The sequence below is a fragment of the Brienomyrus brachyistius genome, chromosome 9 (genome assembly GCF_023856365.1).
Source record: "Brienomyrus brachyistius isolate T26 chromosome 9, BBRACH_0.4, whole genome shotgun sequence".
In the NCBI taxonomy this organism is placed as follows: domain Eukaryota; kingdom Metazoa; phylum Chordata; class Actinopteri; order Osteoglossiformes; family Mormyridae; genus Brienomyrus; species Brienomyrus brachyistius.
Window position 1 is genome coordinate 6,929,970 of NC_064541.1, and position 121,896 is coordinate 7,051,865.

The 121,896-nt window shown below is 45.3% G+C and overlaps 5 protein-coding genes across 10 annotated transcripts; 4 read left to right on the top strand and 1 right to left on the bottom strand.

Annotated features, from left to right (window-relative positions):
* Positions 1-1,483: 1,483 nt before the first annotated feature.
* On the top strand, positions 1,484-50,750 carry LOC125749186 (exostosin-1b-like). Of its 2 annotated transcripts, none has more exons than XM_049026172.1 (11): positions 1,484-3,176; positions 37,963-38,056; positions 38,498-38,605; positions 39,451-39,570; positions 42,330-42,462; positions 43,393-43,511; positions 45,788-45,883; positions 47,626-47,715; positions 48,886-49,046; positions 49,125-49,296; positions 50,144-50,750. In XM_049026172.1, the coding sequence occupies exons 1-11, from the start codon at positions 2,260-2,262 to the stop codon at positions 50,327-50,329; spliced, it is 2,196 nt and encodes a 731-aa protein (XP_048882129.1). In that variant the 5' UTR covers positions 1,484-2,259; the 3' UTR covers positions 50,330-50,750. The 2 variants fall into 2 exon arrangements, with proteins under 2 accessions (XP_048882129.1, XP_048882128.1); XM_049026171.1 differs by having other exon boundaries at positions 1,485-3,176; positions 42,330-42,546.
* Positions 50,751-59,254: 8,504 nt separating this feature from the next.
* Positions 59,255-69,229, top strand: LOC125748259 (double-strand-break repair protein rad21 homolog A-like). The gene is given in 15 exon segments (XM_049024182.1): positions 59,255-59,405; positions 61,717-61,895; positions 62,011-62,140; positions 63,767-63,866; positions 64,079-64,185; positions 64,333-64,548; positions 64,710-64,835; positions 64,926-65,054; positions 65,956-66,179; positions 66,500-66,653; positions 67,077-67,222; positions 67,412-67,443; positions 67,445-67,583; positions 67,868-67,951; positions 68,261-69,229. Coding segments are annotated over 14 exon segments (1,923 nt in total). The 5' UTR covers positions 59,255-59,405; positions 61,717-61,751; the 3' UTR covers positions 68,453-69,229.
* Positions 69,230-69,333: 104 nt separating this feature from the next.
* Positions 69,334-76,317, top strand: zgc:110410 (uncharacterized protein LOC553618 homolog). Of its 2 annotated transcripts, none has more exons than XM_049024183.1 (10): positions 69,334-69,749; positions 70,099-70,357; positions 72,964-73,042; positions 73,284-73,337; positions 73,463-73,553; positions 73,647-73,684; positions 73,800-73,887; positions 74,285-74,374; positions 74,465-74,512; positions 75,897-76,317. In XM_049024183.1, exons 2-10 carry the CDS (start codon positions 70,117-70,119, stop codon positions 76,044-76,046), a joined length of 879 nt encoding a protein of 292 aa, XP_048880140.1. In that variant the 5' UTR covers positions 69,334-69,749; positions 70,099-70,116; the 3' UTR covers positions 76,047-76,317. The 2 variants fall into 2 exon arrangements, with proteins under 2 accessions (XP_048880140.1, XP_048880141.1); XM_049024184.1 differs by having other exon boundaries at positions 70,102-70,357.
* Positions 76,318-76,789: 472 nt separating this feature from the next.
* Positions 76,790-98,784, bottom strand: LOC125748258 (ankyrin repeat and IBR domain-containing protein 1-like). Its single transcript, XM_049024181.1, is given in 22 exon segments — positions 76,790-79,510; positions 79,605-79,642; positions 79,895-80,027; positions 82,196-82,270; positions 82,383-82,434; positions 82,588-82,766; positions 83,182-83,327; positions 83,503-83,569; positions 83,652-83,738; positions 84,359-84,493; positions 85,605-85,735; positions 86,403-86,491; positions 86,847-87,007; positions 88,706-88,850; positions 89,028-89,116; positions 90,511-90,538; positions 90,540-90,717; positions 90,815-90,932; positions 91,133-91,309; positions 91,581-91,848; positions 95,437-95,725; positions 98,638-98,784. Coding segments are annotated over 21 exon segments (3,168 nt in total). The 5' UTR covers positions 95,625-95,725; positions 98,638-98,784; the 3' UTR covers positions 76,790-78,826.
* Positions 98,785-103,546: 4,762 nt separating this feature from the next.
* LOC125749644 (kelch-like protein 10) lies at positions 103,547-116,302 on the top strand. 4 transcript variants are annotated; one of them, XM_049027102.1, is made up of 5 exons: positions 108,999-110,372; positions 112,171-112,660; positions 113,035-113,646; positions 114,653-114,802; positions 115,320-116,302. In XM_049027102.1, the coding sequence occupies exons 1-5, from the start codon at positions 110,227-110,229 to the stop codon at positions 115,623-115,625; spliced, it is 1,704 nt and encodes a 567-aa protein (XP_048883059.1). In that variant the 5' UTR covers positions 108,999-110,226; the 3' UTR covers positions 115,626-116,302. The 4 variants fall into 4 exon arrangements, with proteins under 4 accessions (XP_048883061.1, XP_048883059.1, XP_048883063.1 ...); XM_049027106.1 differs by having other exon boundaries at positions 108,999-109,259; XM_049027105.1 differs by having other exon boundaries at positions 110,265-110,372; positions 110,770-112,660.
* Positions 116,303-121,896: the final 5,594 nt, after the last annotated feature.

The window sequence follows — 121,896 nt, forward strand, 5'->3', positions numbered from 1 at the left end:
ATATAGGTGTCTGGATCATTGTTGTTCAGGTATTAGACTATTCAAGTAATAAAGGACTTTAGTCCATCTGGCAGACCTGCACCCTTACCAGTTACAGAAAGCTAAGGCCCGTCTCATGTATATGCACACATTCGCATAAAATGGCTAAGTTTTAATTGTCTGTATTGACAGTGAAAATTGCACTCCGAAAACGAATTTAATAGTTCAACACGGTTGACTCAGATTGGCAGCGCATGCATGACTCAAATCCACTGCTGAGTCAGATCCCGTAGTGACAGCAGTATCCCTGCTGCTGGCCTGCTTGCAGCCAAGTAGCGTTTTACACGACTGGCTGCTGCAAATATCCGCAAAAAGAAATTATGGTCTCGGTGTGCGAAAGCTTAATGCAGGCTAATAGCTACGTCATATACGTATTCCCTCGTTTCAGTGTGTATGGAAATACTTTCGAAAACGTAGCAGTATAGAGGTAACTCGTGTCATTTTGGAAGTTATTTTAAGGTGAGTCGTTTTTCACTCGCTGCATCGGATCTAAACCCTAACCCCAAATCTCACTTTAACATCTGCTTATATTTCGTCCTTCTTATTAAACTTTTATGGAAATACTAAGGGCTTTCCCAAGGCTACCTGTCGCTGAAATGACAGAAGAGAGGGCTCAGGTAGAGAGATATGCTAACATGTGAATAAATACTGCAAAATCTAATAAATCTGTGACTCGTTTAAGTGAAATTATTGCAAAATAACATTAAAAGGGTCTCGGTTTTACTTTTGGTGAACACTGTAATCACACTCAACTGCCAGATGCTGTTTTTTTCTGTTGTAACATTAGGTAGATTCCTTAGAAGAAAATTAAATGAAAACACACTAGTTGAAATGTTAGAGAAGATGAAACCGGACAAACGCGATCGTAGTTTATTTTATACGCCCTTGTAAACACAAAGAACGTGCATCACAGCAGAACAGAAATAATACCAACAATGCAACATAGTGGCGCACTTGTGTTCCATGCTAATGCACCGGATTTTTCATGTAAATAATACTACTTTAAAAGACGTGGCTGTCTGAATAAAGCGCTACATTTACTCGGCTGTAAGCTTTCGAGCAATATTGAATAATGCGCTACAGGATGATTTTCATTCTTATATATACAATGTTTTTGTATTATAATGTAGGCAAAATAATTTTAGTAACCAGAATTCCAATGGCGAGGTGATTCATTGTCTCTATCAAATTTAATGAATTGCATGCTAATTAACAATCACTTTCACAAAACAAGGCAAGAAATACAACCATGAATAGTCTTCGACTTAGACTAAAATGTTAAATCGATGTTATTATTTCTTTATTATTTCTATAAATATGTATAAAACAGCTACGTAATCTACTGTAAATACTTCAGACCGCGGTATTTGCAGCTCGCAGTTCGCCTGGGCGCTTCATCTCCCGGCTCCTGCCTTGAAAGGGTGCGTCGGAGGAGCCGCCTTTTCCGGACTGCATGCACACCAATGGAAAAGTTCACAGCCTGACGAGAGGACGTCACTTCATCTGCAGGCTTACAGGGGCTGCACTGTTAACAGCAAGCGGGGAGAACTGCCCTACACATGTCGATACGCGTCTACTGGTCCCCGGCTGCTGTTCATCGTTGTTTATCCCGTGACTCTGCAGGAGGCATATAAAAGGAAGTGTGCAGCTTCGTGCGAGCGCAGCCGATCTTATCCTCCGCTTTATGCTCTTCTCTGCAGCCTTAAAATAAGCGAGGTTTAGCGAGCCCCACCGTAAGGGACCGTATATAAAGCAGCTCTGTACTGCTTACGCCGGACCGGCTCTTCAGGAAGGTCGCTCTATACTGGCAGTGTTGGTTCCTCAGGGCCGGTGCCGGAAAGATGCACCGGCTCTCTTTACTTTACGACCGTGGGACTAGTTAAACTAGTTGCTTTCGATAAAGGATTGTCTTTATATATATTTAAGGCATTGTCTCTAAATTCCCACACGGAATATGGAGACGTTTAAGTGACGGCACTGTCGGGTCACATAGTAGTAGATGGAAGAGAGGATACGGCTTATATATCAAAATCGGCCCGATGCGCTTCATCATTCGCCTGATTGGGATAACGAAGTCGAAGACGGTGGGAAGGGCGAGTTTGAAGCGGCAGGGGGCCGCCGGTGGAAGATGGCGGAGTGGATCAGGCGGATGGGCTGAGGAGCGGAGTTCGGGGCGCTTCGGCTTTACTCAGCGGCACCTGGTCGCGGACCGGAGGACACATGCAAGCCAAAAAGCGCTTTTTCATACTGCTCTTCGTCGGTGCATGCATCCTGCTGCTGCTTCTTATTGGAGGGGGACCGGCGCACAGAAGCAGGATGCACCGCAGTGGCCGTCATCTCGGGCGCTCCTGGCAGCGTTTCTCGGACCCCCTGCAGCCATTCGCGTCTCCGGAGCAGCCGGAGACCGATAATCACGGTATGCGGCGAAGAAGGGATGCCGATCCCGGCATGTATAAAGGAAAGGAGTGCCGCATGGAGTCATGCTTCGACTTCTCCCGGTGCGAGAGCAACGGCTTCAAAGTTTACGTTTATCCGAGGCAGAAGGCGGATAAGATCTCAGAAAGTTACCAGAACATCTTAGCAGCCATCGAGGGCTCCAGGTTTTACACTCCGGACCCAATGAAGGCGTGCCTTTTTGTTTTGGCTTTGGATACTCTGGACCGGGACCAGTTGTCGCCGCAGTATGTGCCCAGTCTGAAAGCGAAGGTGCAGAGCCAGCCTTTCTGGGACGACGGCAGGAACCACCTGATATTCAACCTGTACTCGGGGACATGGCCGGATTACACAGAAGATCTGGGCTTTGACGTGGGCCAGGCGATGGTGGCCAAGGCGAGCATCAGCACGGAGAGCTTCAGAACCAACTTCGACGTCTCCATCCCGCTTTTCAGCAAGGAGCACCCCAGGAGCGGGGGTGAGCGGGGCTTTCTGAAGTATAACTCTATCCCCCCTTTCAGGAAATACACGCTGGTGTTTAAGGGCAAGCGCTACCTGACAGGCATCGGGTCGGACGCACGAAACGCCCTGCACCACGTCCACAACGCGGAAGACATTGTCCTGCTGACCACGTGCAGGCACGGCAGGGACTGGCAGAGGCACGAGGACGGCCGCTGCGCGCGGGACAATGCCGAGTACGACAGGTGGGTGTCCCGGGGGTGGGCTTAAAGTTCTGGTTCTGGTTAAGGGTTAGGGTTACGCCGAGGTCGTTACGTGGCTTTGCAGTGCTGGGAACGCATGGCGGTAAAGTAAATGTCAGTGTAACGGGAGCCTGGATTCTGGGTCATGTCTTCGGGGGCAGGTGAAGGTACTGCTTCAGGTCAATATTCCGTGTAAAATGTGTTAAAAATCGTCACCATTTGTAAAGGCGTCAGCGAAACACCGACATGAAGTCTTTATGGTTACTTTTTATAACTTCAATCTTTTCGTGCTGGGTTGACGTCACTGCGCATTAATTTTGAATTTACTGTATATCAAGTTATACTATTTCTAGGAAATGGACCGTGAATCAGCTCTTTATAATATTTAGACAGCAATTTTAGATACAGCTATCTTTGCTCTCGTTATTGACCTGAGAAGTTAAAAACTTTTACGTGTAGAATAAACGAGCAATAAGCTATACTTTGACCAATACGACAGTAACCCACGATAACCACAGATGGGCCGATCTATTTGGTAATTTAGAGAAAATCACGTTTTTGTGTTGGGAAAACTGTTGTTGATGACAGCGGTAAGAGAGAATTATTAAAATCATCACGGAAAGGTGCATTTCAGTGGTGTGCATGAGCGATTGGACAAAAGGTCCATCTTTTTACACATTCATGTGTTTGAGGTGAAATGTAGAGCTGACGCTCTATCCATAACACTGCGAAAAAGTAAAATAAACAAGGTCATTTGAAGAAGTTATCGGTGGTGCCCCCAAACGGAGGAGCAGCCTGACCTTAACCATAACCTCAGCAAAAGGTGCAGCAAAACTCTCCAGCCCAAGGTCTGCTTAAAATCCACCCTACGGAAGCTGAAACTAACCCAGTATTTGAAATCCCAGTATACTGTATCTCAAAGAAACCAACCTGTACTTTGCATGCCGATCACATTCGAATGTTCAACATTTAAAAACCACAGTTAAACACAATGACGTCACGTAAACGAACACATTCTCTTCCCGGGGTTGCCAACTTTGATCAGCTGGCTGGCGTGAGATTGTCAATTTGAGACTAGTCTGCACACGCATTTACACGTATGTAACAATGTTATTGCCCTGTAAATAGCATGCAGACTTTGCAAACTATCCCATCTCTTCTGGTGTAGCTAATTTTAGGTTTATAATAGAATAATATAGAATTGCGTGAGAGTTGGCAACCCTGCTTTCCGCGCACGTCTGTCTCTGACTTTAATTGACTAATGATTCGGTTTTACTCACCATTCATAATAATTAACTTATTTCCCCCTTACAGTCTGCTGCTGCAGAACATCATGAAAGCAGCCCCAAAAACCCGCAACCCAGTGGCCACCTAACCCGCAACTGTATTTTCATAATAGCCTGGGGGGGGGGGTGGGTACCGCGGACCTGGCAACTCTGCGTACCCCTAACTCTGACCTTAACCTCGCTAAATATATGTAAACAATTCGTGAGGTCTGCGCGTGTATTGAAGTTCCTTTGCTGCCGCCACGTTTTTCTGATGACGTCCGTGGGACGCGGTGCGGAGCTTCCCTGGAGCTGGGAGGGGGGGGGGGGGGGGTGGGGCGGCTGGTTACCGGGAGCCGGTACCGGGGGCTGTGAGCTGGGACTGGAGGCTAACGCTGCACCTGCGGGCATCTCATTTGCACTGCGCTTATATAGTGTGAAGCTCCTCTGTTCCAGTGAGTAAATACCATGATTATACTTACTGTCAATAACATCGCAATGCAAGATATTTTGGAGAATTTTGGAGGCTCAGATTGCGTGGGGGGTGTAAATATGGGCGGGGCTTTTGATGACCTCGTAAAGACCATATTTTATTACCCAGGTCTTTAAAGCCACTGAGTGAGTTTATTGTAACATTTAGTTTGATCAGTTTGTGATATAGCACTGAAATATCATTCCGGTAGGTACTGGCGGGTAAGCGCATTCACTGCAGGAAAGTGTGAAATCCAGTCCAAAATGTTTTAGATTCAGCCCTTTTTTTCTGTCCATTTTAAATAATTCTGTTCCACAAAATAAAGGATATTCTATTTTCCAGCATATGCTTTGTTGCTGTGTCTTTCAAAAAAAAAAACTGCAATTATCGGAAATTATTCATTAAAACAAACAATATTCAACAGTCTCCTGGTAAAGTATTTTCTCACTGCTGCCAAATAGTACCCCACTTAACCAAGTACCGAAATAAAGTTTGAAAAATCAAGTTTTTAAGAATATCTGCCACCTTGGATCAGCATAGAAACTGTGTAAGACCAATGATGATAGTATGGTGCCAACAGAGAGCTCAGGATTAATTTGCAGTTTCAGTGCCTACAGTTGTTGTCTTAGGCCTGTTAAATGGGGCCACTAAACTGAGGCAGAGCAAAACCTTACACAGGATATGATGTCACTACCAGCAGAACACTTCCTGTTAGTTACGCTATGTGGAGTGAAAGTAGCCCGATGACTTGCGTACGTCCCAGGATGACTTCTGTTCTTTAGGTAATTCATGCTTTGAGCTTCTTCTCACAACTTTCCTGGAATTGAGCAGGAGAGCAATTGAAAGTCTAAAACAGCAAACATCATGGGTATTTATACATTCGTCTTATGGCTTGGACTGATTCTTGTGAAAACTGTTGCAGTTTAACATGATTTATAATAAGCAAGGCTCAGCATGTTGCTGTGAGGAATAGGGGCCCCAATAACCATTTGTACTTCAGCACATCACTATATATGTGTTCCTGTTACATTATTTAAAGTATGTGGATGAGCATTCTGACTGCAGAACAGGGCCGTCGAGGCCGAACGATCCTTGTGATGCTTCTGGCTGCAGAAAAGCACTATCAATTGAGATTTGACAGCCAGTGTTTTTGTGATTTGCAGTTCTATAGGGAAGGACGGTGTTGGAAGGTGTGCGAGAGGAAGTCCAGTTGTACAAGGTCACAAGAAGGTCATTTCTGCATGGGGATTCACAAAGACCACAGGGTGGGCTGTCCTGTTGGCCACACCAACACCTGTTCTAGCAAGAACCCAGCTTTCCTAGCTGGCTTCCCATCCAAGTACTGGCCAGGCCCAAACCTGCTTAGCTTCCTATGGATTACCCTGTCAGAACTGTAGGTGGTATGGCTGCTGATAAGATATGGAAAGAGGGCAGACACCGTATCTTACATTTGTGTGTGTTTCTTGCCAGTGGAATTTGAATGCAGATTTCACTCACACATATGTTGCTTTTTAAACCATAAAAGTTACTTACTGGGAACTAATCATTTTGATTATAGCTGCTATTCCATTGTTTTCATCGTGAGTGGATTAAAAGTGACTGGGTGGGGTTGTGTGGCGCTCGCTGATTGAGGGATACCGCTAGGCTGGTGGTGGCGAAAGGGAGACGGCGGTGGGTTGAACAGACAGCTTGCCGCCTCTCGGGCGCAGCAGTGCCCACATCAAACGTGTCGTGTATGCGCCAAGGCCTGGCGGGCGGCACCCAGGCGGGGTGTCACCATGACCCTCCGTGGTAAACAGCAGATGGCCGATGCCCTCACCTTTGCGAACGATGACGGCTGAAGACGTTTTTTTGCAGGACATTGTATCTGATCTCAGTTCTTTTCTGTGAACTTTTCCATGCGACTCATTTGGAAACATGATTATGAATAAGGGCCTTTCTTACATCGCTGTACTGTTTTGTCACTTAGCCGCTGTTACCGTTCGAGTACCGTACCCTCTTTGAATCGGCTTTCCTTGAAATGAATGCTGCGTTGGCCTGTTTCTTTTCCCCCCAGCATTCCAGTGAAAGGTGCCTCTGGCACCTCGGAGGCCCTGAGCTGCGGGAGCGTTAGGATTTCCTACAGAAAGCCTAGGTGACGGAGACGTCAGCTTAACTGGGGAGTGGGCCCGTTTGTTTATTTAACGAAAGTACATAAAAGCAAAAGCAAAGCTTGTTTTGTCCATTATTTATACAGGCAGGCTTTAAAATTATGCTTCTTAGCGGGTGATTTTGTATCTCAAATGGAATTTGATGTGGTAGTGCAGCCTTTTGCCACAAAAGCGATTAACCTGCAGGGATTGTAGAGGGGTCTTTCAAATCCACAGAGGATTTGTCTCTGTTTTAATTAATGTGATTTGTGATTATTTGGGACAATTTCCTTTCTCTAACTAGGATTCTAGTCTTTTTGGAGAAATCACTGTATTCTGAATTTAACTTGTCTTTTATATGTAAACACAAACACACACCGAAAGACCAGTGCGCTGTCAGACTGGACCTGCTAACATTGTACTAACACCTGTACTCTGTGGGACGGGACTCTCTGCTCCAGGTTTGGAAGCGTTCTCCTTCCTGAGGTGAGGTGCCCTCCGTTTAATGGCCGCCCTGCACCCTGTCTGTCCGTCACGGTAGCTCTGCCATCATGGCCACCTTTGCTGAGACCTGCCTCCTGGTGTTAACTGCATGTCGCTTTGCCAGTCACTTCACAAGGATGCCAGTTGGCAGTAACTGCGCGTTCAGCGTCAATAACATGGTTTTATCCGTATGCAGCCTAAGCAGCTGCATTTGTTATTGCTCTGTCTCAATAGTGTGTAAGGTAAAACTGGGGTTTGCTTAATAAGCAGCATGTTTCCATTGTCATTTGAGTTCTAGTTACGTCTTGACCTGTAACCATCGAGGTACGAAGGTTGCAGGAAAGGTTCTGTTTTCCTGCAGTTTGCCACTGGGTTACTTCCTGAAAAATGCTGTTTTTTAATTTGTGTTGTCATTACTCTCTGGTGCCGAAACCCATTTCCGGCTTGAGTCACCTAATTCTCCATCCCAAAGGGAGCAGTCTCTCACTAGGAGTGAGGTCCGTCCCTTTGGTGTGGGCGACCCGAGGCAGTCTTGCCCCCATGTTGGTCCCAGGCAAAAGGCCTGCATGACAGACGGCGTGACCAGAGCAGCTATCTGGTAGCATTCCTGTATAATTATTTAATGGTTTGCTGTGTGTGTGTGTGTGTGTGTGTGTGTGTGGGGGGGGGGGGTTATGTATGTACTACATTGTTGGGACATTTGGTCCCCGCAATGTGGTAAAAACCTATTTTGACATTGTGAGGACCACTTTTTTCTGTCCCGCCCACAAGGGGAAACTTAATTTTATATAAATCTGTGACTGTAATCAAAGACTTAAAACCTTATGGTCAAGGAAGCCATAGTTAGGATTAGGGTTTTTCCCATAGAAATGAATTGTCCGTCCCCACAATAAATACAGAGGTGGTGTGTGTGTGTGTGTGTCTGTGTGTGTGTGTGTGTGTGTTTGTTTGTGTGTGATCCATTGTAATTGTTGTATATCTCCTTGGGCAAAGATTAAAGCCTCAAATGAACAAAAATAACCTGTTAACCTGTTTAGTGCATGATAAGGGGGGACAACAATGGGGAGACAGACTGCCCCCCCAAGAGGAGCGTCCCTCCTGTGACAGCACCTGTCTCTAGGGATGTGATGACGGGCCCTGGGGGCCCCATACTGGCTCACTGAATCTCTGTGCTGCTTCTGTGAAAGACCTCATCACTTTAAATATGATTGCCGTTTGGGCTCTAATGAAATATGAAGATGTTCTGGAAGCCGGAAAGCAGTGAGACAGCTCCCCGAATATCACACAGGAGCCGTGATGAACTGGATCAGTGTGCCGTGGTGCTGCTCAGCTCTCCCCCGGCGTGTGATCCGGACCATAACATCCATTAATTAGTCGTGTAGTCTGGAGGGTTACACTCATCCTCTTTCTGTGAATCCCCAGAGAGAAAGTGAACTTTGCCCTGTGGTTTTGTGGGCTGAACCAGGGTTTCAGGCTATAAAATGAACACTGATGGCTAATTCTGGTGCCTTTTAGAGCATCACCTTTTATGGTTTGAAAGGGTAAAAAATGCTGAGCGTGACCTACCTGCCTTCTGTAAAAGCTTAATTTTTTAAAAGTCAGATTCTCACACAGTTTGAAGAAATTGCCTCCATTTCCGCCCCTTCTAATTCTTACTTCATTATACTTCCACCATAATTTCCCTGAAAGGTTCTATTTTTGAATATGCTCAGACATTATCGTACTGACCAAGAGGTGGCTAAGTTGAAGCCCTTTGATCGTGCGCCTTTTCAGATCAACAATTACATTTCCTCTTGAGGAAGCTGGGAGCAAACTATTTACCATTAAAACCTCTCACAGACAAGTCTTGTCTGGATTTCTGTCATCCTGCACACTGGCAAATGAATATCTTTTCTGCGTCATTTTAATTAATCTGGCTGTGGAGTTGTTCTTGGTTGAAGGAGCAGCTTCAGATCTCTGTGAGCTTCTCTGGTTGCTAGGTAGACCCCTTTGTCCAGGGTTTGGGGTGACTTGGCATGAGAGCCTCACATGGAGTGTGAGATGGACGGATTGAGAGGGGGCTCACTGTTGTTTTTATTTCCAGTTTAGCTGGGGTGGAGTGGGGGGAGGGGTAACGCAGACAAATTGGAGAGCTGCCTTGTCGATGTTAGGTCTGGCTGCCATGAGGACACCATGATAAATGAATTCTGGAAAGTACTGGTGGCTCTGGGGCACTGCAAAGCGCGTTTACTTTCTCCAGCCTCGTTATAGATGGAAGGAGGGATAAGGGAGCGCATGCTGTGTGCCAGAGCGTCTGCCACTGGCGACCCAGGAAGCACAGACGTCGTTCTTATCCAGCGCCCGCCTGGATCCGCTCTTTTATTATTTTTTTTTGACTTTCTCATTTGTGTTTGCCCTGAAATGTGAACTGCATGCCTTTGGGCAGCCGCTCTGTCATGTCGTCTGAGTTTCAGGGTGTGTTATGCCCCCACGGTTTATCTGCAGAGTCCGTGCAGCGCCACCATCTCCGTATCATTATTGAAAAGATCTCAGCTGTCAACTTTGTCATGAAACGTCGTCCATTAAGCCATTTTAGCTTTGTGCCAGTTTGTAACATACGGTGTTTCTTATTTGTGAACCTCTGAAATATAGGAGCTTTTTAAAGCACACGCCCTTCACCAAGGACCTAAGCAGTAGGATGTCGGCATGCAGCCGTCACCCAGGTCCTGCTCCTGCATGATATGTTTATTTAGTGTCAAGCTTCCCGTCCTGATACGGCCTCCTGTGTGTTTGTGTATACCCAGGCGTGTGGGACATGGGGGGCTTCTCACACCGTTTTGCCATTCCATGTTTCATCTGCCATATATCCATTGGCCCCTCCCCCCAGTGGACTCGCCCCTCCCTCGTTTTTTTTTTTTTTTTTTTTTTTTTCCAACCATGAAACCTCAGTTGCTAAATTCTGCAGCTCCGCTGTTCCCTGACGGCCAGAATCTGTTTTTTTAACACCAGGTGTGAATGTACTGTGGAGCAAAGGTTACAGCAGCTCATGTGGTTTGGTGGGTCTGTTTCCACCTGGGTGGTGCGTGCGTGTGCGTGTGTGGGTGTGTGCACGTGGGTCTAATAGGAATGAAGTTAAACTAGCGATTCACAGGCCTAGATCACTATTTGCGAGATTGGACTCCAACCGTGGCTCTGCCTTGTGCATCGAATCGCCGGTGAAATAGGCCTGTTATTTGAGTTGCTGTCTGATGCTGAAGGTGTGTCAGGAGCCCTCTCTGGTTATTCTGCTAACGTTTCCTTCGAACAGAATCAGATGGACACTGAGCTGGGGAATGCCGTATTTGCAGAGAAAAGAACTACTGTCTTTTGCTGAAATTGGCAGTTGTCCTTCCATGCATACAGACTTTGGCACATTTTTCACCGGGAAAGTGAGGAGATATACTTTTATCCAGATCAACAGTTTAAAATGTAACTATGTAGTAATTTCAACTATAGCGATAATATCATGTCTTTTTTTTTTAGCACTGATATGACCTCTAAATAAACAGTGGGGAACAGTTTGCATTTCATCTCCATCTTCTGCATATCTCCATATCTCACGAGCGCGGCTCTTGTGACAGGGGAGGTGATTTATTTTTTGTCATATTTGGAGAATTATTGTCCACATAAAAAAAAGCTGCTACATATTTTGAACATGGAGAATTGAAGCTACAATTTTGAACTTAAAATGTGATGAATCCATTTTGACTTACCGCCATGGTCATGAGCAGTAGACTTTCCCCCACAACCTTTACAGGTCACCCCAGGCAGCCAAAGACTCCTTTCTCCTGTCTCTGCTTTTAAAGGTCGGTTTGCGCCCTAAGACAGGGTACATTCGGATCCTTTTCTTCTAGCTTCCTGTACGCGTGGGCAGATCTGCCAGAGGCAGTTTTAATGGTGCTTTACATCGCATTTTCCATTGCGTTTAGGTTCTAGTGTCAGGAGGCCCTCTGGTCTTGGAGCTCCAGCAGATTGGGCAGTGTGTCAAAGTAACACATCAAGGTCCAGTGCCTGGCTAGTGTTAGCCGGTGAGCCCACAGCCCATGCAGCTTTCTGATTCCACCAAAGCAGAGTACAGAGGACCATTAGTGAGAAGTCCTGCTATTTGGGGGGGGGGGAGGGCTGGGCTGTCAAGCAGAGAAACTAATAATGAGTAAAAATGAGTTGGCGATGAGTATTATTTACTCTAATGAGTATTATTTATCCTTTTAATTTGGCAGTAAAACTAAATACATTATAAATAAAAGTAGTTTCTAAACAGGACAATTCTACAGTTTCTCTTTCGTATTAATAGTAACAGTGCAAGAATAACTGTCTTACAGTAGCTGTCATTAATGAGAGAGTGTATATTCCTGTTTGAAATGGCCGCAGGTTTCATTGGGACATTCGTCACCCGTATGGATTCCCTGGCCTGAACATGCCACCTTCAGCCTGTAGGTCGCCCTGACTTCTGGGTTTTAGAGGGATGGCTGATCTATCATGGAAAAATACAGCAGCAATAGGAGGTGATACCTTGTGAAGTCAAGGGTCAAGAGGGTCTGTGTCATACCATCTACAGTATATGCAGTCCACAGCTTACAGTGGCATGAAATAACACTCCCCAGGACCGTGGTGCGGTATATACACACAGTGTTGCCAAATTTGGTCAGCTGGCTGGATAAGATTCTTGAGACAAGTCTGCACACGCATTTACATATATGCAACAGTGTTATTACCTTGTAAATGTTCTGTAGGGTTTGCAAACTAACCCAGTGCTTCTGATGTAGCTAATGTTAGGTTTATAATCGATTTAATATAGATTTGCCATAAGATTTCAAGTAAGTATGAGAGTCTGAAAGTGTGAGTGTGGCGCCAGATGCGTGAGAGTTGGCAGTCCTGTATACATAAAGTGCGGAGCCTGTAAACAAGACTGTGCAACAAATGGGGGAAAAAGGAGAATAACAGCTAATAAATAAAAATAGATAATACACTTCAACAGGGGAGCTACGGGTGGCTGCACAGTATTACAGATAGAGTGGTGACTGTAGAATTAATAAATACAGCAGATGTAACAATGCAGATGTGACACAGATGTAGGAAAAGGTGCAGTGTTAGTCAGTGTTTGCTGGATAAGGTGGCTAGTGCTGATGGTAAGCCAGGTTCATAATGGAGCGGGTAAAGAGTTCAGCATTCTAACAGCTTTGGGGAAGAATGTTTTTCTCCAAATTTTCTCCACCTTTTTATTTAGCCGTTTTTCGAGTGCTTTCTGATTTCCCCATTCCTCTTAAATGTAGCGCAGGCTCACGGCGTCTAAGGGGTGCTTCTCCTAATAAGCCGCTAATCTAATGAAAGTGACTCTCCAGTTTCCATGGCGCACTCTCATTGTCCCAGAGGCTGGACGTGCCACTTTGATTTACCACTCAGTCGGCAGCAGCTATTATTGTCAGACTTTACCCTGAAATCCTTCCGGGATGCTCCTGTCTGAAAATGAAAATAAATAAATCCTCTAACTGTGAAAGAATGAAATTTGTAAGCTGTTACGTAATTCATATCAATTGTGGAAGGTTGCATAAACTGAGAGTTATGGGGGGGGAAAAAAGTTTAAAAATCCAATTTTCTCGGTTTTTGGCAAATAAATTGAATGTGTGAGCTGTTGAATCTCGGTTCAGCAAGTTGGTGCCTGTTCATTCTGCCTATGTAGGAGAGAAACTGACCTCTCCTTGGTGCCATTGCGCTCCTGAGCTTCACAGTCTCCAAACTTTGCTGCTTTTTTCAGAATTGAAATGATTTGTGTTTTTTTTCACTATTACTGTTCTGTTAGTCCATCATCTGGCTGGACACTTTTTGACTTTTCTCAAATTCCACCTAGTAGCTGCTCTCGTTCATATCTGCTGCTTATTTGGGGCTCGCAATCTGTGCATCTTGTGGATTCCTGGAGCTTCAGACCTTTCGTTTATGATTTCCTTGCTTTATTTCCCCTCAGTGAGGACTCCTTAATCCCAGGCTGTCCTTCTCCTGCTCCCGGACTCACCAGCTTTATTTTATCCATCCTTAAAAGGCTCCTTGATCTCTCAAATCTCACAAACACTTAAATCACTCAATTACATGCCTGTGCCATCTGCAGTCCACCTTCATAATTCCGTTCTTGACCTTCCCGCAAGTAGATTTAATTCCTCTTACTCTCTGGAAATAGCTCTTTTTATTTCTCGCCAACACTGTCTTCGTTCTCCCTGAATGTGATGGACAGTTAAACTCCTACACTCCCCTTATCCTCCAAAAGTTTCCTTTAGAGCATCAGGAGGTGAATGGGGTATTGTGTGGTTGTCTTGGCACTGTTCTAAAATGAAAGTTATTTCTGCTCTTTCATCCCCATCTCTTTTATTTAGCTCCGGTTCTTTGGACTCGTGTGGCACTCGCGGTGGGAGCCGTGCTGCTTTAATCGTGTTCAGCATGCCAGTGAGATTCCTCACTGAGTATCATAAACAAATAAGGAGCTGAAAGGTGGAGAGAGGTGCCTTCTCTAATGGCTTCCTGGAGGACTGGCTGAAACAGCTGAGGAAAGGGGGACACGAGTGCCTCTGTTACTATCGGAAAAAGCAAGTGAGGGTTTTATGTGGCTGCTGCTAGCTTTCTCCACTCCTCAGTTCATGCAAGAACAGGGTGTCCATCTCACTAGGAACTGGGTGATCTCGCTTTTTGTGGAAGTCCAGTTTAACTCGATTTGCTCCTGTATTGAGGGAGTCGTGTGGGATTGAGTTTAATGGGTGGGGAGTACTTGGATTGCAAAGTTTGCTCACCCTGACCTGGGTCACATCACACACTAACCACGAAGGTGCCCCCTCCCCTCTCCCACATCATGCTCATTTGCATAATTTCCCCACCTTCCTGTTCCCCCTCCCCTACCATATTTTTGTGACGTTTAGCCATATTTCACATCATCATGTTTGTGGCGTTGGGGTCTTCAGGTGGGCAGGACTGCTACATCAATTTCCTGTTAGTTAAATGTGGGGTGCTGGTAAGTTTGGAGAAGTACCAGCATTACAGACATTGGCAAGGTTTTCTAGCACGTAAGGGGACACTTTGGGGCAGCCCTTTGGATTAAGGGACCCCCTGAAGACGGGGATGGACAATGAGTTTTAAAATAAACCTTTGGTATAAGGTCAGGGGCGGCATAGCGGTGCAGTGGTTAGCACTGTTGCCTCTGGGACTCAGGTTCAATACTCCGCCTGGATCACATGTGTGTGGAGTTTGCATGTTCTCCCCATGACGTTGTGGGGTTTCCTCTGGGTACTCCGGTTTCCCTCCACAGTCCAAAAACATGCTGAGGCTAATTGGACTTGGATGGATGGATGGATGGTATAAGGTCAGTTTAAGTCAGGAATATACCAGCTAGTTGGATGTTGTTGCCCTTGTACATTCAGATTCTGATTCAAACAAGGATGAGGATCACTGGGGTGTCCAGTAGGGATGTAACTGTAGACAAAATACACGGTTCAGTACGTACCTCAGTTTTGAAGTTACGGTTCGGTAAGTTTATGGTACAGCGGGGGTAAAAGAAACAAAACATAAATTGCTTTTTTTTTTCTTTATCAATCAGAGTTTACTGAACAAAGTATGACTGTCTTTCTTAAAAAGTCTCTGTCAATACTAAAAACAGAAATTTGCTTAAGTAAATCATAAATAAATATTCTCTCAAGTAAATTAAAATAAATATCCATTAAGGTGCACATTAATTACCTGATCTGTACCTGATCTGTACTGTATTCACATTACCAGCTTTCAGCTTCATATTTGAACTGTGCAACACAAATGTCTCAAAGAATACAAAGCCTAACGAAATATTATTATGGTGCAGCATTTAAAAAGTACCTGGGCTGTATTCACATTAACATCTTCCAGCTTCACATTAGGACATAAGTGCGCATGCATGGTGGCTCGGAGGAAACAAAGTACAAAGTAAAGAGACACTGATTAATTTGCCAGGGACCAGAATCGGCTGATTTTCAGCGTGCTTAGCCCAGACCGGAGACTGGTTAGTCAGTGTTATGTATTTCAGTGCCGAACCAGTCCGTTTTACGCGTGCACCACATCATACGCAGAGTGCCGCATGCACACATGCGGTCACATGCTAACATGTCATTAACATGGAAATTCTTCAATGTGAGGGAAGAATCGGAAAATCGGAATCGGCCAAGAAAATTGCAATCGGTGCATTTCCAGCACAAAGGTTCCGCATTTGCTGCATTTATTCGATACATATGCGTGTCAAACCGAAAGACCCGTACCGAACATTTTCAGTATGAATACACATGTCCATATAGTGTTGTCATTTACCATAGACAAAGCCATATTCTACTGGTGTTGTGTTTCATGAGAAGCATTTGCTTTTACTTTGAAAGCTGATGAATGGATGTTTGAAGACTAAGTGCTCAATCTTATGAAAACTGTTAATGTCGTGGCATTTTTGATGTGTGAAGGAGACGCGTCAGATTATCCCCACTCAGTTTTTATCCCTGGGTGTTGTGTTTCAAAATAACACCTCTAATTGTGCTAAATGGGCTACTTCGTTAAGAAACTTGTGAGCTGTAGAGAAGGTTTAACCTTTACAGACTGCTGGATTATCATGATTTTCTCTGCAGAAGGGTTGGCGAGGAGAAGGTCGCAGGGGCACTGTTTCGTCAGTGTGGGTAGGCCGAGTTCCCGTTCTTCCCTTGAGCTGGTGAATGTTGGCGCTGCTGTAAGCAACAGTCTTTCTGTCCCTCCCCATATTATCTTTTAATGGTTATGCATACATTTAAATGCCCAGAGTTGCAATGTTGTGTAACAAGCTGTGTCTGTGACTGAACTTGCACTGTAAAGCAGACTTTTCAGTTCCATCTGGCACGTTAATGACAGTGAATCGTACGCTGGAGCTGACATGTTAAAATAAATGTGCCGGTGTTCCCATGCCTAGGGGCTGCATGTGTGAGAGAGATACAGTACCTGTCAAAGTCAGAACACACAAAGTTGCCTACAAAGGAGCGTGAGAGTGCCACATCACATGACCTAGATACCTGAGCAAAACAGAGACCAGAGAGTGAAAGAAAAACAGTCAATCAGTGCTCAGCATATATGTGGGACCTCCTTCAGGACAGCTGGAAAAGCATCACAGGAGGCCACCTCATGAAACTGACATAGAGGAGACAGTAGGGTCAGCCAGTCCCTGGGGAAATTGGGGTTAAGGGCCTGGTTTCCAGGCCCAATGGTGGCATCACTCTGCTGACTATGGGATTTGAATTAGCATCCTTCTGTGTTCCAACCCACTGAACCCCCCCCCACAAATTATTTTTTCGTCTAATACTTTTTCGACCAGTCTGTAATTCCATATGTGTGATTTTATAGTTTTGATGGTTTTGTAATTATTCTAAAATGTACCAAATAATACAAATGAACCTTTTCATTAGCAGGCGTGTCCAAACTTTTGACTGGCACTGTGTAAGTGTAACCCTGTGAGAAGGTGAGGCCTGGCGTGTTACTAGACATCTGCGTGACCTTCTCTCTCTCCTTGTGCATCCTGTTACGGCTCTCTGCTTCTCCGGTGTCAAGATGCTTATCTTCCCTGTGCAATAAAATCACGGATGTGAAAGGTAGAAGCGCCGGAAATGCACCGTTTCTTAATCCCTTGTTGGGCCAATTGTGTCGGCTTCCTTCCCTTCCTATTTTCTCATAATCCCAGAGTGGATCTGCAGATTGGCAGGGTGCTAATCAGCCAGTGTGGTGCTGCCACTGCCAATGGTGAACTTTTGCTCATATTGTGGCGATACACTAATCGCACACCTTTGCTGTACAGTCAGCTGGGACTGGGTGCACAGGGATATTCCTTCTTGACGGCGACCCCATAGTCAAGCTGCAGTGCCGACTTGGCTTCTCACTTAACAATCTTTATCAGCATCGTCCCTGTTAGTCACAATGAGCAGTGATTAAATATTAGTTCCCCACTGCAGGAGTGGTGTGGCTGGTGTGAGCTTACCGCTGTCCTTAGGGCAAGGATCCCTGCTGCAATCTGAAGTGGCTGTTGTTAGTGATGGAGAAAATAACGCTTCATGAACCTTGGTTTGCTTTGGGGTATGCTTTGTGCCTTTTTTTGCACAGAGAGCACCATCTAGTGGGGTTAAAAAATACAGCAAATGGTTCATGAAGCATGATTTTGTCCATCAGTAGCTGTTCCTTTGGTGCTATAGTGAGAGTGGGGAGGGCACCTGGGAATCCCTTCATAGAAACGCTCAACAAAGTGCCCCGGTTCCTCTGGCGGTCTGCTGAGACCCTCCGCCTTGGCATTAGGGTGTCGTGGGCCTGGCTGAATTAAGTGAAGCGTGCCTCATTGTACAGCTGCCTGGGTGGGGAGAGACGGGGTGAGGTGGGATGAGACTGGGTGAGGGGTACATTAGCAGGTAAACTAGCAGAGGGGCAGCTGCATTCGCCGGCACTCTCGGCGTGGTCCAGATGGATCATGCTGATCAAGCTAACAGCTTCATGAGCACTAGACCAGTTCACACTCACGCTAGGGCTGGAGTCTGGAACCTTGAATCATCAGCTCCCTCTGATGAATGTAAGTATTACGCAGGTTATACAGGTTAGCAGGTAAAAGGAAAGGTGTTTCACTTGCACAGACGTTTGGGATTGCATACACACACGCACACGCAGCTTTGCTGTTTGTTTTTATGGGATTTGTTGTACGTTAATGGATAACATTGCTAGAGCAATTAAAACCCACTATGTAGGAAATGTATCCAAATATATAAATGTCCTAAATGCTGCTGAATATTTATAATTTGGCTTTCTGTGTGCATTTGCAGTCCCCATGACCCCGTTTGTTTGTTTTGGGTTGTTCATTATAGGATTTATTACCATTTTCTAAATAATTTCATAGCTGTTAGTGACTTCCTGGGATTGGAATTCAACTATCTCAACTGATGTAGTTTTTTGTCATAGAACAAGGGCTTGAGCTGTGCTGAGGTTATATATATATATATATATATATATATATATATATATATATATATATATATATATATATATATATATATATATATATATATATATATATATATATATATATATATATATATATATATATATATATATATATATATATATATATATATATATATATGGGCGGCATGGTGGTGCAGTGGTTAGCACTGTCGCCTCACACCTCTGGGACCCGGGTTCGAGTCTCCGCCTGGGTCACATGTGTGTGGAGTTTGCATGTTCTCCCCGTGTCGTTGTGGGGTTTCCTCCGGGTACTCCGGTTTCCCCCCACAGTCCAAAAACATGCTGAGGCTAATTGGAGTTGCTGAATTGCCCATAGGTGTGCATGTGTGAGTGAATGGTGTGTGAGTGTGCCCTGCGATGGGCTGGCCCCCCATCCTGGGTTGTTCCCTGCCTCGTGCCCATTGATTCCGGGATAGGCTCCGGACCCCCCGCGACCCAATAGGATAAGCGGTTTGGAAAATGGATGGATATATATATATATATATATATATATATATGTATATATATATATAAAAAAAGCCCCCCCCACCCTGTCTTCTATATGGGTACTCTCAACTGCCGCATTCCGATCCCCATCTGGACCAAAACATGATAATCCGGATCCGGTGGATCCTCCCCTTTCACAATAAATTTTCTCCCCCACCACCCACTTGAAAAACTTGACTACTTGCATAATACCAAGGATTCGTGGGAAATCAAGGATCACATCTTCACAGAAATGTCACAGGATCACAGATGGTATAAATGCTGAATGTGATATTAATCTCATGTATTCACAGGAGGATGACAGTGAGGTATGACAAATGCCTGTACTTCACACAGGACACATTTATTTCCCATTTTCTAGGAAAAACAGACTCCTTTTTCAATATAATGTGCAGGTAATATACTATTTCATTTTGATCAATGGGCTACGCTCTGGGAGTGAACACGGTGAGGTCAGCTGTTCGTGCAAAGCAGCCGCTGTACCTTCTGCATGTGAGTTATGTATGCTTATATGCCCCATGCTACAAATAAACACTCGCATGCAAGACCTAAAATCCAAAAGCAAAAAAAACACTTCAGCATTTTTCCCCCCCAGAATTCCAGTCATCCTTTTCCCAATGGGAAAAGCTTGAGAATCGGGGACGTGTTTTATTCCTGTGGTGTTGTACTTCATCTGAGCTGAGAGGTGTAAAAAATGCATGAAATGAGCTGCTTTGTGGGTTCAGCAATTCGCAAGCACTGCTCACAGTGACTGCTGACAGATTGCGGGCAGAGCCTGATGCTGTCAAGTAGGGCTGTGCGATATGACCAAAATCTCATATCCCGATATGTCATCTCGTATCCAGATAACGATATATATCACGGCTGTACCTCGTATTTATGGATGTTTTTCTGTAGATTAGCTGCAGTAAGAATCGGATGAAAATCTGCAAATAAAAAGGAGCGAGGTCACAAATGTAATGCGATCTACAAACAGATGTTGTGTATAAATTACTCCACGTGTATAAATTACTCCATATTTCTCTGGATGATTTTGCACAATACAAATAAAAATACATATTTGTGATGTATTTCTGATTTTTTTTCTACAGATCAGCTGCGGTAAACGGAGCCCCAATGCTCACCCCTGTCTATCTTGTCCAGAAAGGGCCGGTGTGTGTGCAGGTTTTCGCTGCAGCTCCCTAATTAGATTACTAATTAGAGGACTAATTGGCCGAAGAGTCTTCACACCAAAAACCTGGATACTCACCGGCCCTTTGAGGATAAGATTGCCCACCCCTGTCTTAGGAGATCTGGGCAGGAAAAAATGTTTTGAAATAGTTTTGCATTCCCTCGCAGTACTTTTCCTTCACTAATAATAACTGTACTGTTTAAAGTACAAAAGACAGAATTAATGGACTAATAAGTATAAACCTAAACAATAGGTATCCAGTTAAGTTTGCTTTAAGCATTAACCCATGAATGCTATAATGGACACCATGTAACTTTCATATGTGTGTTTTTATACATATTTATTAATAATTGCACGGTGTCCATTCATTGTCACTTACTGTAAATAAGACAGGTGGGCTGTTGAACATGCAGTGCACATACAAACATTGAAACATTAATTAAAATTTGCCCGTAAAGAAATCTGGAAAACCAAGGGGTGTCGCTTGCTTTTGTTGAAAGATATTACAGCCGGAAAACTGAATATAAATCTGACTTTATCAAAGTGTCATGGTTGCCCACTTTCGGGTAAACCTCCCTGGTATTCTCACTTGGTAATGTATGTGGGGATATGCGGATCTGTTCTGAAATATTCCAGAAAGCAGGTTCGCGTTTAAACCTTCACTACAACACCGCGGTAAAGTTAGCTTTATATACAGTTTTCCAGCTGTAATATCTTTTAATGTTTATGATATATTTCAGTGTTTGTGTGTGCACTTCGCGTTCAGTAGTCCAACAGTCTTGCTTAAACTCACTGGCGGCGAATGGACACAATGCAATTATTAATAAATACTATATAATATTAAAGTTACATGGTGTACATTGTCCCTCAAAGTTTAATGCGTAAAGCACACTTTACAGGACATGTATTATTTTGGTTTATCCATGCAGTCACTTAAAGTAACAAGTGGACAAGTATAGTGGGATAACAAAACTGTTTCAAAAGATTAGATAGTTAAATATTGGTGGATCATGGTACATATTTGTGTATTGTCCCCTACTGTGTGTATCTACTGTGGCAGCCCTTGGGATACCCCAGGCACCCGGACCCTGCTCCCAGAAGTAATCAGTTTACAGCCCAAGTAACTGACGGCCAAGTCGATCTCTTGCCCAAAGGTGCACAGAGTGGTGTGCTCATGTGGGCAACGTCCCGATGCACAGCATGATGCTTAACCACAATTGCCCCAGGGATTGGTTGATCCTACCATCTCCTCTAAGCCAGTTTTATGAGGTGGCCTCCTGTGATGCTTTTCCAGCTGTCCTGAAGGAGGTCCCACATATAAGCTGAGCACTGATTGGCTGCTTTTCCTTCACTCTCTGATCAAACTCCTCCAAAATCATTTCTACTGTGTTTAGCTCAGGTGGCCGGGTCATGTGATGCGAGACTCACTCTTCTTTGTAGGTGGATTTGCATGTACAAACTTTAACTGGGATTGTATCTCAATTACAGAGCAATAATGTAATAGGCATATTGTGATTGGCATGGTAACTGGCCATCTTAAAGTGCTAATTGCTGGAACTGAATGATGTTAGCGAACACATTGTGCTTAAAGCCTTTGTTAGTATGCTAGCAAACTGTAACAGACTGTATTCATTTTGGCATCACAAATCTGTTAAAGCAATGCTCCTGATATCAGTCTTTACTCAGCGGCTGTGTGAGATTAAAGCAGGTGAGGAGGGCTTCAAGAATCAGGCCTGGACCGGATCCTCCCTTGCTCTTCCTGTACAGGGAGGTGCTAAGTCCTTCCGGAGCGACCCGTTAAAGGGGATATCCGGCGTCCAAAGCGTTGCCAACTTTGGTGAGCTGGCTGCTGTGAGATTTTCAGTTCGAGACAAGTCTGCACACACATGCACATGCATTTACATGTATGTAACAGTTTAATTACCTTGTAAATAGTCTGTAGGGTTTGCCGACTACCCCAATGCTTTTGATTTTAAGTTTATAATGGAATAATATAGTAGATTTGCCTTAAGGTTTCTTGTGTGAGTCAGAGTGCGTGTCACGCCAGATGCATGAGAGCTGGCACCTTGGTGTCTGGGTGGATTATTGTGCCTTTTCCACTTCGCAGACGCATTGCATCCAGGCTGTCGATACGGAGATCAGTTGGAAAAGATGTGTGCATGGAACAAGTCCTGCTAGGCACTTAGACACTCCCCCGCATTGTTCCCTCACCACCCAGGATCACCTGAACACCTCCCTTTCTCCACATCTGTCCGTCCTTTAAGGCTTAAATTAAATGTTCGCTGCAGAAGAAATCAGTGCCGGAAAATTTCTTCTGATAACATTAGAAATTTTTCCCACAGTGGGGACCGTTTTTGTTTTTTTTCCCCCAAAAGGAGATGCCTTCATGTGATGGTATCTCCTTTTTCTGTGTTGTTTATAGATGAAGTGTCCTTCAGCAGAAGTTTTTCGAAATAATGATGAAACCTCAGCGTATGAATCAATATGGAGGACCCCCCTGAGGCAGGCTGGGGGTGTGTGCTGTCTTTGTGCTGTAATTATATTAATTAACCTCAGGTCATGCAGCGCTCTAACGATCCAGGAGATGCTTCTTTGAGCCGCAGTAAATTTTTTATGAAGCTCCTTTTGAACTTCTGGTGGGTTTTTTCCCCTTTTAAACCACCATTTTATTGCAATGTTAGATTAATCCTCCATGTCTTCCGTAGCTTTATTTTGCAGATCTATGATAATATTGTTTGTTTTAATTAAAGCCCGTGTGTGTCATTTCAAATGCAAGTCTGTGGTGGTGTGTGTCACTGTGACTGTGACTGCACTTTTTTTCAGAAATTCTTACAGAATTAAACATCAGAAGAATTGTCTTCACACTAGCCTAGCACTGAATATATATATTCTTCTCATCTGTCCTAGCTTGAAATCCTAACGTGTGTGTGTGTGTGTGTGTGTGTGTGTGTGTGTGTGTGTGTGTGTGTGTGTGTGTGTGTGCGTGTGCGTGCGCAGTTAAAACACACAGACACACATTAAGCTTGGTAGAGACACTTAGAGGATGGGAAAAGATGCATAAAAATGCTTGACTGCTGCTACAATATTTTTAATTAATCACAAAAACAAAAAGTCATTTAAAAATATTTTTTATATATCAGGAATACATTTCCCAATTCAGATTGATAAACATAAAAAGATTATATATTATAGCAAAAAGAATGCAATCAACAGTTTGATTGCCATGAAACATAAAGCATGAAAATGTGACCGTCTGTGTAGCGGCTCTAAGGTCAACTGCTATGGAGGTCAAACCACAGCAGGAGTGAACAGCGGAGTTGGGGAGGCTGATTATACTGACGACTGATCAGTCTCTACAGCTAAGGCCTCCGTGTGTGTATTTGAAATCTAAACATTTGTGTGTGTGTGTGTGTGTGTGTGTGTGTGTGTGTGAGCGGGTATACCTATCCTTATGGGGACACAATGTCCCCATAACGTGATAAATATCTGTTTTTTTTCCCCTTATGTGCACCGGTTTCCTGGTCCCTATAAGGGAAAACTCTATTCCTCTAAATCGGTGACTGCTATGAAAAAGTTAAAAATAAGGTTGTCATAGTTAGCTTTAGTATTTTTCCCATAGAAGTGAATTAGCGGGCCCCACAAAGATAGGAATACCCGACGTGTGCGTATGTGTGTGTGTGTGCGCTCTAGCTATATGGAAAATACCTGAATGGATTTATTAGTTTTAGATCCTGCTGGCATCTTCATAAGAATCTTTATGTTGTTCAATCCTCTTTAGCCCAGATGACGTGGCGTCCATGATTTCCAAAAGGAATTTGAGATTTTTATTTGTCAGACCACAGGACAGTTTTCCATTTTGCTTCAGTCCATCTTAAATTAGCTCAGGCCCAGAGAAATCAGCGACGTTTCTGGATCATGTTTAGATATGGTTTCTCTTTTGCATCCTGCATGTATGGATACAGCAATGAGCTGTGTTCACAGACATTGGTGTTCAGAAGCGTATTCTGAACCCATGTAGTGATCTCCACTATATAATTCTGTCTGTTTTTATTAATGCGTCGTTGCCTGAGGTCCTGATGATCACAGCTGTCCAATAAGGGTTTTCGGCCTTGCCCCTTGCCTACTGAGATTTCTCTGGATTCCCTGAATCTTTTAATGATATTAGGTACCGTAGATGATGAAATTCCCAAATGCTTTGCAATATTACGGAATATTATTCTTAGTACAACAAGTTATTTGCCCACACAGTCTTTCACAGAGTGGTGAACCTCTCCCCATCTTCACTGCACAGAGACTCTGCCTCTCTGGGAGGCTCTGTTAATACCCAGTCATCTTACTGATCTGTTGCCAGTTAGCCTAATTAGTTGTGAGATATTCAGTCAGTTGTTTCGTGTTGCTCCCGTCCCAACTTTTTTTTGAAACACATTCCAATCCAATTTGAGCATATATTTGTCATAAACAATAACATTTCTGTTTCAACATTTGATATGTTGTCTTTGTTCTGTTATTACTTAAATATGGGTTTATATGATTTGCAAATCATTGCATTCTATTTTTATTTACATCTTACACTGCGTCCCAACTTCTTTGGAAACTGGGTTGTACATGAGAATATTAGAGAATGAATGAATGAATGAATGTTACCTTTATTTAGTGCCTTTCAAGACACCCAAAGCGCTTCACAAATACAATGGGAGCCACTTTAACCACCACCACTGTGTAGCACCCAGCTGAAGGATGCGACAGCAGCCATTCTGTGCCAGTACGCTCACCACACAGTAGCTAAGGTGGTGAAGGGGTGTGAGAGAATTCACCAGTAAGATATAGGGGATGATTAGGAGGCTGGATTTAAAAGTTGCTATATTAGAATGATATGAGGTTATTAGGGATGTCCCAATCCATTTTTTTTGGTCCTATCTGATCCATTCAATATTCATATCTGCTGATTACAAGTCCCAATCCAATCTTTTAAGAAATATTTGAATGTGCATTCACATACAGTAGGCATTGGTGCCTTCTTCGTGTGAGTAAGCCTCATGATTTTGCCGTATTCTTCCTCATGATGTTTCTGCAAAGGCCTACTTAGATTCGTCATATTAATCAACACTGTTGCTACTTCCTCTCGAAAGGACAGCATTGCAGACATCCCACGTAGGTGTTAGGCCACTTCTCAAGTTTAAAGAATTTCCACACGGCCAACATCACGATAGTTTGTATTTTCAAACCAAGTCCCTCAGGCATACTGCAGCGTGTGATGGAAGCTTATAATCTGAACAAGTGACGTAAATGAGGTAGATGCAGGAAATTATATAGATCAGGCTGTGGATTGGACTACGGTAGCCGAAAGTCAATTAAGAAAATGCATGGATCTGCCCCGATTCTGAGTTTGATATAATTGAGTCCTGTATGAGAATGATATGCAAGTAAACTGTATGAATGAGCTGTGTAGTCTCCTGGGTCGCTTAGTTATAGGTGGATTCCTTCTCGGACTGGAGGATTTGCGGAGAAATTAATGGGGTCTTTGGTACAGCTCTGCCTGGGGGGTTGTGTGTTTGAAAGTGTCTCTGTGCGGCTCTTTATTTGCTGGATTTGGTCAACTAACACAGCCAGTTAGTGTGTATTTTTCATTTAATGCTATTATGCTGCTAATAGCATTAAGGTTTTATCACTGCTGATGCAGCTTACTCATCATCCATTCATCCATTTACCAGTTTTCCAGTGCAGCAGGGCACATGATTACTACAGCAAGTCTCATACATGTACTCACTCTCACCCACAATCACGCACCATGGCCAAGGTAGAGATGCTGCACCTGACTGCATGTGTTTGGAGTACTCGGCAGTACCCAGATCCACACAGAGAGGATGGGCAAACTCCACACTGACATGGCTTGGCTTCATCAGCTTTGGAGGTTGGAGGCTTCAATGCCACCATTCATAGAGTGCTAGTGTGAGAGCGAACAGAGACGGTCAAAAATAATGCTTATGTCCTTGAGGCAGGTGACAGAATAAAGGCGCAGATTTCCTTAGGCTTTCATTTTTCATAACATCATACCTTCCAGACTTTATACTGTGGTATATGGGATTTTGACTATATTTTTTTACATGAGTAACACTTATTTTATTCCTAGGTAAAATACATATTATAGTGCAAACCATCCATCCATCCATCCATCCATTTTCGAAATCGCTTAACCTACTGGGTCGCGGGGGGTCCGGAGCCTATCCTGGAAGCAATGGGCACGAGGTAGGGAACAACCCAGGATGGGGGGGGGGCAGCCCATCACAGTAGTGCAAACCAAAGAACACATAAAACTCACCACTACTGGTCATCACCACATACCAATTAAAGCTGGTGGGTGACCTGCAAAAACACTGTTGTTAATCACCAAACAAAACTCATATAAATAAGGGAATTTATATCTAGTTTGTTTCGTCCCTGCATTTAATTAAGACATAAAACACAGAAACGCGTCTCTCCACAGAATGTGGCCTTTGCTAGGAGCCTCAGAAAAGGTTAAGTATTTGTTCCATTTTCTCATACAGTATATACATCCAGTCTTCCAAGCTAATTGTAAGACACCTTTTCACATACTGCCACTCTTAGCCTTAAGGCACACCCTCGTTCCTCCATCCGCCAAGGCAGGGTTCCCCAGTTCCAGCCCTGGAGGGTCATCCTGCAACAGTTTGCCCATTTCCCTGCTAAGTCACACCTTATTCAGCTCACCAGCTAATTACCAGGTTCTGCATGTGTGTTTCAGCAGGGAAATCTGCAACTGTGTTGCAGACTGGCCCTCCAAGACTGGAATTAGGGAACCCTGCTCTAAGGTGAACCTGTCTGTCATGATACTAGATTGGACTTTGGAACATCTAATATCTTTGCATCCATCAGGACTGAACTATCACGGAATAGAAATTGTCTGGGGCTAATCAGAACCTGGATCTTTGAAATCTCTCAGAGATCGTCATATATCTTAGCCCAATATTCTTGAACTTTATCACAGGATCATAAACGTGTATCAGGTGACCATCCTCCAAACTCACAATGCCAGCAGTTTGGTGTATCACTGAAGTCTGGACGATCTGGAGGGAGTCCAATGGAAATGATGCATAATTTTAAATTGATCGAGGCACACCCTTATTTACCTTTACAATGTTTTAATGCTCTTGCAAATCCCATCCCACTCCTCGCCAAATGTCAGATTCATATCCCTTCCCCATGTCCCCATGAGGGCCAACAAGCCCGCCTTACCCAGGTTCTCAACCATCATTGAGTAATAGTTCATGAAAACTTTATCTAGTAACTCCGCGGCCTTGGGAGACGGAGAATCTGAACCAGAGGACCCAAATAGTAGATGGTAAAGTTGCAGATACCTGAAGCACTGAGACCAGGGGATCCCAAATTGTTGCACTCAAAAGATTTCAGAATACCAGTATGATACAGTATAGATCCCACATTGCAGTAATATCTTTCTCCAGCCAGTCCTTCGGCAAAAAGGAGATTTACTCAGGAGTCGGATTAGATAGCCCCATTGAACCATATCGAACGCTTTCTCTATGTCGAGAGAAATGGCAGCCACTGGGGACTGGACCTCTGCTACCAAACACGTGATGTTAGTGAAACGTTGTAAAGTATTGGACGACTGCAACATTGAATAAATCTGGCCAGTATGGATCATACTATTAAACTTTAATTTTCACTGTATTTATAAAAGCGACTCTATTCCAGTATTTTGAAATGCTGGTGATATTCTGGTATTCTGTATTATCTTAACACCAGCCAAACCTAGACTTCAGTGGCAGACCTTAGCATTCTGCTTGCGTCCCTGTACTGCAGTGGTACTCAAACTTTTTTTGACAGGGCCTCCTAGGGCTGATATATTTGTCGCCCACTCCCCCCCCCCCCCCCCCAGACCCCAAACAAACATCACCTCACAGTGGGAAGGATCTGTCTGTTTTTCTGCACACAGCTTATCAAAGTTCAGGGGAGATTTCGGACACTGCAGGTCTCTCTATATTTAGTATTTCTAAAGATTGAAATTTTTCCCTCACCTGTGGGCCCCCCCCCCCATAATTCCTTCTTGCCGCACAATTGAATACCTCTGCTGGACTGGATAAGCAGTTATGGGATGGATGGATGGATGGATGGATGGATGGATGGATGGATGGATGGATGGATCAGGTTTCGTGACGAAATTAAATGACACTTTATTTGCCATCTGTACAAGTATGAGTGCAGGTTCATTGTGGTTTTTCTAGTTGTATATCCTCTCTTATTCTTCATGAGACACACACACACTCACTCTTGGGGTTTGAGCGCAGGGTCAGCCAGCGTGTGGCTCCCCTTGGAGCAATTGGCTGTTAAGGGCCTTGCTCAAGGGCCCAACGGCAGCATCGGTCTACGGTCCTGGAACTGAACTGCCGATCATCCAGTCACAGACCCAAACCCTAACCCTAATGGCTCCTCATATTTTGCTGCTGATGAGGCAGTTGGCTCTGGTCCCCTGGAGATCCTCTGCAGATTTCCTGGAGATCTCCTGGGGATCACCTGGTGATTCTCTACCTCCTTCCCCTCTTGAAGTCTCTTTTTCTATGCTGTACGTGAGTGGCCAGTGCACCAGTCGTCCGGTATGAAGCCTTTCTGGAAAACCCAAGTGGAGGATCTACATGTCAGGTTGATATCTTGCGCTGCAGGAGACCCTTGGCTGTAAAGTGCTGTTCATTAAACATAATGGTCAGTGTGTGTGTTCACCCCTTACTCTCACTCCCTCTGCCCCGCCATCTAGCTGACAAGGGAAGCCCCTCTCCTGATAATCGAGGCAGTGCCCAGGGCAGGCCTTCGAGGCTGGGGTCTGGCGTTGCCGGGGGATCTCATTACCCAGCCTCTCCGGCCGACTGGTCCTCATTAAGCCCATCTCTACCCTCCGATCTTACACCACCACTATATGATGCGCCGTGGTCCCAGAGACACAGCTTGAAGGCCCTGGACACCGGAGAGCAGGTCGTGGCGTCCAGAGCCGTGTGAGATTTCAGTCAGATTTGAGCAGGCATGTGTTTACAAGCTGAGCTCCTCGGTGATGCCACAGGAAGCTGGGAGTGATTGGCATATGGTCGCCACATCGCTGTGGACTAACTAACCGTGCAATAGGCCGTTTCGCTCAGACTCTGGGTGTTGCTAGGAGACCACTTTTGAATAACAATTCTCTCTTTCTGCATAATTCAGCCCCTGCTGGTGCAGTTCTTAAATTTCCACTTGTGTGTTTTAATGCTTATTATGCTTATGTACTTTTTTGGATGTTTCTGATGATATTAACTGGCTCTCATTTTATTTAAAGCGTGTTTAGTGTTGTTAATGTCATGTGTGGTGATACGGGGCCTTCTGGGAGATTCGCGTAATTCCCAGCTGACGGTCGAGTGTCAATCCTGATCTTCTGCTAAAAGGACCATCTGCAGCTGCTCCCTTGAAGGGCTGAAGTGGCCAACAGCATGTTATCCTTTCTGTAGATTTGATCTTCATTATTATTATTTTTTTTTACTGTTAACAGGTTCCATTTGCTTAAGCTTAATTCATCTAGTTTTATTTAACCCTGGGAAACCCAGACCACCTTATGGCCTTATTTATATGCCTCTCACACGCTCCCTCTGCCTCTCACACGCTCCCTCTGCCTCTCACACGCTCCCTCTGCCTCTCACACGCTCCCTCTGCATCTCACACGCTCCCTCTGCCTCTCACACGCTCCCTCTGCCTCTCACACGCTCCCTCTGCCTCTCACACGCTCCCTCTGCATCTCACACGCTCCCTCTGCATCTCACACGCTCCCTCTGCATCTCACACGCTCCCTCTGCCTCTCACACGCTCCCTCTGCCTCTCACACGCTCCCTCTGCCTCTCACACGCTGCCTCTGCATCTCACACGCTCCCTCTGCCTCTCACACGCTCCCTCTGCCTCTCACACGCTCCCTCTGCATCTCACACGCTCCCTCTGCCTCTCACACGCTGCCTCTGCCTCTCACACGCTGCCTCTGCATCTCACACGCTCCCTCTGCCTCTCACACGCTCCCTCTGCATCTGACACGCTCCCTCTGCCTCTCACACGCTCCCTCTGCCTCTCACACGCTCCCTCTGCCTCTCACACGCTCCCTCTGCATCTCACACGCTCCCTCTGCCTCTCACACGCTGCCTCTGCATCTCACACGCTCCCTCTGCATCTCACACGCTCCCTCTGCATCTCACACGCTCCCTCTGCATCTCACACGCTCCCTCTGCCTCTCACACGCTCCCTCTGCCTCTCACACGCTGCCTCTGCATCTCACACGCTCCCTCTGCCTCTCACACGCTCCCTCTGCCTCTCACACGCTCCCTCTGCCTCTCACACGCTCCCTCTGCATCTCACACGCTCCCTCTGCCTCTCACACGCTGCCTTTGCCTCTCACACGCTGCCTCTGCATCTCACACGCTCCCTCTGCATCTCACACGCTCCCTCTGCCTCTCACACGCTCCCTCTGCCTCTCACACGCTGCCTCTGCATCTCACACGCTCCCTCTGCATCTCACACGCTCCCTCTGCCTCTCACACGCTCCCTCTGCCTCTCACACGCTCCCTCTGCCTCTCACACGCTCCCTCTGCCTCTCACACGCTCCCTCTGCATCTCACACGCTGCCTCTGCATCTCACACGCTGCCTCTGCATCTCACACGCTGCCTCTGCCTCTCACACGCTGCCTCTGCCTCTCACACGCTCCCTCTGCCTCTCACACGCTCCCTCTGCATCTCACACGCTCCCTCTGCCTCTCACACGCTCCCTCTGCATCTCACACGCTCCCTCTGCCTCTCACACGCTCCCTCTGCCTCTCACACGCTCCCTCTGCCTCTCACACGCTCCCTCTGCATCTCACACGCTCCCTCTGCATCTCACACGCTCCCTCTGCCTCTCACACGCTCCCTCTGCCTCTCACACGCTGCCTCTGCCTCTCACACGCTCCCTCTGCCTCTCACACGCTCCCTCTGCCTCTCACACGCTCCCTCTGCCTCTCACACGCTCCCTCTGCCTCTCACACGCTGCCTCTGCCTCTCACACGCTGCCTCTGCATCTCACACGCTCCCTCTGCCTCTCACACGCTCCCTCTGCCTCTCACACGCTCCCTCTGCATCTCACACGCTCCCTCTGCCTCTCACACGCTCCCTCTGCATCTCACACGCTCCCTCTGCCTCTCACACGCTCCCTCTGCATCTCACACGCTCCCTCTGCCTCTCACACGCTCCCTCTGCCTCTCACACGCTGCCTCTGCCTCTCACACGCTGCCTCTGCATCTCACACGCTGCCTCTGCCTCTCACACGCTGCCTCTGCATCTCACACGCTCCCTCTGCATCTCACACGCTCCCTCTGCCTCTCACACGCTCCCTCTGCCTCTCACACGCTCCCTCTGCCTCTCACACGCTCCCTCTGCCTCTCACACGCTCCCTCTGCCTCTCACACGCTCCCTCTGCCTCTCACACGCTGCCTCTGCATCTCACACGCTCCCTCTGCCTCTCACACGCTCCCTCTGCCTCTCACACGCTCCCTCTGCCTCTCACACGCTCCCTCTGCATCTCACACGCTCCCTCTGCCTCTCACACGCTCCCTCTGCATCTCACACGCTCCCTCTGCATCTCACACGCTCCCTCTGCCTCTCACACGCTCCCTCTGCCTCTCACACGCTCCCTCTGCCTCTCACACGCTCCCTCTGCCTCTCACACGCTCCCTCTGCCTCTCACACGCTCCCTCTGCCTCTCACACGCTCCCTCTGCCTCTCACACGCTGCCTCTGCCTCTCACACGCTGCCTCTGCATCTCACACGCTCCCTCTGCCTCTCACACGCTCCCTCTGCCTCTCACACGCTCCCTCTGCATCTCACACGCTCCCTCTGCCTCTCACACGCTCCCTCTGCATCTCACACGCTCCCTCTGCCTCTCACACGCTCCCTCTGCATCTCACACGCTCCCTCTGCCTCTCACACGCTCCCTCTGCCTCTCACACGCTGCCTCTGCCTCTCACACGCTGCCTCTGCATCTCACACGCTCCCTCTGCCTCTCACACGCTCCCTCTGCCTCTCACACGCTCCCTCTGCATCTCACACGCTCCCTCTGCCTCTCACACGCTCCCTCTGCCTCTCACACGCTCCCTCTGCCTCTCACACGCTCCCTCTGCCTCTCACACGCTCCCTCTGCCTCTCACACGCTCCCTCTGCCTCTCACACGCTCCCTCTGCCTCTCACACGCTCCCTCTGCCTCTCACACGCTCCCTCTGCATCTCACACGCTCCCTCTGCCTCTCACACGCTCCCTCTGCCTCTCACACGCTGCCTCTGCCTCTCACACGCTCCCTCTGCATCTCACACGCTCCCTCTGCCTCTCACACGCTCCCTCTGCCTCTCACACGCTCCCTCTGCCTCTCACACGCTCCCTCTGCCTCTCACACGCTCCCTCTGCCTCTCACACTCTCGCTCTGCCTTTCACACCCTCCCTTTGCCTCTCACCCGCTCAATCTGCCTCTCATACTCTCCCTCTTTCCTGCACATGCTCTCTCTGCATCTCACATGATCCCTATGCCCCTCACGTGGTCCCTCTGCCTGGCATCTTCCAACCACCATCTTTGGTTTAGAAGGTTTTCGCAGCTAATGCCACCAGATGACTCTCTGTTTAGTCTTTCTGCACTTCCTATGTGGCATGATATGGATATTTGCATGAAATATGCCTGAAATTAAATGATTCCGATTTCTTCTCCCAGGGACTGCTAAGCATAACAGGTGATGTGATTAATATATTATCACCAACCTGCGCTTTAACCACATTACCTGAAAACCCCATAATCATCGTGTTGAAAGTGATGATTGTCTCAGAGATGTTTTTTTTTTTTTTTTTGTCAGCTGTTTGTTCGGATTACATGAGGGTTCTTTGGCGTCAATTGCAGGCTCGAGTCTCAGTGTTGGCCAGGGAATCGCAGACCTGATGCAGGATAGTAGGGGATGTGGGTCCCATCACAGGGGGCAGCGGGTGCGAAGCAGAGACTCTCTGTCCATCACAGACACAATGTCACACACTGTCAACCATTTAGAGATGCCACTGTGGAAGGAAACTGATTAATGATTAATGCTCAAAATATTTCAGCATATTTTTAACTAAATGTCTTTAGCACAAGATGAAGTGCCCTTTACGTAACGTTTCTTCAATTAGAATGAGATCTTGTGTTGTTCACAGAATGTTTATTAATCAGAGAAAAACATTTAGTGAGCTGTTTAATATCCATTTTTGGTAACTCGTACATTTTATCAGACGAACACTTCAGATTTGCATGTATGAGACAGCCAGGCTTGTGTTTTGAAGTGCGTTTGAGCATGTTTAGCATTCCTGGTAAACTTTGAAGTTTAATGACCCACAGTGTCCAATTCGAGGGTCATTCTAGAAGGATCCTATTGTGACCTGGAAGGTGCGAATGAGCTGCAGACGGTGTGTGTTCTGTCAGGGAGCCAGGAAAGACCTGAGTAATGAAGCTGGGTGCTAACTGCCGTTAGGCCCTTGTTCGGCGATCGCAATCACGTCCGGGTTTGTTTCTGTAAAGACCTGCTGATTGCCGTGTTGCGTTTCCGATGTGGGTTTCACCTGCTGTGAGCATCAGTGTATCACATAAGAATGGGTGGTCTATGCTGTCTGGTGGATGTTGGATTTTGAGCTGAGGTTTATTTGTGATGCGCCCCCCCCACCCCCCAGTAACAGGCTACCTCCTCCTCCGTAAGGCCACGGCCTCTTGGGGCCTCGTCATGCATGTCCGTGCAGCACCATCGTCTTTCATTGTCATCCTATATGTGCTTCTCATCTCCAGCTGTCTGCTCGCTGGGACCTGTAGTGATTGCTGCATCCCATTTGGACTTTGCGGCTCATTAAATGGGCCATACACACGGTATTGTCCAGCCACTATCTGTGGATGTGTATCAAAATACAAATGCAACTGATATTGCTAAAACTGGCTGACTATAACCCGGGCTAGAACTGGGCCCTTTTTCAGAAAGCGGGATTTCTTGCTTAGCCAGATAACTTGTCGGATTTAAGGTAGTCTGGACTAAATGTAAGTAAACAAAGATAAAGACGATTTAAACACAGGTAAATTGTATCCGACAAGATATGCGGCTAAGCAGGAAAGAAATCCTGCTTTGTGAAACAGGTCCCTGGTGTTGATAAATGACTTTCCGAGTCATTGTACTGTAACGTAGTTAACTTCAGTGTGACGTCATTCCCAGCTCTGACTTCCAGCTTCCGAGGTCAATGGAACACAGCATCAATTGTAAGTATCATTTTACTCCCCTACCGCCACTGTCAGACCTGCTCAGGGTCTGTGAGAAGGAGGAGATGCTCAAACGTGTGTTCCTAACATTGCCTGACATTTTGATGACAGCATCTTCTTCATAGAGAAGTCCACACTGAACCTGCTGGCATGTCTAGTTCCGGTCCAGAGAGTAAAAGTCTAGACCAAGATTTTGCATCAACCAACCAGTTACTCTGTGACTGTAACTCTTTGTACTCAACTGGTTGGTTGATGCAAAATCTTGGTCTGGACTTTTACTCTTTGGACCTGGACTGCCCACCTAATCAGATCCCTAATCATCCAAGCTTGTGCCTTCAGTTAAGCCTCACTGATCTGTTGATATTTACGGTGATCCTGCTCATTTTTATGCCGGCATCCATTCTCTTTCCCTGCTGTCCCGCTGGTACATTCTGAGAAGGAGTCTCGCATTGCTGATTTAATGAAGGACATCTCCAATTCGATTTGTGTGGGAAGTCTAATTATAATCTTTGTGAGCCACATGTTTAAGCAGCTTTTTGGTGTATCATACTTTGGGAAAGGTGCCCTTAACCTTTCAGCCAGACGTGATCCCACTTGCTGTGAGTCCGCTGTAGCAGTTTGGTATGTGGTGTGTGTATGTGTGTGTGCTGCATGCAGGATCTCACAGGCTGTGTAGATGAGCCTGGGGTACTGTGTGTGTGCCAGATGCTGTGGTTTATGTGCGTGCGTGTGTATGTGTGTGTGGGGGGGTGCCAGATGATGTGGTTTATGTGTGTATGTGTTTGCTGGATGCTATAGTGTTTGTGTGTGTGGATTAGGTTTATATTACATTGTGGGGACCAAATGTCCCCCACAATGTAGTAAAAACCTGTTATTTTGACATTGCAGGGACCATTTTTCAGGTCCCTACAAAGATATATGAATGCAATCAAAAAATTAAGAATACCGAAAGTATTATATTTAGTTTGGTTAGTTATAGTTAAGGTTAGGGCTGGGTAGGGGTTAAGGTTATCAAGGTTTTGCCCATGGAAATGAATGGAGTCCCCACAAAGATAGAATTACAAACCTGTGTGTGTGTGCGCGTGCGGACGGGCATATGTGAAGTTTGCATTTTTGTTGTCTGATGCTTGTATATGACTTTGGAGTTTTTATGTTTTGATGATTTTTGTGAGGAGTTGTCAGTTATATAGATGAGCCCACTGCCCCAGTCATAAGGAAATAAAGAGAAAGACCACGCGTGAATATTTCCTGTACTGGATTTTTTTATAACCTTAATCAATTTTATTGCCCTAGAAAGGAAATTAAATCCTCTTTTGGATTTGAATAAAAATGGGGCCTTGACATGCAATCAGATGCATTTTGCCCAGCAGTTAGTAATCTTCCTGATTCTGTGCTCGGATATTTTCAAGGACTTTTTTGTTTCTGTCTGGCTGCATCTGTTTCCAGGTTGGTATCCATACCGCGTGGTAGATGTGCAGAGATCCCTCTTTCTAAAAGTAGGATGGAGCTCTGTGAGTGGAGCTGGGATGACAGGGGGATGGTTTGGCACCCGTCAGGCATCAGTCTCCAAACAGGAATCGTCGCCATCCGCTCTCTTTCCAGTCTCTGCCGTGCCCAGTTGTCATGCCATCAGGCCCCGCCGTCGCCGAGGGGGGGCTGAGCTCCGGAATGACAGGAACAGTCGGAGAGCCTTGGATTGAAAGTGTCTCTGTCCTTGGAACAGAAGCAGAGCTAGTCGGCAGGTTACCCCCCCCCCCCCCCCCCCCGCACTGCTTTCAGTTCGTTCACATAATAAACAGGCATATTTCTGGAAAGATCTCGCCGTTCGTTCTGTGCAAAGCACTCTTGTGGCGTTGCTTTTATAGCAGACGTTTAACATTAATTATGATGTATTATATCACTCTGAGATACAGCAGCACCACTGATTCAGAACGTCCCATTACGCTGGCAAAGTGTCACACAGCTATTTGCCTATGAAAAGGTAATTACTTACGGGGAAGTGATTTAACGCCGCCCATCCTTCCCCTGAGTGCGGCTGTGTAGTGGGGAGTGTGTAATGAGGCAGATTAGAGGCACCCTTAATGATGAGAGAGGGCTGACTACGCACTTGGATGTGGCTCTATGCGGTGTCTGTCTGTCCCAGGGTTCGAGGGCAGAGGGACCGCATCATTCCTGATGTTTGAGTGTTGTGCACAGTGACCTCCGTGTGAATATTATCTGTGCGCTTGTGAACACAAAATGAATGTTTCCCAGAGAGAGTAAAAGTCCCTCTGTAAGAGTGAAAGGCACATGGCACTGGGGTCACCCTCTTTACGTGGCTCTACACAGGACATAGACCTGTGTGGGCATTGACACGGAACCTGGTCAGGGTGCGAGGAGCCCCAAGTGCAGTGAACGTTACACAAACTAAACACATAAGAAACCCTGCTTGTGCCTGTACTGACCTGGCTGCCTTGGCTCACGGCCTGCATTGGGAGAGATGTATGCTCAGCGTCCGTGTGCTGCTGTGCCTGACATATCCGTGGAAACTGACTCCGCATGATGGACTGCAATGCTGCCTCCTGCCCTTGCAGGGTCAAGCCGCCTGCTAGGGGGTGACCTGGGCTCGCGGTATGAGCCATTCTCAGTTATGTGTCTCTCGTGCACAGACAGTGCCGGATTACTATCCTCCGTTTGGGATCTGATGCAGGTGGAGCGTCCTTCTAGCAGGTCTGCATGACCGTACCGAGAGGTTCTCAGATCCAGATGGGGGGGGGGGGGGGCTGTCACTGTGTTGGGCCGTCCATCCTGACTGCACATCTGGTCCTTTGAAGAAACTGGGTCACAGCAAAAATGAAAGCGGGATGGTGTGAGTTATACTGTATCTCTGTGTCCTGTGGGTCAGACGCCTCCTGGGCCGGTGGGTTGCCCTCCCTTGAGCCCCCATCCCCCATCTTGCGCGTCTCTCTGCAGGGCGGAGCCACATCGCCTTTGCCCTCCTGATGGGCTCTACAGCTGGCGGTCCTCTCTCGCTTCCTCTTCACGGTGCTGCCGTCAGACATTTCCCTCATTTTCTCAAAATCAAAGTGGTCTCTCCTTTGCCTGTGGGGAAGAAACATTCCAGCAGCATCCCGGATGGGTGTAGCATGCCTGTGAATATAGGGGGCGCTCTCCGTACTGCGTGAAATGGCCATACCCTTCGCGTGCCGCAGTGCCTCTGGCTTGGCTTCTACTAGCTTCTCCACAAATTACTCACCTGCCTCCTCATTTGCGCCTTCTTTAGCCACTGGTTCCACGCCCCCGCTCCAGCGGCGATAAAACAGCACCCCCCAGGAATGGTGGTTGGGGTCCTGAGGTCCACTGAGTATAGCTAGGCAGGTGGGCGGACATTTTGCTGGGTGGTAGAGAGAAGCCCACCCCCCCCCACTTACCACAGTCTCTGTGCTGCTCCCGTCGCAGGTTTGACTACAGGGAGATGCTGCACAACTCCACCTTCTGCCTGGTGCCCCGTGGCCGCCGCCTGGGTTCCTTCCGCTTCCTGGAGGCTCTGCAGGTCAGTAGGCCGGAGCTCAGTCACAGGCACGTGCAGAACTTCATATGCTGTAACGGAAAAGTGGTACTTTCATGGTGCGGTATCATTAATTAAGGGGCATACTCAGCCTTGATAATGTAGCTGTGCTGACATAGCCATGCTAACGTAGCCACACTTATGTATCCCTGCTAACGTAGATGTGCTAATGTAGCTGTGCTCACATAGCCACACTGATATAGCCATGCTAACGTAGCCGTGCTAACATAGCCAGACTGATATAGCCGTGCTAACGTAGCCGTGCTAATGAAGCCGCGCAAACGAAGCTGGGCTAGCGTAACTGTTAACATACATGACGGTGTGCTCCTGTCCTCCACCAGCTCGCTATTTTAAAATAACACTTTAAATGACATGGTGCAGGCGACGGATCACATGCTTCCTGCGTTTTCTCCTGTTTCTCTGCAGGCCGCCTGCATCCCTGTCGTGCTCAGTAACGGCTGGGAGCTGCCCTTCTCTGAGGTCATCGACTGGAGCAGCGCTGCCATCATCGGGGACGAGCGGCTGCTGCTGCAGGTACAAGCTACGCCCCGCAACAGCCTGCCTGGCACGAAGAGGGGCGGCATCTTTTAAGTAGAACTCGCATTGAGGCACAAACAAAGCAGCATTGATTCACACCCTCCAGCGTCGCTCAAATTCAGAAGGAAATTTGCAAAAACCTGAAGAAGTCCATATACACATCACATTGTTATTACTGCAATAATAATAAAAATAAATCAGTTGTAATCAATATTAATGTTTTAATGTACTGATATGTTTTAATGTGTTTCAATACGTTTTCTGGAGTATCAGCTTGTGAAAAAATATTTAAGGTGATGTATTTTTGCAAGAGACATTTCAGTATGTTGTAAGTTGATCCTATCCATTTTGAGTTTTGAATGCAATTGTCAGATTTAAATCAAATTACTGCTGACTAGAAATGCATGGAATCGTCGCATATTTCTGATGTCACATCGTAGGTCACCTATCGAGATGCGTGTCCCAAAGTCACTGCGGCTGCTTGGCTTCATTTTGGGTTTGTAAATCAGATCCCCCCCCACCCCCAAAGGACTGCCATTGAGTTGTTTTTTCAGCGTAAAGAACAATAAACAAAGTGTGGTGGCAGAAACTAGGCTGCGCTGCGTTTGCATTTTTACATGCGGTTACAGATATGGATTATTCGGTTTGAGTTCTTGCAGATGTTTTGTTAAAGGCGCAGTTCTGGTTGGGTATGATTCCTTTATATGGGCTTGTGATTGAACGATTGGTGACACTGGGTTGGTTCAAACATGCACACGGCTGACCACGTCTTTCAAAAGTGTCATCATCACTAATTACGTCTCGCTGAGCTTTACTCACTTATGTCTCTCCTCTTCCTCCAGATTCCGTCCATCGTTCGATCTGTCCACCGGGACAAAATCCTGTCCCTGCGGCAGCAGACACAGTTCCTCTGGGAGGCGTACTTCTCATCTGTGGAGAAGATCGTGCTGACGACGCTGGAGGTAGGTAGGCCGTCTCTGTGCTAAACCACTGGGCGCTTCTCTACTCAAACCGTCGACACGACGCTATGAGGAGATAAATGTTTTATAGCCAGTACCGAGTAATAATGAAAGATTAAGTAAACCTGAAGTAGTTACCATTTCTTGTAATAATCTGAGGAACATAAATTCACGTAACTTGTGTGGCTGAGTGTGCTAGGCCTCTGTGCCGGTGGTGGGAACATCGCCGGGTCAAGCCCGGGTTTAGCAGAAGCGAAACTTTTCCGTCCCTTGAGCGAGGCCCTTAACCCCCAGCTCCATGGGAATGCTGCCCTTTGCTGCCAAGCCTGCTCTCACCTATGTGTGTGTCTGTGTGTCATGGAGAGCAAGATGGGATAGGTGAAAAGAGAATTTCCCCACAGGGATGAATAAAGTGTTATTATTAACAGATGGAGGTATTAGTTTGCATGTTTAATATGCTTGGTAGAGCAAATAACTACCAAAGGAATCAAGAGCGTAATGAAGACAATCGGCCACGTTACAGTGATGACCTCAGCCAGTTAAGGTTAGGAACAGCGTCCGTTCGCTTCGGTGTCCCGGGTCGTGACTCGCTTTGCACGGGTTTTGGCCTGGTAGGAAACCCACTGACCTCAATGGCTACTTCAACTGCTCTGCCCATATTTCATAATTAGTGGCCTTGTCAAGCCAAATTTCTTCTGCCGTCCAAATTCCTTCCCGTATCACTCAGCTGTCCAGACGATGATGCATTGGCAATGATGTTTGTGTCAAGGCACCAGTTTCCAGATATCCAGTTAAGTTTCCAGATATCCTGTATGTTTAAAGTTCACCCCTACCGCTGCAGCGAGAGTTCACATCAAAACACCTTTACAAATGTTTTTATAAAAAGTGTGTTTTTATTAATTATTATCAAGAACTCATTTGCATGTAGCTCGATAGTACAACCAACATCTTTTATTAGAATATTATTGCATTTTTAGCTCGATAGCGATAAGTTACAGGCTGCCTTGGCCCTACATCTTTGGAATTGCATCATCGTCCTAACAGCTGAGCGACACATCACAGGGGGAAAGAATTCGGACGGCGGAACAAATTTGACGTAACGGCCTCCCTCGTTTCTCTGTGGTTACCCCTGCTCTTGATGGCGCTTAATTGTGTCATTAATTTAATCTTTTGCGCCCGACAGAACATCTTCTTTTAACAGTGTGCTGTAAATTGTCGCTTTGAGGTGGTCTTTGATTATTTATTTGTGGGAAATAATGTTTTGAATCTTTAATTGAATTCTTAATTGTGTAGCTAATTACATTTTCCCTAGACAGATGTTGCTTTGTTGCCTTGCGTTTTGCATTTACGCAGGCGGCTGCTTGGAGCAGACCACCTCCATTGTGTGACTGTATATCTCTCTGCAAAGCCCAATACGCAAACCCTTGTTGGGATGGAGAATCAGAGAAGGCCTATCTGGATTGAAATGCCAAAAAGCAGCGCTTCATTCTTATCCTGGAAGAACATATTGAGTCATATTGAGTGATGTCACCAGCAATTTACTGTCAACGATTATGTATTTAGTTCTGTTGAAATTATTTAGATTTTAATTTAAAAGCAGAGAAACTGCCAGGCCTGTTCCGTCTCCTGACATGGTTGGAATGCAGAGTGCTGGACTCTCATGCTATGTGGGTGTAATCAGTGTGTAGCCCTTGGGCCACATGACAGAGGGTCAGGGTTAGTCTCCTGAGATGGTCAGTGTGTGGCCCTGGGGCCCCATGACAGAGGGTCAGGGTTAGTCTCCTGAGATGGTCAGTGTGTGGCCCTGGGGCCCCATGACAGAGGGTCAGGGTTAGTCTCCTGAGATTGTCGGTGTGTGGCCCTGGGGCCCCATTACGGAGAGTCAGGGTTGGTCTCCTGAGATGGTCGGTGTGTGGCCCTGGGGCCCCATTACGGAGAGTCAGGGTTAATCTCCTGAGATGGTGGGTGTGTAGCCCTGGGGCCCTATTTGAAAGGGTCAGGGTTTGTCTCCTGAGATGGTCAGTGTGTAGCCCTGGGGCCCCATGGCAGAGGGTCAGGGTTAGTTTCCTGAGATAGTCGGTGTGTGGCCCTGGGGCCCCATGACAGAGGGTCACGGTTTGTCTCCTGAGATGGTCAGTGTGTGGCCCTGGGGCCCCATGACAGAGGGTCAGGGTTTGTCTCCTGAGATGGTCAGTGTGTGGCCCTGGGGCCCCATGACAGAGGGTCAGGGTTTGTCTCCTGAGATGGTCAGTGTGTGGCCCTGGGGCCCCATGACAGAGGGTCAGGGTTTGTCTCCTGAGATGGTCAGTGTGTGGCCCTGGGGCCCCATGACAGAGGGTCAGGGTTTGTCTCCTGAGATGGTCAGTGTGTGGCCCTGGGGCCCCATGACAGAGGGTCAGGGTTAGTCTCCTGAGATGGTCAGTGTGTGGCCCTGGGGCCCCATGACAGAGGGTCAGGGTTAGTCTCCTGAGATGGTCAGTGTGTGGCCCTGGGGCCCCATGACAGAGGGTCAGGGTTAGTCTCCTGAGATGGTCAGTGTGTGGCCCTGGGGCCCCATGACAGAGGGTCAGGGTTAGTCTCCTGAGATGGTCAGTGTGTGGCCCTGGGGCCCCATGACAGAGGGTCAGGGTTAGTCTCCTGAGATGGTCAGTGTGTGGCCCTGGGGCCCCATGACAGAGGGTCAGGGTTAGTCTCCTGAGATGGTCAGTGTGTGGCCCTGGGGCCCCATGACATCCCCTGATTGTCTGCGTTCTCACTGCCAGATCATCCAGGACCGACTCCTCCGGCATGCAGCCCGCAGGACCGTGATGTGGAACCGCCTTCCTGGGGGCCTCTTCGCCTTGCCGGAGTACTCCACCTACCTGGGGGACTTCCCCTTCTACTACGCCCAGCTGGGTGCGTCCCAGGGGAGTCACCTGGGGGATTCTGGAGCCGGTTCACCGAGCCCGCGGCAACACCAACTGTGGGCCTCGTCTCTTTGTAAGGAGTCGACGATAATGAGAAAATAATATGATCCTACAAGAAATGTTACATTAAAATGTTCTGGGCTACTTACATTACAGAACTTCATCTTCCTATAAGTACAGTGCTACTTTAGGATTAGGTTTTTATAGTTTTTGGATCATTCATTTAGCTAATTTAATGATGCACCCCATTCCAGTATGAAGCAGCAGTATCTCTTCAGGATTTAACCTTTTTCCCATTTAGGAATAAAATTAGAGCCATTCTACACTTGCAGCGACAGGTACTCTATCTTCTATCTATTTATTTGCCTGTCCTTGGGGGTGTTATCGTGTTCTTCTTGATAGATGGGATGATGCCAGTCTCTGGGGGTGGGGATGGGCAACATGCTTTTAGGCATCACTGAATGATTTATGCATTTATTTATCCGCAAGTTAACAGTGAGTATTTAGGCAACGGAAGACTTCCTATTCTAAGCATGACATAAGGGACAGGCTCCTTTAAGGAATGACGCAGAGCACTTAATGAAACCAGGACCAAATGTTAGCTCTGCGTGTACTCACAGTATTACCTCTAAGCCACCTTCAGATAACTGAGCTATGAGTTTTGGTTTCCTTATAAATGATGGTGATGATGGAGGTTGTGGTTATGATCATGCCGGTGATGATGGTGAGGATGATGATCATGATGGAGGTGAAAGTGATAATGCTGGTGATGGAGATGAGAGTGATGGAGATGATGATAATGAAGGTAATGATGCTGGTGATGAAGGTAGTGGTGATGATGCTGGTGACAGTGATGTAGGTAACGGCGATGATGCTGGGGACAGTGATGGTGATCTGCTTGCTTTTGGCCATGTCCCAGGGATCAGACCTCAGCGTAAGTTCACCGCCATCATCCACGCCGTATCCCCTCTGCTGTCCCAGTCTCAGCCCATCCTGAAGCTCATGGCTGCCGTCTCCAGATCTCTCTACTGTGCTCAGGTCTGACTGCCAGCCGCAATGCACCATGTAACAGGTTTTACCAGGCTTCCCTCTGTGCATTCAAGTGTAATACTGTCTGTATTCACATGCAGTACTGTGTGTGTTCACATGCATTACCCAGTTCATTCACATGTAATACTATATGTGTTCACATGCATTACGCTGTGCATTCACATGTACAGTAATACTGTGTGTATTCACATGCAATGTTGTGTGTATTCACATGCAGTACTGTTTGTATTCACATGCATTACCCAGTCCATTCACGTGTAATACTGTTTGTATTCACATGCAGTACTGTGTGTATTCTGATGTAAATAACATCAAACTTTTTGATCAATGGTCGGCGACAGGTTTTTGTTCAGAGTCAGAGGTCTGGAAATATTTTCAATAACAAAACAGCATTTCATGAACTTCAATGAATTAACAATAACTTCAATTACGATTAATGAACAATTATTTTGTTTTTGTATTTGTTTTTTTTCCCTCATTTTTCACTGAGAAGGTTTGTACTGTAAATACGTTCAACTATTAAAGTTGGGATATTTTTTCTAATGAAAAATATCTTTATGATTTTAAAATAATTGAAGGAAACACACAGATGAACCATTTATGGTTATATATTGAATATATTTTGGACAACTGAAATCAAAGCACAAATCACTTGAAATGAAAACGTTTTATGAAAAAGGTCAAATTTTAATGTAAAAAGCAAGTTCCCTAAAAAGGTAGAAAATAAATAATTTGCATTTCTTGCAAACAAAATAAATTCCAGTGGAAACTGCTTATAGTGATCACGTCTGTCTAAGTGAAATTGATCACTTAAAATGGATGATCATTGTAACAAATTTTTTCCTTCTTTTTTGTCTCAGGCAAATTTGCATCTAAGTGATATTTCTATATTTAGTACATGAATATAAGGTAATAAAGCATCGCTGTTTGCTGAATTTTATTGATTTGTTCAAAATACAGTATAGCTGTTTCAAGCACTTTTCAAATTACTGTACAAATTAAATTATGTAACTGTGAGTTTTGCTACTGCATTTCGTTGGCTCATTTTTGGCAGTTTATCATAAATTTTGATGGGTCTATATTTGTGATTAAAAGAAAATGACTTTTCTGTGCACGCAGCATTAGCCTACGGTAGCTAGCCAGAAGCAAACGGGTTACCTCATGGCATTAAAGTAGACAAAAAAACAAAGAATGATTTCTATAATTTTATGTTTTCCGTATGTTGTTTTGTATTTAAAAAGGCGCAAAATGAGCACTGTAAGTTGACTACTTCATTACTATACATGAATTATTTAGAAAGGAATTATTCTTTAGTTTTTCCATCCATATAAGCAGTTGCTCACTATTACCTTGATCACTATAAGCAGTTTCCACTGTATTTTAAATATTGCTAGTGTTGAAACCAATTGGTGGTATTTCCTTTGGTAGCTGAAACTTTTGTCCCGCAGGGTTTTCATTTTTTCAGTGTCGTGTTCACTAAATCCATAATCTGTCCAAACGACGGATGCATAATTTTTCTTTGGTACAACCTGCTCTAGTTGCTTAGTGGGCTCGGGGTTTGAGTTCTCCACATTGCTTCCATGTCACAGACTGGATGGGTTGGAGTCACATGACAATACACGCAATAGTGTGTTTTTAAGGGGCAGTACATGAACACTATTAACAGATTTTTAATTAAAAATTTTTAAGTATTAACAGAATTTAAAAAAAATAATAAAAAACGAAGTAACCAACATGGGCAAGATTACATCGATTGAAGGTTCTGAATGTCAGTTTTGATTAATTTTTGATGAATTGCCCCGCCCTACATGCTGATTGTTTTTATTGTCATGGGGGGTGGGGTTATGACGATTTATGTGTGTATGAAGTTTTGGTGGTTCTGCATTGTATTTTTTTATTTCAAACCACATTAAGTCTTTTTACGTTATTCATAAGGTCCATTACTGGCTGGGTCTGGATAAACTTGTGGTTTTTAATTTTTTCCACGGCTGTATATGCAAACACAATGCTGCCTCATGGCTTGTGAGAGTGCTACATTTAATACAAATGCTGTAAAAATAAACAAATTTAGCATGATGATGAGAGTTGGCTTTTAAGATTTTGAGCTCTTCATTAATAATTGTCACTTATGACAAAATTGAACACAATATAATTTAGCTGTATGTAAATACGTTTAAATGCCTGGACACACTGTGACGTTCAATGTTTGTCTTGAGCGCCTCACAAAACGATCCATTGCCTGATAATGCCGTTTCTCCTTATAGATCATCGTCCTGTGGAATTGCGAGAAGCCACTGCCCCCCGCATTCCGCTGGCCGTCCGTCTCAGTGCCCGTCGTCGTCATTGAGGCAGACGCCAAGGTCCGGTTGCTTACGTTTCCTCTAACTCTCCTGGGTTTATTTCACTCAGTTTGTCTATTTCCTGTGCTGTCATTGTCTGGCTGGTGCTCTCAGTGGGGGCCAGCCTCGTGGCTTACGGATGGTCATTTTACTGGAGTGATTGAGGTGAAGGACCTTGCTAACTTGGGTGACTACTGCACCCCCCCAGGGGCTGATGCCGAACCCTGCATGTCTTTTGGCCCCAGGTTGACGCTCCACAGAGAGCTGTCCATATGAATATATATACTTACATCCAACACAAAGTAACCTGTGTGATTTTGCTGTCTGCCCATTTATATGACTGGATTCTCTCCTCCTTGAATGAGTTTAGCTTGAGCGGCTGGCTGAATGCCTGCAGATCATCATCCCTCTAGGGACATGAGCCAGCAGCGTCACGGTCACTGGGCTGTCAGATACTAGAATCGCCATATTCTCACCTTTCATTGTGTCCTGGATAGAAAGATAAAAATATGAAGGGCTACTCCAGGAAACCCAACAACGGGACAAAGAGCATATGAAGGCAATAAGATGAGTGAGCAGGGGGTTGAATGCGCAGATTGGAGAGATTAGTAGAAAATAGTTTGGAAGGGACTTGTTCAGGACCTTATGTGGGTGGATGCACCAAGGAGAGGACTGTGCAGTCATCCGCTTGCTCTAGTTTTCACTGTAATTCAGATCTAGAGCTGCTTAATATTAAATTGATAGACGTTTAATATTTGCGATCTGGTTAACATACTGCAAAATGAAATGATACACAGTTACATGGCTTTTTCCCTAAAATTAGCATTGAGAGAATTAATTTATTGACAAGATTCCAATAGTTCCAGGATTTTGTCATAATTAGGAGGAAGAAGGGGTGACTTAATATGGCCACATGGTGCCTACGTGTGGGAGGTGACACACGGGGTGTTTTTCATTACCAAGAAGGCTAAGATCGTACTTACGGTCTTTGCAAGACCGGTATTGCTAACTTGCCTCTCAAGAACGAATTTGGGGTGCAATGAATCATGGGATTGGTGTTATTTGGCGAGGATGCATCTTTGATATTCGGGGCGGGGTAAGAACGACTGTCCTCCGTACTTCTGTACTTAGTATTGGAACTAGTCTTCAGCAATGGAAGATGACGTAAAATGGGTACACAAGAACACAAGTACGGTCAATACGCATACCGAGAATCACCCAGAGGCAAAGGAAAAGGTCACATACAACCTGATTCACTGGATTGATGAAGGACAGCTACAGGATGAAAAGGAGCGACAGCGTTTTTAAAATGCTCTTCCTGATCACTACGTCAGTACATGGGATTAACAGCCAAGGGATCTGTATACGAATGCAATGTGTCCGTAAGATACCCACAAGAATACTTCTGTGTGTGGGAGTGGTGTTGATCGCAAGCATGTGCTGCATGCAGATGATTCTCTCTGGCTTTTTGTAGCCCAGAGAACGGATGCTCTGGATTCTCCAGTATTATGTATTTTTAAAGATGCAGTCGTGAGATAGCATTCAGGTCACGGAGGAAAAACCGGTTGTCTCTGGTTGTTTGCTAATTTAATCCCGAAATGATGCTCAGCCGTAAGCTTTACACTTGGGTCTGTGACATGCTGAACCAGCAAATGTATTTTATAGGGTAAACAAAGTAAATAATGCACAAATGATGGCAGGACCTAGACACAGAGCACTCTAGCAATGAGTAGACAGTTTCTTCACCTTGCTGCCCCCTGTAGGTGATGAGCAGCCGGTTCCAACATTCCGATGCTATAACAACAGACGCCGTCCTGAGCCTGGATGAGGACACTGTTCTCTCCACCACTGAGGTCAGTGCTCACAGGAGCCACATCTGAATTGCCATAGATGGATCTGCATTGTCAATAACTCATAAGAAAATGACAATTCAAAACTTTTGGTCTCATTGAGTTGTTTTGTTTATCTGACATACATATACATGTATAAACATGGTGTGCTGCTTTGTTTTACTGGAATATACAAGCTGCAGCCATCAGGGTGAAAATTAGGGTCCTTATTGGACGTTTACGTCCTTCTTTAAGCGTCTTGCTGCACGTATATATGTTTATGTTCTTTGTTGGGGTCCTTTGTTAGAGTCCTTACTGCGCATTTACGTCCTTCATGAGACGTGTTACTGTGCATTTACATTCTTCGTTAGGCATCTTACTGCACGTTTATATCCTTCGTTAGGCGTCTTACTGCACATTAACATCCTTCATTAGGCATCTTATTGTACATTTACGTCCTTCGTTAGGCGTCTTACTGCACATTTACATCCTTCGTTAGGCGTCTTACTGCACATTTACGTCCTTCGTTAGGCGTCTTACTGCACATTTACATCCATCGTTAGGCGTCTTACTGCACATTTACATCATTCATTAGGCATCATACTGCATATTTACATCCTTCGTTAGGCATCTTACTGCACATTTACATCATTCATTAGGCATCATACTGCATATTTACATCCTTCGTTAGGCGTCTTACTGCACATTTACATCCTTCGTTAGGCGTCTTACTGCACATTTACATCCTTCGTTAGGCGTCTTACTGCACATTTACGTCCTTCGTTAGGCGTCTTACTGCACATTTACGTCCTTCGTTAGGCGTCTTACTGCACATTTACATCCTTCGTTAGGCGTCTTACTGTACATTTACATCCATCGTTAGGCGTCTTACTGCACATTTACATCCTTCATTAGGTATCGTACTGTGCATTTACATCCTTCGTTAACCATCTTACTGTATGTTTGTATCCGTCACTAGGCTTCTCACTGCAATTTGCATTCTTCGTTAGACATCTTACTGCACGTTTCTGTTTTTCGTTAGGTTTTTCACTGCTTGTTTGCATCTGACGTTATGGTCCTAGCTGCATATTTCATCCTTTGTTAGTTTCCTGATAGGTACGTCAATGCATTCTGCCCTGTCCTGCTGCGATCTTCATTGTTTAAATCCCCGCTGTGTTTTGCCGCTTGCTGCAGGTGGATTTCGCCTTCACCGTCTGGCAGAGCTTCCCGGAGAGGATTGTGGGGTATCCGGCTCGTAGCCATTACTGGGACGCCGCTAAGCAGCGATGGGCTTACACGTCCAAGTGGACTAACGACTACTCCATGGTTCTCACTGGAGCTGCAATCTACCACAAGTGAGTAACACGCAATTTAGCGACCTTTTAGAAGACTAATGGAAATGCGATTCCTGACCCCCGTGTCCCTCCCCGCAGATACTATCACTACCTGTACACCTACTACCTGCCACCCAGTCTGAGAAGCATGGTGGACCAGCTGGCCAACTGCGAGGACATCCTCATGAATTTCCTGGTGTCCTCCGTCACCAGGCTGCCTCCCATCAAGGTGACGCAGAAGAAGCAGTACAAGGAGACCATGATGAGCCAGGTAGGCAGCTGGAGACAGTCCCACAAGTTGCAGACGCCCACATATGGGTCGCTAATTCCGCTTCCACACTGAGCTTACTGCTTTGCTACATTCACCAGTTCAGAATGACAGTAGCTAAAAGACGCTCGTTTTGATTAACTGTGCCGGAGGCTGGATTGTAATGGCCTTTATCACGGCACCTGGAACCCTCGCTGGTGTCTAAGCAGCGGTTCAGGCTTCTCGCTGTTTTTAAGAGATTTCACCTTACCATTCGTATGCTGGACTCTGTCTCTCAGAGCCCAGAGCTTCTCCTTTCCTCTGATCCCATCTTTCCTGGCACTCGCCTACAAGCGATGTCCTCCTGCTTCCACAGATGCTCTCTCTTCCTCGCGGCCGTCGCTGTTTTTCTCTCTGCGATCTTCTGCCTAGTGGAGCTTGAATCTGCACTTCGGGTGGGAGGGAGGGGAGTTAAAGCACAGCACAGACGCCGGTTCCTTTACAAACGGGGAGCGCTGGCTTGTTCCATATTTTCTCTGAGTGGCTGTTTGTGCTGATCTTGTATGAATCTGAATAGGACGCCGCATCTTCATGAACCCCAGATGTGTGGTGCGAGACAACTTGTGTGTGTGATATTAATGGGTCATTATAACATTCGATGTTTGTTACAAATGTTGAAATGCAGAAACATGTAGCTTTAAATGTGGCAAAATTTTGCCCAGCTTTGTGTCTAGCACAGATTGTCTTTTATATTATAAGAGATAGTAAAATGTGAACAGAACAACCTAGATATAAAGATAGCAGAGGAGCAGAACGATAAAGTGTGTGGCTGCAGAGCTGCTATCCCTGTTTGCCGTTTGTCTCTCTGCAGGCTTCCCGGGCCTCGCACTGGGCCGACCCGGACCACTTCGCCCAGCGTCAGACCTGCATGAACAAATTCGCCAGCTGGTTTGGCACCATGCCCCTGCTCCGCTCCCAGATGAGGCTGGATCCGCTTCTCTTTAAGGACCAGGTCTCCATCTTACGCAAGAAGTACCGGGACATCGAGAGGCCCTGACTTTGTTTCTGGGAGACCCAGGTGGATGGACGGAGACGGAGAGCCCTGGGGCCCCAATGGCTGGAGTGCCAACATGTTCAACTTCACTGCTTATAGATTATTATTTCCAGCTCAAATGCGTGGACGACAGCGACAGCCCCCCGGTCTGACAGTGCCCTGCTCTGTGTAACTGTGCACACTTAACTGTACATCACAGAGCTGCACTTTCTGCTGCCCCATCTCCCTCCAAGCCCTGGCAGCACCTTCAAGCCCTGGAGACTCACCCGAGACACAAGGACGGCCAGGCGTCCACCGTGCCTGAAAAGCTTCCAAAAGTAATGATTTCCTGAGTCCAGATGGAGCACATGGAACTGGATAAGCCCTCTTTATTTGTGGCTATTTGTACTTGTTTACATATTAAATTATTTGTAGGTTTTCTATTGATATTTGTTGTTGATTCTGGGAACATTTATACCAGTGTTTCCCTATTCGGTTTTCAGGGACCCATAAGACAGTCCACGTTTTTGCTCCAGTAGGGAGCAAGGAGGGAGCAAAAATGTGGACCATTTGTGGGTCCCAGAGTACTGGGTTGGGAAACACTGATTTAGACGGTCTACTTTGCAAGAACCTCCACTAACAAAGTCCCCTGTCAGTATTAAAGGTGAAACAGTCGGAAATGAATGTGACGACACTCCCGGCATTTACCTGGGTGAGAGTATGTGTGTAAGATTCTGCTATGATCAACATTTCATGTCATCTGTAACACGTGACCGCAGCCCCACCCCCTCTCCTCCAGCCAATCACACAGCAGGCAGCCTCATCTCTTCAGTTTGTGAAGTCACTCCGGTCTCGGCTCAAATTAATGCATTCCATGAAAATGAAAAGAAAACATTCTGTTACTACTTACCCAATTCTTGTAAATATAACATCTCTTCTGAAATCCATCCATTTTCCAAACCACTTATCCTACTGGGTTGCGGGGGGTCCAGAGCCTATCCCGGAAGCAATGGGCACGAGGCAGGGAACAACCCAGGATGGGGGGGCCAGCCCATTGCAGGGCGCACTCACACAGCATTCACTCTCACATCCACACCTATGGGAAATTTAGCAAGTCCAATTAGCCTCAGCATGTTTTTGGACTGTGGGGGGAAACCGGAGTACCCGGAGAAAACCCCACGACGACATGGGGAGAACATGCAAACTCCACACACATGTGACCCAGGCGGAGACTCGAACCCGGGTCCCAGAGGTGGGAGGCAACAGTGCTAACCACTGCACCACCATGCCGTCCCCTCTCTTTTGAAATCAATAATGAAAAAGATGATATTGAGAATTGGGAATTAAACAGATCAATAGCTGAGTCAAAATGCAAACACTGCCCTGAAGCTGAACCTGAGATGTTGTTTTTTGATTAGCTTGATGAGCACATCGAGAACCTCCACTTTGCATCTTCTGGGTGATGTGGGTCACCTCTCCGTCGGCACTGAGGCACGCCGAGGAGCATCGCAGAGCCGGCTAAGCTGGAGGGCTCCTACAGAGGCAGTGTGAAGCCGTATTACCACGTTTTATCATCATAGTTCAGTGGGTTTAGGGTTCTAAGCCCAACTCCTTTCTCAGTGGGCGGTGTTTGCATGTACTCCTTGAGTAATGCAAGTTCCCCTCAAGCATGCCAGTAGGCATGTGCCCTGTACTGACTGGGCTGGGCTCCAAGTCCCTCACCCCCCCCCCCCCCCCCCCAGCCCGACCCCGACCAAGTGGACGGATTACGGGCAAATTACTGGAATAAAACTCTTTGTCACTGCACAATTTAAGCATTTATTTCCAGAGACGTGACTCTGGTGTCCTGTTATTTTTGTAGTGAATAGAAATGGCACAGTGGGGGGCGCTGTTAGATCTCGTTTGAGCACTTATGCACTTGAAGTTCTGTCTGTGTGCGTAGCCCGTTGGGAGCATTAACTGTGAGCCAGACGCCACGGGCATTGCTCCTGCATTACTCCTGTAAGTAGGGCTGCCTTCCCAGTTAGCAAAATGGCAACTGACACCACAACCATCACTGAAAATCTCACACTTTTTCCATTGAAACCTTCACTAAATCTCCTACATTCATTTAACAAAGGCAGGGGGAAGATGTCCACACACCTATATAATGACTTTTCATTTCATTTGCCAGTTTCAGACTCCAGTTAGAATATGCAGGAACTATTTTAAAACTACCTGGCCCAGTTTACAGTCATCCTCAGTTATTTATGTACATTGTGAAAAAGAAAAATATCCTTTTAAATTACAATTAGCAAGCTAAAAATTACATCAGTGACTGCATCATTAAATGTAGAAAATAAGCTGCAATCTTGTAAACTTTGATTAACTGGAAGCTTAGCTTGATATGATGACAGTCATTTCAGTTTTCCTCATTCAGCAGTAATATAAAGCCTGTTTGAATGTATACTGTCCATCCATCCATCCATCCATCCATTTTCTGCCATTTATCCGGGGTTGGGTCGCAGGGGCAGCAGTCTAAGCAGAGATACCCAGGCCTCCCTCTTACCAGCCACCTCCTCCAGCTCCTCCAGGGGAATACCAAGGCATTCCTGGGCCAGCTGAGAGATATAATCTCTCCAGTGTGTCTTGGATCTGCCCCGGCGCCTCCTCCCAATTGGACATGCTTGAAACACCTCCCCAGAGAGTCATCCAGGAGGCATCCTAGACAGATGCCCAAACCTCCTCAACTGGCTCCTTTTGATGCGGAGGAGCAGTGGCTCTACTTTGAGTCCCTCCTGAATGTCTGAGCTCCTCATCCTGCCTCTAAGGCTGAGCCCAGCTACCCTGCGGAGGAAGATCATTTCAGCTGCTTGTATCTGCAATCGCATTCTTTCAGTCACTACCAAGAGCTCATGACCATAGGTGAGGGTAGGAACGTAGATCGACTGGTAAATTGAGAGCTTTGCCTTGTGGCTCAGCTCCTTGTTCACCAAAACCGAACGGTGCGGCGTCCGCATGAATGTCTACTGTACATGACAGAATCACGGCCAGTTAGAACACATTTCAGTTCATTTGAACCTGCAGGGAAATGCATTCATGGCATGTAAATTTTGTTTTGTGCACTTTATTGAGAAACTGTTGCGTTTTCATGATCAGGCCAGGATTAAATCATCTCAGTGGCGCAGATTGCTGCAGCTGCCCAGACAGGCTGCAATGGAAACTCTGTTAAGCTTTCAGTCACGTCAGCTTCCAGGAAATAAGCTGGAGCAGCCTGTCGCTCTCCACTCTCATGCTGCACATTGTGGAGACACATTGTCTGTCTGTCTGGATGGAGAGCAGCTGATATTATGCAGGGTGACCGAAATATGCTAGATTGCCTGTCTGTTCTGGATTACATACATGTTTCTTTGTATGTCTGTATTCTCTGCCTAATTCAGTCAAATTCCAGTTTTATTAATCATGTCTGGAAAGGGTGGTTATGGCTGTGTTTCTGCACAATTTGTAGTGCTGGGGTGACCCACAGAGACTGAAAGGCAAAAGTAACAGACCCCTTGTACTGCTGGACTTAGAAATGAGAAGAGCTGAGCTTGTCATCTACAGAGAAAGGTTGATGGGCTGGAATAGAGGGAAATTGGCCTTTTTGTAATCTTTCCCAAAAAGTATAACTACAGGAAAAATATCCTTGGGTGTGTCTCCTTAAGATGCCGTCACCCATGTGACACTGGGTGTCCTTGTGGTAGATGTTACGCGTTTCCAGTTTCTGTGCCTTTTAATCAAAGACATGTCGTCTCCTCATATAGACATTCCTTTTGTTGTTTTCCCATCATTTTCTTTCACTTACCTTCTAAAACACTGGAATTTTATGGCACTTGTACCTGATTTCCTGCCTCCTCTGTAGGGAAACAGACAACTTCTCATCCTGAATCCTTGTCTTTTCCAGTATCTGTAGATATAGACGCCACAATGAAGATCTTATTACACCCGCATCTACTTAGTCCTTGTAATTCATTTTTTAGCCATAGAAAAAAGGGAAGTAACATTTTGTATGGATTTTTATATAAAAAGAGAAAAGTATATTTCACATGCCTCTTTGTCTTTATTCAAACCAAATGTCATGCTGAAATATTTATGATTAATTTTTTTCTCAGTCAACATGTTATATATTCATGGCTGTGTAAATGTTAATTGGGCTTATAGATAGCATTTATTGACCTTATCAGTTATCAAGCATTGCTTTATTTTCAGACAGAAATGAACACATCACACTGTACTATTGTCTTGCCCAGCAGGGCGGCGCTGTCTCTTGCCGATGATCACATGTTCAGCCAGGTCACAATCACCAGAAGCTCACTCACCTGAGAGGCGTAGCCTCTTAAGCCAATCATCTTAAGCCACTTACCTGACACTGATGAACCATCCTCACCTGGAATTTAAATGACTTCCTACTGTTCTTATTGTTCTGCTCCATGGTCTCCATGGACAGTGATTAGGTCCTGGCTTACTGAGATGCAGAGTCTAACAGGTCCAAACTGCGCGAATCCCCACAGAGAGCTTCACACGTACAGACTGGGTGTCATCGTGGTTGGCCGTTCGATTTAGTCTTTTACAAAATGTCCTGGATTTTGGCTTCAATGTCCTATGACAAAATAAATACCAATGTATTTATGCATAATTAGCAAAGTGCAAGCAAGGAGAGCGGAGGGGGGATGCTGCATGGTCCACATGTGCACTCAGAGGCTGCATATTTTAGTCTCGCATTTCCTTAATGCACCTTAAGGACCATTTTCGGCTGACATTCTTAAAAATCTCTGCGACTCTGAACGGGAAAAGCAGATAGAAGATGAATGGGAGGATATTAAAAATCAGCAGAAGCTCCCAGTAGGATCTCGTCGAACTTGTCTTCTAACAATCCACCTCTTTTCTAGAAGCACTGGCCATGGAGGAAGCCTGGGGCTTATCCAAGGGAAGAAGAGACATGCGACAGGCTACTTTGCACTTACCCCGCTATGCAGATTTAGCAGTGCCAAATGATCAGACTGTACTCTCATTACTGTATATGCATGTTTTACAGTGACCAGATTCTAAATGAATCATGCAATAGACAAATAATTTTGTTCACTGCAATAACTGCATTATTATGGTTTATTTCTCTGCTGACCCTTGGAGCCAAATAATGACCTCTTCACTTTTAACAAAGAGAAGGACTCTGATTTTTCATGGGGAAAAGTTTGTGAAAACTTCCATTGTTTAATAGTACCTTGCGACTTTGCTGGTGGCCAGTAGTGAAACTATAGCTGCAGGTGCCATGTCAGTATTGCCTGTACTGTAATGTGTGAAAGAGCCAAACTGCCCATATCTCACAGGAAAAGTGTCTCACAGACTCTGAGGCCAAAGGCTAAAGGGAGTCCATCCAGACTCGCTAAGGAGTGGGGGCGCCACAATTTTGGGAGCTTTTCCTCGGCTACTCTTAGCCCCTTCACAGAAGTTGTTTGGCCAACTAGAAATGGACAAAACTCCATGCAGTCGTGAGCCTTCTATATCGTTTGTGACGTGCTTGAAATGAGTCAGTTTCCTTGGCCAGCTGACTAGTGAGCAGACCCTTGAATGTCCTAAAGAACAGAACCTCCCCCATCCTCCCAGGTCCTGGGGAAGGGCCATCGGCATTCTGGGAACAGTCCCAGAGGGCTGCCTGACACAGAGGCAGGCTCAGGCTTAAACCTCTGTCAACCAATGAAAAGAATGTTTATATGTATTTTCCGGGTTATTTTGTTTAAATTTAAAGCATTTGTCTAAAAATCAACACGTTAAATGTGTTGAGGGGTCAGTGGACAGTTTTAACATTTCAAAGTTTAAGATTTAATAATTGACATATGATAGTCTTCAATCTTATATTAAATATATAGTATTTTCCACAATGCAAGTACTCTCTTCCTTTGTCAATTGAAGATATCGACTGTGATGACGAGCCTGAACTTCTGGCTGAATGTTCTGAGGAAAAAAAGTCAGCAGGTGACAAAATGCCCAGTTACTTGTAATTAGGTAGCTTAACTGTAGGATTAACGTATACAACCACATTATCCATTAAAACGGCAATGCATTACGAGGACAGATAAAGAATATATTTCTTATTCAGGGGATGCTTTCGCCAGTCCATTGCAGCCAGAATAATTTACTGTGCCGAGGTCTGCTGGAGGGGCAGCGTTATAGAAAGCAGGACCTATCGCTGATAGGAGGATGACAGCAAAGGTACTGGCTGCCTTCTTCATGATGTTACACCCATGAGTGTGGGCAGCCATCGGCTCATCCCGCCAAATCGTGCCAAGAATCACCACTGGGATTCCCTTCTCCCAGCGGCCATCTGACTGTATAATGCCTCTGCTGAACAGACCCACACTCATTCCTGCCAACTGTAATTGGACAGTATTCAGAGTTAATGCCCAGTCTAGGTAAAACTAGGCACATTTGCCCTGTTATTGTCACTGCCACCAACACTCATGATTTTTCATTATGTATTCTCTGATATTAGTTATTTACTCTCACCACTTATGTGCTCTGTTGATTCCATCACTGGCATCATTGGCCACTAGAAACATTCCATTATTGTTTACTTTGATATTGTGTAACAATGTTAAGGGGTGGACTGACAATAAAAAGCTGGGGAATTTGCTGTTGACTTGGTGGGGGGGGGGGGTCCCCTTGGTATGTTTTGCACTGGGGCAAAATCGTCAATCATGATCAACCAGTTGGCCACCACTATCCGTTAATAATCTCTTGTGATTGACCTAGAAACATGTCAAGATTTTATAAGACCAATCCACTGGGAAAATCCCTGATGGCTAGTCTGCACCTCACAATTCTGTTAATGTTTCTTCTGCATTTGCCCTGCCTATCAGTGCACTTTATGCATACAGACAGGATGAGTCAACATTGTTGAATATTTGAGAATGTGTATATAAACTGGGGGAAAAAAATGTATAATTGAATAATGAATCAGGTGGCATGGTGGTGCAATGGTTAGGACTGTTGTGACTGTGCCCTGTGATGGGTTAGCGCCCCCCTGGGTTGTTCTCTGCCTTGTGCCTGTAGCTTCCGGGATAGGCTCCGGAACCCAACGACACTGAATAGGACAAGGGGCTACAGAAAATGGATGAATAATAATTGAGCAATTTTAAATATGATTTAACAGCAATGTAATGAGTTATCATCTATCCATCTTCTAATAACTTGTTGGATTTAAGGTAGTCTGCACTAAATGTAAGCGAAAGGAGAAAAATTCTGTCTAGCTCAGACTACCTTAAATCTGACAAGCTGTCCAGCCAAATAAATCGCATTTTGTACAGGAAGAAATATTTCAATCCCCACTCCATACGCATTTCTCCCTGTTTGCGGTACAGGTGGGGTTATTCAAATATTAATAGAATCATGACTGGCGATATTTGACTAGTAATTCTCCCTATACTGCCCATACCTAATATGTAGCACTGTGAGACGTGGAACATCATTTCACTTCACCTTATGCAGTGTACTGAATATGGCCGGTGTGACAAAACAGCCCTACATGACTTAGTTTGGCATACTTTCATCAACAGTCCTGTTCCTCCATCTACCCATCTATCTATTTGTCTCTGATGACATCATGCTCATGCACCTAGTTTTATGCCGACATCCTACCATTTCCTTAAGTTCCAAGAGTCTCCGGCACCCTGACGGTGTCCAAGTTCAGGAGCTGCATCCTCCTCTTCCCTAGTTGCGAAGAATCCGCCATTGGATCGCGGGGGGTCCAGAGCCTATCCCGGAAGCAATGGGCACGATGCAGGGAACAACCCAGGATGGGGGGCCAGCCCATCGCAGGGCACACTCACACACCATTCACTCACACATGCACTCCTATGGGCAATTTAGCAACTCTAATTAACCTCAGCATGTTTTTGGACTGTGGGGAGAAACCGGAGTACCTGGAGGAAACCCCACGACAACATGGGGAGAACATGCAAACTCCACACACATGTAACCCAGGTGGAGACTCGAACCCGGGTCTCAGAGGGGTGAGGCAACAGTGCCAACCATCCCACCCCCCACCCCCAAATTTGAACGCAGCCAAAGGCTATGCCTTCGTAGACTGCTTTCTTCGAGGGATGCAGTCCCTGAATTCAGTCACAGTTCCTGACACCTATGAACGATGCGTAATGTGCTGGAAATTTGTCCGCAACAAGAACTTTTTCTGCCATAACCCTGCCCCCACCCAGTCACAACTGTCGGTGCGCCATAAGTCATTCAGCCAGCACTAGGCTTGAGTGGTACCTAACTTCTAATAGGCCTGACATCATACAGGCCAGCAATTATGCTGCGCCATACAGCTATTTCAGCTTGTTCGGGTTCAAACTTAAAATGGATTCTTTTAAAATGTAGATTAGTTAGAGTAATCATTTAATAGGAAAATACAGACAAACATAATGTATTTATATCTAAAGACATTAAAATATTTTAAAATATCATTAACTTTATTTTATTATTAAGACAACAGAAGTAACACCATTTGCTCTACTACAGCAGACCGACATTTGACTGTCAGCCAAGGTCCCACTATTAACAATTTTAGCATAACTGGGTATCAAAGACACTTTATTGAGTTGGATTCGGATCGATAAAAGTGTGATGTGTTTAAGGTATACTTTACAGTAGCTATGGATTCACACTGGGCGGGGGGGGGACGACAAAGCTGTAATTATAACATATATTGGGGAGCACATTGTGAGCACATCGGAATACTGGTGTATGAATATAACATAAAAACGGCCTTGTATTTTACGAATTCATATGCTATATATATTATACGTGTTATTGTCTCTTGCACATTAGCTTCCTAACTTGCACCGTCGCGTGGCAACGTGCCCCGGGCGCCGTCAGTCACGGGAGAAGCCGAAGCCCCGCCTACCGGATGCCGGAATTTTGACCGTAAACATCCGGTGGGTTTGAAAGGCTCCTGGGCGGGAGGAAGGAGAAACAGCCAGGGCGCCATCTTGTTTGTTTTAGTCAGTCGGTCGTGGAGGAGGGGCTGCAGGCGGCCAGCTAGAAGACGGCCTCCATAAAGGGAGAGAAAGCCATCGCGGTTTAAGTGGTAAGTGGTGTAAATTAAACGCGCTTTGAAGCGTCGCGTTCGCAGCCGTATCTCCTCCCTTAACTCCCGTTATGTTGTTTCGTGGCCAGCGCTACGAACACTCGACGTAAGTTCGTCTCGTACTTCACAAACTTCAGTGCATTTGCGCGGCGTCCGCGGGCTGCGATGCGTTTGCTGGCCGGCTAGCGATGCGCGTCGTGGGTTTCTATGTGAGCTGTGTGAGCGCGCTGGTCCGGTCGGTCCCGTCCGGTCTGGTCCGGACAGGCTCAGTTGCTCTAACTCAGCTGAATGGCGAGCGGGCTCCCCCCTCCGTCGACAGTGACAGTTGCTGAGAACGGCCCGCCTCTTGGTTACCAACCTGCTGGAAGTTAACTAGTTAACCAGACGCCTGAAGTGTGTAGCGAACTGGGTTTCGCTGATCAGGGGACCGGTGCCGGTTCGGTATGACGGGGATACCTGTGTGTAACTCCCCTTATGTGTCTGTGTGACTTGGCGGAGTAACCCGCGGTCCTCAGCCCCCCCCCCCCCCCCCCCCCCCCCCGCCGTCGTCGTCCGTATGATTTACATTTTACATTTACATCACATTTATTTAATAGAGCCTTGTATCCAAAGTGATATGAGCAGAGTCAACCAGGCCCTGGAGCAGTTGGAGTTTAAGGGTCTTGCTGAAGGTGGCAGTACCCCCCTCCCCTGTAACTGTGCTACCTGGCTGTGTGTGTTTTGCACGCCCCCCCCCCCGGCCCCCCGTGTGTGATGCATAGTTTTTTGGCGTGTGAGAGACTTGTACATGGCCGTTGCCCCCCATGTGTGTGTTCCTCGTGTGTGTGTGTGTGTGTGTGTGTGTGTGTGTGTGTGATAAGAGGGAGAGAGAGAAAGTCTTTGCCATATTATACATGGTGCCCCCCCCCCCGTGTGTGTGTGTGTTGCATGCCCCTCCTGCCCCCTGTGTGAGTGTGAGAGAGAGAGAGAAAAAAAGAGGCTCTTTGCCATGTTATACATGGTTCCTACAGTGTGTGTATGTTGACTCTGGTTTTTCTGGTATGTTCCTTTGCTGTGTAACACGTGGTACTGTGTATGAGATTTAAGGCACTGCAGAAATATGTGCAGTAGTAACCTTTTAGCCTGTAACCCTGACTGTTCTGTTCTGCGTACAGAGCCATGTTGCACAGTGGATTCTCACTCTGTGCTGGTCACCAGACCATGCTCCTCTCTGCCCACTGCTTTCTGTTTTTTCTAGGTGCGTGCCGCTGTCGAATAGGCATATTCCCCGCTTTGTTTTTTGCCTAGCACTCTGTCTGGACTGGCTCTCATAGTTGTGCTTTATTAAAGACCCTTATACGCTAGGAAATGTCATTCCAGGTAGCAGGTGAAGAAAGTGTATCAGCTCTATATTGAAGATATTCTTAAAGAACCGCTATTTCGTCCACCAGTATCAGCGAAGTGACACTCTCGGGCACCATATCATCACCTCGCTCTCAGCATAAGCTCAGCCTGCGTCCCTCATTATAATCCTGATTTCTTCTTGGCTGAATAAAAGAAGCCTGAGGTTTCAGCCGTACTTCAGATAGTGTCTGTTGAAAGGAGATTAGACAGCAGCATATTTCACCAGATGAGTTCAGCCCCTGAATTACTGTCGACAAAGGATCGTTTTTTTCTCACACTGGAAACCTGCAGAATTTTTAACAGGCCCCTGCTAGAAGAAGATATTTGTAGGGAAGTATTTCTTCATTCTATGATTAGCTCTCCTGTCGCAGACATGGTCACAGCACAGAATCAGTCTCTCTATGGAGATTTAATGGGGGATGGTAGTGATTTTTTTATTTCTGGTTTAACCTGGATCTTCCCAGGAGTTTTTTTTTCTTCTTTGTCTTGCAATTATTTTTTTCCCTCTTTGTAGAACAGCGAGTTAAACCAAATAGCAAGGATAGGTTGACTGTCTACCGACTGCTTACAGGTTTTCCATTGCAGTCTAACATGCTTTGAAATATTCCCTTTTAATATCTGTTTTTGCAACACTTTGGATAGAACCAAGAAACATGCATTATGATGCAGTTTGATTTTAGGTTTACTCCTGAAAGCCATTCTTCTGGAGAACATGTGATTTGAGACTTTTGATAATAAAACTGAGGCAGACACTTTTTTAAATATTATAGAAGTTGCACAGGAGAAAGTCGACACCTTGCATATTGATTTCAGTGAGGCACCCTTTGATCGTCACGGAAGCTTAAATATATTTGGTACTCAAGCCCTCGCTGTCCCCTTCTCCCTGAGCATGCCGCCCCATAACCTGTCCTCCCTCGTACCTTTGCAGATTTGGCTGCCTGTCTGTGAACAGCAGCTGGGATCATGTTCTACGCCCACTTTGTTCTCAGCAAGCGTGGGCCGCTGGCCAAAATCTGGCTGGCGGCCCACTGGGACAAGAAGCTGACCAAGGCACACGTGTTTGAGTGCAACCTGGAGAGCAGCGTGGAGAGCATCATCTCGCCCAAGGTGATCCGCGGTGTATTCGCATTCACATCATGCTGAGCCATGGAAACGTGAGCGGTGCTGCTCAAACTCGGCCTGATCAGTTGTGACACGCCGACTTGCCCTTGTTTAATAACAGGTGAAGATGGCGCTGCGCACCTCCGGTCACCTGCTTCTCGGGGTGGTGCGGATCTACCACAGGAAAGCCAAATACCTGCTGGCCGATTGTAACGAGGCCTTCATTAAGATCAAGATGGCTTTCCGTCCAGGTAACATCTCCCTCTGCCTCTCTGTCCAGCTGTGCTGCAGTGTTTTCCTTTGTATATTTGCTTATTTAATGGGTGCTTTTGTCGAGCGTAGCTCCATTGGATACGGTACATGTGAGTGTCTTTTCGTGCCGGGCAGGCTGAGCACCTTGGCCAGGCTCTAGGCAACGGGGGCTATTCTCATGCTTAAAGCTGTCATTTTTGTTTTGAGTCCATATTCTTAACTGTTTTATCATTGTCCACTTAAGATCATGATGTTGGAAACCGGGAAACCCCAGCCTGTCTGAAGAATAAGAAACTTGTATAATCTGTGGTTTTAATCTCATCATTTATGCCATCAAGTGCTGTCATACGAGGAACGGTTACTTCAGCTAAATCTGTTCAGTCTCAAGCAAAGGAGACTGAGGGGGGACATGATCCAGGTATATAAGATTCTAACAGGTTTGGATGCTGTTCAACCAAATAGTTACTTCAGCATTAGTTTAAATACACGAACTCGTGGCCATAGGTGGAAATTAGCAGGAGAACATTTCAAGCTGGATTTAAGGAAGCACTTCTTTACACAGCGTGTAGTCAGAGTATGGAATAGCCTTCCTGATAATGTAGTGCAAGCTGAATCCTTGGGTTCCTTTAAATCAGAGCTAGATAAGATTTTAACGACTCTGAGCTATTAGTTTAGTTCTCCCCAAGCGAGCTTGATGGACCGAATGGCCTCCTCTCGTTTGTATAGTTCTTATGTTCTTATTTGTCTTGGTCAAATTTTATCTTAGTGATTTCTGAAGAAGTGAAATCTCAGCATTATCACAATTATTTTTACTCCTGAATATACGGACACTCCTCACTTGACCTAGTCATGGGAACAGAACTTTCGTTGTTAAGCGAACTGGTCAATGATTAAGGAGCCGCCCGTCATCGATATTTCAGGCGTACTGTACTGGTAGCGGGTTTCTCTTGGCCGTCTTAAAATAATGTTTGAATGTCACCTTTGCATCCTTTGTAATTTGTAACATTTTTAGTATATTTATAGATGTTTATACACTAATGTGCAGTATACTGTAATAAACAGAATAGAATCAGCTGTCATATACATTACTAAAGGGTGCATACTGTAAATATGAGTAATTGTTTTTTTCTGAATAAAGAAAAGGTTTAAAGGAAACTCAAAACAACTGTTAAAACAACTGTTTTAATTTCTATTTCATGAAATTGGGCAATAAGTTTCCACTGTTCCTCCATCGATGTTTGCTGGCTCACTGATGATGCTCAGATTATGCAGGTTGAATCGACAATACAGAATTATAGACAAAATATGTAGTCTTGGAGATTATGAATGCTAGTGTAGTGAATACCAACTGACTGGGAATAAGACTGAGACTTCGGACTTTGAGACCCCCGTGTACAATACCGGCTGGTCGGAGAGCTGGTGGTAAGTCTGTGCAGTCGTTAAAGAGGTAGGTTAAGTGAGGATTGTCTGTTTGCTGCATATGTGTTTTGAGAGTTGATTGTTTCAAGTGCTGTAGCACATCTGTGCCATTGGGGGCAGCACAGCTTATTTGACCTTTGAATGTCTGCATCTGCTGGCTTTAAGTGGTGCCCTGTCTATTGGTAAATGATGGGCACGCCCCTCAGGTGTGGTGGATTTGCCGGAGGAGAATCGGGAGGCCGCCTACAATGCCATCACCCTTCCAGAGGAATTCCACGACTTTGATCAGCCGCTGCCCGATCTAGAGTGAGGCTTCGGGGTTTGAACACATCTCATTGGTTCATTTTATCCATTCCAAGGGGGGATATTGTGGGAAGCACAAAACTGGCACCGTATCTGCTACAGCAGTTTGGTTAACAAGATATATGTTATAGTTTATCACATTGGTATTTCACTTTGGGGTTGTTTTTAAATGGCTGTAAGCCTACAGGTTTCTAATGTCCCCACCCTCCCTCCAGTGACATTGACGTCGCCCAGCAGTTCACACTCAACCAGAGTCGAGTGGAAGAGATCACCATGCGGGAGGAAGTGGGCAACCTGAGTCTCCTACAGGAGAATGACTTTGGTGAGATGATTACTGCGTCCCCTACAGCTCTGATTGTTTTTGGAGGTTAGGTTGGGTTGTATCAGTAGCTCTTTGTTTCACCTTTAGAGGGTGTGCACACTCATCAAAAGGGTTAAATCGGTCGATATTACTGCCCATCTACCCAAGGTGACTTCGGCATGGATGATCGTGAAATGATGATGCGCGAGGAGAGTGCGTTCGAGGTGGACATTATGAACGGGCCCTCGACCTCCAACCTACTGCTGGAGACGGATCCTGGGGCAGCCCATATGGCAGAGAAGTCCAACCACCTGACGTACGATGACCAATACAAGGACGACTTTGGAGACAATCCCATGGAGAGCAGTGATGGAGGAATGTTGGGTAGGAGGCCAGCCTGCTCAGGGGAGATGCGGTGGTGATGGCTCTGGGAAAGGAGCCTGTTAAGGATGTGTTTAACAGCTATATGAACGGGGTTTTTCTACTGTTACCTGTTGTTCTCTAGGCCTCTCTTCACTAACGGCGTTTTTCCATTTTCTTTAAAGTGGATAAACTCCTCAGCAATGAGGCTGGTGGGGGCATTTTCGACGATCCCCCGGTCCTCTCAGACAGCGCGATGCTTCCACAGGATCACGGTGGTCCTGATGACGACGACTTTGATAACTTGTCTCGTAAGACGAATCTCTGGCTTGCATGACTTTAGCTGTCGGGGGGTGGTGGTGGGGGTGCTGTGAAGTATAAAACCTTTGATCGCCTTTCAGCTGGGGCGCCCGATAGCCCCGACTCGGGCCCTGCGGAGCCTGTTCCCGCCATGGCCGATCAGACAGAGCAGACCACCCTGGTGCCCAATGAGGAAGAGGCTTTTGCCCTGGAGCCCATCGATATCACTGGTGAGCACCACTCTGTCGCTCTGTCTGGAAAGGTGAGGGAGGGGGCAGCATATAGTACATGGGGGTGGAGTACTGACTCGGCAGACAGCTCTGTTGCCGCACATCTCCTGGGTTGAGGCTTGAATTTTTTGCAGATGGTGGTCTAAAATTTCAAAATATCTGGACATATCGAGTCATCCAGCACCCCCTGCGCACGGATACAGCACTTAAACTTTTTTAGGCAAATGAAATCCATCAAAGCATGGAGAAAGGATACGCGGATCATCAGTGAAAACTAGACAACTTGCTGCAGGAGGTGGTGGTTGGCAGTGCAGATTAATTTTTTTATTTTTTAAATGATAATCTATGTGATGGAGAAAGATTAATCAGTGCGCCGGAATTAATTATGATTTAAAAACATGTCTCAGATCAGATAAAACTTTCTAAAGTGGTGATTCGCAAACTTACAGAAAGCCCTAGCCACATACCACCATTGTAACTGACATCTACATAAACCGATAGCTTTACATACCTTATGAGCAGTTGAATGATAGTCTGCCGCCGTGGGGCTGGTCCATAGGAGCAGTTATGTGGTTACTGGTATGCTTTGCGCCGAGCATATCTATAGTGTAAATTAATGTGTGCATTTATACTGTGAATTGACACTGGGAACATCTGATATCATCAGTTATCAATATTGTCATGTGGCCCAGTTCTCTGTGTGTGCATGTGTGTGCCCCCTCTGAAGGACTGGCATCCTATACAGGCTGTACCCTAACCCTGTGGGATAGACTCCTGATGCCAGTGTGACCCTGACCTGATTATGCAGTTACAAATGTACCATTTTCCATACATCTTATAAGATATCCTTCAGGGATGGTGAGTGATGGAGAGGTTTTAATGGAGGAGTGTTCCCCAACAGTGAAAGAAACCAAGGCAAAGAGGAAGAGGAAGCTGATCGTGGACAGCGTGAAGGAGCTGGACAGCAAGACCATCCGCGCACAGCTCAGTGATTACTCTGACATTGTCACCACGCTGGACCTGGCCCCGCCCACCAAAAAGCTCATGATGTGGAAGGAGACAGGGGGTGTGGAGAAGCTCTTCTCCCTGCCGGCACAGCCCCTGTGGAACACCCGCCTGCTGAAGGTAAGCCCAGCTGTGCCCTCAGTCTCCTCAATGAGGCACATGGACCTGGGCTTGTAGCCCCATCAGATTGCTATATGTCCAGGAACGACCTGAAGGTTGTGTGTATCCTGGTGGTTGTGGGATTAGGTCCTGCCCTGGCTCTTCCCATGTTTAGTTTCCTCCTGCAGTCTGGAGCTGGGCTTTAGTATCAGTCTGGCTCCCATCTCCTTTCCTGTGATGCTTCTGTTGGGCTTTGTGGGCTTGTTCCTGGATGGATGGTTGGTTGGGTGAGTAGGTGGCCATGCAGAGGGCATTAAAACAGACTTGGTGTGCCTTGGCAGATGTTTACACGCTGCCTGACCCCGCTGGTGCCGGACGAGCTGCGCAGGAAGAAGCGTGGTGGTGAGGCTGACAGCCTGGACGAGTTCCTGAAGGACCTGGAGAACCCAGAGGTTCCTCGCGAGGAGGTCCAGGCCCAGCAGAGGGATGTCATAGGTGGGATGCTGGCCTGTGTCCCCAGTGCCGTGGGGTTTCAGTCAGGCTTTATGCACTATCCTTTTAAACTTCAGTTATTGTTAACAATTTGGGGGGTGGGGGGCAGTGGGTTAGGGCACTGTGCGTGTGATCAGTATGTCGCTGGTTCAGATCTCCAGAGTGATTTTCAAAGTTTCAATTATTACAATGTCATGCTAACTTTCTGTTTAGCTTTTAGTGTTTAACGGGTAATGTGATGCTTTGGATAATTAATTTATCTCTTAGCTAGCCTTTCTTTGAGCTCTCTATCCTGTCAGTAACTGTGAACCCATATTTGCACAAAATGACCTTGCTGCTGTTCTCAATGGCCCCCATGTTAAGACGCGTATGTATTCGACCTCCACTCCCCCCGTTACCACTTCGACCCTCCTCTGCCGTTTCCAGAGCAGACCATATTGGAGGAGCCCAGCATGCTGCAGGTGTCGGCCATGGAGGGCAGCAAGACCAGCCTGGAAGAGACGGTCATGGCCCCACCCTCCACGCAGCGAGGGGTCAAGCGCAAGTCCAAGGACACAGAGCCAGCCCTGCCTGTAAGAGGACACGCTGGGTCTAGCCTTTGTCGCCCTCCGAAGGAGGCCCACAATTTAGCCCTCTAGTGCTGAGACGTATTATGAGAAGGTGCCCTTTCGGAATAGTCGGACGTGGTGAAATCTCCGGCTCCACCCAAGGTAAGCCACCTGTCGTCCTCGTCCCGGCCATGACGGCTGTCTCTCCTGCAGATGGGCGCCCAGGAACAGCAGGCTGAGCGGCCCCCCCTCACAGAGGCTGGAGCTGACCCAGGTGGAGCTGCCCCCAGAGGAGAGCGCCAACCTGAGCCAGCTCATCCCTGAGCTGGATCTGCTGGGAGGGAGAGGCAGGGAGAAACAGAAGGATGATGAAGAGGAGGAGGAGGTGAGCCGCGGCGACTGATAAGCGCTCTCTCTCTCTCTCTCCCGCACTCACTTTCTCTTGCACTCTCGCTCACTTGCTCTCTCTCTCGTACTGTTTATCTTGTTTATGTGTCATTTCGTATTAAATATCTACTGCCTGTTAACCACTTACCCAGGTCAGGGTGTTAGGGAAGTATCTACATTGGAAATAATTTGTATCTTTTGTTATAACCCAGTTACGATCTTAGTTCCTGTTTTTTGCTCGTGTATGAGGGTGAGTATCATCATTATTGCTGCGTTTTGTAGGAGGAGGAAGCCCAGGGTGGAGACCAGGACCAGGAGGAAAGGAGGTGGAACAAGAGGACCCAGCAGATGCTTCACGGCCTTCAGGTAGGGCTCAGCAGCCTGGGAGCACTCTGCGTCAGGGTCAGTGGGGTCGCTGTGGTTATGTGGCAAAATCTCAGCTTCAGGCAGGGCTGAGCAACCTGGGGAGGGTCTAGGTCACAGCGATTCCTCCTGCGGGATGAAGAGCCCAGGTATCACAATGCGTATGGCTCAAATTTGTGTGACAAACATTCAGGTATAAATAAGGTGACACTTTCCTTGATAAACAGAGAAGAGCGTTCGTATCCAAGAAGGTGGTCTTTGGCCTTAGCGCCATCCTGGATGTCTGCTCATGGTCTCCTGCTGCTCTTCCAGAGGGTTGTGGCTAAAACCGGAGCCCAGTCCATCAGCCTGCTGGATCTGTGCAAGAACAACAACAAGAAGCAGGCGGCCGCCAAGTTCTACAGCTTCCTGGTGCTGAAGAAGCAGCAGGCGATTGACCTGACACAGAGCCAGCCCTACAGTGACATCGTGGCCACGCCTGGGCCACGTTTCCAAATCATCTAGGGGACTCGGCACTGGGACACTTTTATCCTACCATATTTTATTGTATTTGACAGTGTTTAGTGCTTTTTGTCATTTTTAAGAATTTGCAGGCATGTTTGTTATATATAAGAAATCGTTGTTCTTTACTGCCAAAACGAAGTTTGTTCCGTCTTACCTTTTACACCATAATCAAAGAGGAGTGCTGCATAAAATTGGGCATTCACACATTATTTTTTTAAGGGTCAACAACACTTTCTGATGACTGCAAAAACATTTGAAAACTCTGCCTTTTTGCGTGTTTGTTGGTTTTCCTTTCTGTTACAGCTCCAGTAAGACCATTGCGATCTGCCTTTTTTTCCATAAAACATCAGGACAGAATATCTAAGGGGTGATCTAAAAGGTTATTGGGGGGAGAGACCCTAATTAGCATGGTCTGTCCTACTAAAAGTTGTAATGCCCCCCCTCCCCCCCCCACTGCATTGTTTTATTTCACTTTTTTATATAAAACATTTTAAATGGTAAATTTCTATTGTTTGCACTTATCTGCCCTCTTTCTGTCTGATTTTTATGGACCTTTTTGTAATTCTGTCTTACGACTGAAATCTTGAAATCAGGTGTTGAAGGGCATTCATGATGTTTGCCTCTACACTAAAAAAATAATGGGTTTTAAAAAAAGACTGTAGATAATGTTACTGTTTAAAGTTGATATCCAGGTGTGTTTCTGTAGATTAAATCCTTCTAGTCAAGTTGGTATTACTTTTCTAAATAAACACATTGCTTAGTCCTTAGTTTATGCTATATTGGCTACTTTTGTAATGTTTCACGCCAGAAAATCTGCAGCTTGAGTGAAAGCTTAGTATCCCTTTGGTAATGAATCCCTAAATTAACCTCAACTACTAACTGTTGCCATATAGCTAACTACTTGCATAAAAATACGAACTCCTCTAAGATATGTTAATGATTGCCTGTTCATAAATTCAACACGATAAGATGTATGTGTGAAAATTGGGAAGGCAGTAATTTAAAAAGCAGTTATTTATAATGGAATATTCAAGCATATGCAGGGATCATTTATGCAAATTGTTGCAAAGTGTAGCAATCAAATGTAAACTGAAGGAGAGACATTGTAGTGATTCTTTTTCCCCCAGCCTGGCTTCACTGACATGAGCAGTAGCTTGTTAATGTTTAATGTGTCCATGGTGTCATCCGTGATCATGTGACCCCTGGTATAAAGCCTGGCAGTGTGCTTGCTGCTGATTTGCTTCACAAATTCACCACTGGAAACATCTGCTATATTTTGTTTCGAGCCTGTTGAAAGGTAAGTGTCTGTTTTCTGAAATTTCCTTAGGCCGGTTGAAGTTGGTTTCCTTGAGTGAGACTGAATTACAGAAAAGTGTAACTACAGATAATGCCAGGTCACAGATAACGCACTGTTAAAGATAATTATACAAATATTTTTTCTTTTATTCAACATTGGCGAGGGATGACAAAGTGACAGCTAATGATAGCAAAGGTAGACTTTGGCCCGCATGCATCATTCCAGGAAGTAGCAGGTTACTGGACCAAGCTAGGTGTCGTTTCTTTGGAGTCATGAAGTGAAACAACAGGCAACAAAATCACATATTTAAACTGACCGCTGCTGAACACCCCCCCCCCCCCTTTTTGAGAAGTCACACCAGGACGACATGGAAAAAAACCTCAGTGAAAGAGTGGAGCCCCCCCCACCATACAACCCTGCTGGATTCTCGAACCCTTATCCAGCCGGCCCAGAGCTCCAGAACAGCCAGGGGAAGATCGCTGTGGTCTCTCCTGCCTGTGACTATGACAGCATGGGCTGTGCGGCAGGTCCAAACCCTGACAGTCCACCTCCGTATTCTCAGAACTTGGAGGATATTAACTGCTTCTCTGACGGGATCCTCCGGAGGGGTGAGAAGCTTCCGCTCCATTTGTTACACGCACACACACAAAAAACGCTGGTAATGGAGTTATATTTTACGGTACATGATATGCGCACATCTTCCAGCTGCTTATCAAAGACTAGATTGTGACGTATTATATGAAAATCAGTGAAATTTGCTGTTCATTTCAAACAGACATTTCCTATTATTGCGATTTCATAGAAATAAATAATTGCGATATTAATTATTAATATTATGAGAAATGTTGAATACTAATACTCTTCAGTCACAAAGTTATATATTCAAAAATCATCACTATCAAATAAAATTAGATGAAATTGCAGCTGAAATAGGATTCAGGATGAAATTTCCTAATACTTTGTAAAGGTTTTTATTATTCATTTAATTACTGTAGGCCTGGAAGGACACAGTGATATACTTCACTGTGTTGGCTCAAAGAAATGACTGAAATGCACATTTACTTTGATTCTAATCTGACAATCACTATATATATAATATATTGTTATTTTATGTATGCTTTTAAACATACTTCTTTACAAATGTTACAGACGTTCATCTTCTGACAGAACAAAGAACATGGCTTCGAGCAAGCAGGCTTTAGTTTTGTTTTTTTTAAATTTGGACAAATGTGAGCGCTCAGTCATCTCCGATTCGTTAAAATGAAATAAATCACGGCGTTCCTTTAAAAGCAGTCCGGGAAATAAATTTAGGAAAGATTCTCATACGTCAGTCATTTTAAAACTGAACAGACGTGTTTATTTGAATAATAGAATTATGTTTTAAAAGATTTGCAGCATTTTGCCTTCGAGCTCAGAGTCTCTTCGACCATTTCAGGGGGTTTTGACAAAGCTTTTAAGTGGTGAGAGCCCTATTAATGATCATTTCAGTTCCTCCGCAACCTTCTGTAAGCCAGTCCTGCTTGAGTCAATGCCTGCTTTTGTTTTAAACCGCGGGATATTGATTAAACTTTCTTCGTGCTATTCAGATTTATGGGGTAGTCGCTTTTGCTGGCTTTTAGAAAACTAGATATACAGTGGTTTATCATTTCTGTCATTATTTGTTATTTAGCAGTTGTCTTTACACAGCTTTCTTTGTTAATTACCTAGACGTAATGTTGATTACTTCATATAAAAAGTAGAACAGGCACTGTATTGAGATTCACTCAGACCTTACGTTGTCGTTGTTTATATGTATATATGTTGTTTATAACGCAGCTAATGGTGACGTATAGGCAAGCTTTTGTGTGATTTACAAATCAAATGATGTCCTTGCGCATAGTCCACCTAACTTTTTATGTCATCTTGATGACATACATACTTTATATAGGTATACAAATTTTAGCATTCAATCATAATTGTGCAGTTTTACAAGCCATGAGTAATTTTCATGCTTTTTAGTATTCGAGTGGAATTCATCTGAACGTTTTTTAGTAGTCTGGACCACATTAGAATTAGAATTTAGTGATCAGTGGTCATTGTTAACACACCGCAGCACACAGTGCACAACAACGAAATGTGTCCTCTGCATTTAATCCATTTGTGACAATGTGACATAGCAGGGGGCAGCTAATTCAGCACCTGGGGAGCAGTGCTTGGGGGCAGTACCTTGCTCAGGGTACCTCAGTGGTACCTTGCCAGTCGGGGATTCGAACCAGCAATTTTTTAAGTGCGCTTCCCTAACTATCAAGCCCCCACTGCCCACATGTTTAGCAAGTTTTCTAGTTTTTCATATTCGTGTCTATTGACCTATTTAAATTTAATAACTTGCAAAATCAGTCGAGTGCAGTGGTTAGCACTGTTGCCTCATACCTCTGGGACCCGGGTTCGAGTCTCCGCCTGGGTTACTTGTGTGCGGAGTTTGCATGTTCTCCCCATGTCGTCGTGGAGTTTCCTCCGGGTACTCCGGTTTCTCCCCACAGTCCAAAAACATGCTGAGGTTAATTGGAGTTGCTAAATTGCCCATAGGTGTGCATGTGTGAGTGAATGGTGTGTGTGAGTGTGCCCTGCGATGGGCTGCCCCCCCCCCCCCCCCCCACCCATCCTGGGTTGTTCCCTGCCTCGTGCCCATTGCTTCTGGGATAGGCTCCGGACCCCCTGCGACCCAGTAGGATAAGCGGTTTGGAAAATGGATGGAAAATTAGTCGAGTGACATTCCTCCAGTTACACAATTTACGTAATCTACGCCATTATTCTGGCATTCAGGAATCATTTAGCATTTCTGCTGTTTTATATATATCATATTCATTGAATTCCCCTGTACTGGGTTGTTAGAAAATGGAAAATGCATACATACATCGAAAATAGTATAGAATTGCTGTTGCTTAGATTTAAAAATTAGCAAATATATCAAGTGTTTAGCAGCTGTTATAAGTACAGGTTTTAAACGATTCGACGATTTTAAACATTCGCCAATGCGTTATTCCTGGAGCTGCCGATTTTATCCACTATTGATCCATTTGCTCACCTTTTGTCGGGTTTGTTTTACTTATTTGATCGTATTCACAAATGGCAACGTCACAAATGACACATCACATGCATCTCAAACCTAGTTTGTCTTGGCTCAAAATGTACCTTGACTGAAAAATCAGAAATATTTAGTATTAATCCTTTTTAGGGTTTGTGAGGAAGGTCTACTTAACCTTGTTGGTCCAGCTTTTAACCACCACAGGAATCATATGTGCTTTCCTGTACTGGTAAGTCATATTACAAATATTGTTCTTTAATAATATACTGTTTCATTATGGAAATCTGAATATATTAATTACTGTATTCATTCAAATTACATTAAATGCTCTTTACAGCTATTGCAGTACATAATATGGTGATTAACTTTGCTAAAGGAGTGATATAGAGCATCTGTTAACTGTGGATGTTGCCATTCCATCATTCAGTTTCTTATGTGCGTAAAGAACGGGATTTGCTCTTTCATTATAGGAAGGAACTTAATGAATGGACACGATCCAACTACTGGTTTACATATGTCATGATGTAAGTACTGACAGTGTAGCTGCTAAGTGCTTGGGAACACGGTGTCCCTCACCAGTAATTCAAATGTCCTCTGTGGCAGTTCTCACAGGAGAAGATGTTTCACAGATTGAGTTTCTTCTCACCAGGGCAGCGACAATTATCTGCATCATAATGCTGTCGTGCTGCGGAAACGTGAGGCGAAAAGTCCCACAGAACTTCATCTTCCTGGGTTTGTTTGTACGTACCCTGTACCCGGGGCGGTATGGAGCTCTTTGCATTGTGAAGCGTGGCTTTGTGTGTCCTTCTCAACGCTTGTTTTCCTGTGTATAGACCGTCACAGAAGGATTAATGCTGGGCTCAGTGACAGTGTAAGTGAACCGTACTCTACCTCAGCAGAGAGCCACGTTATGATGGCTATAAACATGGATTAAACTGGGAAAACGGCAGCAGTCAGCGGACAGATCGGCTCCTCTCTTTATACAGATACTTCACCGCAGATGCAGTCATGTGGGCGGTGGGAGCTACGGCACTCGTCTCCTTTGCACTGAGTGTGTTTGCGATGCAGTCAAAAGTGAGTCGTTTGTGACATTCCAACTACGTCAAACTGAACCGTCAGTGTGTCCCCCTTGCCCCGATGGTGACCAGTGTTAAGTGATGTTTAGGCAATGAGCGGTTAACCAGTTGGCCGCACACTAAATCCGTCATGGGCTTCGAAGCCGGACTGTCACCAGAAATAACTTAAACTTATATGGGGCTTGTGGCGTGATGCTGAGTAAAATATTTTCCTTGAATGAAACTGAATACTCATGCCAGCGACTGTGAGGAGAAAGGAGGTGGTGGGTGATTCATAACAGCTTAGCGAAGTCAAATTAATATGTTGGTTAGGAAAAAACAACCATCACACACACTGATTAAGGATTAAGTCAAAAGGACAGGTGCCAATAAAAATAAACCTCTCATTATCTTAGTGGGACTTCACAGCATCGATCGGGATTCTGTGGGCTATCGGCTGGTCTTTGGTAGCATTTGGAATCCTGTGCGCTATTTTGAGGTCACAAGTAAGTACAATAAAATCGTCAAAATTATTTTAAAAACGAATCATTTGCCTAATTCCAGGAATCACATATTTTATTTTTGTTTTTAAACAGTACCTGAACATTGTGTACGCCTGCCTGGGGACGGTGGTTTTTTCTGTGGTGAGTACATCCAAAGTTGATTGACAGCTGTATTTATATTAGAGTGGTCCTTAAAAATTTTAACTTGAAAATATTCACTCTCACCTCCTGATTTGATCATTTTGGGATTTTTTAAATGTTTTTTTCAAGCATGTTTAGAGGTTGCTCAAGCAACTTCAATGGCTAAAATCTAGTTTAGTCGTCTGCTGTTGGTAATACTCAATAGTCATGCCACAGCAGCCAGTTCTGCACCAGTACTCTCACCACACAGTAGCTAAGGTGGTGAAGTGGCAGGAGAGAATTCACCAGTTAGATACAGGGGATTATTAGGAGGACAGATTTGAAAGGGCCACAGTGGGCAGTTTTAGCCTGGACATCAAGGTACCACCTCTACTCTTTTGAAGGATGCCCAGAGGTCTTTTATGACCTCTGATTTCATGTCATCTGAAGGATGGCACCATTTTAACAGCACAGTGTCCCCCTCACTCCACTGGGCCACTGGGATCCACACAGACAGGATGAGCTAACACACACCAACACCTCTTCCAGCAGAAACCCAGCTTTCCTAGTTGGTCCCCCATCCAAGTAAAAAACCTGCTAAACCTGCTTAGCTTCTGGTTCCCAGAGAGCACAAGGCAGGGGGCAATAGAGGATGGAGCATTATATATGGGTGATTAGGGAACACCAATTAACCTCAGCCCAGGTTAACTCATACACCTCTCTCTCACAGAGAGACACACACAAAGTTACATGCTGCCTACATTTGGTTCATTTAAATTAAAAATAAGCCTTAAAAAATACTGTTATTAAAAAAAAAAAAAAGTTAACTTTTGTCATTTCACATATTTCACATTTTTACACGCCGTTTCATTTGGTCAGAAGATTCCGGATTTTTTTAGTTAAATTGACGAAATATTAAGAAATATAATATAGATATGCAAAATTAATGTTCAGCACATTTTCGCTAACAAACAAAAGGAATGATCTGAGAGACTGGGTATTACCGACTGTGGATGACTAAGCTAGGCTTTAGCCAGCTTCAATATGTGACCATAGTGTCAATTTATCGACCGCTGATTACAAACTCCACTTTTTGTTCTTATTTGTGAAAAAAAAATTGCAGGTAAACAAATATTCTTTGTGGCCTTTGCTTTTAGCAAAGTCTGGCTGAAATTTTGATAATTTACAGTTACGGATTTTGATCTTGTTGAGCAACTATCAGAAATATCGGCAGGAATACTTTCTTACAATGCATCATGATAAAAAGTGGGTGTATGAAAAACTGCCAATTTACAATTTGATTAATAGCTAAGCACCACCTTAATTTATACGCATAAAAACGTTCTACCATGACAAACGGCCCTAAGCGATCAGCCTCGTTAGTCTCTGACCCCTGTCCCCACAGTACCTGGTGATGGACACCCAGCTCATGCTGGGTGGGAAACACAGATACACCGTCAGTCCAGAGGAGTACATCTTCGCAGCCCTCAACCTCTACCTCGACGTCATTACGATTTTCTTGTTCCTCCTGCAGCTAATTGGCCTGGCTCGTTAAGACGCCCCCAAGCCCAGCCTCCTCTAAATTCACACACAAAAAAAAACTTGATATATATTTGTTGCTTGGACCCAAATTGTGCAAAAACATTTTTAAAATTTGTCTTTGCATCATATTATCCATACAGGTTTCTACATGTAATGCAATTACAAGGATTTCAGCAATAACATACTTTTAATATTATTGTATTATTGAGTTTTTAAAAGTTTTAACTATGATTTGTTTTTAATTTGTTGTCCCTTAATAAAATTAGCTTTTATCACATTGAGAATGTGTCCACACATGTAAGAATCCCAGATTCACAGAATATCCCAGGTGCCCGAGTGGGTGAGTCGGCATATTGCTTGGCAGCCAGTGAAGAACAGGACATGGGCAGCGGTAGGCTTTAGTCTTGTTGTGTACTGCGGAGAGGCGCGCTACAGTGCGGAGAGGCGCGCTACAGTGCGGAGAGGCGCGCTACAGTGCGGAGAGGCGCGCTACAGTGCGGAGAGGCGCGCTACAGTGCGGAGAGGCGCGCTACAGTGCAGAGAGGCGCGCTACAGTGCAGAGAGGCGCGCTGCCGTGCGGAGAGGAATTGTGCATTGTGAAAAAACTGGAAATCTGCAAAGTTGAAATCATGAAAAGTGCAAATCACATTGCAAGGTTGGGTAGTTTAAAAAAAAATCCTTATCTTACTGGCTACGCAACATGTGTTTTTGTGAAGTTTATTTCTTTTTTCCATTTCTTCAGTAAGTCAAATGCAGTAGATTTTAAAACTTTATTCAAATGAGAAATAAGATTTTTTTTTAATTGGCTTGATTTGAAGTGACATTTTTGGCCCCCTTCACAGCAGTAAAAATGAACATAGTTGGGATCTTTGTCCACCACAAGAGGTTTTATGTAACATGACATCATTGTGATCAGGATTTGAATACCCTAGAAACCCTTCAAGTACACCAGTAACCAACCAGCAGGAAAGCCTCCTGTGCATCAAACCACTATAAATGACATTATATTTGATCTATTGAACTGAAATCAAAAGTTACGTTAATCTTTGACACAATGAATTGGCTACAATAAACATACTAAATAGAAGGTAAACAGAGAACATTGTGGAAAACATTCTGGGGGGGAAAAAAAAAATCTAAAAAAAAAACCCTATAAAACATGCATTAAAAATCTAAAAAAATCTTTTGGACACTTAGTTCCATAAACGAACTAAATTTACTGCAACATCAGGTGTTACTTTAATTCAAAGTATTTAAGAAAAATGAATTAAGGTTAAATGAAGGCACACTACAGAATTGTATAGAAAAAAAAAACATTAGGATTGTAGGATTGCTAAAGAAATGGTTCTCAAAGCCATAAACGTATAATTATCCATTACCAATGGCAATACATCACAATTACACTGATTAAGAAATAACGTTTCTCTGATTGCACTTAATGGTCATGTGCACACACTCCCACAACACAAGATAAATACACAACAGGCAAATCAAGGTCGTGCTTTGTGACCCACCCTTACCAAATAATTATAATACCGTATCAAGAATGAATGGGCGCAGAGGGCCGGGGATTTTGCTCCAGTTTTAAAGTCTTTTAGAAGCCTCTCTACTTGTATTTGTGGACAATTTGGTAAAATGACGTAAACTTCTTAACTGCATTGCTTACATAAACACTCTCTTAAAAATTTGCATCTGTTGGGGAATAAAATTTGGATTATTGGGAATGGCCAAGTCAGTCAGAAATGGATGAGAATTCTCTGTAGCAGACTGTGTGTCCAGCAAGGAGCTGTACAAATCAGACTTTCAGAATCAAGTCTTACTGTAGCAACATATATAAAGGCAGGAATTAGAAAACTACTCGGCAATTCAGACACTTTTCTCTAGTGCACCATCTGTCTTCATCGCTGTCAGATTTCCAAAAATAAAACCCGAAATGACTCATCATTTTAACAGTTGTCAGTAGTGTTAGGAAATAAATTAAAAAGCTACTTTTACAGCAGTAGTTTGTCCTCAGCTTTCGATATTCCCCAGCTCGTGAACATCGTCTGGCTACAGTAGACATCAAAACCCTGTGAGAAGACTCGCCCCAAAAGTCAGACAGCTAACCACACCTCTCATCTGAATACTCTTCATGTTTTTGAACCATTTCAATGGTACATGGGAAAAGATAACTGCGGAATTATTTTTGGCATAAAAGATGATGCTAATAATCACATATATTCCTTGAGGAATATCTGTGGGACAGACACACAGGCCTGCCTGATTGCCAGCAGTAACTGCAGGTCGGATCTGAATCTCGGCAGCTGCCCCTGAATGCCGCTTTAAACACCTTACAGGTAAATATGCTCTTCAATGCCTCTTAGGCATCCCATTGTTTTGATTCTGCACCAGCAGCTGTCCATGTCCCAGGCTGCAGGTGTTGCCATGCCAACCCCCGGGCGGATACATGCACACCCTCTTCCTACCCCAGCAAGGCACTGCTCAATTCAGAGCAATAATTTCAATACTGACACCTCCCCCCCCCCCCCCAACACAAAATGTTCACGACTATCATCCAAATAGTCAGTTTGGATGTTAAATGCTCCGATGATTATTTATCTGTATTTTCTACAACTGCAGTCTCTAGGTGCATAAAAATTGCATACAGTACTCTGACCTGATCTTCTTATTGTACAATAATATTCCTTTTATTTATAAAATTACTAGGATTGCGACAGACACTGTGCCATCGTAAAGAAAAATTTTTTGCTTAGACTTTGCTATTCAACCTGGATATAGTTAAACAAATGGTTTTTAGACCAAGTGCACTTGCTCCTCCAAGCCAAATTTGGCGCTGTTCGGTTGGAGGCTGGAACCTGAGTCACACCCAGAGGCATCGGTGTGACCAGAATCAGTGCTACTGCGGACACTCCTATCTTCCGGTGGCACGGGCAACATGGCGTTAGCATCCATACCCACCAATTCAGGCTGTGTGGGCCTTGCTGACCCCGGTTCGTCCTCTGGGGGCAGTGTTGGCACACGTTGAGGCTCAGCTACATCACCTACCTTCGGGGAGTGGGTGAGGCCCAGCTCGTCACTTTGGCGGTCGGCACCATTTCCCAGCGGGTTGGTGATGACGTCAGCGTTTACACTGGTAGGTCTGCTTTCAGTGGAGTTGGACAAGGCACTGGTCCTCCAAGAAGGGTTTTGACCACTTGCACGCTCTGGCTTAGCATAGCGGCTAGTGACGCTGGTCAGCCTCATCGCTCTTCTGCCCCATTCCTGAAGCCCAGAGCTGCTGATGATGGCACAGGGCGCCTCTTCACCACAGGCCACAGGGTCAAGCCTAGAGGCCAAGGAGGGGTCGATCACTGCCAGAGAGGCCTGACCACTGACGGGCTCCTGGGAATCGCCAGACAAGGGGAGCCCAGACTCCTGCAGTGAAAGCTGGATAGCCAGCAGCATGTTGGGGTCATCCTCATCCAGGGAGCTTAGGGCCTGGAGGGAAAAGGGCGGCGTTGCCGTCTCTTAGCGCGTCTGCGGCCGGAAGCAGCGGAGTGGCACCAAGCCTTCGCGGGGTAGCTAGACTCACCCCCCTGGTGCCATGGCGACGGCTTGCACTCCTGGGATCTGTGTGGGATATGACAAACCGGACCCTCCGGGTCCCAGGACAGAATGAGCTCATGTGAGAAACAGGGTCCAAAAGGAGGAGCTCAAGATTCCAAACCACACCATCATTTTGTTTAGTCAGATAACATATTAGCAGGTATCTAACTAAACTGCTTTTCTGGGTTCAATGGGGCATTATGATCCGACATATCGCCTCAAACCTCATGCACAACAAACCAGCACTATGAATTAGGCCTTCAGATCCTGTCATACCCAACGGGCTGTCCATCAGCTCGGCGGGGCTGGGTGCATCGCCACGTAGGCCGGCCACATCGCCACGTTGGCTGCCCGCATCGCCATGCCTACGGAATCTGGTTCGCCGCCGCTGCTGCATCTCAGCAAACCCCTGTGACAGCACAGAGACCGCGGCCGTTCATGAGTCACAGAGCCCGTGAATTCACGAGTGTTAACAAGGTGCTACTGCAAGAGAACCAGAAGGGGGCCCCCAAGAGCCACTCCTGCTGCTGGCACCGCAGCTCAGAAAAGGCAAGAAAAAAAGAAACATTTAAAATCACATCAATATACCTCCAACAGGGGGCCTATGAAAATGTGCTGTTCTTTACTGGGAGGGAAATTCTGAAAGGTCACTTCCTCATAAAATTAAACACAGGGCAACATTTGCTAGTGGTTACCTCCTGCTGGGAGAGGACATTGATTGCTACACAGTGGTTTCTTTTGCACATAGATCGATTCTAAAAATACCCAAATTGTGATGTTGTGGGAAAGGAATCAAAAGGCAATGAGGGGCCAGGACATTTTATCAAAATGTTGCTTAATAAGCAGAACTTAAAATAGTAGAGCATGTTACAAGATGGATTTAGGAGGGTTCAGAGTATCATTTTTACCTTCCCTATGTAAAAATACAAGCATCGTCCAAGTCAAATTTATTCACATAAGCACATTTAAAAACAACATTTGTTGACCAAAGTGCTGGGGCCTGTATGAGGAAACTGGATTTCTTGCATAACTGGGTAACTTGTTAGACTTAAGGTTGTCTGGATGTAATGTAAGTGAACAAAGATAAAGTCCATTTAAACTGCGGTACCTTAAATTCAGCATGTTAAGTCCTGCTTTGTGACACAGGTGGTACAGGATCACCAAAAAGAAAAAATTATAATAAACGAACATTGAAAAAAGGCACGAGAAGAGAAAATGATCACAAAACACAGAAAATAAGATGTTAATTATATGTACTGACAGTGACACGTCAAACTGCTAATAGGATTTAAAAGCTAGTCAGCAGAAACGTCTTAAGATGGGATGGATCTCATGTCCAGGGAAAGACTCTTCCACAGTCTGGGGGCTGCGACCAAGTTTATTTTCGTTTGGGGCGAGGGATCAGCGGAAAACCCATCCTGATGACCTGTGGGGCCTGGAGGTTGTGTAGGGGACATGTGAGGTCTGCGATGTTTGAGGGGTTTAAACCATTCAAGGATATATAGACAAAGAGGAGAATTAACGTTGGTCCCAAGGCAGACTGGAAGCCGGTGGAGAGAGGCTAGGATAAAGGTTACGTGATCCCTTTTTTTGGAGCCGGTGAGAAGCCTAACTGCAGCATTCTGAGCAAGCTAAAGGTGGGCCAGGGATGACTAGTTGATTATGGTGCACAGGAAACTGCAAAAATCAAGCCTTGAGGAGAAAAAGGCATGGATAACTATTTCTAAGACACTTGAAGAAAGAAATGGTTTAATTTTTTAAATGGATGTGAGCTGGAAGAAACTAGATTTGACAACTGCACTAAGCTGTTTGTCAAACTTGAGAGCAGAATCAAGAATTACTCCAGGATTTTGGGCAAATGGCTTTATGAGGGGCGATAATTGACCTAGGTTAATGGAGATCTGTGTACTGGGAATAAGGTGGGCAGAAAACAACAATTTCTGATTTGGTTTGTTTGAGGTACAGACGTTTGGGTCATCCAGCATTTAATACCCTAAAGGCAACTGACATAGGCTTAGCGTGTAGCTATGGCTAAAGATTTGAATTCAGGGGAAGACAGAGCTGCATGGCATCTGCACAGCAGTGGGTCCAGAGTATTCTATCAAGTGGAAGCATGTAAATGGAGAAACGAAAAGGGCCTAGAATAGACCCCTGTGGGACCCCGACCGTGAAATGAGCTGAGGGTGAGAAGTTGGAAAGTTTTACAAAAAAGGAACTATTATTAAGCTAGGAGATTAATCAATTTAGAGCAGCGTCCCTTTACAGCAACCTCGTCATTCAGACATTTTATGCGGATGGTGTGGTCTGCTGTACTTAAAGCAGGCTTGAGACTGAGGAGGACTAGTAATCTACTTCCTCCCAGAATCACCTCAGAATCAATTTTTTTACAGAAAAAGGATATTTAAAGGATCTAGCAAAGGTTACAAAATTTACTCTTGAATAAACCAACAATAGAAATACCATCATCATCATCATCATCATCATCATCAGCATGGGAAACACTGAACACCTGCGGGCCCCCAGGGCGGCAGGCCGAATCCAGCCCCCAGCCCCAGATAAGTGAAATTTACTCACTACCTGCCGCTGGCTGCGTGCATTTGGACCTCTGCCTCTTTGGACACTCCCTCCGAGGTCTGACTGACTCCTCGGGGTCTTTAAATCAGGGCACAAATTAAAGAAGAGAAACAAAGAAACAAAGCTGGAATGTGACAAAGGGGCCAGAACAGCAACCTGAGGCTGGTCTGTTTGTGGGCTGACGCCTCACCTGGGGTGACACCAATCCCAGGGACTCCCAGTCCCACTCGACACCGGTGAAGCTGTGAGTGGGAAGATACCATACTGGTTACCAATACTGTTCAGAGCAGCCAGACCCTGAAACAGGTGAAGGCTCCTGTTTGCCGAGCAGCTATCACATGGGGTCATGCAGGGCTCGAACTTACAGGAGACACACGGAGTAGCAGAACACCGACCTGCGTCGCGAGGCTACAGGGGAGTCGCTGGGGGCCACGCCTCGCGCCACGGAGGCCAGGAACTCCTGCCTTTTCTGCTGTACCAGGCAGGCAGCGCGGATGATCCTGTGGCGTGGGGTGCGCAGGTATGGCCTGTTCACCTTCTGGGCGAGGTCCTCAGTTACGATCTCGAGGTCAGTCTGGAGCGTAACAGGCACACAGACAGAGGATGCTTATACCTGGGGGTATGAGGCTTTGTAATCTTGCAGGAAAGCATGGTGCTGTACCCTTCAAGGAAGATGCTTTAGTTAATAACTGATAAAATACTCCATATCTGCTCCATTTTTCATAACCGCTTCATACAGCAGAGTAGTGATGCATGCTGGGATAGGCTCTGAGGATACTTAAGTCCACCAAAATCACGGAGTAACGTAAACCCGCGTAGGAAGAGCACGCAGGCTCCACATTTATGTAGCCGAGGTGGGAATCGAGCTACGCAACTGAGTCCAGGCATGACCCCTGCACAGCGCAACAATGCTAAACTTCAAGTAGATAAACAGCATCTGGTTAACCTTTTTAATAACCATGACAAGGGATTCGCAGGTATATTAATACCTGCATCAGCTCAAAGATTTCCTTCTTTGTGCTTTTTGGCTCTAGGAAGAAGCCGTAGGGGTAAGAGCACTTCAGGACCCGGCGCGTCTTCAGCAGCTCGCGCACGGCGAGCTCGATGAACGTGGTGTCCGGAGTGTCGCCCTCTGCTGGACAGAGAACAGAATGCGATACGTAAGCAAGGGGAACGCAGACATTTCCCACGGGAATGTCGCAGACGCTGACCTCCCCTGCTCCTGCAAATACTGTAACAGGGTCTAAAAGCAGGCTCTCCTGGGCCGTAACAGAATGTATCATCAGGCAAATTGATACGTCTCTCCTAACCTCCGGCGTAGGCACGGCTCAGCTGCTCCATCTTCTCCTTTGCGCTCTTCAGCAGGCGGCGCTCCAGCTGCATGGAAAGCAGGAGATGCAAAGCTCGTCAGACGGCAGGCATGCAGGCCGGCACTGGTAGCCAGGGGGCGCTGGCTCACCTCGTAACTGTGCTCGTGGTTCTTGTAGCGCGTGTAGTAGTGCATGAAGCGGTCCAGCTCCTGATAGCTCTTGTGCTTCCTCTCCACCTGAAGGGACAGACAGCCTAAGGTTTCCGACATGTCTCGTATAATAATATAATAATATAATAGTATAATAATAAAACAAAACAAAAAAACAAAAACATAGGATAGCAAGGAGCAGAGCTGAAAGACAGACAAATGAAACAAGAGCAGGAAAATCAATGTCGGACTGGGCTGATGAAGGACCCTGATCAAGCTACAGCACCGGGACACTAGTTAGCTGTGGAAGCACCAGGGGTTGTAGGTCAACTACCCGGGGGGGGGGGGGGTGGGGGTCCTGGCTGTTTACGCTTCAGTTATTCCTCATTTTCAGTGTACACACATTGAAGTAATGTGTAAGTTGTCCAATTTCTCAAACGAAAGCATCTCCCAAGCAATGATTGGGTTGGATGTGTTCCTTTGTGTGCCCAACAATAGACTATTATTTAGTCAGCAATATGTTGGTTTACATTTAAAGGAAGTCACCCTTTTTTGTGAAGCCTGTGATGGACCATTGTGAGTCTCCGAGGCACTCGGGAGAACCATCAGCCACACACACATTCTGTGGACACAATTCCAGGAGTCTATGATATCATTTGCACATTGTTCTTTCCGGTAACCATGGCAGCGGTGGCGGGCCCCCTGACCTCAGCTGTGAGCTCCTTGGACTGCTCCTCCAGCTGCTGGATGACCTCGTAGCGCGTGCAGCGGTAGTATCCACCCGTCGATGAGCTGTGCTTTTTCCATTCCTCCAGACAGATCCAGCAAAAGTCATACTTGCACTGGGAGAGATACAAAGCACCAGGTCTGATGTTAGGGACTCAATACGAATCAATCCCCGTCAGACTGGAATAGCGAAATGAGGTCTCTGTGCCAAACGGGGGGGGTCGGGAAAGGTCACACGCCCCCCCACCCCCATACTGCATTGCTCCACAGCTCTGGTCCAGGCAGGCTGTGGTGCGGCAGCCAGCAGATTACGGACCACTATCCATCTACCGCCCACTCCATCTGCCAGTTCCTGGAGAACTGCAGCTCTGAGCTGGCTAAAGATGGACCTGCATTCGCAAGGGTGCCACATGTTTCCAAAATCATTCTCTCTTGCTACCCATGACCCTGTCCAGGAAAAGTGGGTGGGTGGATGGATAGATGGATGGACTGTTTAGTGCATCAAATGAATTAGTTTAGTGTTCTTCCTCAGTTCAGAGGAAGTAGGTGACTTAGAGTGGATGATCCTTTGAAGTTTTAAAGTGTTGCATATATAAGTTATGCTTCTTTGATGGCTGGGGATGATCACAAGTATCCCCGTGTTAGAAACTCCACTCATTCCTGCCCCCTTTCAGAGCACTCGTTCTGCATATTCTATGAATACCACAAGAGTGAGAGATGATTCTTCAGGCAGCAGAAATGACTTTTAAAAGGACATTTTAAATTTTTAACATTCGCATTTGCACTCCAAAGTGATCTGGGCGTAATGAGTCCTGTGGTCTTCTTACTGACGCATGGCTAAGTCTTCATTAACGAAATGCGGGTCCATCTATCAGGCCTTTGTTTCAGGGAAATTGAAACATCTGCATCACCTGATGTTACATTAGGGTCAATAAAAGCATCAATCAAAAAGGAAATGTGCATTTCCATATCACATTAATATTACATCCACAAGACGCAGAGTGCACAGATCTGCAATAAACATTTTAACAGCAACGAAATTCCAGGAATCTCCTGAACAAACAATTTAGTGACGTGCATCTTCGGCATGTGACAAGGTAATAATCCAGCCAAGAGCGGAAAGGATGCTCGGTGTAAACCGAATTATCTGATGATTGAGTATCCTGGCCGACTGTACCAGGAAGTGCCCTCCCATGGCAGGAGCGGGGTGGAGCAGCTCCTCCATACCTTGGCGCACTGCATGTGGTTGCAGCCCTCGTTCTTCTGGATGGGTGACTTGCAGTTGGGGCAGGGCTTGGAGTTGGTAAGCAGCCACAGGCAGTTAGCGGCGTCTTCGCAGGCCTCACTCACGCCAGCCACTTCTCAATAAGGGAGAGAGTCAGAAGCACTGGCCTCGGGATCCCAGGAACAAGTTACCGAGGGGGGCACCCTCACAGGACAGGTTTAAACATCTGACACAGCAGAGGCTACAGGAGACACTATTCAAATGGAAGATATATCGACACACAGCATATTTACAGACACACATGCTGCATCTGACAATCAGATAGGGTGCAGAACATTCATGCTAGAAATGCAGCAAACCCTGCTCTTTTATGGCAGCGTTTCCCAATCCGCTCCTGCACACAGTCCACATTTTTGCTGCCAGTAGGAAGCAAAAATGTGGGCTGTCGGGCAGGAAGCTGAGAGGGAAAACGCTGTTTTAAGGAATTTCCCTCCTGAAGTGAGCAAGCAAGTCAGTCCATTGTCATATTCATGAGGACGCAAGTAGTGGATAGTTCATGGGTGTGTGTATCACAGCATGATTCATAATGCTTCAGAAGGGGAAAAAAAAAAAAAACTCAGTATCGAGTCACAGAAAAACACCCAGAAAACAGAGAGACATACAAACAGGAAGGCATGTACACACACACACACACACACACACACACACACACACACACACACACACACACACACACACACACACACACACACTCTATACACCAGGTACATACAGTCAGTTACATACAGGAAAACACTTACATTCCTCTGGCTTCATCTCAGTCACTTTCTGGAGCCACTTGGTCCAGGTCTGGCAGTCGCACGGCTCGTGGGCCTCTCCAAAACACTCCCTGCAGACAGGAACACACACTGCACTGCTGATACACACAACTTTTGCTGGTAAACCTCAAACCAGCGACACCTTGAGATCGATCCCATCACCAGAGAGGAGGAGGAAGTCTCTTTATGGAGTGCATTGAAACACAACAAGAGAACTGCTATCAGCTTCTATCAGCATGTAGTGCGGAAGTGGGGGGGGGGGGGGGGGGGGGCAACACAAGTTAACTGTGTGAACCAAAACAGACATGGTGACGTCTATGTAGACTCTGCCCCTGGGGTCACTATGCAGCATACAGACCCCCCTCCCCCCGGCCTGCCACGAGGCAGCGGACATGCATGAGCACGGTTCAGGAGCAGCGTGCTGACCAGCAGAACAGGTGGCCTCTTCCACAATCCACAGCAGGTGCCTGAAGCACGAGCAGCGGCTCGGAGGAGCCGGCGTCAGGGCCGCGCTGGGACAGCCGCACCGCCCGCTCACAGCCCGCCCGGGGACACCAGCGGATCAGCGGGTTGTTCTCCACAAAGGCCTGGTTAAAGGGGGGAGGGGTGCAAAGTGAGTTAAACCAAGACACCCCACACAGGAGGAGCCAAATATACTGCTGTCGTTTTCTTCTCACTCATTTAAAAAAGTAACTATTTTAATTCGGGGCCAACAGCAGAGAAGCTGTTATAACAAACCCCCAGGCAGGGCTAACATTGCTGAGGAGATTATCTAGCTTAATTTCCCCCCCCAAAAAAAAAAAAACAAAAAAAAACAAAATTCAGTACATTTACATGCACATTAAGAAAATTGTGTTAGTACAACTGAAATCTGACTTTTGAAGAAGTACATGCAAACATGTTAGTCCGACTGAAATTGAACTAAATACAATTTCTATTCCATGGAGGATTAATACTCCAAGACAATGCAATTGGGAGTCTTTTTACTCCTGCATGTATACATTCGGTCTGAAACTGGCGTAGACACCACGCGCATGCACCCCAGTGTGTGCCGCCCCCCCCCAACCCCACCCCCCCGGGTGGTGACCCAGAATTAACAGAAGAATCTGGTACACAGAAGCAGCATGAAGCATAGCAGAGGTTGAGTTGTTGGCACTCAGGCACCATGTCGTCTTCCTTTGGTACAATGTACCGCATGTGTGAAATGTACCACGCTGTCAAGCTGTCCAGTTCACCGCTCAAATAAAGGGTGCTTTGCCACGGCCCCAGGTACTACACTTTGGTACTTCAAAAAAGTACTTGAAGTACCGTACTTTGTGGGTGTTGGTTTTCCACTGGCGTAAAAACTGGTTCCGGCACCAAATGCCATGGAGGTGGGATATTTTGTACTGAATCCTAAAGATGGCTGTATTCAGATGGGATGACATGCAATATTAATACCAACATTGCATCATATGCACATCCAATTCTTACATCGCTATTCAGCTAGATTAAGATCAGGCCTTTTCTTACCTTCATTTTGGTACGGATATTATAGTGCAGGGAGTTAAAGTCTCACTAAAACATTTTTACTCTGTCATAGGAAAAATAAACTTACCAAGTTTTTCAATTTTAATGATTTATTTTCAAGATTATCCATTATATGCATCAATCAGCTTAAAGTTTACTTCTGTTACTTTTGCATGAGTGTCACGCTCGTTTTCATCTCTGCTGTTTCAATCACTCCTAGATGATTCCACGGGAAATTTATGTTGAACTTACCCCAGTATTTATGACAAAAATCACTTTGCAATATTTGAAAAATTTCCAATACCGTGCTGTCATAGTATATTATACAAAATACTTTATTTCTTGTTATGCTATCCTGACCTTGTTGTATGTGTTCTTCCAACCAGATCGCAATAAAAGCTTGTGTCAATTCATTTATCCACGTATGCACCATAATCGATCCACCATAATTTTTTTTGAGATATCTGTGATGTAATAGGTCAAGCATAAAAAAGGCCAATACTAATAAGCCGAAAGAAGCCATACCATGACCTATTGTAGTGGAGTCAGATATACTTCAATCAATAATTCGATCCCCCTCCCGTACATGTATACTGGGACAAGGACAGTAGTCTGATTAAATGGCAGAGTTGAGCTATAATCATAGCTTTACTTAGCTGTGCATGTAAATGTACCGAGTGTTGATAGAAATATTGTCAGTGTAAACACTGAATCATCACATCTCCTGACAAAGAGCTGCCGTGTCATTTTCACCAGCCTCCCCAACAAACATCTACCTTTATATCAAACTGGAGGTAACGCCTGTCCATCTCCCGGGAGACCACGCTCTCAATGATCTCTACGGGAACCAACTGAAAGCAGTCGTGTGCCGGGCAGCGGATGCCATGAGCGACACCTTCCTGGATCTTCAGGTTCAAAAACCTGATGGACAAATACAAAGAAAGATGTGAAACACAGTGGCCGGGCACTGGACCAGTGTGCTGTGAGCTCAGCAAGAAACTGCTAAAGAGGGGCGTCGGCACATCACAAAGCACATCACCGCAAAGAAAGAATACATCACAGGGAAACGTAAAAAAAAAATCAACATGGACACATTACCCTTCCCAGCATGCTCTGCAGAACTCATGTCCACACGGCATGTCCACGGGCTCCTCAAACTCTGAAATGCTGCACATGCAAATGCCGCACTGCAAGGGGGGGGAAATGGGAGATTCAGGAACAGAAGCAGACACACATGTCACAGAGCTTTCAAAAGCCATCAAAGCGTCGACAGAGGCAAACAAATGCGGTCACTGAGATTTATGGAAGCATTTCATTCCCCGCAGGGGACAAATGATGTAACCAAGCAAACAGAGTATTGAAAGAGTGAGAGGTAGATGTGGCATAGCGCCCTCCAGTGGCTGAAAGGGTAAAAATCATAAAAGTGTAGTGCGCTACTATACACAAAACTTTTAAAAACACTTAAAATACACTGTACTGCCACTTCATTTCCCCATCATTAAAGTACAAGAGCATGCAGGAGAAGGTGCATAAGCTGAACTCGGGTGTGAGGCATGACTCCACCTAATTCCAGGCACAGTAATTAACGAACGTACCAAGTAACTTCTGAAAGAAGCCTTAGCAACATGGCAGACCAATAATGATGTGGCTACTGACAGCTCATTTCCACCAAAGTTGTGCCAGAACCGGTGCCGGGCTTAGTCCCAATCTGGAACCGATTACGCGCATTTCCACCACAGAAAACTGGCCCTGAGCAAGAAAAAGAAAAAAAATGGCTCTCTCATCCGAACGTCCGCATTTTTTTCTGGTTCGGCAGCTTATAAAAACTTAAAATTCGAAACATCAAAATAAATCCATAAACCAGGGTTAAAATAAACCTTTTCTCACTTCCGCTTATTTCTTTTCCGTACTTTTTTAAAAACTGGTGGAAATGCAGGCAGGTTCTCAAAAAGGCACCAAGTTCGAAGCAGCTCAGAACTGGCACCAGCACTGTTGGTGGAAACCGGTTCAGCACGCAACATTGAGGAGCACATCAGGGAACATCACAGAAGGGCCTCCTCTATTCTGCTAACTAACATGACGGAAAAGGAGTCATTAAGGAGCTTTGAGGACGCCTAAGCTGAGGGCCTCAGGAGGAGGCCTGCTGAAACAGCCTGATCGAGGTCCCTGCCGAAGGGGCCAGAGGTGAAGCTACGTGTGATAACAGGAGCAGGACGCTGGTGCTCCGTCAGCTGCAGAAACGCACTGCGGGGGGGGGGGGCAATATGAACTGCACTCAGCAGTCTGCACAAAAGTAGCCGCTGTTCCCCAACAATACGGACAGTGATCTGCGAGGATGCAATTGTTCACCAGGCCGCTTGACGTTATGTGTAGAACAAGGAGAAGCTTTGAGGGCCCCAAACAAAGACGACCACAGTGAAACAGGCACACATCGAGTTTCCCCGTTCTGCTTAACACTCTACCAATACAGATTTAAAAAGCACGTTTGCTGAATTTGATTCGGATTCCTGCTTCACAAAAAGGGCACGTTCTGTTTCGAACCATCTGTGGGTCAGCGGCGAGACGGTCAGGCTCGACTCACTGAGGGCGTCTCCTCCGTTCCCGGGGGGGCTGAGGTCGTCGGGTGACGTTGCTGAGGATGGGGCAGTGCGGGGGTTCCTGGGCGATGGCAAGGTGTCCCAGGCATTGTAGCCACGAGGGGGCGGAGCAGGCATCTGCACCCCGGAGCGACGGCAGCAGCTCTCTGCGCTGGACATCCAAGCTTCCAGCAGCTTCTCCCTGTCCCAGTCTGAGAGGGGGAACCCAAGTCATCATTTCATTCCCATCTCAGAAGAGAACATCTGCAGACATGGGCTTACAGAGCAGGTGGGGGGGGGGATTATTACCATGCGCCCGCAGCAAGGCCTCGGCGGTGAAGAGAGGAACCTGCAACATGTCAGCGGTCTCCACAATGAGCACATCCTTTAAGCGACGCAGGTCCTGCGGTCCCAGACCCTCATAGAGCTGCATGGAGGAGGATGAGGAGGAGGAGGAGGAGGAGGGTAAGCCATCTATGCTGCCATTACGCCTCCAGGGGACATACAGTGAGAGCAGGAGCATAATCTCAGAGACTCTAGTCCCCAACCTTAAACTGGTCTACAAAAACCTGCACTGTCACGCGACTCTCCCGAACCAGCGGAAAGCACAGCGACGGCGAGCCCCACCTCCCCACGGTTCAGGTCTGCATATTCATCCTCAACGCCCTCGGGGTCCCCAGCGAAAACCATGAGCGACTCGAGGCTGAGTGCCAGTCGGCGGTGACCCCGTCCCTCTGCAGCGTCGCACGGGGTCTCCCTGTCCTCGTTTTCGGCAAAGAGATCTGCACCGCTCTTCACCAGCAGCTGCGGGGCGAGACCCCTGGGTTAGGTCTTGATACGGGGGGGGGGGAGTAATGGTCAAATCAATCACCTCAGTTAACCAACCTCCCATCAGACTAAACCAGCAAGCAACTAGCAGTCAATCCAACTACGGATTCTGAAACCCAACTCCCCCCAGTACGACCAGAAGTAAATCTTTATGAATATGACATCATTAAAAAGACTGCTTAATGAGGCAGGTTGGAGGGTGAATAGGGTTTATGGGATGTGACTTCAAGGTTCAGGGATGACCCACCTCCACACATGCCTCCATCCCTGAGGCAGCCGCATAGTGCAGACATGTGTTCCTCTTGTCGTCAGTGGCATTGATGTCAGCGCGTTCATACTCGCCATGGTCCAGCCGGGCGCCGGTCCATTGCAGCACGACCCGTATGCAGTCCAGCCGCCGCCGCTCATCGCCCTCTGGAAGCAGGATGCGCGGCCCCATGCAGAGCAGGTGCAGGGCGACCTCGTCGCGCATGTTGCGCTTGTTGGGGTTCCCGTCTTTGTTCAAGAGAAAGCACCTGGAGATGGGGGGGGGGGGGATGCGGCACAGGAGTGAGGATGGCACGGTGACCCTCCCCCCCTCCAAGACCACCATAGCGCACCACTACGGAAACGTTATAGAGCGGTGAGCCGTCAGCGATATGGACGCCGAACGAGTGGGGGGCCGAATCAGCGCCAACTCCCCCGGTTGTCAACGGTGACAGGGAAACCTTCCTCACGCTCCTCAGGCTTTGACAGGTTTGAACAGGACCCATACAATGTGTCGCTAAATGTTAATAAGGACAAAAGACTGACAGGCTCCTACGACCTTTCAGGAAAATCCTGTAACTAATCCCTAACCAAACTTACTCTGGCTTCAGTTTGAACTTTTTACACCAGTGACTTCTGCAATGTCACACAATCACAGATTTTTAGTCAGTTTCCTTGCAAGCATAAAGTAACACTCAGAGTGTAAATGGGGAGTCCATGTTAAACAGGGCAGGTCACTATGGCAACACAGCATTTCAGCAACCCACTCCATTAAGACACAGATATTATTTTGATAAAAAGCAATTGTTCTCTCACAAATAAGGGACAATATGAATTTGTTTATATATATATATATATATATATATATATAAATACGGGTTCTCTCTCTTGGCATGCAGACTTTGCTCACGGTTTGGGGGGGCTTTGGGTTTATCCAAGTCTGCCTGTCTACATCGAGGGGCCCCTGATATGACTTGCAGGGCAACTTAACGCGCCATGCGACAGGATGAATGGCTACACAGACCCAGACTTCCTATTAGCCAAACAAAGCATCCAAACATCGTTCAAGGCTTGAACCCCCCCCAACCGGAGCATTTTAATTTATGGTTTACCACCATATACGCTGTACTGGAGCTGGGAAAGAATCTCAAAATGGAATTGTGATAAAAATGGTCAGTTTTGACATTTTTACTCTGTACGGATAGATCACACAGCAAAAATGTGACAATAGCCTGGATGTTTATCGATATGCATGCTTTACTGTTCTTGTGTCATGTATCCAGTTGATGGCATCTTCCACTGTCGATTTACCGTTTCAATACTGAAGATCAGGAGTACGGAGGATGGTAAAAATCCCCAGATGTCGTTCTTCCCCCCTCCATCCCCAAATATCAACGATGCATTTGTTGTATCCTCGACAACGAGAACAATCCCATGATTCAGCTGCATCCCAAAATCGTTCCTGGGAGGCTAGGTAGCAAAACCGCTCTTGCCAAGAACACAAGTATGTTCTTTGCAGTTTTTTTGGCTTACTTGTCAAAGTACACTGTCAATTCCTACTGCAAAGCATTGTTGGAGTCTCAAGGAATAAAGAAAGCTCTGCGGGGGGGGGGGGGGGGGGGGGGGTGAGTGGAACCGGCAAGGGTGAAAGCGGCGGTGAAGGTGAAGTTACATTTTTTAACAACTTCCTCATATTTCGAGGATAATGTAACACTACGTAAATTATTTGGAAGCAGTTTGGATTTTTTAAAACGGAACACAGCTCAGATTAAGCCGGTCTGCAAAATCTCATAAATCAGTACCAACCAAGATGGGAAACACAAGAAATTTTTTCCGTCACCTGAAATGGTACCATCTCAGTGACGGTACTAACAGGAGGAAAATGCCAGCCCACGTTAAACTGCGAATGCTTGTGTCTGGGCTAAGTGGGGCTGTAACGAAGCACCAAACGATCATGTGGTCTTTTGTGGTCACTGCCCCAAACGAAAAGCAATCAAAAAGGAGCAAGTATGTAACAAGCACAGTAACACACTGTACAGCAAATCACATAAATGTCTCTGAGCACAGGGAAGAAACACGGATTCAGAGCTGGGCTGCAGGTACGAACTCCCTGGCAGAAAATACTTTTCTCAATCTGCGCTGCCTCATCTTTACCTAGAGCCCCCTGGAAATCTGGAAATTTGGCTAAGCGGTTTAGCCATTACCGCCGACCTGCGGTCCAACCGTGCGTCGGAGCCACATGTGAGCCTCACCGTTCATTCCGCCGACGAGGAGCGGGATGCTTACAGACCGCATACCAGCATCAGCCTCCAGGCAAAGCGGAACCTGGCAGTTTGCATAGTTAAATGTTTGTGTTGTATTATTCTAAACTACAGTGTTTACATTTGGTGCTTTTTTGCGGATTTCTTCTTGTAAAAATGTCTACATCATGTTTACATTATGGGGCAGCGTATGATTCTGTGGGCTAGGCCTCTGTGTCTGTGACAGGAAGGGTGCTGGTTTGAGCCCCACTTTGCCAGAATAGCCATGTCTGCGGGCCCTTGAGCAAGGCTTTTAACCCCCAGCTCCATGGGCGTCACTGCAGTCGGCTGCCATACACTGCCAAGCTCGCCCTTACCTGCATATGCATCTGTGTCATGGAGAGCAAGACGGGGTTGGAGAGAATTTCCCCACAAATTCTCAGTAAAGTGTTATATTTTTGTTAATCTTCTAAAATTTACTACCGAACACACTTGTTTCTTCGGACATTATCGAGATACTCTACATTTTCAAATTAAATATCGTTATAAATATCAATATGGAAAAAATATTTTTTTGCCAAATCACAGAGCCCTACGCTGTACACTGCGAAGGCACTTTTACAGCTCATTGGCACTTATTCTCTACCTCATTTGCATTTTGCCTTCATCTGTATTTTGCATGCAAATTTCACTCAATTTGTATGTACTTACCCATTCCTACATTCGTGTTTTATAATGGCAGCAGCATGCTGAACATGCTGTCTGGTCAAATACAGGATCGCGACACAGATTAAAATTCAGCAATCTGCTAACGGCCACAATCAAGACATTCTTCCCTGTGCACAATCAATTATTTAACAGATTTTAAGAGCCATCGGGGATTAAGTAATTATTATTATAAAAAACACACACACCAAACACTTCCTCTGCTTATGTTTATAAACTATATATATCCACACACTATAAAATATATTAATACTGCTATTATTAACCTAAGATAATGATATAATCTCAGACGTGAAGAATGCTTCCATGCCCAGTAAAGGGTGTCCCACCCAAGCTGTCGCTCTAATTTTTGCTGAACACTGACTCTACAGTTCAGCTGGAGCACAGCACACCAGCGCACAGATCCATTCTCCTCACAGTAATAGGGCAGCGGCAGCTTTCAGAACAAAAGCTGTGGCAGCAAATCACTGCCGACACTGCGTTCCAACCGACGTACATCTGTGGAAGTTGCAGTGAAACTCAACCCGGCGGAGGCAGCGTGGCCGGCTGAAGCTGATCGCTGTGGTCATCAGACTCAGCAGGCTTTTTAAGCGAGATGGTCGGGGACCTCAGAGGCTATGGCCTCCGGGAGAGGTCTGTGATCGCACACTTGACCACAGCAGACCTCGGGACACCACCCATACGCTCCGCTCCATAGCAAGAAACACCCAAAGATCAATTAATGCTGAGTAAGAGACCACCTGAGATCACCTGATTTTCACCCAAAAAACAGCAAATAAACACAACCATCACACCAAAAACTGAGTGAGCGTGAGCCTGTGACCAGGAGCGAATCAGAGTGACACAATGACCCGTAATCGGGGGGTGACGTGCTGGCCTGTCGAACCGGACCTGAGCAGCCGGACCATGGCGTGTCTGGAGGCGTAGTGCAGTGGCGTGTTGTGCTGGTATGGCTCCCCGTAGGAGGCGTTGGGGTCCAGGGACTCCCTGAACTGCGGGTTTCCCTCGTAGATCTGGGAGGCCAGGCCCTCGTCTCCACCGATAAGGGCCTTGCGGAACTTGCCGCCCGTGTTCCCCATGGGTTAGCGTCAGGCGGGGCGATGAGGCCGCCCCCACAGCACTGGGGCGTCTTCGGCAAGTCGGACGAGCCGCATCACGCCAGGATCCTCACCGGGAAGAGCTGGGAGCGAAGGAACAAGGCAAAAAATTAACATCTGGAGAAAAATTCCCCACTCGGTTTGATTGGAAAAGTAAGTAGCCACAGAGTAATAAACATCCTACAGGAATAATAACCTGCTACTGTCGAGGATACTCTCAGATTTACAGACAGTCAATCACAGCATAAATAAATACACTAGCTCACAGAGATTACAAGCTACACTTCAGAGTGACACACGGAACAGATCTGTTCCAAGTGCCAACACCAGAATTCGGTCAACTTCGGCATCCAGGAAAAAAGAAGGCCAGGCTCCTCCTGACTCCAGCTGGAATCACGGAAGGACTGGTGAGCCACTGGAATTCACCATGGCACCCCCCTCCTGCACATGGATCATACCGGGGTCGCCAGCACCGGTTCTGATGCAGAGCCCGCCCCTGAGTCAGCGTATTCCAGCACGTTAAAACTGATCTACCCTTAACGTTTGTTTGCCTGAGCAGCTCTGGGACAGGACCAACCGGTCGGGTGACAATCAGAGAGGGGCGTGGCTAACAGAAGGAACCTCAGGCAGGCCACTGAAAGGAACGCATGCAGCAGCGGCTGGCCTGTACCAATTTAAATCGGGAATCGGGGAGGGAGGGTTACAGGACCAATGGCGCATTCCAGAAAGCAGCCCAGCAGTTTCAGGCTGATTCCCCGAAGTGATTTAAGAGTATGAGGCAATAATAACTCTAAAACATAAGACGTTAATCATGCCATAAGACAAGCAGTGAACAAAAAGGAGCATTACATCTACAGCACAGATATAATCATTATTTTAAAAGCAAATATACATATATATAATAATTACAGTCCACTATGGCAAGCTCAACAAACACAAATCAGATTCTGTTTGTAAACAAAAATCGGCATTTACATTAACAGATGGGATAGTGAGCAGCTTAGAACCACAGGATACTTTGCAAACCAGTTCTTCAGTCTTTTAAAATGTGACAATTCCAGCTGAATGTCACACTGGAACAGGGACAATGGCCAGCTTGGCTCTCTGGCCTCTTCCGTACAATCGGTGAGCTTCCCCTCACAATAACCCACCATAATCCAGTCTACTGTTTACACCACAGTGTTTCTTTGTTTTGCTCACATGCATGTGAGAAATCCCATTTAAATCTCACCATCACAGCAGGCCAAGATACTAGTTAGTCCAGTTGCTTCTGAATAGTATGAAAATTAGGTAAAAAAAAAAACGTTTTTCAGATGAGGCCTGATGATTGCGCTTCCAGAGCTTCCGCTACCCTGGCTTCCATCCCCTCACCACGACCTTCTAGGACGTGATGTTGCACGCTTGAGTGTCTCAGAAAACTGCACCTACAGGCGGCGAAGCTTCACAGCTGCCTACGTGCCTCATCATCCCAAACTCAACCCAGAGAGCAAAAGACACAGTCCCCCCCCCCCCCAAATTTTCCAAGACGTCTTCTATCTCTTGCAGAAATCCAACCCCAGAGCCCTGAGATTTGGCTCCGCCAGACCAAAGCCCAATTTGATTTTCCAGTAACGATGCTTAATGGGCGAGGGCTGCTGGGAAATTACAGCGAGGCCGTAACCCATGGCAAGCTTACACCACACTGACCCCGCGTTTCGGCCGGTCACCATGGCAACTCTGTGGCCAGAGGAATGCCGGAGGAGACAGTCCCTGATGTGCAGGTTAGAGAAAGTGCACCCAACAACCCCCCTGCCTCAGTGAGACATTTATGAGCCCCGTCAGGTGATGTCATCAAACAGCTGTCATTAGCAGCAGAGGGAGGTCTTCCTCTTAGAAATCCCAAGATTAGGCTCCATCTTCAGCCTCAAAATAAATGCTGTAAACTTTAGCAATTTCACAATCACACTGGCTTCACCAGCTTATCCACTTCATGCCCTCCTGGAACCAAAGTGGATGGGATGGCAGAATTTTTATGATACTTGGAAATGAGATTCTGGGCAGCATAAAGATCTCAGGTGCTACTGGGTGAAGCTGGCTGCTTCTCGCCCAGGTAACCATCTACCCCTGTGGGCTCCGAGACCGTAAATGCCAGGGTGATTAGTCACGGCCGGAGTGCACAGTCACGGCCCAAAAGGGAGCACCCAGCACTGGTTTCCTGCTTTTGCTGGCTGAAAATTCCAGCAAGTGCTCTGGAAGATAATCAGGACAGAAACAGCTTCCCGTGCTTTTCAAACGTAGTTTATATATATATATATATATATATATATATAAGATTTTGGTCATTTTTACATAACAGGGACAAATATAAATGAAAACAAGTAAAACATGTCCTTATTGGGTGAAATTTATAAAACACAGAAACAAGAGCGAAAAGAAACTAAAATTAGGCTCATTTTTTTACTTTATAAAGACTGGCGTTCAGCTTTTCTTTGGTTCTCGCTTTGACAGCGAAACTTCCCACAAATACTTTCATTCGTGCTGAACCTGTAAAAGACCTGCTTATCACACACACACACACACACACACACACACACACACACAACCTCTGCCGAAAATGCAACAGCGCAAATCAAGCCCCCCGTTTGCTTTAGTTACGATGCAACATATTCAAGTCGGTGTCATACAAAGTTTGGTCAACCATGCGAGGTGCGACTCGTGCAAATGATCGCGGTGCCCTGTGAAACTCCTCGGCTCTTTGTTAGGCGACCAGGTCTCTCTCAACTAGTAGCTATCAGCCATAGTCCGGCAACACCTTACGTTAATACCATCGATAAAGAGGCAAGGCATAAAATCAGCAATGCACGGCATGAGTGTAACTGCAACATAACGCCAGGCGTGAGAGAGTTATCATGCCAACGGCTTCAGCATCACGCGATATAAAAATAATAATAATAATGATGATGATGATGATAAGAAGAAGATCAGCTGATATGTGAACAAAAGCTTCAGTACAGACCATCCAGCTGCAGCGCCGGACGCCGGAGACACGATGCACACCCCCGGTGAGTGAAGGCAGCTAGAGCCAGCAGATACACTGCTTTAATCAGCCAAGGAGCCTTCTACCAAAACTGAACAGATCTGCGTTGTAACGCTAAAGAAAATACACAAATACACTTACAAATGCACCCTTTTCCTCCGAGGCAGGGAGCTGGTGCCAATCCGCGGTTCCGATCCCTCGCCGCCGGCTCCCCGTCCCTTTGGCTCCGTCTCCTCTCTGTTTCTCTCTCGGTTCCCCAGCGGCCGCTACATCACCGGCTTCGACCCGGAAATACTCAAGCTTCTCCATTCAGACGCTACGGGCGCGGAGTTGCGACGTGATCATGGGCAGCAGGGATTTTATTTGGATGAAGAAGAATCAATAGGTTTTTCATTTAGTTAGATAGCTTCAGTGTTTATTTACTTATTAACTGCAACACTTAGGCCGATATGTGAACCAGATTTTCTCTACCTCATTAGTATTCATCCATGCATTCGTCCATCCATCCAGTGCCGGTCGAAGCGCATCTAGGCAAGCCGACCCCCCGCCCCCATGCAAACTTCTATTCCCGTTTCGGTATATTAAAACCAGCGCCCTGGGCGGCCGCCTATGTTCTGTAATTGGTTGACTAGCATTGCATCCATCCATTTCAGTCTCTTGTGCTAGTACGAAGTAAATGGTAGCACATGACACCATCCTAGAGTACTCCGTGAACGGGATGCTTGTCCCATATTATTATTGACATTATAATGATAATTATGCTAACCTGGCTCGCGGCATGTGGTACTATAGATGGCATGTCGCTCTTTGCACGGTTTATGCCTTTTCATAATGTTGTGCTTTTAACCATATTCCCCTGTTTGCATAAAAATCAGGCATGCTCCAACCTGATAATGGAAGGTCCCTGGAGATTTACACATTTATCCACAAATATTCTTGTTTTCTAAATAAAATAAATGGAAAATTTTGCGAATTTTTATACAAATGGGACACATTTCTTACGTGTGCCTAGCCAACTTAAAATTTTATATTCATACAGTACTGTGGAAAAGTCTTAGGCAGTCTAAGAAAATGATGCTCAAATGATCTTCATATTGGCGTAAATCTCTGATGCCTGTTAAAGTGTGTCAGCTTATAGCCACTTCAAAATCTCCCCAAAAGTCACCCCAGTATTTGCAACAACACACCCAACTCGACTAGTACCCCACCTCGTATAGCTAATCAGTGCCTCACTGACTTGAAGTAGTTAAATAGATTAATTAATTGAAGTAGTAGTGAAATTTAACGAATCCACGGAATGGCTGGGATGCCCCTGAGGAGAGGTTTGGGAACTGAAGCGATGTTCACCTAGCCATCAACAAGTTATCAGTAAATTTTTGGAGAAATTCTTGTTAGATTTTGTTGTGTTACTCTTAATTTTCGTATGTTCTAATGTTTTGAGCATATATACCTGAACTACTTAGATAAATAGCTTTAAACATTTCTTTTTACTGCCTAAGACTTTTGCACAGCACTGAATATAATATTTGTCCAGAAATTCCTTATACCCGCTGGTCCTATGCAGGGTAACGGATGTTGTGGAGCTTATCCCGGATGATTATGTTATAATAAGACCTTTATGCTAGTTTTACCCCAGAAATACAGTTTGATATTTAAGGGTTTTCTTCAGCCAGGAGATGGCGTCCTGCGCCTAGCAACAGCAGCAAACCGCAGGCTTTGTTTGCGGCGCGCGGGGCTCATTTCACGCTTCATGTACCTGTGTTACCCTCAATTTGCACAATAAATCTCACGTCATCAACTTTTATTAAATGAACCAAACGTTTCAGTTTGGCTGTGTGGCTTCCCACTATGCGGTACGGCTCCCGAAAGCTGCATGAAACGACATTGCGCATGGAGATCTATCTTGAACTTCACAATTGCGTCTCGTCGATATGCATGTGTATCAGTCAGATTGGATGACTGAAAATTATTTTAAGTGATCATGATAACGCAGTAGCCTAACGTCTTTCTGAAAAATTCAAATAGGCTGATGGTTTATGCGCAAATGCAGCTTCAATGTCAGGAAATTGCCTTGACCGAGTTGCTCATTTTCCAGTTACCTATATTTCTTCCAGATACACGAGGTACGAGTATAAAGCAAAAGGCAGCTATGTATTATTTCAATATAGCTATTAATAATTTCAAGAGTTTCCTTGAGAATCACATTGCAGGTTTTTAGGCAACTAAAAAGTCACAAAAAAACAAATGGTAAAAACACAAAGAATTTATTTTGATTTAAGTGAACTGTTACAGCCTAGGAAACTATATTGTATAAACTGTTTGGATAGATGAATGGATGGATGGATATTTTTATATCTATTGATAAACATTTTTCCCCAAGTATATCTACTTATTAAAGATTCTGTTTATGTATGTATTTGTTTGTTTATTGATCTATCTATCTATTGAGCACTTTTAAACGATAGGAATTGAACCCAAAGTGTTGTACAGGCGATAAACCATTAGAAACAACACAAATGACAACACAATACAGCAATTTTCCCCAGAGAATTAAAGCTGAAATATTTAGGATTATTTCTGTTAATCATCCATTTTTAAAGCCATTTCTCGAAGCTGCCATGATTTCAGAATTATAGAAAACTACGAGGTTCACATTTTCAGGATCCCGCTGAACTGTAAACAGTGCAAACACACAAAGTACTGAGGAAGGGCCCAGAAACACGTACCCTTACACCGGCAGGCATGTTGCGTGTGTCTGTGTCTACCTGTCCATCTGTGTATGTGTGTATGTCTGTCTGTTTGCATGCTCCCACAGCATTTGTGTGCGATTCCTCCAGGTTCCCAGATTTCCTCCCACAGTCCAAAGAGATGTTCTCCAGGTCAGCTTCCCTTAGGCTATAAGCTCCAGGATCACTATGACCCAGTTCTGGAAAATGAAATCCCCAGTACCTGGGAGGAATGAAAGTTTAAATGCACTCTGCTCACGTCTCCTCTTCAGCCAAAGCCCCCGTGCCTCATATCTCACTTACATACTGTCCTTAACAGTGGTGGCTGCTAACCATATTTTTTTTAGTGAAGCAAACTCTCGACTGTCCTCTGATCCCCTCTACCCCATGGGTTTAATTTCAGACCTAACCATGTATTAGTCATTATTATAAATAGTAAAATTTTAAATATTCCTTGTACTAAACATTTTCCATTGGTGGCTAATTTCAAACAAATGTAGCTCTGTTCAGCCTGTATCCCGAGCCTTCAATTGTTTAAATATTAACTATTAAATTGGTGAGCTGATGCTCTGAAGGTGATGCTGCCTGTTTTTAACAGGTAAATCCATTTCTGAAATACAACCATTATAGAAATACATCCATCCATTTTCTGAAACCACTTGTCCTATTCAGGGTTGCGGGGAGTTGAGAACCTATATTCCAGAGGCTACCGGCGCAAGGCAGTGAACAGCCCAGGATGGGGCACCAACCCATCGCAGGGCACACTCACATACCATTCACTCACACATGCGCTCCTATGGACAATTTGTTAATTCCAATCAAGCCTGAGCATGTTTTTGGACTGTTGGGGGAAACTGGAGTACCCAGAGAATCTTTAAAAATGTTAATTTTGTTAAATGTATTAATAATTATAAATATAATTGCATGTGTTCGATTTAGAGAATACCAGGTCGTGACCGTAAACAGTATTCTAGCATGCAATATGAGATTTTTACCAGACTTGTTAGTTTTCTTGGTTTGTTGTAGTTTTTTTTGCCTCTCGAAAAAAAAGAATATCGCTATGAATGTACTAAAATATTTTATAAAGCTTTTAATGTGGTTTGACTAGTTCGTGTTTCTTGTTTGTTTGTCTCTCGGAAATAATAATCTTACTTCAAAACTACTAAAATATAAAGCAACTACACACAGCAGCGTATTCATGAAAGCAGCCATGTTTGTTCCGAGTTGTGGTAGCTCGAACTGGAGATTTTCGGACGTGATGTCACTAAACTCGGAATTTCCGAGATATAATCGAAAGCACCAAAATAATGGAATGCACCACAATAATCGAACGCACCAAGGATTGCTTAAGCATTTTGCACATTGAATTGCCGATTGCAAAACGTATTTTCAAATTATTTGCTCAGATTAAATATTGAAATAACAAATGCATGCTCTAATTGAATATTGAATTGTCAATTACAAAATGAATAGCCATTTGAGTTTTTTTTGTTTATAATCATACATATTTTCTAACGGAATATTGTCTGTAACGGACGAGATCCGCTGATCGCGACCTTGCGCCTTTAAGAACGTGTAGAAAAAGCATCGGATATAACGGAATTTCGCTTGTAAGGGACAAACAATTTGGTCACCTGGGCGGTATTAGCTGTAGTTCTGTTCGGCTATAACGGACATGCAGGGGGGTGATATCCAGCCCAGATACGTAGCTACGCCAGGTGAATTTGGATTACAACATGTACAATATAATAATGTGTACCACAAGTGTGTCTGCTGGGGTGTGGCATGAGTAAATGGTGTCCTGTAGTTGTGTTCTGGGTATACAGCAACTCTGATTATAACGGACTTTGGATATAACAGACTGTTTTGCCAGGTCCATTGAAGTCCGTTATAAATGGATTTTACTATATTGATTTTTATGTGGACATTTTTATAGGTGACTAAAATGCGTTTTGCTGCAACTAGAGGCTGAATTTTTTTCGGGAATTCAGCGGGATGGGAGTCATTAAAAAAATTAAAATTTTCAATAAAATTTGGGATTTTACGGAAGCTCTGAACTGCATTTGATGATTATTTTTCGGAGACAATAAGTCGTTATTTCGACATAAGTCGTTATAACGAGATATCTCCTTATTTCGACATAATAATAGATCATGTTAAGCTTTGCACAAATAATATCCGTCACTTGTGGGCAGAACAACAATGCATTTGAGTTGTCCTGCTAGTACACTAGATATTGGGAAGATGTTTGTGTAATATAAATTGCACTGCATTTATAGTCTGCCATGTGCATTGATCAAATGCGGTTTAGGGCTTCCGTATGATTTGACCATTCATACATAGTAGAGAAATAAAACTTAAATTCTGAGATAAACACAGTACACAGTTACCGAAAGTGCTGATAAAACATTTCACTTGTTCTTGTACAGCCGTTTGTACAAGCAAAATATTTTTTTCTCCAATCAACGTTGCAACACAAATGTAAGTTCAAATCAAAACGACGTACAAGTCCATTGTTAATCATTTCGGTGAAAAGAAGCAAGAGAAATGGGGCAGGAAATGACATCCCAGACTTACAAAATTTTCAACGAGCTACGACTCGCCGGAAAGCTCAGTGGTGTGGTGCTTGTGGATAACGATGTTAAATTCGAAGCTCACAACATAATTCTGTGTGGCTGTAGCTCCTTTTTCCAGTAAGTAGCTGTGATCCATATGTGCTAATGATGCTCAAACAAGAGAAAGTCAGATTTTTCTCTCTTTAGTAACGACCTCTCCCTAACAATAAGTCTCTGATAACAGAAAGTCTGTTAAATGCATTATTGTGCTATATTAGTGTAGCATAGGGTTCATAAGAAATATGTGTGGGCAGCAATTATTAAGTGAATCACCTTAACTTTTACCATACAATAAAAATATAAAAAATGGACCATGTTGGTCCAAGTTGTAAATATTTGAGGAGGAGCCGCTACCGGAAAAAATTAAATGAAAGCCCCCGGTCCCTAGTTCTTAAGTACGCATGTTATCATCTGTGGCAGGAAGTCTGGTTGATTTTCATTTGGGGGTCCCTGGTAAAAAAAGTCAGAAAGCGAGTAATTTAACTCTGTATGTAAAACCCATATTTATTAAATAAGTCACATCTGGGTTGTTTTTCAGGGCGATGTTCACTGGTGCCTGGAATATTCCGGGAATGTATGAATACAAATTCCCAAACATTTCCCCGGAAACGATGAAGCACATCATCGAGTGCTTCACTGGTGCCTGGAATATTCCGGGAATGTATGAATACGAATTCCCAAACATTTCCCTTACACGTACTCTGTGCTCATCGCAGTATATAGACAGTGTAGAGATTCTCCTGGCAGCCGCTGATGAGTTGAACATCCTAGGCATCGTGAAGCGCTGCAGTGACTTCCTGCTTAAGCAACTCTGTCTCGAGAATTGTGTTGGCCTTTTTAAAATTGCTGATATCCACTGTCTCAATGAGCTGCATCAGTCTGCCTTCAACACAATCCTGAAGAACTTCAAGGAGGTCGCCGGCACCTTGGAAGAGTCTCCAGAGCTCACACTGCAACAGCTCTGTAATATAATTGAAAAGGACGAGCTGAACGTCAGACAGGAGGATGTGGTCTTTGGCGTCATCCTCCGCTGGATCAAGCACGAGCCTGCCAGCCGTAAGGCCCACCTTTCAGTGCTGCTGCCCAAAGTGAGTATAATTTTACATTGTTCTCACTGACGTGTAGACATAACAATAAACCATTAATTCAGTGAAATCCTTATTACTGTAGCTAGAGACTAAGTCCTATAAATCTACAACCTAGGCTTTCGAGAATTACACCCAGAAGTAGAGTCTAACAAACAAATTAATGGAAAACACTCAAATGTGTTACATTAAACAAGTGTTAACTGACATAGCTTTTCAAAGTAAATGGCTTCAGCTGGGCATTATGAAAATGAGAAATTTGGCCTTGTTGTTATATTTTTATACTTTATGTGAAGAGTTACTCTTTTCCAGAGACACACATAAAGTACTGAGTTCATGGGAATTCTTTTGTTCTGGTTTCCTGTGTAGGTGCGGATGGCACGTATGAATCCAGAACACTTTATTAAGACTGTAAAAAACAATGATTTTGTGAAGGCTGATGTGGCATGTAGGCCCATTGTCAGTGACGTTTTGAAGGCCATATATGAACTTGACTTTAAAAGTCCATCTTCTGACTTTGACAACCCACTGATCCGCCCACGCCTGCCTTCGGAGATCTTGTTGGCCATTGGTGACTGGAGACACCACCCAACCAATTGGATCAAAGCCTACGACAGCTGGGTGGATGCCACGCAAGAGGAGATGCCCCCCGTGTCCTTCCACGGCACTGCATACCTCAAAGGACATGTCTATTGCATCGGGGGGTATGACGGCCTGTCCTGCATCAACACCGTGCGCAGGTTCGACCCCATGACGCGGACGTGGCAGCGGGTCGCCCCAATGAACTCGCGCCGCTGTTATGTTAGTGTGGCTGTACTTGATGGCTTCATTTATGCCATGGGCGGGTTAAACGGCTCCAGACGCATCAACACAGCGGAGCGGTATAACCCGGACACTGATCAATGGACTGTAATCCAGCCATTAAATGAACGGAGAAGCCATGCCAGTGCCACTGCACTACATGGCAAGGTAGACATTTTCTTTTTATTAAGTGTTATAATTTTTTGACTGACTCATTAAGCTGCCCTTATGCTATTAATTGCAGTTGTCAGTGGCTCCCAAAGGGATACTTAACATAAATGTTTGTTGCTTTATGTTACTACAAAGGTGCTACTAATTAAAAAGCACCCAAATGAGACTGCTTTCAATAAACTTTTCTAAAGTCAGAACAGCTCTTTTAAAATTCTAATTTTGGCTTTGATTTATTATTACTTGAAATTAATATTTTGAATGAATGATTTTTGTTATGAAACCAATAAATTTGCAGTATTTTTACCGAATTAAACAAGTGTCCCCAGACTTTCTGTGAGTATTTTAAATAAAGCAATACCTGAACTATCCTGCATCTCTGTTCATTTACCTGTTGACAAATTTTATTTTATTTGAGTTTTTGATGGTGTTACCTAATTCAGTGCAGCATCCAGGTGAAGATAAAGCCTTTTTAGATAGGCACAACACAGGGGACAGAGTGGGTGGGATACCCGTCCATTACAGGACATACACTCACAATGGGCAGATTAAAAACATGTAGAGGTGGGTATGGAATTCAAATCCGCTAACCCTGGAGATGAATCTACAATTTCACCCACTGAGCGACTATATACAGAATATTAATCATGTTTAGTGTATTATATAACTTTATTTGCCTGTAAACAATCTGAAAAATCTTAAGGCCAAAGGGAGTAACTCTCACCACAGAAACCACTCTTCTAATCTGCATGAAACACCTTGCTGGAATTGCAGTCCTTACTTCTGTGACATGGTGATGTCACCTCATGACACAGTTCTTATTGGCCACCTACCTACAAGGATCTCTGCAGATTGCAAGATGGGGGGAATGTGTAGCACAAGCTGAGCAAGGGGTTACTCTTAATGCTCCAACAGAGTGTTTCAGACAGAGCTATAGACAATGAACAATGAAGCATGTAAATTTGTTCTGGTAGATCCCAAAAATAAAATTATGAACAGTGAAAATGAGCACGATAGGACCCCCTTAATGAAAATATGAAGTCATCAGCCTAACCAGGTATCTTTTACTCTGCTGGGGGCTAGAAAGTGGCTTTTCAATGCATAACTTTAGACTGCTGAGTTTTTGGAATTATGAACTATAAACTGATGTTCTCAGTTGTAAATGATGCAAAGAAGAGCACAACACGAAAAGTTAATTAAAGAATCCCGGAATATATCCCGTTCATTCGTCTCCACGGCTCCCTTCGCACTCTGCTTCTTTTACTCTGGACGTGAGAATATGAGCATATATAATACATATGTTAATGCATATCATATTATATTTAATGAAAACAAATTAAGAACAGTCTGTTGTCCTCTAAAACTTTAAGGAATACTAATACGTAGGGGAAGATGGTGGCGCAGGCGGTAGTACTATCGTTCGGCAACTGGAGGAATCCAGGTTCGCTTCCTCCTGACCTCATCGGCGTGTCTTTGAGCAAGACACTGAAACCCAAACTGCTCCGGGTAAGCAGGTTAGCGCCCAACATAGCAACCTCCGCCCCCGGTGTGTGAATGGGTGAAAGTGAGGCATAAAAATGTAAAGCGCTTTGAGTACTCGTACGAGTAGAAGAACGCTATATAAATGCAGTTCTTTTACGTAGACATTCTATTCTACAAATTCTAATCGATGGTCACCAGCATGCTTACCACTTGACTATTTACGATTTTAACGTTCATTTTCCCGACGCCGCGCTGTGATTGGCTAGTATTCGTTTGGCCAAAACTTTCCAGTTTTGCCGTCCAATCACGGTGCACTTTCCCATGACTGGCGCACAGAGTCGGGCCCAACTTATTGTAGGTGTAGCGTACACGTATATGAAAGATTATAAGCACAAATATTCAAATGCATATCAATTTTGCAACTGGCAATTCAATATTCGATCAGAGCATGCATTTGTCAGTTCAATGCCTTGTTGTTGTATTTATTATTCAAAATATCTTGAAATGAATTAAGGATTACACAAGCACTTTGCACATTTAATTGCCGCTTGCAATACGTATTTTCAAATGACATGCTCAGATTCAATATTGAAATGACAAATGCATGCTCTGATTGAATATAATTTTATCATTATACTACGGGACCGTTTAATGCTTTAATCTGATTGGCTGACGAACGTTCTGAGGTGTGCAATTATTTTCAGATAACCGCACGGCGAACGTAGTTCCAGGTAGCTCTCTTGACCGCATTACAGTTCCATATCACTTCGCATAGTTAACTGTAATAACGGAAAATAGCATACAGTACCTATACAGCACACAGGACTAACAAAAACAACAACATGACAGACGATTTTCCGAAAGTAAATTTTAATATTTACGGTGAATATGAAACTTTCAACAACTGGGCTGCAGCAGTATTAGTTAGCCTAGTGTACCAACTTAAAGGCTACACATGACATTTCTCACTAGCGAGGTAATAACAGCGCTGCATCTTAAAGCAGACTTACAGTTTAGAGACGGTGCTTCAGAACACTGTTGAGGGACACACAGAGGTAGCCTAATTCATACAAGCTCTCTCTCTCTCTCTGTTTCTCTTTCTCTGTGTCTCTCTCGCTCCCTTTCTATTAACTTCATTATTAACTGCATCAGTCTGCTATCAACGGCTCAAGCCTCCATTGCCAGCTTTAAAATGACGTTTTGGAACTAGCAAAAGAGTCGTTCGATGAGATGCGGAAGAAATAATCCTACTCACAATAGCGATTTAAGTAGAAAAACCGGACGAATCCCTTGAAATATATAATCTGATCGATGTCTTGAGGTGTGGCAACCGTAGTATAAGCGGAATAATTGACTCCGGACCGTTGAATTATTAGAAAATAATGCACACCCGAGGTGTAACCCGACCACCTCGGGTGTGCATTATTTTCTAATAATTCAACGGCCCGTCGTCAATTATTCCTTACATAGCAAAATGAATAGCCATTTGAATTTTTGTGTTTATAATCTTCCATATTTTATAACGGAATATCGTCTATAACGGACGGGGTCCGCTGGTCCAGAGCGTGCGCCATTAAGAACATGCAGAAAAAGCATCGGATATAACGGACTCGCATATAACGGAATTTCGCTTATAAGGGACAAACAATTTGGTCTCCAGGGCCGCTTTTAGCTGTAATTCTGTTCGGCTATAACGGACATGCAGTGGGTGATATCCAGCGCAGGTACGTCGTTGGGATTATTAATATTCACGTATCTGGTCAGGTGAATTTGGATTACAACATGTACAATATAATAATCCATACCACAAGTGTGTCTGCTGGGGTGTGGCATAAGTAAATGGTGTCCTGTAGTTGTGTTCTGGACATATGGCAACTCTGGATATAACGGACTGTTTTGCCAGGTCCCTTGAAGTCCGTTATAAATGGATTTTACTGTATTGATTTTTATGTGGACATTTTTATAGATGACTAAAATGCGTTTTGCTTCAACTAGAGGTTGACATTTTTTCGGGAATCCAGCGGGATGGGAGTCAAATTCAATGTTAATCACGGGACTATAGGACGGGACGGGGGAAAAATTTACGGGGGCGGCGGGAGTCATTAAAAAAAAAATCAATAAAATTTGGGATTTTACGGAAGCCCTGAATAGCATTTGATTAATTTTTTTCGGAGACAATAAGTCATTATTTCGCCATAAGTCGTTATAACGGGATCTTATCTCGTTATTTCGACATAATAATAGATCGTGTTAAGCTTTGCACAAATAATATCTGCCACTTGTGGGCAGAACAACAATGGATTTGAGTTGTCCTGCTAGTACACTCGGTATTGGGAAGATGTTTGTGTAATATAAATTATAAAACATTTATAGTCTGCTATGTGCAAAAATCAAATGTGGTTCAGGGCTTCCGTATGACTTGACTATTCGTACATAATAGATAAATAAAACTTAAATTCTGAGATAAACACAGTAAACAGTTACCGAAAGTGCTGTTAAAACATTTTACTTGTTCTTGTACAGCCGATTGTACAAGCAAATTTTTTTTTCTCCAATAAACGTTGCAACACAAATGTAAATTTAAATCAAAACACTATGACGCAAAATCTGGGTCTTGCGTTCTAAACGCGTCATCGTTATATTGACGTACAAGTCCGTTGTTAATCATTTCGGTGAAAAGAAGCAAGAGAAATGGAGCAGGAAATGACATCCCAGAATTACAAAGTTTTCAATGAGCTACGGCTCGCCAGAAAGCTCTGTGATGTGGTCCTTGTGGCCAAGGATGTTAAATTCGAAGCTCACAAAATAATTCTGTGTGGCTGTAGCTCCTTTTTCAAGTAAGTAGCTGTGATCCATATGTGCTAATGATGCCCAAACAAGAAAAAGTTTTTTCTGTCTTTAGTAACGACCTCTCCCTGACAATGTCTCTATAACAGAAAGTGTGTTAAATGCATTATTGTGTTATATTAGTGTAGTATAGAGTTCATAAGAAATATTTGTGTGCAGCAATTAAGTGAATTGCCTTAACTTTTGCCATATAATAAAAATATAGAAAATGGACCATGTTGGTCCAAGCTATAAATATTTGAGGAGGAGCCGCTACCGGAAAAATAGAAACGAAAGCCCCGGTGTCATGATCGGGCTTGAACAGGTGATCGCTCAGGGAGGCGAGCAGGCAGTAAGCAGGCAGACAGGCGAAATACGGGCTAAACTAGGGGTTTATTCATGGGACAGGACAGAATAGCTAGTACGGACATCTACTAACATCAATGACAGACCATGAACTAAAGCAAAACAGGGACTGAAATAGACAAGACAGAGCAAAACAACAAGGTACAGCTGGGTACGATCGGGGAAGCACACGTGGATAATCAGGGGGGCGTGGCACACACGAGAACCGTGCAAGCTTGGCGTGACAGAACCCCCCCCAAAGGCGCGCTCTCCGGGCGCGCCTCAGGGGAGGCGACGGACGAGACGAGGGAGACGAGACCTGGAAAAGAGGAACAAACCAATAATGGGGCACAGGGAACAGGACAGAAACACAGAACTGGCACAGAGACAGGAAGTAGGACAGGACCTGACATAGGACAGGGAAGGCGGACAAACAGATCAGGAAAGGGGACACGGAGGGAACAGGCGGGACAAAAGGGCCGGGAGTGATTGAAGGGAACACCGGGGGACGAGGAGCAGAGATGGGAGGAACAACAGGATGAGGAATAAACATAGGAGGGACAAAGACGGGAGACCAAGGAGAGAAGGAGGGGGAATAAAGGGGAGCCCCAGCGGGCGACGGGTGGCAGCCGGAGGGGCCGCAGGCAGCCGGAGCAGGAGGGGACCTCAGAGGGGCAGAGGAGGCTGGGCGAGGGACAGACGGAGGGACCGAGGAGGGAGTTGGAGGGATGACCAGGGAAGGGGACGAGGGAGCTGTAGGGGACTCTGGAAAGGGCAAGGAGAGGTGGGGAGCCGCAGCAGGCGACGACGTCCTCCTACGCGCTGGAGTGGGGGGAACTGCAGGCAACTGAGGAGCCGCAGCCGGGGAGCCCGCAGGCGACCGACGAGAAGTCGGCGGCGGGAGTGAGGCATGGCTACGAGGCTTCGGAGGGGGACCTGCAGGCGACAGCCGACCCAGCAAAGCCCACCAAGAGAGCAAGCTCCCAGGCGGATCGTCGTCGCCTCTGGTCTCCTCCTTCTCCTCTGCTTTTTCCTCTTTATGTGGTCTGTCATTCTGTCACGATCGGGCTTGAACGGGTGATCGCTCAGGTAGGAAGCAGGCAGACAGGGGAAATACGGGCTAAACTAGGGGTTTATTCATGGGACAGGACAGAACAGCTAGTACGAACATCTACTAACATCAATGACAGACCATGAACTAAAGCAAAACAGGGACTGAAATAGACAAGACAGAGCAAAACAACAAGGTACAGCTGGATACGATCGGGGAAGCACACGTGGATAATCAGGGGGGCGTGGCACACACAAGGATCGTATGAGTACCCATGTGATCATCTGGGGCAGGAGGTCTGGTTGATTTTCATTTGGGGGTCCCTGGTTAAAACAAAGTCAAAAAGCCAGTAATTTAACTCTGTCTGTAAAACCCATATTTATTAAATAAGTCACATCTGGGTTGTTTTTCAGGGCGATGTTCACCGGTGCCTGGAATATCCCAGGAAAGTATGAATACGAATTCCCGAACATTTCCCCGGAAACGATGAAGCACATCATCGAGTACGCTTACACGTACTCTGTGCTCATCACAGTAGACAATGTGGAGAGTCTCCTGGCAGCCGCTGATGAGTTGAACATCCTAGGCATCGTGAAGCGCTGCAGTGACTTCCTTCTTAAGCAACTCTGTCTCGAGAATTGTGTTGGCCTTTTTAAAATTGCTGATATCCACTGTCTCAATGAGCTGCATCAGTCTGCCTTCAACACAATCCTGAAGAACTTCAAGGAGGTCGCCGGCACCTCCAAAGAGTTCACAGAGCTCACCCTGCAACAGCTCTGTGATATAATTGAAAAGGACGAGCTGAACGTCAGGCAGGAGGATGTCGTCTTTGACGCCATCCTCCGCTGGATCAAGCACGAGCCTGCCAGCCGTAAGGCCCACCTTTCAGTGCTGCTGCCCAAAGTGATTATAATTTTACATTGTTCTCACTGACGTGTAGACATAACAATAAACCATTAATTCAGTGAAATCCTTATTACTGTAGCTAGAGAGTAAGTCCTATAAATCTACAACCTAGGCTTTCGAGAATTACACCCAGAAGTAGAGTCTAACAAACAAATTAATGGAAAACACTCAAATGTGTTACATTAAACAAGTGTTAACTGACATAGCTTTTCAAAGTAAATGGCTTCAGCTGAAGCATTATGAAAATAAGAAATTAAAATTTGACCTTGCTGTTATATTTTTATACTTTATGTGACGTTACTCTTTTCCAGAGATACACATAATGCACTAAGGAGTTCATGGGAATTCTCTTGTCCTGTTTTTCTGTGTAGGTGCGGATGGCTCGTATGACTCCAGAACACTTTATTAAGACTGTTAAAAACAATGATCTTGTGAAGGCTGATGTGGCGTGTAGGCCCATTGTCAGTGAAGTTTTAAAGGCCATATATGAACTTGACTTTAAAAGTCCATCTTCCGACTTTGACAACCCACTGATCCGCCCACGCCTGCCTTCGGAGATCTTGTTGGCCATTGGTGGCTGGAGACACCACCCAACTAACTGGATTGAAGCCTACGATAGCTGGGCCGACCGCTGGGTGGATGCCACGCAAGAGGAGATGCCCCCCGTGTCCTTCCACGGCACTGCATACCTCAAAGGACATGTCTATTGCATCGGGGGGTATGACGGCCTGTCCTGCATCAGCACCGTGCGCAGGTTCGACCCCATGACACGGACGTGGCAGCGGGTCGCCCCAATGAACTCGCGCCGCTGTTATGTTAGTGTGGCTGTACTTGATGGCTTCATTTATGCCATGGGCGGGTTAAACGGCTCCAGACGCATCAACACAGTGGAGCGGTATAACCCGGACACTGATCAATGGACTGTAATCCAGCCATTAAATGAACGGCGAAGCCATGCCAGTGCCACCGCACTACATGGCAAGGTAAGTCAAAGCCAACTGTGTTTACCCTAATTTTCCCCTTGAAATTGATTATTTTACACATTCAGCAGCTGTCTTTCTCTTCATATTGCTGATATTAGTCCATAATTGCTAAATTCAGTGTTTCAAGTGTTTGGATTAATCATATAACATAACTGCATTATTGGTGTGCATTAATTGCACATTGGTGTCTCAACAGACACTGTGGTGTCATAGTTTAGAAGTGCGGGCACTGAGTCCTGACCTGGCTCTGTGTTTGTGCAATTCCTCCCACAGTCCAAGACTTAGACTTAGATGAACTGGTGTTCTCACACCTGGTTTCTCCAATTTCGGTCCTGGAGGGCCAGAAACCAACACAGTTTGTAGATTGTTCAAACACATCTACTAAATCTTGAAATTAGCTGATCAATGTATGTTTGAGCAGAGAAATCTGCAAACTGCATTGGATTTTGGCCACCCAGGACTGGAATTGAGGAACCCTGTCTTGAGGCTGGTTCATACCTTCTCTACATGTATGTAATAGATGTAAATAACCTTGTAAATAGTCTGTAGGGTTTGCAAACTACCCCACCGCTAGTCAAAAGCATCCATGTTGGTATTTAAACTGGACACTAATGAATCGTTTATGCGCAGAGTGTCCGTACACCGCTGTGCGGATAGAGATTTGGAGTGCAGTAGGCGTTCTTCCACGGTGGCGTACAATGATGTCAAACACGTCATAAATGTCCAAGTCGACACGTCCGCTAGTATGCATACGGAGAAGAATGAACCAGCCTTTACCCTATCCATAGCACGTACTTTCATGTTGGTGTTACAATGAACTTTTTTGTGTAAATCCCCTACCTTGTGGGGTAAGCTCCAGGTTCACCAAGACCCGGTACTGAATTAACTTTTATGGTAGATGGATGGATTCAACATGCATTAGCAAAATCTGCATTTACTCTTTCTAGATCTCCATCTCCAATCATTTACAGTATGATAGTCATCACATTTAAACTGGTTTTCCTAGATATACATCTGTGGGGGCTACAATGGAACTGACAGCCTTTCTTCTGCTGAATGCTATGACCCATTCACTGACCAATGGACCGCAATCACTCCAATGAGCACTGCCCGAAATGGAGTTGGAGTCGTGGCTTATAAGGAGAAAATCTATGCGGTGAGTGACTCTTTTTTTGTGTCCAACCTCACGTTTTATTTGTGAGACTCACAGTTTTTTGCCTTCGCTGCTGCGTCATGAATTGTAATGTGCTTAAATCAAACAAAAGAGTTCACTATCAGAAATAACCTGCTGTGAAGGTTTATCTGAATGCACATAAAAATCATGTCACCCTCTTTAGCCTCCCTGCATTCATCTCTGGGTTGTAAATGAATATACTGGGGGGGGGGGGGGTCTCAGCTGCAAGCTCAGGTAGTAAAGCTTAGATTCTTAGTTACATTCTGTAGATGCCGACAAAACTGGTCAGATTGTTGTTTTTTTCAGTGTATGTGTAACTGCAAGTGTAATTTTGTAATAATAATAAAAGTAAAAGATAGCAGCACAGGGAGTCTGTTTTGATGGCTCTCAGTTTTCACCAAATTGTACCTTTTCCAGCTAAAATTTCTTAAGGAAAGTGTTGATGACTTCGCTCATGCTTTTGCTATCCGAGTGACCACTTACCTTTGGCGTCTCCTAGGTGGGCGGTACCAATGGGTCTCACCACCTGCGGAGCGTAGAGGCCTATGACCCTCTTTCCAATCGCTGGAATGCTGTGGCCCCCATGTTTATGTCACGGAGCAACTTTGGAATCGAGGTGATCGATGGCCTGCTGTTCGTGATGGGCGGAACCGATGGGTTCAGTGTCTCGAGCAGGGTGGAGTGCTATGATGCAGAGACAGGCAGCTGGTACAGCGCCCAGAACATGTGCACACCCAACAAAAACTTTAGCTGCTGCGTAGTACCTGCACATCCTGCCATCATGCAATACGCTGCACCTCGCTAGTGCCTGATGGCCACCAGGAGGAGACGAACCCAACTGTCCCCAACAGCCTGTACCCCCCACCCCGAATTCATCCATCCATCCATTTTCCAAACTGCTTATCCTACTGGGTCGTGTGTCCTGCGATGGGCTGGCCCCCCATCCTGGGTTGTTCCCTGGCTCGTGCCCATTGCTTCCGGGATAGGCTCCAGACCCCCCACGACCCAGTAGGATAAGCGGTTTGGAAAATGGATGGATGGATGTTACAAATTTAATGGTTTCATAACAAAAGTCCATTGACAAGTGTTAGCATTTCTGCATATATCTTCCGCACAGACATTTCCTTTTTATTAAATGTCATAATTTTTTGACTGACTCATTAAGCTGCCCTTATGCTATTAATTGCAGTTGTCAGTGGCTCCCAAAGGGATACTTAACATAAATGTTTGGTGCTTTATGTTACTACAAAGGTGCTACTAATTAAAAAGCACCCAAATGAGACTGCTTTCAATAAACTTTTCTAAAGTCAGAACAGCTCTTTTAAAATTCTAATTTTGGCTTTGATTTATTATTACTTGAAATGAATATTTTGAATGAATGATTTTTGTTATGAAACCAATAAATTTGCAGTATTTTTACTGAATTAAACAAGTGTCCCCAGACTTTCTGTGAGTACTTTAAATAAAGCAATACCTGAACTATCCTGCATCTCTGTTCATTTACCTGTTGACAAATTTTATTTTATTTGAGTTTTTGATGGTGTTACCTAATTCAGTGCAGCATCCAGGTGAAGATAAAGCCTTTTTAGATAGGCACAACACAGGGGACAGAGTGGGTGGGATACCCGTCCATTACAGGACATACACTCACAATGGGCAGATTAAAAACACGTAGAGGTGGGTATGGAATCCAAATCCCCTAACCCTGGAGATGAATCTACAATTTCACCCACTGAGCGACTATATACAGAATATTAATCATGTTTAGTGTATTATATAATTTTATTTGCCTGTAAACAATCTGAAAAATCTTAAGGCCAAAGGGAGTAACTCTCACCACAGAAACCACTCTTCTAATCTGCATGAAACACCTTGCTGGAATTGCAGTCCTTATTTCTGTGACATGGTGAGGTCACCTCATAACAAAGTTCTTATTGGCCACCTACCGACAAGGATCTCTGCAGATTGCAAGATGGGGGGAATGTGTAGTGCAAGCTGAGCAAGGGGTGACGCTTAATGCTCCAACAGAGTGTTTCAGACAGAGCTATAGACAGTGAACAATGAAGCATGTAAATTTGTTCTGGTTGATCCCAAAAATAAAATTATGAACAGTGAAAATGAGCACGATAGGACCCCCTTAATGAAAATATGAAGTCCTCAGCCTAACCAGGTATCTTTTACTCTGCTGGGGGCTAGAAAAGGCAAATGTGGTAACACTTTACTTGAAGGAGCAGAAATAATATATAATCTTAATTAATCATGAACAAACTCTTCATGTTTATTTACTACAGTGGTTCTCAAAGTTGGTCCTCGGGCCCCACTGCCCTGCTTGTTTTCCAGCTCTCCCTGCCCTGCACACTGCTGATTACCTGGATCAGGTGTGTTCAGTCAATCAGAAGCTGAAAGACAGCTGGGACTAGCGTGTGGGGCAGGGATAGCTAGAAAACAAGCAGGGCAGTGGGGCCCGTGGACCGACTTTGAGAACCACTGATTTACTATATTTGTTCTTGAGTAGTAACTGAGTTACTACTAAGTTACTATAAGGAACCATATTGTAACCATAGTGTTACAGTTAGTTGTCACCAATGCAGTGCTGAGCTTCCCAATGATCTCCGGTGTACAGAAAGTTAGAAGCTGAACTGAGTGGAGAGTCTGTCTTGAGACAAGCTGGGTAAAACTTGATAACACATCTCCTCCTTTGCTGTACATGTTAGCACTGGCTGTGTTGGATTGGTCTTGATTGGGGGCCCTATATGATCTGGGATGTAAAGACTATAGCATGAACAGCATATCTTCTGTCTTGACACCTCTTCATACTTTTGGCTCAAGCATCTTTCTCTTATGTTTCGTGGTTTTCCTCTATAGCCTCTTAAATGAGTGACACACCAGTTTGTTAACACATAACAGTGACGGGATTTTTTGGAAGCTATGTGGTTTTGGCAGTAGTCTCCAGCCCCCCACCATGCTGCCGCTCATGCAATATTTAGACGGGTTCGCCGGCAAACTCCAAAATTTGCTGCATGGCAGTTTTAGGTCCAAGTCGTTCATCACTATTCTAGCCGCCGCTGTATTTTATCTCATGTGACACCACAACCATCCTGGTTTTTACCCAAAATCAGGCAGGAGATGAAGCAACAAAGCTACTCCCAGATAGGCGAAAGCAGCCACCGTAGGAAGAGGGTCAGTTTGTGTCAGCGGGATATTTCTGCTTTGCTTTGACATTTTTTCATGGCCCAATGATTTAAAGGGCCACCATTGTTTTTGTTTGACTTCTTTTCTACAAACACCATAAAGTTCCGGTGCAGGCTTTCCTGTCTTATACTCCCCAGAAATGGACACGTCTCCCCCCTGCTGCATATCCATCTCGATCTGAAACACAGTGCAATTCCTTGGGATTCGGTAACTGGTTCATACCACCAGGGATGTACATTCACTTCAGGTTCCCTAGAAGACCACATTCAACATCATCCCTAAGCATCTGATGAATAAATGGTACCTACAAAAAGAGCCTCTTGGCTGAAATGGAACAAGGAAAAATATTTTGCTCCAACAGAAAAACGATGAATGACGTTTTAAAGGGCCACACCATCGCAAATGCAAAAGCTCAGCCCTGCATTTACTTTTTATTTATTTAGCCGACTCCTTTAAACAAAGGGATGTACTATTATTTTCTCTTTTTTTTTGCAAAAACAGGGTTAGACTCTCTGGGGTAATTGGGGTTAAGTGCCTCGCTCAGGGGCCCAGCAGACAAATGACTCAGTCAGCCAAGGGATTTTAACCAGCGATTACAGGCACAGCAACCTAACCCAGGGGTAGACAGAGTCAGTATTTATTCCTGGGGGAACAAACAAGGTCTGAATTCGCAACTTGACCAGCCAAACAGCTGACACAAGAGGGCAGCTAAGTGCTTTCAGGTTCCTGCCGTGGTTTGCCGAGCCACTCAGTCATCACCCCCCGCTTCAGCTTTCATTAGTGCCCTACCCCGGTTGTCTTCTACAAAGCAGATGCCAGTGTCCTGAAAACTTACCTCTCGAAATTCACACAGTAGAGTAAAACATCAGTACTGGGAATACAGTGACTCAGTGGGCAGCACTGGGGCTTCACAGCTTCAAGGTTGTGGGAAACGAGACAGATTTATAACTCTGAGAGTGTAGGTGTGTGTGTGTCTGTGACAGTCCCACTGTACAAAATGAATTCAAAGTGATGTTAAACATTTCTTCTACATATTCTGGCCCTTTTTTTATGGTGAAAAAACTCCTATTCTCCAATTCCCAGCTGCTCTAGACACAAAGAAATTCAAATAAATACTAAGATAAGTATTTGAAGATAGTTCAATTTTAAGGGAACATTTTGTGGCTCTCAGTCTCATGTGAATGAATAGGGAACAGATCATTGAATTCAAGCATGGTACTGTCACAGGATGCCAACTTTGCAATAAGTCAGTTCGTGAAATTTCTTCCCTGATAGATATTCCACGGTGAACTGTAAGTGGTATTATCGTGAAGTGGAAGCATTTAGGAATAAAAAAGTGGCAGACCACACAAAGAGCGGGGTCGTTGAGGTGCATAGTGTGTTAAAGTCACCAAAGCTCTGTTGAGTTCCTAACTACCTCTGGCATTAACTCCAGCACAAAAACTGTGCACCAGAAGCTTCATGGGATGGGCTTCCATAGCCAAGCAGCTGCATGTTTACATCACATCACCAAGCACAATGCCAAGGGTCAGATGGAATGGTGAATAGCATGCAGCTACTGGACTCCGGAGCAATTCAAACTTGTTCTGTGGGGTGACGAATTATGCTTCTCTTTGTGGCAGTCTGATAAACAAGTCTGGGTTTGACAGATGCCAGGAGAACGCTACCTGCTTGACTGTATTGTGCCAACTGTAAAGTTTGGTGGAGGAGGGATGATAGTATGTGGTTATTTTTCAGGGGTTGGACTAGGCTCCTTAGTTCCGGTGAAGGGAACTCTTAATGCTTTAGCATAACCAGACATTTTGGACAATTCTATGCTTCCAACTTTGTGGGAACAGCTTGGGGAAGGTAATTTTCTGTTCCAGCATGACTGTGCCTCAGTGCAAAAAGCCAGGTCCATAAAAATGGTTGGGTTTGTATGATGTGGAAGAACTTCACTGGCCTGTACAGAACCCTGAGCTCAGCCCCCTCGAACACCTTTGGGATGAACTACAGATAGATTGTGAGCCAGGCCTTCACATCCAACATCAATGCCTGACCTCACAAATGCTCTTCTGGATGAATGGGCAAAAATTCCCACAGACTCCATAATCTTGTGGAAAGCCTCCCCAGAAGAGTGGCAGCTGATATAACAGCAAAGAGGGACCAACTCCATACTGATGCCTATAGATTTAGAATGGGATGTCATACAAGTTCCTGTAGGTGTGATGGCCAGGTGTCGCGATACTTTTGTCCATACAGTGCATGTAGGGAATCCGACAGGGAGAGACCTGCTCACGAGTGATTTAGCACTTCAGTCCGACATGCTGCGGATCCTGATTTCACTTTTGTTCCCAAAACTCCGTAAACGGAACTGTCATATTTCAAATCCCCTTTTTAAAAAGCCAGTTAAATAAGTTTCCCAATGTCATGGCACAAAATAAATATGTTCAGCAGAGGTTAATGAGATGGTTTTGTCAAGTCAAAGGAGAAACTGTGTAGGCTAATGTCAGATCCGTACTTTACACAGGATGCATGCATAGCATTCTGCTAAAGAAAACACACAACACAACCTATTGCAAATAAAAAAAATGTTTATACAGCACATGTTAATTGGACCTTCTGCGGATCTGTCATTAATAGACTTCTTTATAATGAGTACCTTTATCTGCAGTGGTGATTTTACAGATAAATTAATTCCAGATATATCGGGGTTCCTGTCATAAAGAGGAAGACAGACTATGTTGTGATATTTCTCAGCTAATTTATTTGCTGAAGTGAAACACAGCGTTTTATTCTTCATACTGAACTAGAGATTTGCATCAAGTCTCTCACACCCCCCCCCACCCAAAAAAAAAAGAACATTTGTGGGGCCCAACAGTTAGGATACTTACAATAATTTAGTGTTACTGGGAATATTGAGCCTTGTACCAAGAGATGAGTAATACTGTGTGTGATTTTCATGTGCTTTGATTAGTTTGGGTAGTTCAGTTGACACCCTTGAGTTCAACTAGACAGCGATTGATAAAATGGAAATTTCACTTATAGTAAATTTTGTCTCTCAAGTGTGACAACCGCATACTGTCACCTGTCCAGGTGTGTCACACTCGATCGCGGGCAGAGCGGCGATCGTGCGGGCGAGCAGGCAGAAACGGGCAAACACGCCGTGATCAGGGCAAACAAGGGGTTTATTCCGAAAGACGGGGCAGGGAACAGAAGACGCCAACTAACATCAATGACAGACAACGGGTTAGTACAAAACAGGAACTTAAATACATGGAACAAGGCAGCAGGAAACAAGACACGACTGGGCACGATCAGGAAATCACACGTGGGTAATTAGGGGGCGTGGCACACACGAGGAGCGGACGGAGCGGGTGTCACAAGGTGTTTTATCATGTCATTTTTTTTTTTTTTGCGTGAGCCACAAAACAGACCAATCAGCTTTCGGAGTGCCACAAATATCTATAGGAGGCCAAGTTTACAGCATGCAGCGATGTTTACATGGGTGTGTGCTGTCTTTGCTGGTACATTTAGTTATTATATCTATTGCCATAGACTGTGGAGCAGGATGGGGGGGGGATTCTTTTGCAGCACCATTAAAACTGTGATGAACAACCACCAAAAAAATACCTACAAATAATTTAATGCATACCCATTAAACTTTATTAATAAAAGCCTGAATTGCTCTGTAGTAATTTGAAAGTAAATTTTAATTTGTAGTAAAAGTCTTTGATATCAGAATATCCCATTCCGCCAAATACCATAGGGGCCCTACTGCATTGGGATCTGGTGACTGTGGAGGCCATTTGAGTTCAGTGAACTCATCGTCATGTACAAGGAACCAATCAGAGATGATAAGGGTTTTGTGATATGGCACGTTTTCCTGCTGGGTACACTATGCT

Bases quoted from the DNA above. Each gene is read 5' to 3' on its own strand.
- LOC125749644 (XM_049027102.1), top strand. From the start codon at position 110,227: ATGGAGCAGGAAATGACATCCCAGAATTACAAAGTTTTCAATGAGCTA. The intron at 112,661-113,034 runs GTGATTATAATT...TTTTCTGTGTAG, and splicing joins TTTCAGTGCTGCTGCCCAAA to GTGCGGATGGCTCGTATGAC. The intron at 113,647-114,652 runs GTAAGTCAAAGC...TGGTTTTCCTAG, and splicing joins CCACCGCACTACATGGCAAG to ATATACATCTGTGGGGGCTA.
- LOC125749186 (XM_049026171.1), top strand. From the start codon at position 2,260: ATGCAAGCCAAAAAGCGCTTTTTCATACTGCTCTTCGTCGGTGCATGC. The intron at 47,716-48,885 runs GTCAGTGCTCAC...CGCTTGCTGCAG, and splicing joins CTGTTCTCTCCACCACTGAG to GTGGATTTCGCCTTCACCGT. The intron at 49,297-50,143 runs GTAGGCAGCTGG...GTCTCTCTGCAG, and splicing joins AGGAGACCATGATGAGCCAG to GCTTCCCGGGCCTCGCACTG.
- zgc:110410 (XM_049024183.1), top strand. From the start codon at position 70,117: ATGGAAAAAAACCTCAGTGAAAGAGTGGAGCCCCCCCCACCATACAAC. The intron at 73,685-73,799 runs GTAAGTGAACCG...CTCTTTATACAG, and splicing joins ATGCTGGGCTCAGTGACAGT to ATACTTCACCGCAGATGCAG. The intron at 74,375-74,464 runs GTAAGTACAATA...GTTTTTAAACAG, and splicing joins GCGCTATTTTGAGGTCACAA to TACCTGAACATTGTGTACGC.